The sequence below is a fragment of the Manis pentadactyla genome, chromosome X, assembly GCF_030020395.1.
Source record: "Manis pentadactyla isolate mManPen7 chromosome X, mManPen7.hap1, whole genome shotgun sequence".
In the NCBI taxonomy this organism is placed as follows: Eukaryota; Metazoa; Chordata; class Mammalia; order Pholidota; family Manidae; genus Manis; species Manis pentadactyla.
The window spans coordinates 31,367,390-31,511,568 of NC_080038.1; the positions used below are offsets into that span (position 1 = coordinate 31,367,390).

Sequence of the window (144,179 nt, forward strand, 5' to 3'; positions counted from 1 at the left end):
ATTGTAAGATTTACTCTAACCTGCTAAAAGGCCCACCTATAAACAGCATAATAAAGACAGGGAGATCCCCACCTTAAAGCCAAAATTGCATTTTGAAAAAACCCAGGAAGTTTAAGAAGAAACATTCTTAACATAGTCTTTAGCAAACAACAAATAACTCTGTCCACCTTGGAGGAAGGGCAGACAGTCCTGACTTATACGCTCCAAAACCAAGAAGCTGCTATCCCGGGAAAGGACCAAAGCAGCAAATTTCTTGTGTTAAGCTACTTTTGCATAATTACCTAGAGGACTGATAAGAAACTTCATGTCTCATCAAAGATACTTGAGACCATTTAACAAGCCCACACCCTAGCCCTTGTCACATTCCTGAAAAATCCTTAGAAGGGGGAACCTCCAACCTTTCAGTGCGCTCCTTTCTCTGGGGTCGCCCACACTTTCTGAGTACGAAACTAACTTTTTCCAACCTTTCGGGGAGCTCCTCTCTCTCTGAGGCAGCCTGCACTAAGTAACTTCAAATAAAACTTTTACTCTGCTTCACTACTTGTGTCTCAGCCCTTCAATTCTTTGTGTGGTAGGGACAAGAAGTGAGGAAAATACACAACATCTCTCCCTCAACATTCCTGTGGGACCCCCTACCTCCCTACCTGTGCAGAGTTTGGGCAGTTTTTTTCCTTGAACCTTATCTTCCCCTTCCCCAGCTGTTCATGTCTATCTTTCTACCTAACAAATCAGCTTGGCCCAAGATTAATTTCCTTTTCTTTCCTCTGGCTTCTGCTGGCTTGAAGGGAAACATTTCTGCCCAGAGATTCAGCCTAGAGAAGACCTACCCGTGGGCTTCCAAGGGGAAAACTGAAGACGAGGAACAGTGTTTGCGGGCAGCCCCTACTGAGCCAGGGACCACGGGCTTAGGCAGAATAGGGTGAGGGCCTCCAGAAAAAGCAAGGCAGGGTATTTACAGTCAGAGCAATGTAACTACATGCAAGGAAACCCCCTACCAAAACTCTGTGTTAAACATTAAGCTCTAGAGTCATTCTTCAGTGAAATCAGTTGATACTCCCCAGATAAGGAAAGTAGCCCATGTTTTTATTATGCTAATCATTTGTAATCATATGTAAGATTCACTTTAGCATGCTAAAAGGGACTTAATGTCTCATCAAGGACAAACATCCTAAGACCACTGTTAACAAGTCCACACCCAAAGCCCTTTATCAGTTCCCCCAAATCCTCAACTGCCTATGAATCCCCTAGACAACACACCATGCTGGGCTCTCTTCTCCCCTCCTGGTGTGAGCCAGGAGCTCTGTCCTCTCACTTTATTTCTAAATAAAAGCCTCTACCCTGGTTTTCCTACCTTGGGTGTTTGCTAAGTTCATTCTTTGACCCCGCAAACAAGAACCCCGGCATCACTACCTCCAGAAGTGAGATTGCCCCCATAGTCACAGATCTGAGCACAGACCCAATTTGGGACTAATGGATCCAGAACCTGCTTTTACCTCACAGCCTTCTGGGAGCACCTTCCTTCGACTCTGCTCCCACCCCACCTCTCATTTCTATAAAGGGGTGATTGTCAGTGAATACTAACATCCAAAACCCACAAATTTCCTTCATTGCTCTGTCTTCCATTAATTTACCAACCACTCCCTACCTACTCTTCATGCCTAGCTCCCTGTCCAAAAAGCAAACTAATAAACAGTCAACTAAAAACAACAACAACAAAAACAAAATCCAGACTAAAGTAAGTTCTTTGATCCAGAATAAAGCTGAAGAAAGAGACTTATTCAAAAGGGATAGTGCAAGAGGGAATACAAGGACTGTTGCATTCAGGAGATTGCTTTCATTATGAGCTCTGTAAGCGTCCCAAGAGTAAGGCAAAAAGGTTTTTGTATTTTATGAGGAGGAACAAACAAGGCTAGAAAGAATCAGGGGCAGGGGAAGTGGAATGAAAGGGGAGATGGGATACTAGATCAGAAAAATGTCACCCTGAGGCTGCTCTCTTCACAGGAGAGGTTATCCGTTGGCTCAGGGTGAGGTGGGTCAAAGTTCAGGGACCAGGGGCAAGTTGAGAAGCTTAACTAAAGTCTGGTTAAAGCATTTGGTTCCATTTGATCAATAGGAACAAGCCGTTCAGCTGATCTCTTATGAGACAAGGGGAATTTCATGGTTCCCTGTCGGCCTTGTCTTAGGCAAATAACAGGAGCACTGAAGTCTTCTCTAAGTTGTACGGAGAAGGGGGTTCCTTTGCAACAAGGCATTTTCTTAAATACTTATCAACTGGAGAGATTTCTTTAATTATCACTGTTTTCCAGAAGCACAGGGCACAGTTAAAATTCGACATTGTTAAAAACAAAAACAGAGTGCTGGGATGGGAGTTCTTTATCTTCTTCTGCCCTGCTGAGTGCGACTTCCCCAGCCTCCATTTCCGTAGACTGGGGAACATCGCCCGGGAATTGCGCTCAGATAAACTGCCTGGCCCTTTGTTGCCTCTCGTCGCCTGCTTATTTTGGCTAGAATTTATCTTACGGCCAGGCTAGCATCACGTCCAACTTGCCCAGACTGTTGCTTCCCTGGGCCCAGAGAGAAGACCCCTGGGTGCAAATTTAGCCTCATTGAGAAAACTCCCAGTAAAAACCAAGGAACACATTGGTGAAGAGATCTGGGACAGCCAACAGTGAGACAGGAACTGTGGGTGTAGTCAGTAGGGTGAGGACCTCCAGAAAAAGCAAAGCAGGATATTTACTGTCAGAGCAATGTAACTACATGCAAGGAAACCCCCTACCAAAACTGTGTTAAACATTAAGCTCTAGAGTCATTCTTCAGTGAAATCAGTTAATGTTCCCCAGATAAAGAAGAGTAGCGCATGTTCCTATTATGCTAATCATTTGTAATCCTGTGTAAGATTCACTTTAGCATGCTAAAAGGCAAAGGCCTAGGTGCTGTCTCTCCTCCTTCAGACCTGATGAGGTGATTTGCAAAGTGGGCAACTAATTTAACATGGAGGCCCAGCCATAAACAACATAGCAAAAGGCAGGAAGGATTACATCTTCAAGATAAGATTGCATTGGAACACCCAGAAGTTAAGAAGATTCTTAACTTACTCTTTAGCAAACAGACAATAACTCAGCCCACCTTGGGGACTAGGCAGGTAGCCTTGTTTGATATGCTCCCAGACTAAGATGCAGGTTTCCCAGGGAGAAATCAGCAGTAAATTTCTTGTGTTGAGTTAATTTTAAATATTCAGGGACCACTTAACAAGTCCACACCCCTAAGCCCTTTATCTGGTTCCCAAAAATCCTCAACTGCCTATAAAACCCCTAGGCAACACACAACTACGGGCTCCCTTGTCCCCTCCTGATGTGACCCAGTAATTCTGTCCTCTTGCTGTATCTCTAAGCAAAAGCCTCTCCCTGACACTCCTACTCATTGTTGTTGCTCATTCTGCGACTCTGCAAACAAGAGCCCCAGCATCAACAGTACGGGATGGAAGAGAGCACATGGGTGTGACACCCGGAGCCCAGGCAGCTCTGTGAGAAGCAAGGACTTCACGCCAAGTGTTTGCTGCATGCCTGGTGCCTGCAGGGCACTTCACACGTTTCTGCCTTTAGTCCCTCAGGAATCCTGTTTTAAACGTCCAAGTTTACAGACAGGTTGACTGGGGGCCAAAGAGGTTATGTAACCTGTGGAAACTCAGGTGGTTAGTGATACAGGTTCCTTTGACATTTCATATTTGTATGTGGTGCCCTCTAGTGCCCAGAAGCTCTACTCTCTGGAGCTGCTCAGCCCCTGGAGCAATGTCAGGGGTTGCAGGGGAGTGGTGCAGGTGCCTGGGGAAAGGAAAGAGCTGTTTCCTGCTTCCTGGCTGCTATGCCTGTCTCCACTGTCAGAACCAGTGGGCCAAACACACAGGTGTAAGCCTCTATGCTTTGTGTTTGTAGCTGCCGTAGGCGGGGCTTCCCTCCGGCTGACCTGACACCAGGGCAGGGTTTGCCAGTTTGCAAGCCAGGTGCGGGCTGGCCGGGAGGAAGGTGCAGCAGCCCGCGTATCACGGTGGGGGCCCTTGGAGCTGCGTAGCCAGCCAGGGGTATGGAGCGCCTGAAGATCGTGGAAGTTCCCAACCTGCTGGGCAGAGTGCATCCAGACAATTTCGTCTACCTGTCCTTTCTCCTGAACAGTAAGCTCTGTGCAAGCCTTGCCCCTTTAGCAGCCCCCTCGCTTTTAGGAAGTCTCTCAGACTGCCTGCCCAGATCAGCCAGATATGAATCCCTGTTTTCCACAAGCAGCTGGAATCTCAGTCTCTCCAGGTATTCTGCCTGTCTTAGCTTTTCAACTCCACTAATCACCAGAGCACCATGCAACGTAGGTTCGTGCTCCCAGAGCAGATCTCCAGGGCTAGGTGTTCAGCAGTCCAGGCCTGCACTCCCACCCTGCTCTGTTTCTCTTCCTCCCACCGGTGACCTGGGGTGGGGAAAGGGCTTGGGTCCCGCGGGGTCACGGCTTTGGTACGGTTACCCTGTTCCGCGAGGTCTGTTGTTTCCTCCAGGTTTATGTAGTCTGGCGCAGCGTTCTTTCCTGTTGTTCTTTCAGGATTACTTGTATTAATTATATTTTCATGTTATATGTGGTTTTAGGAGGAGGTCTCTGTCTCACCTCTCATACCACCATCTTTTCCAGGTTTTTTAATAAAACAATATTTAGGGAAAAATGAAAAAGAAATGTGCCTCTAGCACTAGTGGGCAAAACTCAATCTTTTCAGTAATTTAGTCTTCATTTGCCAAAGTATGACACTGAAGTCATGGTCTCCCTGTTATACTTGTTAGGCTGTGTTTGTTCTTTAATTATAGTTTATTTGTGCCACAGTTAAACCCTGGCTGTTTTCAATAGTGAAGATAAAAGGAAACCCAGGTTTACCGAGTTTCTCTCTTCCATCCTGTTCCCAAAGCTAACCAGTTACTGAACACACTTCTCTGGATGCCATTAGGTAGAATGATCTTTGAGCTCAGAGGGAAAAGCAACACCAGGTCCATGATTCAACCTGCATTATTATTCAAAGTCAATTTACTTTTATTCACTGTGTGATGTAATGAAGACACTGTATAACAACAGCCAGTGTGTGGTTGGCATTTCACTGACAGGCAAGTGCTGGGAGAATCTTGGGGAAGGCCTTGTTCAGAGATGCAGACACTCCAGTGGGCACTGGGACTAGGGCAGAACTCAGCGGGTGCCGTGCACCAGCCATAAACTTGGGTTTCTGGGCAGGGTGCCAGTATTTAGTAAAGGAAAGAACAAGAGTAGTCATGGCCCCAAATTCCAAGAGGGGCCTCAGTACTTTGTAGGCAATTATTACAGGAAGGGACAGATAAGGATTAAGGCAAAAGCCAGGTGCCAGCAGGACAGTTAGCTCGAATCTGAGCTGGTGTGTTAAACTTTTCTCCGAAAAGAAAGCAAATGACTCTACTTCCATTATTTTGTCAGACTTAGAGCAATTGTCAAACAGTGGAAGAGAGAATAAGTATGGAAGTATTAATCTTATCTGTCAGAATCAACACGGGTTTTATCCTTACCAATCACTGTAGAAGAAAGAATCTCTGTATTTTGTTCAGAGATGAATGCGTTAAGAGTCACAAATTTATTTTGTGAAGAGCTCCAAAAGGGAACATTTTAAATTAAAAAGCTTTCTGAAGGACACGTAAATCAATTTCACACCACATAGATGCACTGCAACATTTAGAAAGGCTGAGGATCAATATTGACTTAAACGTCAGAGAGCTAGTGTGTGCTTTACAATTTTGGTAAGTGAATGCAATTTCCTGTTATAAATACTCTAACAGATAACACTTTCTATACAAAACAAGTAAAACAAGCCCCTTGTTGTTCTTACAGCCTTGAGGTTAAGGATTATATTGCACTAGAGGTAAAAGTAAAAACCCTGCAAATGTAAACAGAATGTTACAAGAGAGTTTCTTCCGTTTGCAACACCTGCCTGAAATCAATTTTACAATGACAGGGTAAAGAATATGTATAGATTAAGTTAAAGCAGTACATATTTAATGATCTTTATAACTTGTGACTTTATGGTAATTGATTTGTAAATATTTCCCAACCTCCTCTATTGCTTATAACCCCCTAGATAACGCACCACCCTGGGCTCTCTTGTCCCTTTCTGGTGTGATCCAGGAGCTCTGTCCTCTCACTTTATTTCTCAATAAAAGCCTCTCCCTGGCTCTCCTACCTTGAGTGTTTAGTAAGTTCATTCTTCAACTCCGCAAACAAGAACCGTGGCATCGTCTTTGGGGGCTCATCTGGGATAACTTCGGAGGTGAGTATCAGCATCTGAGCCTGCTTTTTCTTTCACTGTCCTTATAGAAGGAAGCCGTCTATGGAACACAGCATCGGGCGCTCGTCAGCCACTTAAACGGGACTAGCCCGGCTGCCGATCTCAAAGTCTCAAGCGACAGGTTCCCCTGCATCTCCCTCAGTGGATCCCCCATCTCCCTTGGGAGCTGGAAAAGTCAACTGAGAGGAGGCCAGGATTCCCTTTCAGAGGCTCTCCTTGGATGCGAGGGACTGAGGAAAGCCACGGGCAAACTGTGAGAGTCTAGGCTGAGGCTACACTTCAGGAGCTTCTCAAAGGTCCACATGGCTGGAAACAGACCCCGACAGCCCGACTGGGCATCCATGAGGAGTGTCTCTCTGTGTGTGTGTCTCTCTGACTTCCAACCTGCTTTTTCAAGCCACCCTGGGCTCTGAGTGAGGCAGAGGTGCTCTTTACAAATTCTTTACATTCTCTATGTGTGCCGCTAACGTCATCAATTTCATGGAACCCGACGCTCAGCACCACACGGTAGGAGATCCTACACTTCGCTCTTATTCCTGAAAATACTGTACTTTTTTTTTTTTTTATCTCATAAAGATGTGTCTGGGCACCTGTTAGCCACTTAAAAGCCAATTAGTGTCGGCTACCAGTCTTAAGTCTCTGGTGAAAGGTTTCCCGGTGTTTGCCGCTCCTTGATCCCCCACCTCCGGATGGGAACGTCAGGTTGTGGCTGAGCCGATTTCCTACTTTCCTATCCTAATCTGCGGACTCCGAGGGCAGATCGCACTAGCAGACGGCAGTCCTGGATCTCGGCTCTGGCCGATTGATCCAATAGCTCTAAGTGAACCTCCAGCTAGGCTGCTGTCTGTTTAAGAGTTGCAGATGACCCCTGACCTCTTGTCTCACAAATCAGATTTCTCACAGTGGTTAACTAGCAGGCTGATTCCCAGGCAATGGCAGAAACTGGTGTTTAAGAATATAGACACTCCCTGCCCCCCATAACTATCCATGGCAGCCTGTCTGAATTCTATCTCTAGGCTTGGAAAAACTTCCCCTGCTCCTCATTCAAAGCAGTCCTCTTAGGCCTGCTCCGCTTCATCCTGTGTAATGTAAATGAAGTCTGTAAAGTAGCCAAACTCAAACCTCGAACCCAACCTGTAAATGGCTCTATTCCGTTGACCTGTCTTCCTTAGAGGCAGTCATCCTGGGGCTAGGCATTTCCTTTTGTGTAACCCCCAGGGAAGCAAAACAGGCTTGTGACACTGACCGAGGCTCTGGCAGTGAGAGGTCACACAGTCCCTGCACTTGTTGGACAGGCAGGGGCCTCAAGGAATGGTCCTCAGTGGACTATGCTAATGCCCATGCAGAGAAAACTGGGATCTAAATAAAACTCCCCAAAGGCATAAAGTAAGAGCACACTGGTAAGGTCCCACTAAATCCAGAGCTCCGAGGCAACTTTTGTTGAGTGGAAAGGCAGGAGGGGAATCAAGGCAAGGTGCAGGCCACCCTGGTAAGGAGTGGTTAAGTCCAGTAGGCCTGGCAGAGGAGGTGACTGAGCACTGTCACCCAGGCTCCAAGGCGAGGGGACGCCCTCACAGAGAAAAGGCTGACCAGGTGTCACACACCTGTCTTTCTCTCATCCAGATGGGAGCTTCCTCTTCAAGTTTAAAGCCAGACACGCCTCTGGCATGCATTCTAAAGAACTGGGAGCAATTTGAACCCCAGACCCTGAAAAAGAAGTGCCTTATCTTCTGCACACAATCCTGGCCGCAATACAAACTCTCTGATTGAGAGGCTTGGCCCCTGAGAGGAGTATACAATGTAACAATGTTGTGCAGCTAAAGTTATTTTAATGCAAGGAAAGAAAATAGTCAAAAGTCCCATGGACTACTACAATATGGGGCCAGTTTAAAAAATTTTTTTGTGTGTGAAAATCTATTCTACTTACCGGGTTCACCATTACCTTCAAACATTGGGAGGTTTTTAAACTAAACTCCCTGAGACAGAAAAAATTTATCTTCTGCAATACAGCCTGGCTTTAAATGACTGGTGCTAGAATTGTACTTGCATTTCATTTCCAGCCCCCTGGACACACACAGTCCCTATCAGTTCAGAGCTTTCCTTGGCCCTGCTACTCTGGGGCCATCTAGACCTTAACACAGTTATGTAAACTGCTCGCCCTTAGACTGTATTCTTGAAAACTGAGATACTTTTAATCAAATAAGCTAACAAGAAAGAAGGCAATTGGACATTAGTAACTCAAATCTTTTTATCAGTTTATCTGTCTGTGTATATGTTCTTTTATGAAAAGTATTGCTAACTGTATGTTTTTGTGTCCAAGTGTGTAAATGAAAGGTTTGTCTACCTCCAGATGGTATTAAAGACAAGCACTTGTAAAAATTTGGCATTTCAAAACTTCCAAAATTCTGATAGAAGGTATTAAGCATTAATGCTTATTTAAGTTGAACTAAAACGGACATGTCCTTATGGTTATCAGCTGCCTAAGTTTACCTAAAGTCATTTAAGTTGGTGTTATCTGTTAAATCTTTCAAAAAAATGCTTAAAGAGAGGCTTGACTTTGTCTAATGTTGTGAGTAATCTAGCATGGTTGTTAGGAATGAGTAAACTAAATAGGTATAGCAAGTAAATATCTTAATAATAATAGTGTATTAGTGTGTTACAGTGTGTATTCCTACAAACAGCCTGAGAATCTTTGTGGTAACCTAAAACCTTAAAGTTTTGCTAATTTACATAGACGTGTTTTGTGTTTAGTGCCAGATTGTGCTGTAAAGCACATGGTTCCAGAAATTATAAAATGTGTTCATAAATTTGTCAATCTAAAAAATGCTAGTGTAACAGCTTACAATAGCCTACTTCTCAGTGTTCACTGAAAATTAAGTTTCCTAATGGTTTTAAGTTCCAATTAAAACCACTTAAAATAATAAGGAAAAATTTCTGTATGCTAAAGAATGTGTCTTTTGATAAAAGAACATAACTTTGTTCTAAAGTACAGCTGTTTATTTAAAGAGGGAGAACTCTGAATGTAAAAACAAAGTTGTTGCAGAAAGTTCATGGAAGAATTATTGATATGGTCATGTATGTGAAATTAAAGCAAATGAGTCTTGATATCAAGTACACGGCAAAACTAGAATTATTTTTCTGTTAAAAGGACAAAGGTTTATTAGTCTACCGTTAATGCTAAAACATTGCAAAGGGTTTTCTAATTGTTTTATCAAAGCAGTGTCTCATGCTTAAAGTCTCAATGAGTTGTCTGAGTACTTCAGAAAATAAGATCTTAATATTAAAAGGACTAAAAGCTAAGTTTTGCTAACAACTGTGTAACCTTCTGTATTTGCCTTTAAACTTTTTACTGTCATTCTGATTAAATAGATAATTATTTTTTCATATTGACCTATGATTCTATTTAGGCAAATGCCTTAAAAACTGTCTTCTGATGGCTTCCTAAAGTCAAACTCAAAATGAACGTGCTTTTACCTCTAGTTAACTCAGGTATTTTCCAGAGGGCCCCTGGAACATGTCAGAGTAATTTTTTCTCCTCATCGGGGAACATATTTGGCTAATTTGGCTTATTTATCTGATATATAATTACCTGCTTAATTATCTGGAAAGCGTTGTCAAAGGGAATGATGCTAAACTTTGTTACTGAATGCTTTATGTGACAGAAATATCCAGATTTCCTTCTGTTAACTGTCTTACAGTAAGCTCTCAAGAGATCTTTAACCATTGTCATTTGTAAGTCTTTTGTCATTTATAGTCTGTTTTATAATACTGTTTTATTACTCCTAAACTAGTAAAGAACTAATTTCCAGCAGAGCAAGTATCCTAAACTAGTAAAGAACTAGATTCAAGTAGAGCAAAACGTAGTTACATAAAATTAAGTAAACTGAGAAAGATGATTTTAATTTTTAGGCAAATATCGCTAATCTCTTAAACAGAAAAAGAAGTGTGTTTCAACCCTTTTCTCTTAAGCTAGCTTACAGCAGTTTAGTAAATTATACCTTTATAAGCAGAATTGAAACATTTATCTTTCTCTACCTGATCCCTCCGGAATTTAAAAACACTCAGTGACTGACTATTTTTCTATCTCATGGCAGTATGTTTATTTGCATAAGTTCAATAAGAACCTGCTTTCCTTGTAAGAGGACCCATTAAAAACACTGGTTTTGTTACCAAGGCTTTGACTGGAATGTTATACCTGAGAGACACGTGCATAAACTCAGATATGAACAGACAGCTTTAAGGAACTAAGGTTGACATTATAAAGCCAACAAAGCCCCTTGGAAGAACAGGCCTGGTACCTTGCTTACAGGGTTTCCAGCAGTCTTACCAGGTGAGTAAGGAAGGTCACTTCCTGGCAGGGGCTGGAACCTCAGAATGTCTTAGGGACCTCAAGAAGAGAGGAATTCACCCAAATCTACAGGTACTGCAGCAAAAACCTGATGGCTGACTTGGCTTTCTGGCCTTGAGAGGCCTTTAAAAGTCCAATCTGAAATTCCTTACAAAAAGCTCCAGCAAAGCACATTTAAAAGAGCCTATGTAATCAATGGCTCTTCTTGCTCCACTTATGCAAATAATAAAGCCAAGTGTTAATTATTTTCTTCATCTGGTTACTTCTAATAAAAGAGAGGGTGACTTTTCTCTAAAGTTGTTTCAGTAATACAGCCTTATCTATATTAAATCCTAATACCAGTCATTGGGACATAAACTGGATCCAGAATTCTAGTTTCCCCAAAATATCTGGCTATAATTCTCCAGATGTTTGTTTTCTCCCATCATGTCAATTAGAATCTTATTTTTCTTCATTCTTATATTTAGCCATGCACTCTTTAATCTCCGTGTCAAGTTTGTTCTTCCAGAATGGAAAATCCAGCTCCAGATACTGCTACTTGACCTAGTACCACGATTTGTTCTATCTTGCCTAGAAGCCATAAAACTGCAAATAGTATTGGAACCCAGAATAAAAGTGCCCACCTTCCGGGGCCCTCTCGACTGCCCAGTGGTGGAGACCTAGCTGCACCCTTTACTGCATGAAGCAGCCAGAGCAGCAGTCGTCCCCTTTCCCTAGCAGGAGCTAGGGTCGCTATCTGTAGATGGGGGAATGAGACAGACACCATGGGTGTAGTCAGAGTAGGGCGAGGGCCTCCAGAAAAAGCAAGGCAGGATATTTAGTCAGAGCAGTGTAACAACATGCAAGGAAACCCCCTACCAAAACTCTTAAACATTAAGCTCTAGAGTCATTCTTCAGTGAGATCAGTTGATATTCCCCAGATAAAGGAAAGCAGCCCATGTTTCTATCATGCTAATGGTTTGTAATCATGTGTAAGATCCACTTTAGCATGCTAAAAGGGACTTAATGTCTCATCAAGAACAAACACCCTAAGACCACTTTTAACAAGTCCACACGCCTAAGCCCTTTATCAGTTCCCCCAAATCCTCAGCTGCCTATAAACCCCCTAGACAACGCACCAACCTGGGCTCTCTTGTCCCCTCCTGGTGCAAGCCGGGAGCTCTGTCCTCTCATTGTATCTCTCAATAAAAGCCTCTCCCTGGCTCTCCTTCCTTGAGTGTTTGCTAAGTTCATTCTTCGACTCTGCAAACAAGATCCCCAGCATCACTGTGAATGGAGTAATTATGCAAACACACTTTAGGAGCACTAAAATGTTATAAAAATGCAGTCTCCTATTACCCATTCACATGCTCAGTATTTCTTGAGCTTCCACTCTGTGCCTCTGGACAGTCCCTTTTGTGTCCCAGGTCACTGACAATTCCTCCTCTCTCTCTTACTCCACCCACACCCATCAGCCCCACCCATGTCCTGATTATCTCTGACTCATCCTTTAAGTCTAAATTGTACATATGCTTTTCCTGTCCACTCATGTGCCCCTCCCTCCAGACAGTTGATTATTCCCTCTTCAATGCTAATGCTCTTTCAGATGTATACCGAGGATTTGGTTTTATTACAACTGGTTTTGGTCTTCTCTTACATTTGTAATGTCTTTGCTCTCAAAGACTACAACGTATTCATTTTGTATTCTCAATGCTGAGCAGAGCGTGCTGGGAGATTAGGGATGTTTGATGGAGGAATAGTGGGAGAAGAGGTCTATAGGTATGGTCTAGATTATTTCATTATTTCAGGATCAATGCATGGATTGCAGGAGTGTCATGAGAGTCTTAAGCCTGTGCTTTGTGCATTACAAGATTCATACCTGTCCGGGAAGCCTAATGAGCTAGACACATGGGTCATGATGCATTTTCAAGATTGAATGTTACTACCCACCACATTTGCTTCAGCTTTTTTCGGAGGAGGGAGGAAGAAAATGTTTGAATAGACTTGAGGTTATCCTAAGTACATGGAGGTACTCATGAACAAGGTTCATTGCACATCCATAAATATCTTTAGAATATCTAGCATGTTCCAGGTGCTTTCACACTGATGGTCTCTATTTTTAAATAATACACGAACATGATTATGAAATGTGACTCAAAAGAATATACAGGGAAAAATAAATCTCCTTCCTACTCCTGACCCCAAGTTCCTTGGCTTTTATCCCGAGATAAATGCAATTGTCAGTTTATAGGTGTAATCTTTCAACTCTGTAGGTAGGCAGGCAGAGAAATACAAACGTAGGTATATGTAGACACAGATTTAAAAAAGGATATGGGTGTATGTATAGGATACATATATAGATAAGAATTATAGACATTAACAGCTTTTTGAGTTGATACAACTTGGTTTTGTGAATAGAATGGATGTGAATGATGACAGCTATGAATGCTTGAAGATTTTATCCTTTATGACTGCAACGAGGTTCTATAATTGAAGGCAAGCGTAAGATACGCATTTTTAATGGCTAAAGCTTATTAATATCCAAACTTTAATGAAGTCCTTGGTGGTCTCAAAACAGGAAACACATCCTGGAGGATATTTGATCAGTCTGGTACCTCTGGTTCACGTGGAGAGGAAATACACATTTCCTTTATGTTGGTCTTTCTTTACATGAAAACCTTTTAAGTTTGGACGAGGATATCTTTTATAGGTACTATGGAGGAACGCAGCTCAAATAGTTGAAGAGCCGCTCACTTATGGAGAAGGAAAAATAATGTGACTTTTATCTGGTGTTTATGGATAATGTGCACATTTCTGTCTTTCGGTTCTGCCACCTGTATATGTTATAAGTACCATGAGAAATCCTATAAAACTGCTGGCAAAGTTATAAATAAATTTTGGTGGGGACTTGTATTTTGCTGGTCAGAATGAATTTAGGAAACCAATTTGTGGGTTGCTCAGTTAATTGGATCAGCATTTATAAGCTGATTTTGTTGTAAGCTTTCTTATAACAGAATTGCCTCTTTGTGAAAGTGTGAAAAATACCAATTAAAAACATTTTCATACCACTTCTAACATTGAGTTAATATATAGCTACCAGAAGCTCCTTGGAATTAAACTTGGCTTAAAACTGTTGCATTAATAAGGCTGGAGGGTCTTATATATTTGTTTAAGCATTTAAAATTTTCCTTTGATAGTATGATGTGATTTGTTGCATTGCAAGAAACAGCAGAATGAGCTTATACATATTCAGTTATTTTGTAAAGAAAATTTGAGATTTTTACTAATTTATATATTTTCTGTTTTGTAAGGATACACATTACTTATAACTTAAAGAAACAGGTTTATAGTCAAACTTTTTCTTCTTTCTTGTTCCAGCCACACTGCCCACACCTTACCCTCAGCCGCCCAAAGCAGCAAATGTCAGTTTCTTCCAGAGTCAGATTAAGGGAAAAATAAACATGTACCTTTACACACCCATATACAACATACCCATACAGTACCTATTTTTTTCTGCATCTTTCCCTTTTCACCTAAAACAAGTTGGGGATTGCTTCATATAAGCACATAATGACTTTATTCATTCTTTTCGGTAATGTTTTCTTCTATGAATGCACAGTAATTTAGAGCTAGCCCTCTATTTCTGAACATTTGTTTCCAGATTGCCTTTACAAACTATGCCAGAAGAATAATCTTGTACATGTATCATTTCCCATGAATGCATGTGAATATGTCTTCAGAATAAATTCCTAAATGAGGAATCGCTGATTCCAGGGCTATGTACATTTGCAATTTTGATAGTTTTTGTCAAATTTATATTCCTTCCAGTAATTTTGAAAGCACAACATACTCGCAAAAACCATTCACTCATTTATTCTTCACCAGTATATCACGTTACTTCCATTTCGAAAGCACACATAATTGACATTGATGTAAAACTTTCATATTTAACATATAAACTTAAATAACATATGTATTACAAGTACTTTACTTATATATGGTTTATTTGTAATGCCAACACAATGAAAAGGTGAAATCAAAATTCAACAAAACAATCTTTAAGAAATACAGGAAGACATCTGAGAAGCTGTTCTGGTAGATACTGTTCCTCACCCAATCAACTGGCAAAAGCAAAGATCACTTCAGTTTTCTTATTAAAGTAGCTCAAATGATTTTTGTGGAATCCAAAGTATTTCCTTGATGATATTACTATTTCTTACTTTTATTAAACTAATCCTTTATTTCCTGATTGCTTTTATTCCTACCAATATATGAAACAAATACTTTACTATGCAGTAAATACATATAAAAATATTTGCCTAAGCAATCTGAGTTTGAATACCGTGTATTGGCAAAATTTGAAAATTAACTGAATCACTAATTAAATGGTTACTTAAAGTTTTTTGTTTTCATTCAGTATCTAAACACCTTTCTTATGGGGGAGGTGTCTTAAAAGAAAACCTGACAAAGTGGTTGGAAAATGCATTGTGGCATATTTTTACCAGCTAACCTATCAGGAGGTAGCCTGTTCAATAGGATGTCTTCCGGGAATGCTGGCTCCTTCCATCTTCCCACCCCTACCAGCTCAGATTTCAGGCATGAAGCAAGAACGGGGGTGAAAGCTTTCTCCTCTCAGTTTTCTCTTTTCTCCCCTTTTTAAAAAAAAATCTTGACATACATTTCACTCATCACCAGAGTCACGTCTCATCTGGCCACCCTGGCTGAGAGGCTGAACCAGTGTCAACCAATTTGGCTTCCGTCACTCAAGTTCTTCTACAGTGCTCTGGCACATTATGACTGTTAACTACTTTTTATTTACATCTTTTTCTTTACTGGCTAACCTGGCACAATTTGGTGGGAGGAGAAACCCTGATAACCCCAATGTAGTACTCACCCTTCACCTCCTCCCATCCCATTGCACCGCATCCTGCCAGTTAGAAGCAGAAGACTTTTAAAGAGGTTTTCAGGAAGACATTCTGGACTGGTTTATTCTGTTCCAGTGGGTTAGCGGAACACACCCTCGACTTGGGACACACAGGCAAATTTCAAACCAAGTCTATGCTCTCAGGCCACTTGTCTCTCTTTTCTGGAAGACTCCTGACTGTGCAGTCTCTGATTAAACATTGTAGATGCGGTAAGTGTTCCAACGCAAGGTGGCCAAAGTGTGGGAGAGTGACTGACCTTTGACTCTGGCAATCTCCTGAACTGTATACAGGGCCAGGCCTGGGTGGGAATGTTGGATAAGGCTTTTGGGAACCCTGTGAGGGAGGAAGAAGGGAGCACCAGATTCCACAAGCATTCTCTCCAACGGGATCTCTTTCAGAGCTTCTCGGAGCTCCCCAGCAGTAATGTAAGTCAGGATTCCTGTAAAGCCCAGAAACAAGTTGGGAAAGTACTTCAGAAAGGGCTCGATGGTTGCATAACTGCCAATGAAACAAATCCAATGGATCTTGTAGTCAGAGGGCACGTACTTTTTCAGGAGGAACAGCATATCTTTTTCAGCTTCTCGGCAGTAAATCAATAAGGGCTTCTTTAGACCTACAGCCAGCTGCAGCTGTCTTGCAAATACCATGTGCTGCTGTGGGGCAGGTGTGGTGCACTTGCAAGAATAATCCAAGCCCATTTTTCCAAACCCTACAGCCTTGGGGTGACGTAAGCATTCCAAAATATGGCGTTCTAGGAAGTTGTTGTAGTGACGTGCAAAATTGGGGCAGCAGCCAAAGGTCCCCCAAACCATGTCTTCTTTCAAGAACTCTTCCCATAGGCCACCGCTTAGCAAGCGAGGATCACAGAAATTAGAGATGCAGCCCTGAAATTCTTTAGGGAAGGAGCTGCTATAAATTTCTCTGAAGTGGCTAAAGGACCCTTTGAAAGACAGCTTGGAATAGAGCACGTCCAAGTGACAGTGGCTGTCAATGAAACCCTCCTGTGAGCTTTGTGCCAAGGGAACCTGTGGCAGGGAAAGGGATGCATGTTGTCTCCAAGGATATGATGGTATCTCTTGGAACGGCATTCTCGTCTCCTCCATCTCTGGTCCGAAACTTCTGAGGTTACCTGAATGAGAACTGTTGGATTGACCTTCCTGTGGTGTCTCCAGAGGTCTGGGCCAGCTGTGGGAGTACAGGGTAGAATCCGAGCTATGATAACTTAGGCAGCTCTGGTCACTATTCCTAGCCAGGAATGCGCTTCTGCCCATGGAGGGATAGAGAGATCGCAGGGGATTGCTGGTCCAAGAGCAGGCATAGCCATGCCAAAGACCACTGAAAAACTGAGACTGGGAGGGGACCTGGTTCGTGGTGAAGGATGGAGGCTTTGAAACTGACAAGAGACCCTGTGAGACTGGCTCTGCCTGAGAGAATCTGACTCTGTCACTCTCATCCACACCAGACCAGCCCCTTCCTGAATAGGGGTACTCAGTCAACAGGTTCCTTTCTTTACACTTTTGAATTTCTGCAGGAGAGTCATGTTCCTCTAAAAATGTTAGGTCTAGAGAGGGTTCAAAAAAGACATCTCTTTGATCACTTTGTGGCTGTTCATGATGATGTCCCATCACTTCCTGGTGACCAAGCTTCCTGAGCTCTATCACTAGGTTTTCCGTCTCTGCTCCGACCTCTGTGGCAGGCACTTTACTTTTCTGAGAAGCAGGGAAGATGCTAGGCCTGGCTGGCCTTTCTCCAGGGTTGGGAAGCTCTCCGGTGCTCGGTTTTGCACTAGCGGCAGCCTCTCCCTTTTCTTTTGGCATCGGTTTTTCTATGATGCCCTGGACAGCTGTCACACAGATTGATGAAAAGTCTTGGTCTTGCTGTCTATACCACCCTCTCTGGGCCTTTTCTGGGTTTAGTTCCTCACTATTGCCATTTTGACCCTCAGCATTGGCTGCAAATTCCCAGTTCATGGAGTTATGGAAACCACTAGAATTAGTCTCAAAGTTGCGGGTATCCTGTGGAGAAGCCATTTTTTTCTAGAAAGGGGTGGGTGGAGGGCAGAGGGGATGGCACGGAAAAGATTCCGGTCAAAGGGAACACCAGGTGCTCTGAATCAGGCAGTCTTTGGAGGCTGTCCCACCCACACCTGGGCCTGAAGAAAGTGAGGGTCAGGAGGAAAATTTCCCTGGCAGTATGAGCCCCAGAAGAACTTTGGCTTAAAGTCCACAAGGTTCGCCGCAGTTGCAGCTATAAGTTGGCCAGCTGGAAAGGCCGTATCACTGGGCGCCCAAAGGCATCCGCGTTTACGGGGGACCCTACCTCTGTACCGCTCCTGTGGCCGCTCCGATGACTTACGGACCTTTTGCCTTTCTTTCACACGCCCACCAGAGTTCTCAATGTCCCAGAGACGTCAAAGTCCTTCCACCGTGGCTGTAATTCTAAAGCACTTTGGAAAAATACCTAGAGCCAAGTTTTACCAACCGCTCCTTACACCGTCCGACCGAAAATGTGCACGAGTTCTACTACGCACTTTCGTTTTTAGGGAGAAGTGCTTCCGGCACGTAAGGTCAAGGAGCACTTCCGGTAGGTACGTCAAAGCGTTTCGGGTACAATAAAGCTCTTACATTTGGTTTGGAACACAAGGTCCTTCGGAAATGAAAGTCGTTGAAAAGACTGCACAGTGCCTTAGAGGATGCACACAAGGCACCCTGGAGCTGGGCTTCCGGCCCAGAGGTCCAGCCTGTGAAGGGTGCGCAGGAAAGTAGAACGGAACCCAACACGGGAGCAGAGCGGGGACGGCACTGCTCGTCCTGCCCACCGGATGCACTCCCCGCCCAAAAGCCCGCCCACCCCCGCTGCTTCCACCTCAGGATAGTCCTCCCTCCTCTCCCCTCCCCCTTCCCTCTTTCTCCCTTCACCAACTTCCCAGAGGCCCGCCAAAACCCTGCGGTCCTGCCATGTGTTCCCCCTCCCTGCACAGCTGCCACCATTGCATGCTTTTTCCTTTTTTCTCCCAATTCTTTCCCAAAAACATAGTTATGGCTTTCAAAGCAGAATTTAAGTATACATGCTCTTAAAAAACGTAGTTAAAATTGTAGTACTTTAACCATTTTCAGTCCTGTGTTTTTTTGCTCAACATTTCTGCATATCCTAAGTATTTTTCTTAGACCGTTGCATAGTTTTTGAAAACATACTAGTGCCTTCATTATATTCCAGAGTGTATAGATGTGCCGTAATTCACCAAACCCTCTCCTTTTGCTAACTTTCGATTCCTTTGCTCTAGTTTTTTCTGTTATAAGGAAAATGCTGCAAAGAACATCTTTGCACATATGTTTCTCCATGTTTACCTTTGTTTCTTTGGGCTACCTGCCTGGAAATGGGGTGCCTCAGAAGTATAGCAAGTTTAAAATGGCTCCTGATAGAACTGTGTTGCCACAGAGTTGTATTGGAGTAATTTAAACACCCATCCATGATGAATAATCCTACCACTCCCACCCCCCACCCCTTTCCTCACTTTTATTTTAACTTGCCCTTGTCTTAATTTCTTTAGCAAAACTTTTTTTATTTATTATCCCTCTTATGAATTTTAGGTTATTTTTTTTTGTTTTTTTAGTCTTTTAAAAGTTAATTTAAAAATATTATAAAATAAACCTGTCATATTTCTTACAAAAATTTTATTAGTATGTTGTTTCTTATTTATGTTTTAGTCTATTGAATGTGTAACTTATTTTTATAGTCAAATTTTAATTTTTTTTTATTTATAATTTTCTCTTTTTCTCCTAAGCCCAGAATGGTCAACCTCCCCTTCAAAGCTTTGACATAGATATAGTATACATACAGTCTTTTGGAGGGTAAAAGGGATTGATTTGTTATATGTAAGTTGATACTCCATCTGCTATATATTTTGGGCTATAATTTATTTTGGGTGGAGATATACTCTGATGCTTTTCTAAGTTAGTACTTTTTTTTACTTACTGGTACATGACTCTTCTCTCATCATGCATTCAATTCCTATATGTAATAAAGAGTCTATTTCCAGACCGTCTATTTTTTCCACGTACTCATTTGTCTCTTGGTACAGTGGTGTTGCACCATTTTGATAACTGAAACATTAAAGTGAGGTGTAAAATCTGGGAGATTGAAGTCTCCTGTAGAAAACTCAACTTTCCTAATTATCTTTAGTAGGCTGACCTATTTATTTTCTCAGGTGGACTTAGACTTACTTTTTTCAACTCCCTCCAAGCATCAATGAAATGTACACTTTGGAAATATGTTATTTTAGTTTGCTTATCCAGAATATACATTATCTATCCTATTTAGTCAAGTTTGTCTCTATCTTCTAGTAAATAATTTTAGAGTTTTATCTCTGTCACAGTTTTCATTAAAACTATTTTTAAGTGTTTTGTAATTTTTTATTCTATTGTGAAGACACTTTTTCTCCTATTGTATTTTCAGCTAGTTATTGTTAGTACATAAGAATATTTTTGATTCAGTTGTGCTGAAATCTTTTATTTATTCTGTTTCTCAGCCTTTGTGTATGCCATAATTTTGTCTACCTATAACCATACTTCCGCCTCTTTCTTGCTCATATATTTACTTCATACCTTCTTACCTTGTCCAGAACTAAAAACAATATTAAATAATGATGTTGGAGGGCACTTTTGTTGTGTTTCTGACTGTAGTGCATGTAGTTTCATTAAGTATAATGCCAGATATTTAGGCTGTTGTTTTAAAGCAGATGCTTTTTTCGAATCTTGGTAAGGAATTACTCTTGTATTTTAAAAAGCATGTGGTAGGAAACCATAAGAGATCATTGTGTATTTGCTCTTATTTTCTAATTTGGAAACATCTTTGCATCCATGAGGAAAATGCTGCTTTATGTTTAGGTGGCTTAAAACTGTTACGGACTATTGAATTCTGTTTCCTTGTATTGTAGTTAGGATCTTTGCTCCATAAATCATAAGAAGTGAAATTGCTCTGGAGCAGTAGTTCTCAACCTTGGCTTGCACATTGTAATCACTTGGGGAGCTTTAAAAAATCACTGATGGCTGGGCCCATTGTGAGAGATTCTGATTTCATTTTGTATGTATGTGTATGGGGTGGCTATGAGTATGTTTGGGTGTGGAGATGGCCCAAGCATTACGAGTTTAAAAAGCTTTATAGGTGATTCTAATGTGCAGCCAGGGTGAGAACAAGTGCTCCATAGTTTACTGTTTTAATGGTATGTTTATCAGGTACTGAAATTCACCTTTGTGGCTTTCCATCTTTTTTTGGTATCCCAGGGGAGTTATATAATGTGGTAAATTTTTTTCCTTGAAAGTTTGAAAGAATACATTAGTGAATCATCCTGATAGGAGCTCTTGTTGAGGCAATTCTTTGGTAATTTTTTAACTTTTTGCTTGGTTATTAATTTATTCATTCTGTTTTGGTAATTTACAGTTCTTACAGAAAATCACTTATTTAATTGTGGTTTCAAAATTTATTTTCACGGAAGTTTACTAATTTATTAGAATAAGATCATTTGTATTTTATACTTTATTATGTCATGCACCATCTCATTTCTGATTTAATTTTATTGATTATCTTTGGTAAAATCTTATTTTATTTTTAAAAACTCTTGGATTTATTTATTGTATTTGTATTTCCCCTTTCAAATTCACCTTATGTGCTTTTCATCCTTTTTGCTTTTTAGTTGTTTTCCTTATGACACATTTTTGCACTTCCAATAATTTTTATTCCAGCTGTTGCTCACTGATTCTGTTGGGGGGGAGGGTGTTGTCTATTTTCCTCCATCCTTGCCCCACGGCAACAAAGAATTGAAGGGCAGAGACACAGTAGTGAAGCAGAGTAAAGGTTTTATTTAAACTTACTCAGAGAAAAAGTGCAGGTGACCTCAGAGAGAGAGAAGTGCCTTGAAAGGTTGGGAAAAATTAAAGTTGTGCACTCAGAAAGGTGGGCAACCTCAGAGAGAGGAGTGCGCTGAAAGGTTGGGGGTTCCCCCTTATAAGGATTCTTCAGGAAATGTGCCTAAGGGCTGGGGGTTCAGACTTGTTAAGTGGTCTTTGAATACTTAGAATTAACTTAACACAAGGAACTTCCTGCTCTGATTTCTTCCTGGGATACAGGCCTCTTGCTCTGGGAGTATACCAAACAAGACTGCCTGGCCAGCCCCCAGTGTGGGCTGAGTTATTGTCCGTTTGTTAAAGAGTAAGTTAAGAATCCTACTTCTTTTTTTTTGTTTGTTATCATTAATCTACAATTACATGAAGACCATTATGTTTACTAGGGTTCCCCCATCACCAAGTCCCCCCCAAAAAACCCATCAGCCACTGTCCATCAGCATAGTAAGATGTTGTAGAATCACTACTTGTCTTCTTTGTGTTGCACAGCCCTCCCCATGCCCCCCCCACATTATAAATGCTAATCGTAATACCCCCTTACTTTTTCCCCTCCCTTATCCTTCCCTTCCCTCCCATTCTCCCCAGTCCCTTTCCCTTTGGTAACTGTTAGTCCATTCTTGGGTTCTGTGATTCTGCTGCTATTTTGTTCCTTCAGGTTTTTTTGTTCTTATACTCCACATATGAGTGAAATCATTTGGTATTTGTCTTTCTCCGCCTGGCTTATTTCACTTATTTCACCTATTTCAATTATTTCACTAAGTACAGTACCCTCCAGCTCCATCCATGTTGCAAATGGTAGGATTTTTTTTCTTCTCATGGCTGAATAATATTCCATTGTGTATACATACCACCTCTTCTTTATCCACTCATCTACTGATGGACACTTAGGTTGCTTCCATTTCTTGGCTATTGTAAATAGTGCTGCAATAAACATAGGGGTGCATCTGTCTTTTTCAAACTGGGCTGCTGCATTCCTTGGGTAAATTCCTAAAAGTGGAATTCCTGGGTCAAATGGTATTTCTATTTTAAGCTTTTTGAGGAAACTCCATACTGCTTTCCATAGTGGTTGAAATAATTTACATTCCCACCAGCAGTGTAGGAGGCATCCCCTTTCTCCGCAACCTTGACAACATTTGTTTTTGTTTGTCTTTTGGATGGTGGCGATCCTTACTGGTGTGAGGTGATATCTCACTGTGGTTTTAATTTGCATTTCTCTGATAACTAGCTATGTGGAGCATCTTTTCATGTCTCTGTTGGCCATCTGAATTTCTTCTTTGGAGAACTGTCTGTTCAGCTCCTCTGCCATTTTTTAATTGGATTATTTGCTTTTTGTTTGTTGAGGTGATGAGCTCTTTATATATTTTGGATGTCAACCCTTTATCAGATATGTCATTTATGAATATATTCTCCCATACTGTAGGGTACCTTTGTGTTCTATTGATGGTGTCCTTTGCTGTACAGAAGCTTTCCAGCTTGATATAGTCCCGCTTGTTCATTTTTGCTTTTGTGTCCCTTGCCCAGGGAGATATGTTCATGAAGATGTCGCTGATGTTTATGTCCAAGAGATTTTTGCCTTTGTTTTTTCTAAGAGTTTTAGGGTTTCATGACTTACATTCAGGTCTTTGATCCATTTCGAATTTCCTTTTGAGTATGGGGTTAGACAGTGATCCAGTTTAATTCTCTTACATGTAGCTATCCAGTTTTGCCAGCAACATCTGTTGAAGAGACTGTCATTTCCCCATTGTATGTCCATGGCTCCTTTATCGTATATTAATTGACCATATATGTTTGGGTTAAAGTCTGGAGTCTCTATTCTGTTCCACTGGTCTGTGGCTCAGTTCTTGTGCCAGTACCAAATTGTCTTGATTACTGTGGCTTTGTAGTAGAGCTTGAAGTTGGGGAGTGAGATCCCCCCCACTTTTTTCTTCCTTCTCAGGATTGCTTTGGCTATTTGGGGTCTTTGGTGTTTTCATACGAATTTTTGAACTATTTGTTCCAGGCCGTTGAACAGTGCTGTTGGTAATTTGATAGAGATTGCAGCAAATCTGTATATGGCTTTGGGCAGGATAGCCATTTTAACGATATTAATTCTTCCTAGCCAAGAGCATGGGATGAGTTTCCATTTGCTAGTGTCCTCTTTAAATTCTCTTAAGAGTATCTTATAGTTTTCAGGGTACAGGTCTTTCACTTCTTTTGTTAGGTTTATTCCTAGGCATTTTATTCTTTTTGATGCAATTGTGAATGGAGTTGTTTTCTGGATTCCTCTTTCTATTGGTTCATTGTTAGTGTATAGGAAAGCCACAGATTTCTGTGTGTTAATTTTGTATCCTACAACTTTGCTGCATTCCAGTATTAGTTCTAGTAGTTTTGGAATGGCGTCTTTAGGGTTTTTTATGTACAATATCATGTCATCTGCAAATAGCAACAGTTTAACTTCTTCTTTACCAATCCGGATTCCTTGTATTTCTTTGTTTTGTCTGATTGCCGTGGCTAGGACCTCCAGTACTATGTTAAATAACAGTGGGGAGAGTGGGCATCCCTGTCTTGTTCCCGATCTCAGAGGAAAAGCTTTCAGCCTCTCGCTGTTCAGTATGATGTTAGCTGTGGTTTTATCATGTATGGCCTTTTTTATGTTGAGGTACTTGCCCTCTATACCCATTTTGTTGAGAGTTTTTGTCATGAATGGATTTTTAATTTTGTCAAATGCTTTTTCAGCATCTATGGGGATGATCTTGTGGTTTTTGTCTTTCTTTTTGTTTCTGTGTGGATGATGTTGATGGATTTTTGAATGTTGTACCATCCTTGCATCCCTGAGATGAATCCCACTTGGTCATGGTGTATGATCCTTTTAATATATTTTTGAATCCAGTTTGCGGACATTTTTTGAGTATTTTTGCATCTAAATTCATCAGGGATATTGGTCTGTAATTTTCTGTCTTGGTGGGGTCTTTGCCAGGTTTTGGTATTAGGGTGATGTTGGCTTCATAGAATGAGTTTGGGAGTATTGCCTCCTCTTCTATTTTTTTGGAAAAGTTTAAGGAGAATGGGTGTTATGTCTTCTCTGTATGTCTGATAAAAATCCGAGGTAAATCCATCTGGCCCGGGGGTTTTGTTCCTGGGTAGTTTTTTGATTACTGCTTCAATTTCTTTGCTTGTAATTGGTTTGTTTAATTTTTGTGTTTCTTCCTTGGCCAGTCTTGGAAGGTTGTATTGTTCTAGGAAGTTGCCCATTTCTTCTAGGTTTTCCAGCTTGTTGGCATATAGGTTTTCATAGTAGTCTCTAATAATTCCTTGTATTTCTGTGGGGTCCATCGTGATGTTTCCTTTCTCATTTCTGATTCTGTTGATGTGTGTGGATTCTCTTTTTCTTTTTAAAAGTCTGGCTAGGGACTTATCTATTTTGTTTATTTTCTCATAGAACCAGCTCTTGGTTTCATTGATGTTTTCTATTGTTTTATTCTTCTCAATTTCATTTATTTCTTCTCTGATCTTTATTATGTCCCTCCTTCTGCTGATTTTAGGCCTCATGTGTTCTTTTTCCAATTTCGATAATTGCAACGTTAGACTATTCATTTCGGATTGTTCTTCCTTCTTTAAATATGCCTGCATTGCTATATACTTTCCTGTTAAGTCTGCTTTCGCTTCGTCCCACAGAAGTTGGGGCTTTCTGTTGTTGTTTTCATTTGTTTCCATATATTGCTTGGTCTCTACTTTATATTGGTCATTGATCCATTCATTATTTAGGAGCATGTTGTTAAGCCTCCATGTGTTTGTGAGCCTTTTTGTTTTCTTTGTACAATTTATTTCTAGTTTCATACCTTTGTGGTCTGAAAAGTTGGTTGGTAGGATTTCAATCTTTTTGAATGTACTGAGGCACTTTTTGTGGCCTAGTTTGTGGTCTATTCTGGAGAATGTTCCATGTGGACTTCAGAAGAATGTGTATCCTGTTGCTTTTGAATGTAGAGCTCTATAGATATCTATTAGTTCCATCTGTTCTAGTGTGTTGTTCAGTGCCTCTGTGTCCTTACTTATTTTCTGTCCAGCGAATCTATCGTTTGGAGTGAGTGGTGTGTTGAAGTCTCGTAAAATGAATGCATTGCATTCTATTTCTTCCTTTAGTTCTGTTAGTATTTGTTTCACATATGCTGGTGCTCCTGTGTTGGGTGCATATACATTTATAATGTTTTATTCTCTTGTTGGACTGAGCCCTTTATCATTATGTAATGTCCTTCTTTATCTCTTGTTGCTTTCTTTGTTTTGAAGTCTATTTTGTCTGATACGAGTACTGCAACACCTGCTTTTTTCTCCCACTTATTCGCATGAAATATCTTTTTTCATCCCTTGACTTTTAGTCTGTGCATGTCTTTGTGTTTGAGGTGCATCTTTTGTACACAGCATATAGATGGGTCTTGCTTTTTTATCCATTCTATTACTCTGTGTCTTTTGATTGGTGCATTCAGTCCATTTCCGTTTAGGGTGATTATTGAAAGATATGTACTTATTACCATTGCAGGCTTTAGATTCGTGGTTACCAAAGGTTCAAATTACGCTTCTTTAGCATCTTACTGTCTAACTTAACTCGCTTATTCAGCTATTATGAACGCTGTCTGGTGATTCTTTATTTCTCTCCCTTCTTACTCCTCCTCCTACATTCTTTCTATGTTGGTTGTTTTATTCTGTGCTCTTTTGAGTTTCCTTGAACTGCTTTTGTGGGTCGTTGATTTTACTTTCTGCCTTTAGTTAGTATTTGGTTGGTCTGCTTTCCTTGCTGTGATTTTATTTTCTCTGGTGACATCTATTTAGTCTTAGGAGTCCTCCCAACTGGAGCAGTCCCTCTAAAATACCCTGCAGAGGTGGTTTGTGGGAGGCAAATTCCCTCAAGTTTTGCCTGTCTTGGGATTGTTTAAAACCTCCTTCATATTTAAATGATAATCGTGCTGGATACAGTATTCTTGGTTCAAGGCCCTTCTGTTTCATTGCATTAAATATATCATGCCAATCTCTTCTGGCCTGTAAGGTTTCTGTTGAGAAGTCTGATGATAGCCTGATGGGTTTTCCTTTGTAGGTGACCTTTTTCCTCTCTCTAGCTGCCTTTAAAAGTCTGTCCTTGTCCTTGATCTTTGCCATTTTAATTATTATGTGTCTTGGTGTTGTCCTCCTTGGGTCCCTTCTGTTGGGAATTCTGTGTACTTCTGTGGTCTGAGCGATCATTTCCTCCCCCAGCTTGGGGAAATTCTCAGCAATTATTTCTTCAAATACACTTTCTATCCCTTTTTCTCTCTTCTTCTTCTTCTGGTACCCTAGAATGCAGATATTGTTCCTTTTGGGTTGGTCACACAGTTCTCTTAATATTGTTTCATTCCTGGAGATCCTTTTATCTCTCTCCGCGTCATCTTCTCTGGGTTCCTGTTCTCTCATTTCTATCCCAATAATGGCCTCTTACACCTCATCAAGTCTGCTCTTAAATCCTTCCAGAGATTGTTTCATTTCTGTAATCTCCTTCCAGACTTCATCCCTTAGCTCTTGCATATTTCTCTGAAGATCCATCAGCATGGTTATGATCTTTATTTTGTATTCTTTTTCAGGGAGATTGGTTACATCTATCTCCTTCTCAGGGGTTGTCTCTGTCAGTCTGGTCTGGATCAAATTCTTCTGCCTTTTCATGGCGACAGTGGCTTTCCTGGCCTTATTCTCCTTCTACTCCACTCATATCTATTTTCCTGCCTAACATGCCCACCTCAAGGAGTCGGGACCCAAATCATTGGGGTGGGAGATGATGGCCACTCTGGCTGCTTCCTGCTTGTGAGGGTCGGTGTGGTTATTTGGGTCCCCTCTGCTTGCTGACTGTCGGGATAGTGGAGATTAGGACAGGAAGGGTGCCCAGTTAGGGATTTTAGTTGCTTGATGACTATTGAGGCAAGGGCTCAGACTGGCTATTGGGGAGTCCATCAAGTGGTCCCGTGAACACGGAGGTGTGGTCATTGGAGGAGTCACTGTGGGCCTGAGGAATCTGGCAGCGAAGGCTTCTGAAAATAAGTTGAATGAGGCTAAGGCTGGGGGTGTCTGGTGACATTGGAGATATTAAGGACTGTTTCTGTCCCAATTACAATGTCAAGAGTTTCTTGTCCCATTGAATTGTTGATTATGGCCCAGGACTCACCTGCTTAAGGCTTGGTGGCACTGTACTTATCGTTGCCCCACTATAACCAGAGGCCAGAGTGTTGCCTTGGAAGTATGGCTCTCTGGTGACTGTGTGGTTAAGGCTATAGATACTGAATTTTTTCCATTATTAGGGGAATCCTTTTGGAATCGTGGTTCCCATTTGTGAAAAGTGCGATTATATATAAAAGTTGCATTACAGTAGAAATAGCTGAGCATTCCCAAGAGGGGACCAGTGCCCCAGGAATTGGAAAAGCATAGACTGGCTTTTGCAGCTAGTTGATGGACTTTACCTACTTGTTCAGCTGGTGTTGGAGTGACCCACTTTGGATTGAAAGGTTGGGGGCCTCCACCAACTCCATCACTTTTCATGGTGGTATAAGTTGTATAAGAAAAACTTCAATATAGTGCTGTGGTATTGGCAATAGTTTCTAGTGACATTGGGATGCCAAGAAGATTTATATCATCTTCAAGATGATCTCGGCAGAGGCAGATCCAGTAACTGGTTTGTCTAGTTACTTCAGCAATTTGCTAATCACTGGCGTTAGAGAGTGTATGGCTGCCAGGAGAGGAACTAGTCAGATGAGGGTTAATAATAGTAATGATGGCATGTTTAAGGCCATTTTCCTTTTAAGGGTTAAGCCCAGTAGGGGCAGAAATACTGCTGGCTAAAGGAAAGGGGTTTCACAATAGCACAGGAAAGGAATAATAAGTTCCACTCTCACAAGGATGCCTAGAAAGAGTTAGGGAACTGGAGTTACGAAGCACTTATCTTAGGTGGCTGTTGCTTGAAGAGATATTTTAGATATTCTGCAGGCTCACAGATGTAGCTGGGTTCTTGGGTCTCGAGACTCTGCACCGCTGGATCTTTCCACCACTTTACATGAGAATAATGGAACCAGCTGGTGACTCCGGGGACCCTGACGGCTGAAGGGGTAGACATAAGGAAAGGGTAGGATCTTTTCCAAACAGGTTGCAATTGAGATTGGGGCAACCTGTCTTTCCAGACCTTGATGAGGACTCGGGTCCCTGGGCTATAGAGAGGCCTGTTCTCCGATGGGTCAGAGACTGTGACCTGGGTGAGCCCAAATTCTCTTAAAGCCTGTTGGAACTGATGTATAGATGTGGCATATTCCGATAAGGCACTGGCCCCAGGAAGTTGGCCAACTTTTCACTTGGTAAGGGGTTGAATTTTCAGGACAGCAGGACTTTAATCTCTAGGGGCTATCGTCTGGAAGAAATAAATTTGATTAAGAGGTTTCATAAGCATGGTTCACACCGTGGGGCTAGTAAAAGCATTAGTAGGAGTTTAGCAAAGAAGAGTAGTCAGGATGCCCAGTTCTAAAAGTGGAACTGTACTCCTTATGATTCTGAGAGCTTCTGATAAATCTGAGAGACTTGATCAGCTAGTTTCTTCACTGCTTGTTAGAGACAGAGGATGAAATCTTTGAGCAACATCTGGAGTTGGATATTACGCTTCGGAAGAACAAACTTGACAAGGAGATTAAGAATGCATGGCTAAATATGAGGATTAAGAATAGTAAGATTTTAATTGAGATGGGAGAACATTGGAAACATGTGGAGAGTCAGATATTTGAGGAAACTAGAATTTAGGAAGCTGATTTTACAATGACTAGTATTAGAATCTATTACAGATAAGGCTGTATTACTGAAACAATACTTTTCTCTCTAAAGTCACCCTCATTTAGAGGTAACTTTAAGAAAATAAGCTTAGCCTTGGAACACTTGTCTTGATTATTTGCATAAGAGCAGCAAGAAGAGAAATTGATCACATAGGATCTTTTAAATGTGCTCTGCTGGAACTTTTTATAAGGAATTTCAGATTGAGCTTTTAAAGGCCTCTTGAGGCCACAAAGCCAAGCCAGACTGGCCATCAGGTTTTGCCTGCAGTACCTGTAGATTTGGGCAAATTCCTTTTCTCGAGGTCCCCAGTATATATTCTGAGGTTCCTGCACCTGCCAGGAAGTGACCTTCCTTACTCACCTGGTGAGGCTGCTGGGAACCCTGCCAGCCAAGGCACAAGGCCAGTTCTTCCAAGGCGTTTTGTTGGCTCCATAAAGTCCAATCTTAGTTCCTTAGAGCTGTCTGGTCATATCTGAGTCTACACATATGTACATATGTCTCAAATATGACCTTCCAGTCAAAGCCTTGGTAATAACCAGCGTGTTCAATTGTGCCCTGTTATAAGGAGAGCAGATTCTTCTTGAACTTATGCAAATAAAAATACTGCCATAAAACATGAAAAAAGTCACTGAGAGTTTTAAGTTCTGGAGGGATCAAGTGGAGAGAGAAAGATACATGTTTCAATTCTTCTTATAAAGGTATAATTTACTAAACTGTTGTAAACTAGCTTAAGAGGAAAGGTTAAAACAGACACTTCTTCTGTTTAAGAGATTAGCAACATTTGAAACCAAATATCATAAGAATTAAAATTATCCTCTTTAGTTTACTTAGGTAGCTATTCTTTGCTTGAATCTAGGTTTTCACTAGTTCTGGAATAAAACAATTATAAATGATAAAAGACTTAGAAATGGCTATGGTTAACACAACTGACAAGAAAATGTGGTTATTTCTATAACGTATAACAGTTTAATAATCTGAAGTTTAGCATCATTCAGCAGTCATTCCCAAGTAATTATATATTAAATAAATAAGCCGAATAAGCCACATATTTTTCCCCGATGAGGAGAAAAAATTCCTCTGACATGTTCCAGGGGCCCTCTGGGAAATATCAGAGTTCACTAGCGGTAAAAGCACCTTTTCGAATTTGGTTTGGGGAAGTTGTCAAAAGAAAGTTTAAGGTACTTGCTTAAATAAGATTGTAAGTTGTTAAGAAACAATATTTAGTTTTCATTTAACTAAAGTGACAATAAAATATTTAAAGGCATATATAGAAGGTCACATAGTTGTTAGCAAAACAGGTCTTTTAATATTAATATTTTTGTCTTTTCGAGTATGTAAACATACTACTGAGACATTAAGTATAAGAATAAACTGTTGTAAACTGTTATACTAGCATGTCTTTATGCACAGGAGTTAGAGGGTTCTTTTCCAGAGCATCTTTGTTATTATAATTTCTATTTGGGCCTACTGATCGAACAGCAGTTCAGTGGGATACTGTATTAGACAAGTGAAGGCTGCTAGTAAACTTACAAGCCTTTTTAATAACTCTTTTGCTTGTCTAAGGTCAGTTTTAAGCTGACACTGGAGCAGAAGTAAAGTAGGGAGAGGAGCAAGGAGAGGACTGTATCAAGTTTGCAAGCTTGACAGAGTTCTTTTTGACTTCTGAGATAGAAGTAAGCCCGAACCTAAGGGACCTCTGTTCAATTGCCCACCCGCTTACAGTTTGAGAGTCTCAGGGTCGAATTATGATTAGAGGGAGAGAATGCAGCCCAACAGTGTGGCTCATCTAGGAGAAAGGAACATCTTGGAGAGCAGGACAGAAGACTGTAGTCCTGAAGAATGAGTTAGAGAGCCCAGCGTCCCAGGGTCTATCCCAGAGGTCTTGGCACAGCCGGCTGCCCAGGACCTAACGCATCCCACCTCAGACGTCTCTGAGCGGAATATGGACATGGAGGACTAGAGTCTCGTGGCTTTCTAGCAAAGGGTTAAAGGGGGCTTACCACAGGTGGTCCCATGAGACGTGGCAGGTGTTGACAAAGGCTGGCAGTGAGGTCTTATGGGAGCCTTAAGGAGGCTCAACCAAGTCAGGCAAATAGCTAGAAAGCTGACGGTGTGGTGAAAGGCACAATAAGCTTAAGAATCCCAGGACGCTTGCTTTTATTACGAGCATCTCAGAAGTTTAGAAACCTCTCTTCCAGTCTGACGCTGGCCAGAAGTGAGTGTGCCATGGAGAGACAGCAAAGGGGAAAAGGGGGAATCACAGGTGACAGAGCGCTGGTCTGGGACAAAAAGGGAGATAAGGGAGAAAGGGAGTTGAAGGATGAAAAGATCTTGAGTGGACCTGTAATAAGCAGGCAAGGGAGAAAGGCTTATGAGAGGGGGACAGTGGAGGAGGTGCAAGTGCAGAGGAAATGGGAGAATAGGAGTCTAAGGTAGAGAGCTTTAAGGAAACTTTGGTCTTTATACTTGCTGAGTCTTAATTGGTCAAGTTTAGTAGTAATTACAGGTTCCAGGGTAAGAGTGGAAGAAGGGAAGAGCAGCAGCTCTTCACAGAGCTTCAGAGTCAGAAAAGGCATGAAGAAGTGTTCTGGCCTGGCAAGCCTCCCGGAAATTTGGGAGCCTCATCAGGGGACAATAGGAAGTCAAGGTCCCTGGAGAGACTACCACACTAGTTAGAAAAGATCATCTCCCATTTGCCTGGGCTGAGGCACAGGCAGCTGTGAGGAAAAAAAAAAACCTGCTGTGCTAAGAGGTTTTGGCCCTAGGCTATGTGCTCCTGCAGGCTGCAGGCTAGGCCTGAGAGGTGGGTTCCAAATGGGAAGTCAGAGTTAAGTCAGACCTGCAGATCCTGTCAGAGTGAAAGTTTCTGTTTCCCTCTAAATGGAAAATAGAGCAAATAAAGCAGGCATGACAGTAGAAATAACTTAGTGTAAAAGGGGCAAAGGGTCGTAGAATAAAGGCACATGAGAAGGCTCTTAGCACCTGCAGGGAGCTGTAGGGGAAGACAGTAAAGGGAGAAATCTCCTGGTTGCTCTGGGTGACATTCCCTAGGACCCAATCATGACCTGCCTCCTAGGGAGGGGTTCCCTGCAATGCGAGCACAAGTGGGTGCTACCTCCAGCTGGGTCTGGTGGACATCTCATGGTCAAGGGATCATGAGGTGGGGGTCCTTGGGGTTTGCCCCAATTAGCTGACCAGCAGATAACAAAGAAATCTTGGAGGAGGGAAGAAAAGAAATGCAGTGAGTAGGAGAAATCTGCGAACACAGAAAAGGAAATCTCTGCGTGGACATATTAAACTCTGCTTGGGGATTTGCCGTAGGGTTGGAAGTGGGTGCTTCTTTTTTGTTTTATTTATTTATTTTTTATTTTGGTATCATTAATATACAATTCCATGAGCAACATTGTGGTTACTAGATTCTCCCCATTATCAGCTCCCACTACATTCACTATCAGTGTAGTAAGATGCTATAGAATCACTACATGTCTTCTCTGTGCTATACTACCTTCCCCGTGTACCCCCGCTACATTATGTGGAATAATCGTAATGCCCCTTATTCCCCTTCTCCCTCCCTTCCCCCCCAGTCCCTTTCCCTTTGGCAACTGTTAGTCCATTCTTGGGTTCTGCGAGTCTGCTGCTGTTTTGTTCCTTCAGGTTTTGCTTTGTTCTTATGCTCCACAGATGAGTGAAATCACTTGGTACTGGTCTTTCTCCGCCTGGCTTATTTCACTGAGCATAATACACTCTAGCTCCATCCATGTCGTTGCAAATGGTAGGATTTGTTTTCTTCTTATGGTTGAATAATACTCAGGAAGTGGGTGCTTTTACAGTGTGCCTTTGTTGCGTGTACATTGTCTTACAGTCAGCAGGGTGCCTAATGCGATCTTCCCCGGTCCACGATCCACGACCCACTTATCCTGTCATGGGAGTCTTCCAGCGAGTGCCCTGTGGCCTTTACTGCTCAACCCATGCCCCAAGGTGCAATTGTTTTAGGTTCGCGAAAGACAGCGAAGGAAGGGAAGGATTCCCAAAGAAGAGGAAGATAGTGAGTGAGTGCCTCCAGCCAGGGGGCACTGCCCTTCAATTCTTTGTTGTGGTGGGGACAAGAACCAAAGAAAATACACAACCCCTGCACCTAACATATTTGGTGCCATGACTTGGATGGATTTCCATCCCTGTTAAGATGAACCAACCTCTCCCACCAACCTGTTTGCTGCTGCATGACTTGGATGGATTTCCACCCCCGGTAAGCCGCATGTGCCTCGCCCCTTGTACATACAAACATGTTAATGTTCAGACCTGCTATGGGTTGTGCTTAACATATGATAATTAAGTTTATTTTTTATACCAAACCCTCAGAGTTGAAGCTAACCTGTTTAAATTATGATTTAAAATGAGACTTTGTATTACAGTTGCTCTTTATTTAAAGACATTTTCAAAATAGTGACATCAAGATTGAAAGGATAACTGACATATTGAGATTAGAGAATGGTAAACATAGAATATTTTATTACCTTCTAAATAACATGCTGATATCAAACAATTTACCTTGAAGCTACAACTTAACAAGATTCATATCTTATAAAAGTGTATTTGGCCCATTCAAAAGTATAGAAAACAAGGTGCAAATAATTACTGCAAATTAATGGATGCAAATTACTGAGGCATAACACCTTAACTAGTGTTATAAAATATGTCCATATATTTAAAATTGATATGTTCATTTGTTATAAAATTATTATGGTTCTGTATTTACTAACAGAATGGCCTATGCAAGTTAATCTCATAGTTTGCTGCATCATTCAGAATAATACATTATAGGCACTGGCCCTTTCGTTGTATTTTAAAATGCTGAGTCCCATGCCTTTGCAAAGCCTGTGCACTTCCTATTGCTTCTGCTTTGAGCATTACTTCCTGGATATCTTCATTCTCTTTCCCACTTCACACAAGTCCCTGCTCAACTAAGCACTTTATCTGAGATTTCCCAGTGTTTTTTCTAAAATAGCATATGCTTCAGTCATTCTTTTTCTTGCTCTATTTTTTTCTCAGTAGCATTTTTCCAAAATAATATATGTAGTTTCTCAGAATGTGGGCTTCTTAAATGTTCACTGCCATGTTCTCAGAGCCTAGAACAGTGGCTGGAAAACAACAGATGTCAAATATTATTTGAGTAAATAAACGAATGAATCAATGAGTAAGTAAAGAGACAGTTTCAGGTTTTACACATTTTTCTACCCTATTCCAGATATTGAACATATATTAGCTTACCAGTTCATGCCTTCTGGCACAAATACAGGGGTTGGTTGATTGGTTGAGATGGAAGGAGACACTTTACATGTTCAATGTATACCTGAGTACAGGTTTCCATGGTTAGTAACTGCAGACGTCCTTGAGAAACTGAAAGATTTCACTTAGGTTAACTTGGACTGAGAAAGTTGTATTTTACCTGTCAACAGTGAGACTTTACTTACACCGGCTCCATTGGTAAAGCCTGACCATGCTTGCAGCTCAGTGCAGGGGTGTTGTGGGGGATAGGGCTGCACCCCAAACCTTTTGATTGAGAAACTGAGGGTGAGGCCTAGCAATCTGTTTTAATAAGCCCTCCGTGTGATTCTGATGCATACTAAAGGATGAACCAGTTAGGCTATAGTATCACAGTGGTTTCATTAGTGCTTCTAGATTGCTTACAGAATGGTAGTTGTTCATCAGCAATATTTCCAAAAAATCCCTCCTCTAAGCAATTCCTTTGAACTAATAATGGCTGAGAATTTCTCCAAACTGAATATGAAGGAGGATAAATGCCAAAAACCTTTATAACTAGGCACATTCTATTCAAAATGCAGAAAAACAAAGAAAAAATCTTGAAAGAAGCCAAAGGGAAAAAATACCTATAGAGGAGCCATTGTGAGAATTACAGCCAATTTCTCAGGAATCGTGCAATCAGGAAGAGAATGGAGTAAAGCATTTAAAATGTTGAAAAGAAGAAAAAAACCAATGCACCCTAACTAGAATTCTGTATGCTGTGAAATTCTCCTTCAATAGTGAAGGAGAAAACACGGCAGACAATAGGCAGTAGGCCTCACTGAACACATCTTTTGGGTAAACTTGCCAGGTGGCAACTTTCAATCATCCTTATTTTGGAAAGTTTGTCCTTGATCAAGCCGATGGAGCAACAAATACTTTTTTAGTTGTGCGTGGATTTCCCAGCAACTCTTGAGAATTTAGCAGTAAAGCCAGCATGACAAGTTGATTCCTGATCCACTGTGGTTTTTTATCAGCGCCTCCATTTTCGTTACAACAGGTCTGATACATCTCTCTCATTAGAATGACTTTGCAATGATGGAGATCTGACTGGTGTGACAAGCAAGGGAACCTTCCCCTAAACAGAGGCAGGTATTTCTGGGAGTTTAGAGTGGTAAAGTTGGCAGCAGTGGGCTCCAAGGCCTGGCCAACAAGGGCTTTGAGTATCAGGACCATATTTTAGGACTTCATTCTCTTGGCCTTAGAGAGTCATGGGAAATGGCTGAGCTGGTGACTGCTGTGGTCAAACGGGTGTTTGGTCTGACATCAGAAAGTGCCCGAATTGACGTATTCAGGGTCACACACTTTTGATCAGCACACCCCAGTTTAGCACTGAGAGCAGACTGACATGTCTTCACCCTGGACTTTTTATGAATTTGCCAACAAGTAAGTACATGATGCCACGCAGTCAGTCAAGGTTTGGGAAAGTTTCATTTCCTATCTACAGGTAGTTGCTGGGAGCCGCTATTAAAAAATAGTAATAATAATAAGAAATTTTTAAAGATACCCATCGTGTGTTTGAAAAATCCACAATATGTGGTGATTTGTTGTAAGTGTTGTGAAAGTCAGAAAGCGTTGTCCATGTGATGAGTGGACACCGGTCCCAGGTAAATAGGGAACCTGTTTAGTGCATGCCGGGAGGTATGCTTGCTCTTACACACTCATCCTTTTGTTTCCAGCAGCTCTTTGTATGGTGTGTGCTTATTAAGCCCTTTTATCAGTAGCGGTAAATAATGTTTGTCGCCAAGGAACCATTTTTTTCATGCCTTAGTGACAGCCTCTTCTTCAGTGGACCATGCCTCTGATGAAGTATCCTCTCTGTCATTCTTTCGGTCCCTTTGCTTCAATTTCTACATATGATTGCTAATAGAAATTTTATCATCGTGTAATCACGTGGTGACTTCAAGAGCAGCCACAGAACACTTTGTAGTGGAAAGTTTAATTTCTGACAGGACTAGGTACTTTCATTTGACTGCACTTTGAACAAAATCCTGACATTGGAGCATTTTGAACTGTCTCTTCAAAGGAGCTCTGTTCTACAAAATAATGTCTTATTATTTAACTCATGTTTATTTCAGCATTTGTTCATGAAGCAACCATTGTAATTCTTATGAATGAAAAATACTGTTTAATTCTATTTTCTTCAGTGGAGCAGAGTTATAAGTATTTGGCAACATTTACCTTTGACTTAACGTGCTGTCTAAAGGTGCCCCAATTTCATTTACTATATTATAGTTGGTTAAAGTAAACAATATTCAGTACACATTTGTGAGATTGTATTGGCCTTTTAATAATGCTGTATATTCTTAAAACTAATATTGTATTGCAGTCTTAAATTTGTATGCATTGGTTGTTTCAAATGTGTCTAATTTTCATTTATTAAACCAAAAAAATAGTCATTATTTACAAAGAACTTTATATTTTTTCCAGAAAATCCAAATTAGCCTTTTAATATTTGGCATTAAATATTTTCATCAGTGTTGCAAGATTGAAATGCACACGGACAATAGACATGGTATAATCTGACATTTTCATGGTATATCTAGACTTTTTATTTTGGAAATGTGACTGCCAGTCGATATGTAAAGGTCATGATTAGTGTGAAGCTCAGCATTAAATTCAGAGAAGTGCCAAGCAGTCAAACACATGTGAAAACAGAAAGTTAAACCATTTCCATCGCATTAGCCGTGTGGTTCAATAAATCAGGGTGAACCAAGGCAATAATCATGTGTATTGGAAAACGGAGGCCATAAAAATTCACCAACAGCCAGACCACATTCTTTTCTCTCCGTCATATACATACCTATCTATGTCAATGCTTTACAGCCATTGACCACTGGGTGTGTATCTATAGTTGAATAAATTCCTTTTAGTGCTCATTGCAGTGAGGGAGACCACACACTCAGGGACAGTGGTAATTGTGTGATTGAGTAACTTAATAAATTTTATCTAGAGGGAAGAAGGCTACAGTGAAGCTAATTCTTGAATTGGTAAAGAAGCTAGTCATTCTTATTAGCCGGGAGAGGGGGATGTTTGGTATTGTGTGGTTTACACAAGGAGCTTGTTTTTCTGTGTGCTTAGACAGTACTATGAAGTGCTCTTGTTCTGTCTCACTTCATCGCAGTGGCAGAGTGACCTTGTGTGATATTGGTATTCTGTGAGACAGTTTATGTCCAGGAAGAGCGTAACATGACCTAGCTATTAGTGCCAGCTCAGCGCCTACCAACTAAGGCCCAGCTGATGATACCAGGCAAGCTTTCAGATGTCAGGGACTGTTTTTCTCTTTTTCATCAAAATCACCAGATAGACTGACTTTATTAAGAAGCTTGAAGCACGAAGCATGACTTCATCTGAAACAAACCATTAGGGCCTATAAGAAATTATAAATTATTGCATTAATTACTACTAATATTTTGTGATATTGTGAATTGTAATAAGAAATATATATTTGGTTTTCCTCCCACTTTCCAGTACAGTTTCTGAAACCCTTGGAACTTCCTAAGTGATGAGAGAGATTAAGTGTCTTTTGTCAGGTTAATGAGGTGACTTTTAGAATGCCTGCTTGGTCACCAAAGAATGGGGGTGGTTGCCAGGGAACTTTCAGTCCCACCCAGAATGCCAGACCTCCAAGAGGGAGAGGAGCTGTTGGTTGACTTCATCACCAATGGCCGATGATTTAATCAATCGTGACTATATAGTGATGCCTCCATAAAAATCCAAAAAGGACAGGCTTCAGAGAGCTTCCAGGTGAACACGAGACTTGGGGAGAGCGGTATATTTGGAAGAGCATGGAAGCTTTGCACCCTTCCCACATACCTTGCTCTATGCATCACTTCCATCTGGTTGTTCTTCTGTAACCTTTATCATACCCTTTTATAATAAACTAGTAAGCTTAAGTAAATGTTTCCCCGAGTTCTGCGAGACACTCTAGCTAATTCACAGAATCTGAAGGGGGAGGAGGTCACAGGAACCTCTGATTTATAGCCAGTCGGTCAGAATTAGAGGTAACATCCTAGACTTGGGTCTGTCATCTGAAGTGCAGGGAGGGGATCCTTGGAACCTGCGATCTATAGCCTGTTGGTCAGAAGAACAGATGTTAACCTGGGCTTGTGGCTTCTGAAGTAGAGAGCGGTCTTATGGGACAGAGCCTTTCACTGGCAGAATCTGATGGTGTCTTCAGGTATCTCAGTCAGGACTGAGTTTAACTGCAGGACACCCAGTTGGAGTCCTGAGCATTGTGTGGTGGTGTGGGGGGAAACCCATCCCCCAAACACTTCAGAATTGGTCTCAGAACCATTTTACGTTTGTAAATAGATGAGAGCATATGTTTCTAATAGCGACAGTTAACATCCCTGACATTTACTAAGTTTAAATAATCAATACTAAAATCTGTCTGCTAATAGTTTACAGCTTAATACTTTCTCCACTATGGCTAGATAGTGTAATAATGTAATCAGGTATTAGTTTGAGTCAGTATAGACTGAGGTCTTAAAGGTCAAGGACCAGAAAATCACTGTCAAGTTCCTTAAAAATATGAAAGGATAGATAAATTAAGGCATAAAGAGAAAACTTTTTTTTTTTAATTTTTGGGAGAGGAAGGTTGTTCTTGAATTGGTGACTTGGTTGAATGTTCTTGAATTTATTATGTATATTCTGTAATTTCTTTATCCCTGAACTGATAGACATTTGTGTTGTTTGCATTTTATGGCTGTTATGCATAATGCCTCTACAAACATAATAAACAAGTCATTTCTAGACATATGTTTTCATTTCTCTGAGGTTAAATACCTCAGAATAGAATAGCTGACTCATATAGTAGGTGTATTTTTAATAGTTTATTGAGATATTCCAATACCATAAAATTCACCCATTAATTTAATGGTTTTCAGTGTGTTGATAGAATTGTGCAACTATCATCACAAACTAATTTTAGACCATTTTCAATACCCTCCAATGGCTACAGCAGTCACTTCCCACTCCCCCAGCTCTAGGAGAACACTCATTTGCATTGTATCTCTATGGATTTGTCTATTCTGGACGCTTCATATAAATGGCATCATATGGTATCTTTCAGACTGTTTTTTTTCAACTAGTATAATGTTTTTAAGGGTCATACATTGACAAATAGTATTTCATTGTGTGTTTGTGCCACATTTTGTTTATCTAGTTATCATTTGATGGACAACTGGGTTGTTGCTACTTTTGGCTATTATAAATAGTGATGGTATGAACATTTGTGTAAAAATTTTTGTAGACACATGTTTTCATTTTACTTGAGTATTACAAAGAGGTGGAATCTCTGGATCACACGATAACTGAACGTTTAACATTCTGAGACACTTCCAAATAGTTTTCTAAAGTGGTTTTATTTTCCCACTAAAAATGCATGAAGGTTCCAATTTCTGCACATCCTCATCAACACTTGAAACTGTCTTTTTGACTAGTGGCCATTAGGTGTGTTACCTAAGCAAGTTTGCATCCATTTGCCCATACGCATTGTAAAGCCAAACACTGAAGCATGGTCTTTTGCAGAGAGAAAGTTGTATTGTAAAGCATCTGAGCAAGGAGACAGGAGGCTAGCTCAAATCCGTCTCCCTGCCCCAACCTCAAAGTTAGGTTGGGAGGAAGGGTTTGGGCTTGGTAAAGGATTTGCAGGTGGGGAGGGGAATTTTGTAATGTCCCTTGGGCATGCACCCCATGCTTCTACATGGAACATATGTGCAGTTCAGAGGGAACTGCTATGAAACATCCAGTGGAATTTCAGGCTGTGACATCAAAAGGTGATTGACTGGGCAGGCAGGACCCTTCTGCAGTGTATCAGGGCATCCGTGTTGATTTTTATTGGTTTGGACAAGTCTCTTCAAGTGCAGTTGCCTTCTATCTGCAAGACAAACTCAAGGACTTTTGTTAGCAACCCTGCAGTGTCTGGTTTTAGTTCAAATAAATGCTGTAGTGTACAGTTTCAGGGTGTGTGAAGTGGTATTTTATTTGGGCATGAATTTCATTTCCTTAGCGACTAACGATATTGCATATTCAGTATTTTCAGCTTGTAATACTTGTTCTTCAGCTTCTTCTTTTTCTTATACTTTAATATGTGATAATATAAGGTACTTTTCCTCCTACCCACCACATTATTCTAAGATTAGATGCTTTATTCATTTGCTAGGTTTCCAGTTTTGGCATTGTAATAATCAAACTTGGAAAAAATAATAGAGGAAAAGAAAGTATATTATATTAAAAATATTCAATATTCAATCATTAATACTATTTAATATCAAAATATTTAAAAGAATCATAGGAATATTCACAATTGCATTGAACTCAGAATAATGCAAGTATAGATTTTAGTATGATTGTGACATTTCAAGATCCATACTAAATATTAGTTCATTCAGTAAATAGTGCTAGGTGATTGGCTGACACTTTGTAATTAAGGTAAAGTTAACTGTGTACTATATATACCGCATACCGCAAATTAATTCTAAGTGTATGAGAAAGTATGTGTAGAAGAAAAGAGTATAAAATAACTTGAAGAAACAGTTAATCTTGTTGTGATTTGGTATTGATGCCGGGGTTCTTGTTTGCGGAGCCGAAGAATGAGCTTCACAAACAGTCACGGCAGGAGAGCAAGGTACAGGCTTTTATTTGGAGATAAAGTGAAAGGACAGAGCTCCCGGCTCACGCCAGGAGGGGACGAGAGAGTCCGTAGTGGTGAGTTGTCTAGGGGGTTTTATAGGCAGCTGAGGATTTTTCGAGAACGTGAAAAAGAGTGTAGGGGTGTGGACTTGTGAAGTGGTCCCTGAATATTAAAAATTAACATAAGGAATTTCCTGCCTTGACTTCTCTCCGGGACACCAGCACCTGAGTCCGGGAGCATATCAAAAGGCTCCTGCTCAGCTCCCAAGGTGGGGAGAGGTATTGTCTACTTGCTAAAGAGTCTTGCCTCTTGAACTTCCTGGGTGTTAAAATGCAATCTTATCTTCAAGATGGAATTCTTCCTGCCCTTTACTATGCCGTCTACAGCTGGGTCTGCATGCTAAGTTAGTTGCTCAGTTTGCAGATCACCTCTGTCAGATCCGACGGAGGAAAGACAGCACATAGGCCTGGGCCTTTTAGCATGCTAAAGTGAATCTTACACATGGTTACAAATGATTAGCATAATAAAACATGTGCTACTCTTCTTTATCTGGGGAACATTAACTGATTTCGCTGAAGAATGATTCTAGAGCTCAATGTTTAACATAGAGTTTTAGTAGTTACATTGCTCTGACTGCAAATATCCCACCCTGCCCCCTCCGGAGGCCCTCACCCTACTCTGACTACATCCATGGTCCCTGTCTCAGTATGATAATTGATTTTTTAGAATTCTAACAAGAACAAATGCCACTAAAATTATTTGTTTAGCAAATATTTATTAAGCACCTATTTATATGCCCAGTGTTATTCCAGGGATTAGAGATGAAGCAGAGAACAAAAGAGCACAAACCCCTTCCATCATGTCAGCTGTATTTTAATAGAAAAAAGTCAGCTGCATGGGCCTTGGAAATGAGTCTAGTCTCTTGAGTGGCCAGTAAGGATGTATTTTATCAGTCACATCTTCACAGGTTGATTATATAAAACCCCATTGTCTTTGTGGTTGGAACCCCTAGCTCCTCACTGAACTTGAAAAACAGTTAAAGAAATTAAATCATGAATATTACATATGTATATATAAACACTTATACATATACACACATAATTTAGCATTTTAAAATATAGAACAAGGGCGTAAGTGAATATACATCAATTCCCAACAGTTTTATCAGTCTCTGTGCCTGACTCCCATGATTTCCCATTCAGTGCTATTCTGTTCCTCAGCCCCTTCATCAGGACAGACCATCACCATCTCTACTGGTCCAAGAAGTATCAGCCCTTATAATAGCACTGTGAACAGGAAGTTAAGGAATGAGGCAGGCAGCTAGCTCAGTTATTGTGTAGATAATTCCTTTTTGGAAAATTCTTATCTTTTTCATATATTGTCTAAAATTTCATGATTAGGGCTGTAACATTATAGTGACCTCCATCAGTCCCAATTACTAGGCATCCCAGATGAATTCTTCTAATATTTAGCTTTCAAAATGCTCAAAAAAGATTAGCAAATATTATTCCTTTCTGTGAAGGGACCCAAGACTTTTTATAAAATAACTAGTAAAGGATTTTCAGCCTTGTGGAAGGAAAGCATATCTAGAATAGGACAGAACAAGAAATAGACTTAGATATCATCACTACTTCAGTATAGTAGACCACAGTTCTGATCGGGCATTTGCTAGAACCATGCTTGATAACAATAATAGCCAACATTTGTGGTATGCCAATTAAGGGACTAAGAATTGTACATATATTTGTTTATTTAATCATCAAAATAAGCAACATGATCAGGTAACGGTTATTACTGTTATTTAACAGAAAAGGTAAAGCATAGAGGTTAACTTGCTTTTCTAGGGAAGAGTGTTGTTTGGGTTTTGAATCAAAGTAGATTGACTTTCAAGACTCATGTTAAGTACCATTGTATATACAGCAGCATTTCATTTTAAGCTAAAACTGTAAATGCATGTGTGTTCATTTGCCAGCCTTTTGCTGTATGGTGAAGGATTTTTCTTTGAATGTGGTCGCATCTACTCAATATTGCTTTTGTTTAGTGGTAAGATGATAAATGTTTAACAACCAACTTTGTGGAAAAAAATAGCCCCGATTATGGCATTTGATGATTTCCGTGGCGTAAACACTCCCACTGTGGCCACTTTTAAGTTATGACTTGACACTGAATGGTGGAATTGGGAAGACATGGAACAGCACCATTACACTGTATTTCCACTAGCGAGAGAATGAATATATATAACCTTAAGAGTATCGATCATTGTACAATGTAAAATATTTACAAACTGATGAGTCTTCAGGATTTAATAAGTTTGTTTTAAAATACAATTTAATTCTAAGTTTGTATCATTTAATTATTAACCCGGCAGTTGTTGAACAGCTCAACAAATTCAGAAAAACTTGATAATTGGCTCTCCTGGGCTACTTCAACCTGGCTCCAGCACACTGCTCCTTTTGTCTTTTCTGAAACCACAGCATAATGCATCCTCTTTGAGTTCCAGTTTGGGTGTCTTTGAAGTAGAAGGCCGATTTAAAAACACTTGCTATGAAAGTTGAGTATAGAGTCCTTCTCTCCAGCTCCTGTTCCCGACCAATACTTTATAGTTGTTTCATCCACAACTAGTTTGACTTATTTTTTTTGGAATTGTCTTTACTGAGTTACAATTTCATTTTCATGGTAGTGGATCTTTTTTTTTTCTCTTTGTGCTTATACTTCGCCATCAGCATTTTAAGTAATATATAAAGGAAAGCTGTCATCAGCAAGCTTATGAATAATCACAGCTGGTTCTTAGTAAACCTCTAACTCAATCGGTGGGAGCAGCACTGCCGTGGCATCCACGACCATGAAAGTCTCTTGGCTCTGCGCATTCACATGCCACGGACATGGGGATAAGGTGGGCAAGTACTGTATTTTGTATTCTGTTGCTTTCATGTTCAGTGTTTCTTTAATTTTTATTCCCACAAGCTGGCTATTAGTTTGGACTGGTAAATTATCACCATTTTTACATTTTGGATAAAGAAGCTCAGGTGCAAAATTTTAAGTGATGTACCCCAAGGTAGCTGAGCAATCAAGTGGCAGAGCCAGAGCTTCCTCAGATCTTGTACAGAGGGGTCTAGAACGTAGAGTTTATGTCAAGAAATGCTTTATTATAATAACATATTACCTTCTTTAAAGAACTGGCAATTCATCTTTTCCCTGGCACAGTAGAGCATGCAATTCTTCTATCTTATTCAATTTGCTAAAAATATTCCATAAGTGATAACTAGCATTTTATACAGAGTCAAACTGTTCTATTCCACTTATGCCTGAAAGTATGAACAGCTGTTTGAATGTACATATGAAAAATTTCAGTATGTGTATAAGGGAGAATTCTGGGGATTCTAAGGATAAGGGAATTAAGTCAATTTACCTTTGCAAAGGGAAACTGCTCTGGGAATTATTTAAGGTGGTTAAATTACATAGCTTCCCCCCAGAAGCTGTCAACAAAAGAGAGATTAAGACTTCATTTGCAAGCTTTATTTTTAATGTAGAATGACAGTAATTGACATTTTAAAACTGAAAGGTACAATACTCTACATAACACAGGCAGAAACTCCTACAAGCTTTGGAGCCTAGCTCCTGCACGTATTTGGTTTGCTTGTCGATCACAAGATGTGGAGCGTTTTTAGTAGTTGAAACTTTTAAATGTTATCTATGAGAACCCAGAAACAGTGCTTGAGGTAATACTGTAGAAAATCAAATTAAAGACGCAGAGTACATAATACTCCCAAAGTGTAACATTATGTGAATCAGTTATCCTATTTGCATAATTTTCTTTTCAGTGAGAAGTAACAGGCCGTGACCCAGATTATCTTCAAGTGACTTGTCATCAGGCTAATAAAAAATTTAGATGGATGTCATTTTTAAAAATTAGGCTTTCTTTGATAATAACTTCTTGATGCTCTAAGATAATAAGAATCAGTAGGAAGAATTTATTAGGCATCTTCTTACATAAGTATGTTTACAGTTTACAAAGAAGCAGAGGGATGATTCACAAAAAGGAAGAAAATCCTTGCTAATTTCATGAAAGGAGTTTAAGCATAAACATGCAGTGATGCCCGGGTTCTTGTTCACGAAGCCAAAGAATGAGCTTCACCAGCACTCAAGGTAGGAGAGCAAGGCGCAGGCTTTTATTTAGAGATAAAGTGAAAGGACAGAGCTCCAGGCTTAGGCCGGGAGGGGACAAGAGAGTCCGTGGTGGTGTGTTGTCTAGGGGTTTTATAGGCAGTTGAGGATATTTGGGAACGTGAAAAAAAGCTTAGGGGTGTGGACTTGTGAAGTGGTCCCTGAATATTAAAAATTAACTTTACATAAGGAATTTCCTGCCTTGATTTCTCTGTGGGGTACCGGCATCTTGGTCTGGGAGCATATCAAAAGGCTGCTTGCCCAGCCCCCAAGGTGGGCTGAGTTATTGTCTATTTGCTAAAGAATCTTGCCTCTTAAACTTCCTGGGTATTAAAATGCAATCTTTTAAGATGGAATTCTTCCTGCCTTTTACCATGTTGTCTACAGCTGGGTCTGCATGCTAAGTTGGTTGCTCAGTTTGCAAAATCACCTCGTCAGATCTGAAGGAGAAAAGACAGCACATAGGCCTGGGCCTTTTAGTATCCTAAAGTGAATCTAACACATGTTTACAAATGATTAGCATAATAAAACATGTGCTACTCTTCTTTATCTGGGGAACATTAACTGATCTCACTGAAGAATGATTTTAGAGCTTAATGTTTAACATAGAGTTTTAGTAGGGGGGTTTCCTTGCATGTAGTTACATTGCTCTGACTGCAAATATCCCGGCCTGTCCCCTCTGGAGGCCCTCACCCTACTCTGACTACATCCACGGTCCCTGTCTCAACAGCATGCACACATGTATCAGTCGCTTGAAGTCTAAGAGCATAGTATATTCCCCTTTGCTAAGTATGTTAGGATATCTTCATTTTTATCTGTACATAAACCTGGACCATATTCATGTCCATTCCTCATTTTCATATATTGTACTTTTGAAGGCATAAAAAAGATAATCATGTTTTATAAAGAACAATCTGTCTCTTCATTTAATGTCCCATGCTAAATTTAAAATTTACATCCTACACACCAGTCTGGTTACAAAATAATTAATTTGATTCAGATGTTTAATTAAGCATGACAAGGAGGCTTTTGTTTTAAGAGGGAAAAAAATGGTAGAGTTGCCTTGGAAAAGCCTGCAGCATATTTTGCAGAGCACCTTGGAACAAGCAGTTTTAAATTAATTAAAGACTTAGCTTATTCCTTTGATGAGTTCAGTAACAAGGCAAAGTCGTCAAACTTATGAGGCCTAATGAGACAGAGACCGTAGATGTAGTCAGAGTAGGGTGAGGGCCTCCGGAGGGGGCAGGGTGGGATATTTGCAGTCAGAGCAATGTAACTACATGCAAGGAAACCCCCCTACTAAAACTCTATGCTAAACACTGAGCTCTAGAATCATTCAGTGAGATCAGTTAATGTTCCCCAGATAAAGAAGAGTAGCACATGTTTTATTATGCTAATCATTTGTAACCATGTGTAAGATTCACTTTAGCATACTAAAAGGCCCAGGCCTCTGTGCTGTCTTTCCTCCGTTGCATCTGACAGAGGTGATCTGCAAACTGAGCAACTAACTTAGCATGCAGACCCAGCTGTAGACGGCACGGTAAAAGGCAGGAAGAATTCCATCTTAAAGATAAGATTGCATTTTAACACCCAGGAAGTTCCAGAGGCAGGATTCTTTAGCAAATAGACAATACCTCAGCCCACCTTGGGGGCTGGGCAGGCAGCCTTTTGATGTGCTCCCGGACCAAGGCGCCAGGGTCCCAGAGAGAAATCAAGGCAGGAAATTCCTTACAGTTAGGTTAATTTTTAATGTTCAGGGACCACTTCACAAGTCCACACCCCTAAGCTTTTTTTCACGTTCCCAAATATCCTCAACTGCCTATAAAACCCCCTAGACAACGCACCACTACGGGCTCTCTTGTCCCCTCCTGGCGTGAGCCAGGTGCTGTTTTCCCTCACTTTATTTCTAACTAAAAGCCTGTACCTTGCTCTCCTACCTGGACAATTTGTGAAGCTCATTCTTCGACTCCGTAAACAAGAACCCCGACATCACTATGACAGAGAATACTCCAGTAGCTAGATGTAGGACACATAGAATTTGGATTTTTTGATCAAGTTGTACTAAATACCTTTCATTAAGCAGGCTTTTCCTGGGGCATTAAGGGAAAGAAAAAAGAAGTGCCTCATTATTTAGTTTTTGAGCCCTGTTTCCTCATTCTGTTAACTGATAAGATCTTTTATTTATAGATATTATTATGACTTCCAGAATAGTCAATACATACATTCTGCACATATTCACTTTCTTCATGCTCTATTATGTTGCACAAACCAACTTCGCTGATGTTCAAAACTGCAGCATAATTAAAGCCAAGTTTTAATGTTTTCCCCTTCAGTAACACATTTTGTTGTAAGCAAAAGAACAAAAGAGTTGAGATTAATCATGGTGATTTATTGGATTTTTATTTCAGGGATAGGTTACTTCTGTCCTCCCACAGAATGGAGAGCAATCAGTGAACATTCATAGAAATGGCATTACAAGCAAACTTGAATTTTCTAAAATTCAATAATCATTAGACAACCTGCAGATGCTTTTCTTTTTTTAAGTTTTCATTTGCAAGAATATTTTTGTACAATTACGTTCTCCGTTAAGAAGTCAGGAAATGTGAAATTGACTGACGAATGTTCTCATATCCCAGACTTACAGCAGTATCTGCTCAGAGCCTGAAAAAGGTTTCTTAAGAGACCGCAGCTTTGTCCAAATCCTCACAAATTAATCAGGGATACCAAGTCAAGAGCTGAATCTCATTCAATGCTCTCCAAGTAAGGGAAAGGAGGCAAATACCCTGGGGGAGGTGGAGGTGAGACAGGGACCGTGGGTGTAGCCAGAGTAGGGTGAGGGCCTCTGGAAAAAGACCCCTACCAAAACTCCACATTAAACAATTAAGCAGAGTCAGAGTCACATTAATTCTCTAAAGTAAAATATCAAACTAAGAATATAAGCATTCTTCAACAAAGATTAGTTGCCGGAGTCCAGCTCCAGCGGGGGTGGGGTGTGTGTGTGTGTGTGAAGCCCGAAAGGATGAGACGGAGTTGGTGCGTGGAGAGACAGGACACGGAGTCAGATGGAGGTGGTCTCTCGACAAAGTGCCGATGACAGCTTTATTTATACCATTTTGCACAAGGATATGATTATTTTTTATTGTTCTGATGATTCATTAGTATAGGCAGTTGGTTAATAAGTATAGGCAAGCTTTTTTCTTTCTTTTCCTTTCTAATCTATTCATGGTTGGTCAAGCGTTAGACAGGTGATTGTTTTTCTGTTCTTTGACTGAAACTTTTCTTATTAACATGCGTTCTATTGTGTTTTACATTTCTATGCAACGCAGTTTCTAAGTAGTGCATGTGACCGTAGGAGCGTGCAGTATGTAGCAGCGACTATGGAGTCTATCAGCTCAGGGTGAAATACAGGTCACCTAGTGCCACAGTCAGCTAGGATTCTTTCCCACAAAAATATTCTTAGAGGCTTTAATAAATTTATAATCACTCTAAAATCATAAACTCATATCTTCACCTTATACCCCTTTATAGGGCACAGTAGGCAGCAAACTAAATTTCTCCTTCTTATCTACATTTCTCTTTCTTCTGTGTAGATACCAAAATCTCCTTTACATATGCTACACAGGTCTCTCATGACTCCACTACTGCAGGGACTGAACAAGTTCTTACATGGTGAACAATGCAAGGGCATTCATATCATAGAAACTGTTTCTGTTTTAACTACAAACCTTAAACTATAAACAATCACGTCAAATATAATGTATGATTATTCATTTGATTTTTATAATTTATATGTGAATCTAATAAAATGTTAATGTAGTAGGTAAATGCAAGATATAGATAGAAAGCATGATTTAGAACTGTAAGAAGGCAGGTGTAGATGGTCAAGTTTGTGCCTACAGACCAGGTCTTAATCCAGGCTGAACAAGGGCAACAAAACATCCACAGGTGTAGAAGATTTCTCTCAAAACTGGAGGGGGTGAGGTTCTAAGCCTCACCTCTGTTGGCCGCCTTTTTCTCACCTGATGGCCCCCCTGCGACTGTGCCTGTCTTAGGTTGTTCCTCCCTTGAGGAATCTTACCCCGTCTCTGGCTAACCAGCCATCTTATGGGGCCATCCAGGAAGATGTAAAGCTGGTAAGTGAGAGAGAAGTAATATTCTTTGAAAAGGTTAGTTTTTCACTTCTTTGCAGATTTATGCTCCCTGGCTTCTATGCCCAGCACTTGTTTTGAGGTATCTTTACTTCCTGGAAAATTATGGTACTTGGTAATTTCACGTATGAGGCACAAATTCTAGTAAAGGGCCGTAATTAGGAAAGAAGAAAAACAAACTATAGAAGTAGTAGAGGGAAGAAAACATGAGATGATTAATTGTCAACAGGGTTTTATTCTATTCAATATTTTCTCATGACTCTATTTCTATAAAACTTTCCATCACTAGTTTCACTAGCATTGTAAACAAGGGGGGCGTTCTCAGTGGAAATGGGGTGGTCAATGTTTGACTAACAGCAGGTTTCAGTACTTTATGCCAAGATTGCCATTTGGCCCCTGCGTGTTCTATTCTTCAGGAGCACCGTCCTGAAAAGCTTTTGGGAAGTTTATGTTCTCATCTTTTCCGTGCTGCTTAGCAAAGGTTAGCTTAGTCTTTGGCAACAATGCAAGTAAAAACAAAGCCAATAGTATAATAGAAAATAACAAAATCAAGGTGGGTAATAGAGGGAGCCAGCTGCAAAGGCCCCTGCCTTATGGGGGTCTTCTTCCAGCCTGAGCGTCGCTGCACAGCTTGAGTAGCATGGCTCCCGGCAATTAGTTAAAACTAAAAAGCCAAGAATAACCTAGCCTGGAACGTTTGAACATCCCCCAGATAAGAAAATACCTCAGCATAGCCCATGTCTTGTTTGTGTCAATTAAATGAGGCTATTGTAAAATTAACTTAAACTGCTAAAAAGCCCAGTTTATCTTTAACTTTATCCGGATGCTGCTTTTCCTCCTACAGCCCCTAATCAAGTAATATATAACCTGGGCAATTAATATCACAGGCAGACCCAGCCATAAACAACATAGTGAAGGGCAGGAAAGACTCCATCTTAAAGATAAGAAATTAAGAAGTAAAATTCTTAATTTACTATTTAACAAACAGACAATAACTCAGCTCACCCTGAAAGCAAGACAAGCAGCCTTGATTGATACGCTCCCAAACCAAGAAACTGCTATTCTAAGAAAGAATCAAAGCAGTAAATTTCTTATGCTGACTCTGCAAAATAGTCCGAAAACCTGATAAGAAACTTAGTGTCTCCTTAAAAATAAACATTTAGAGACCATTTGGTGGGTCTGCATCCCTAGTTCTTTGTCTCTCAAATGCCTATAAATCCCCTAGACAGCGCACCACCCCGGGCTCTCATGTCCCCTCCTGGCTCACGCCAAGAGCTCTGTCTGTCCTCTCACTGTATCTCTAAATAAAAGCCTGTACCTTGCTCTCCTACCTTGAGTGTTTGTGAAGCTCATTCTTCGGCTTCGTGAACAAGAACCCCGGCATCAGAGGGACATGACATGGTGTCAAAATCTCAGGGCTAGGGGAGCAGTTTAAAATCTTAGAGTTTCTGAGTTTCTTATATTCTCTGTCTCTACCCTGGCTCTCTAAAGACCAAGTGAAAAGCCACTGTAGCTAATGGCAGAATGTTATATCCACCATCTGATACCTAACTGGAAAATAAACTTATAAACGGTTGTTCTATTAGAGCAGTTTTTCCTGGTATAACAGTGGGTTGTGTGGCCATCCTCTTATCTTCAAAGATATCTGGGGCTTTGCCCTTAGTCCATCTAGTCTTCCTTGCAACACTAACTCAAGTAATTTATGGGTGCGCGTTAGGTCCAAGAAAGCCCTCCTAAGCACTATATGTGAGACCAAGCACCTACACTTCATTGTCAAGGTGGTACATCAAGTGATGTGTAACTAGTATTGATGATATGCAATTGTACCAGAGCATAGAAGCTGCTTTTTTTGCCCTGAAAGAGCTACATGGCTTGCAAGGGACAAAAATTGAAGGATGCTCAGGGCCACTGGTTTCCTGAACTGAAGTAGTGTATGCCAATCCAATCTCATTTAGTGTGATCACACATGTTCTAAGACTGGGATGACTAGAGCACTGAAGTTGTGTTTATGAATCACAAGATCACCACAGTGTTGCTGTGAATGCTCTGTTTGGCCTGTCTGGGTATGCCTGCTTGGAAATGAACTAAACTGGATATTGGGTACAGGGTACTATGTCTTCTAAGTCTGATGGTCAGTCCAAACTCAGAGCACTCCCTCTGGTTGGTCAGACTGTAGTCTGTATACATCTATTTCATTGAGCTCCCACTTCAAGTTCAAAGTGTACCTTTGGCTTTCATATTAGGGTATAATTCTAGTTTGCTCTGGCTCTCCTTAATGTACTTTTGGCTCTACTTCAAAAGCCCCTGCCCTTTCTTCCATCCCCTAAGTGTGTAAATTTGGCACTGAGGTGAATGGATCAGAGTGGTTGGACTAAACACATCTGTATTTGCATCCTAGCTCTGAAACTCAAGGGCTGCTTTATCCTGAGAAATCAATTTATTTTATATGTTTATTTAATACTCACTTCCTTGAGCTTTAATTTCATTCTGTACTCCAGGTTTTCTCTGTCTTCTAATGTTATTTAAATTACATAAAATGTGTGATGTTATTTCAAATGTATAAATGGATTAATGAATGAGAACAAACTCAGTAAATATATGAACTTATATGTTGCAAAAATTAGGAATAACTATCCTCAATCTTTGTATCTTATAATACCTGTGGTAGGGACAGCAGTATGTATGAAGGGCATATACCATGCCATATACTCACATAGATTACATCACATAAATCATCAGTGTTGATGCTATATTCATTTTACATAGGAAAATCAGAAACTCTTGTGTGTTGGTTTTTGAACGTCTGAGTTTTATTAAATTTTATTTGCTGAGAATCAGGAACATTTTATCAATAGTGTTGTATTAATACCATCATATTTAACCTTCAAAGTATGTCTGTAAGATATATACTATTATCATTGCATTTCATAGATGGAAAGAATGGAGATTTAGAAAAACTATTAGCATGTGGTGAAGCAAGTATTGAAATCTAGGTTTGTCTGACTCTAAAGTCTATAATCTTTCTATTAATAATGCTACCTCTAATTAATTCAGTAACTAGAGCACAACATGTAAGTAATGTATACCTGACAAATGCATACAATTATTTTTGTAGTTTGTTCCTTTGGGGAAGTATCATTTTATTTTATCACCCACCAGGGGGATGCAATATCAATTAACCTGTGGATGACAGGAACATATCTGGCTGATATTCTAACCACCTTATATTAACATAACCTATGATTGAGAATTGCACAACACTTGGAACCTCTAAAATTAGGGTAAATTTCAGAATGGTAAGACCAGTTGTAACAAAGGAAAAAAGTATCCTGATTTAACAGATAAGATTTTTTAAATCCTTCTTTTAGATAAAACGTTTATTTTACTGAATTATATAAAGAAGACTCTGCTAACAGCATGGACCATAATCTCTTGAAGGCTACAACAACTTAGAATCTTCCAGGGAAAATAGGACAGTATACAGTTACATCTCTGAAAGGTGTGGGATAGAAAGTACAATTTGATTGACATAGAAAAAGTTTAACGATGTATCAAAGTCAAGGATAGATGTTTAAAAAAAGAACTTATAAGAGAAAGGAAAAAAAATACTATATGTTATCGGTTGAATTGTGTCCCCTCAAGAGATATATTGAAGTCCTAACCCCAGGACCCTTTGAATTTGATGTTGTTTGGAAATAGGGTCCTTGTAGATGTAATTAAGTTAAGATGAGGTCATTAGGGTGAGTCATAATCCAATATGACTAGTGTACTTATAAGAAGAGGGAAATTTCAGATATGCACAGAAAGGAAGAATGCCATCTCACAACACAAATGCACAAGAGAAGACACCTATGGGAAGGTGGGGGCAGAGATGGGAGTGTTGCTGCCACAAGCCAAGGAACATCTGGGACTACGAGAAGTGGGAAGAGGAAAGGAAGGATCCTTCCCCAGGGGCTTCATAGGGAGGAAGGTCCTTGCCAGGAACTTGCTTTCAAACTTCTAGTCTTCAGAACTTAGTATCAATTTCTGTTGCTTTAAGTTGCCAAGATTATGGTGCTTCCTTACAGCAGTCCTGGGAAACTAGTACACTATTTTTTTCAACTTTCATTACAAAAGAAAAACCCAAAAAGAAAAAAAAAAAACCCTCCACACTTATCTTTTCATAGACCATAGAGTATACAAAGTTGTTTTGGAGTGGAGAGTTGTGTGAAACTCTCAACTTTCACTCTATAAATATCTTAACATAGGTATGTTCTCATTCCTGACAAAGGCTTGAAGTGAGAATGAAAGCTTTTTCACTGTTTTATAAATCTGTGATAACATGATTTTTCTTTGTCTTCAATGAGAAACATTGCTTTGTTTGCTCCAATCTTGCCAAAGTATGAGCAAAGAAAGGGGGAGCCAACCTACATTTTCTTCTGAATTACCAAGTTTTTTTAAAGTTTTAGCCTCAGTTATTTCATAATTGCTTCAAGGTCACATTTCACTTTAATGTAGGATCATGGTCAGAGCATACCACCAGAATATAGCGTTTAAAAAAGCATAAATAACATATCTGTACGAATTATTTATTGCTGTGTAACAAGTTACCCCAAACCTAATGGCTCAAACCAAGAACATCTATTATCTCACAGTAACTGTGAGTCAGGAATCCAAACACAATGTAACTGCATCCTCTGGCGTTAGGTTTCTCCTAAGAATGCATTCATCTACAGGCTCAAGTGGGAAGAATCTGCTTCCTACTTGATTCACATGGTTGTTGGCAGGATTCAGTTCCTCATGGGCTGCTGGACTGATGCCTTAGGTCCTCGTGAGCTTTGAGGCTGGAGGCCCTCCTTGGCTCCTTGTCATGCAGGTCCCTCTTTAAAGCATCTCACAACTTGGCAGCTTACATTATCATTAAGTGAGAGGGCAAGAGAGAGTACCAGCAGAAAAGAGAATTCCAGCATGATATGGAAGACACACATTATTATAACCTAATCACACAAGTGACATTCCATCGCTTTTGCCATATTTTATTAATTAGAAAAATATATTCTAATCATTCTAATTCTATTCATTAAAAGCAAGCCAGTAGGTCCAGTCTATACCCAAGGAAAGGTACACACAGGGCACAAATATCAGGAAGCTAGGATTCTTGGGAGTCATAGTAGCAGCTGCCTACTATATTATTGTGGGATCAAGTGATAAACATGTCCACTACCATGAAATGATGATCTGTGTATTACAATAACAAATTAATAATACATAGCTTCTCATAAGCTGAAATCAGTTAAGTAGGTATAACGATCTTGTAAAAAAGACTTTGCAATTTATAATAACGAAATTAAATAAATAATAATGAAAACGTAAAAAAGTGAATGGGAATTGCAAGTTAGTATTTTGGCAAATTCATTTATGCCAAATATTTAGTGAACAGTTTTACATATTCTGTACTGAATAAATGCAAATGCTTTGAAGTCACACATACATGGGTTCAAATCGAGGGTCCACTACTTACTTGTTAGGTGATTTAAGCAAGTTATTTAAAACTTCCAAGTTTCTATTCATCTGTACAGTGAAGGTACTAATGTCTGAATATCATATATTTATATTTATTCAGGTTAAATACCTTATGTATAAAATCAGATGAGTAAATCATAACATTTGTTATTTTGTGAATTTTACTACTTTAGGATGATCATTTGCTTTGCAGTGAAAGAATTATAATTAGAACAGAAAGAGGAGTGTTTCAGTATCAGTGAGAATATAATTATTGATGCCAGGAGTAATATTGAGCAGAGGCAGAAGCTTCATTTGTGGCAAGCAAAGATACAAAAAAATCAATGATCTGGTGAGAAATTCTGCCCCTAAACTGAAACCAAATGGAGCTCAAAGTAAGTACAGGGAGAATGTTGGGAAACAGACAGTGTGTTCTGATATAAAGAAATAGGATCATGAAATTTGGCAGTGATTCCTGACAAAGATATCCTTACAACCCAGGCACTGGTTTTATTGATATTTACATGAATATGACAGTTTTTGACTTTTTTTTTCCTAATGATTCAGCTTGAAAGCAGTGGCAGATTGGTTGCCTCCACGAATCAGTCCAATTCTTCATTCTTCCCTGTGTCCACTCCATTGGTAGTTTCTTTCACTAATAAGCAGTGAGACATAGAGGATGCTGTAAACACCCTCGCTGATGAAACAGTGCCAGAGAAGAATGTCTACCCTCTTTCCCCTCATTCGGTTTCCCACAGTAATCACTGGTCCATGAACCCCTCACATATTATTTCTGACTTTAGGAGTTAGTGATCACATCATCTGATCTATCTAAACTTGATTCGAGTTAAGAAATATGCCTAAAATCACAGAGCTAGTAAATGGAAGATACTGGATTTAAACATAAATTTTCTGACTCTTATGTGAGTGAGTTTCGACTAAAATCCTTGTGCTAATAAAATGCTAGAATTAGGGCTAGATTAGATTGATCTAAAAGATATTAAAATAATTTAGGTCAATAAACCTTTTAAATAGCTGTTCATTTAAATTTGGTTTATATATGTTTCCCTGTTGCAAAAAAAAATTTTTTCACACAATACAATATGATGGATATTACGCACTAATTATTGCAGCTCACATGGTGAACCCAGAAAATCTAGGTTCATAAGCATAATCACTAGGTCTGTGTTTCCTCAATGGACTTTAGTTAACAATAATTTTTAAGTATTAGGTTATCAGTTGCAGCAAATGGATCACACCAGTGCAAGATGTTGGTAATAGGAGAAACTGTGGGTGTGGGAAAAGGGGACAGGGGATATATGAGAACTGTTTGTACTTTCCGCTCAATTTTTGTATAAACCTAAAAATGTTCTAAAAAAAATTCTATTTTTTAAAAATTCAATGAGGAATCTGGTAGTCTTTTCTGCAAAAGATGCTCCATTTGAGTATCCACATTCAGAAAAACAAATATAGGCAGCTCATATTGACAAAAAACAAAACAAAACTGAAAGCAGTATATAATGAGTAGAAGGAAAACAATCTCTAAAATCTTAAATCATTAAGTAAACACCTGTGATTCTGGGATATGGAAAGGAACAAATGTCACTCAACTAGAAATTATATACAAAAAAGTGACATCTATACATTAGAATATGATTCAGTGGAATACAAATCTATGTTCATGGTTTAGAAGATTCAATATTGTTAAAATGCCAATAGAATCAGGTAGATCTACAGCTTCAAAACCATCACTGTTAAAATCTCATTTGAATTTTTGCATAAATTGACAAGTTGATGCTAAAATTAATATGGCAATGCAAAGGTCCAAGAAGAGTCTAAACAAGCTTGAGGAAGAACAAAAAAGTGGGAGGGCAAACACCTTCCAATTTTGAAATGTACTATAAGCCTGTAGTAATCTAGAGAATGTGATCTTGGCATTAGGATAGAAATATAGGCCAATAGAATAGAATTCAGATCTATAAATAAACCTGTACATGTTGGTTCAATTGAATTTCTACAACACTGTTGAATTATTTTATTGCTGAATGGTAGTCTTTTTCAAATGTGATGTGAAATTGGATGTCCACATGCAAAATATGAGTGCAGACCCTAAATTCCAGCAAACAAAACACTGAAGTCAAAATGGTGCAGATGTAAATGTAAATGTCAAAATTTTTAGAAGAAATTATACATGCATATCTTAGTTCCTCTGACATTTGCAATGATTGTTTGAATACAATAACAAAGGGGAGAGAATTTTAACTTCACCAAAATTTAAAAATCTTGGAGCTTCAAACATGAATATCAAGAACATACTCAGGAAAAGCACAAATAACTCAAATATGGAAATTAATAGAAATTTCACTCAATAAGATATACAAATGGGAAAGAAGAACATGGGAAGATGGTTGGCATCGTTAGTTTTTTGGAAAATGCAAATTGAAGTGCCATGGAGATACCAATTCATACCCACTAGAATGGTAATAATGAAACACTCAGAAAATAACAAGCATTTAGGATGTAGAAAAACTGGAAGCCCTGTACTAGTGGAAATGTAAGATGTTACAACCACTTTGAAAAAGTTTTCCTAATTAATAAAACATTAAACAAATATTCAGTACAGGATTCTGTACTTGAAAAATTAACTTAACAAATTAAAGACTTTCACCTGAAGTTTTATAGCATCTTTAGTCATAATAGCCTATTAACCTTAAAAACAAAAGTCAGTTATTTTACCAGGAAGAAGAAAAAAAACAAAAAACAGACCTATTTTGGAACAGCAGAGAACTACAGTCCCAAACAGAAGCCACAGTAAAGCCACACAGGCAAGTTTGGGGGACAAAGAGAGCCGCTTTTTCATAGACGAAGCGGCCAAATTGAGGTCTGTTCCAAGCAGAAGGTCCATTGGAGGAAACTGGGAGTCCCATGTCTCGTGGCTTCTCATTGGCTGAGTTGTGACAGTCTCTCATTGGCTGTGCTGTAGCAGGACGGCCGGCGGAAGCCATCTTTCTACTACTGGGGAGTGAAGTAGCTGCTGCAATGTGTAGCGTCTCCCTCTTTAATGAGGTCTGAGATTTATGAGGTCGTGAGAGGTTCTGTAGTGCTCCTGAGGCCGTGCCAGTGAGGTTTCCCTTTATTTATTTTCACAAGCCAAATATGCAGAAGAGGGAAATCAATGGAGACAGAAAACGGCACGAAGGAACCTGAAAAACATTTAAGGTAAGCGAAAGAAGCCACACAAAAATAACAAGTATGTGAAATGTCTAGAACAAGAAAATATATAGTAGATTAGTGGTTGTCTGAGGCTGTCAGTGAGAATGAGGAGTAACTGGAAAACAGGTCCCAGGTTTCTCTTTGCTATAGCAGTATCATTAAAAATTAGAGTTCTGCAATGGCATACAACTTGTATGTATTTTAAAATTAATTGAATTTATATTTAACAGTTTAATCTTTTGCTATGTAAATTATACATAAAAAATTGCTAAATAATCGGTTGATATACCATCAATGCAGAAATAAAAATTAAGATGATATTGTTGATAACATGTATCAGAAGAGAGTAACTGATAAAAATAAATATAAATATAGCAAAACTATAAAACGTTACCAGAGGAAACTGATCTGAATAATCAGAGAGGTATTCCATATTATTAGATTCAAAGAGTCACTATTGTTTAGATGTGGATATGCCTAATAGATCTAAAGATTCATCCATATTGTTACTAAAATACCACTTTGCATTTTTGCAGGAATTGACAAGCCGAGGGTAAGGTTCATATAGTCATCTAAAGGACGCGGCATAGCCAAAATAATCTTGAAAATTAGAAGGAATTTAGAGAACTTTATCTGATTACAAAACTATGCATCTACAGTTATCTAGATAGTGTAGTACTGATCTTAGGATAGACATATAGATTAATGGAACAGAATGGAGAGTCACAGATAAGTCACAGTCTGTGGAAAACATTTGCTAATCTTACATCAGGTAAGGGAATTGTACCCAGAATACATAAAATGCTCTTTCAACTCCAGAAAAACATAAATATCCCAGTTAAATGTGGGCAAAAGATCTGAATAGAAATTTCATCCAAGAAGATAAGCAAATGAACCAAAAGTACATGAAAATAATGGGATGATGGATATATATTAAAAATTAGATTTCAGTGAACTTCACAGCTCAGTATATTTATGAAAAGTCTTTGAACTGTCACTTAAAATAGAATTTATGGTAAATTGTACCTCAATAAAGTGTGTAATTTCTATACAGTAGCAATGAAGAATAGTAAAATTTAGAGTTAAAATTTCTGGTATGAAATTCATTCATATCTGCTACTTTTATTTCCAATATTAGAATATTTTTTACTGTCTCCATTCATTCATTGCTTAAAAATAAAGTGTAACACTACAATATTATTATAATAACCTAGATTTTTATTAAGGCAGAATTTCTGCTACATTGAATGATGATAATGAAGGTTTTATATCAGTGAGCACACATGCATTTTAATAGAATATATTATTTTGTTAAAACTTGTACAGGTTTCATCATTTGGCACATATCCTATAGTGACTTCAAATACTAGGATGCTAGATAATGCTTAATACATATATTCCTGATTAGCAGTTAACATTTGATTCAGGATTTTTTGGTGTCACATAATTATCATTTAAACATTGCCCAGCATTATACACGTTGGAGAAATTAAGCTAAATTCAGGATAACTCAAAATTACGCTGTGAAATGCTTTATTGATTCAGACTTCTTCATCCACCTGTTCCTTAGTATTCTTAACCATACTATAGAATAATGAGTATTTGGGGTTATTTTTACTTTATTCTTTGGATCCCAGATGATGATAAAACCATTACAGGTGGCCCTAATACCAAAGGACACTGAACTTCGAACCTAATCAACTTATATCAACCACCTAAGAATGAAAGAACTTAGCTAAAGAAATCTGGCCCATAGCATGCTCTTTCTGTGGTTGTATTTTCTTCACCATCTTTCCTTCACTGACTTCACTGATACCCAAGAGCTGTAAAATCAATTGTATTAGAATATGTGGAGCTTTTGATTACCACAGCATGCATGCAAATGATTTAATACATTCACACATTAGCTCAAGAGGTTTCTTCAGTAAAGCTCTTCACACAACTTTACCTTTCCAGTTCAAACACCAAGATTGAAATTAGCTATGTCAGTGTAATCTCATGAACACACACACACACACACACACACACAATATACTGTATCACCAACAAACCTGGTTCTTAAGGAAATTATGTACTGTCTGACCATTTTCACTGCAGGTTCTGCATAATCGTGTTAATTCTCTTCTCAAATCATGAAAAAATCTTAGTGTTCATGACTTAAAACCCTTTAAGTAAACCCATTCACCCAGAATTAGATTATATCTGCCTTTCAGTTCTTTTTATAAAGAGATGACTCCAACTCCTTCTGATTTCCTTTTTACAGTAGATTATTTTTTTTATTGCTTTTGTGTTCATACATTTCTGATCATTTTATCTTTGTTCATACTTTCTGCGTTGGTCTTGAGTCTCTGCTGTTCTTTCTCTCCTTTCAATACATAGTTCACAACAACTTGAGAGTTTTTAGAACTGCTCTTATATATAATGCACTCAGTAGCCTGTGTGTCTAATATAATAATCTTTTTTGCACAAAAGGGATGTCAAAAACATACAAATAATTGGAAATGTTTTATGCAAATAAAGTATAACTTATTTACACAGTATTCTCAGTTAGGTACTCATTATTTCCAACTAATACTGATCTGATTCTAACTCACTTTCAGTATCTATACAGGCATACAGAGGATATTTTATTTAGCTTAAGCATAAAATCACAAGTTGTTTTGCTTTTGTTTTTATAGTTATTGTTACTGTGATTTGAATATATTACCCATTTACCATCACTGTGGGTATGGGAAGTTCCTACACTTCAGGGGTCACGTTTTCTGGTCTTTACAAGTTAGTGCAATAAAGATTTACAGGTTTTAAATAGAGGAGGATTTGTGAAGCTCTAGAGGATTTTAATTTAATCTGAAAATCACTGTAAGAACAAAAATAATTTTGAAAGGCTTGAATTTTCACTGATAACTAGTCAAGACATTATCAAGAGATGTGTAAACACTATACAAATACTTTCCTATTATCTATCAGCATTTTTTGTTTGTTTTGCTGTCCCTGCACAGACGAATAATGTTTAATAATCCTCCAAATCTATTTAAAATTGTTAATACTTGCTATTTGCTAATCATCAATGCTAAGATACTCAGATCCTTTGATACTGTTATCAATAAATAATACTTAAAACTATTTACCTAGATGCCAACAATATGTCTTTATTCTTGAAATGACATTGATTACAAATGCCAAGCACCAGAAATACCTCCTTCCTTGGGTTTCTTATGTGTTAATTTAAATTCTAACACATTCACACTAATTTTCATTTTAGAGTATTTGACAACAGAGCATCTAAATCTGTGAAGGCCACAGATTCTTTCCTCCACAGTTCCTAGTCATTTTCCTGCTTGACTTAGGTCAGTTCATTTGAAGCAGAGGTCACTTTTTGTTGGAGGTTGGCTGAATAGATGACACTTCAAAACTTTAAAAAAAAATGGTATACAAATGGGGGTGAAAAACCAAGACAGAAAGAAGGAGACTGGCACTGCTTGCAGCTTGCCACCCCTTCCACTTCAACACTCAAACCGTGACTGTGCACATTCTCCATCATGCCTTAAACCTAAGTAAGAAAAGCCCAAGTAGACAAGAGTGGAAATCTATTCAAAGCTAGATGAAGTGCTTGATTTTTATATTAAATGACATAATTTGATGTATTGTAATTTAATACCAAAGTATTTCTTAAATGGTTTTACTATAATCATATATATTAAGCAATTCAATTAGTCTGATTTTCTTTCCCTTCACCAATTATATAGTATTTTACAAAAAGTTCGGTAGCCTTTATGCATTTACTACTTGAAAAATAACCTTTCATTGTGTCTTATATTAATAAATCGTGAACGTTCCAACTCCATCTTGCATGTCTTTGTGAAAAAGAGTGCATATTGTCTTGTCCTAGGCATACAGATGATTGAACAGTTTATTCTCCTCTCTTTGAGGTAGCACACTATTTCTTACTGATAAGATTTTGTATTACACAAATAAACTGGTATGTTAAACTGATATAAAATGTTTAAAGAAAACATTTAAGTAAAAATGTTTAGGTCAATGCAATGTTGTTTTAAATGCTCTCTGAAAAAGCAGCTACCAGATTCCAGATGATAGGTACTTGGGGTTTTATGTTATCACTGAATTAATAAAACCACATATAGAATGGAGACACAAAAACACACCACACCACACACACACACACACACACACACACACACACACACACACACACACACACACATTAAAAACAAGACAATTTGGAATTAGTCTTTCAGGTACAAGGAGCTTGCTTGAAACATAAATAAGACACTATTATAAATGCAGAGTGGTAATCTCAAAATAATAGATTATGTAATCTTGACATGCCTTTCTTGACATAGTTTAGAATATTAGTGAGGTGAAACTGACATGTGAATTAATCTAATATCTTGCAGTAAAGGGAAGTTGTCCTCCACATTTTCTCACAAGTTCTTTCTACTAACATTATAAAACCCTAAAATAAGATAGTTCACTGAAAATACTTTCAGATTTTTATAAAGGAGCATTCTCAAAGTACCAAGTATAACCATATTCAAAAATCAGATTTTTACTCTTGTTATTGTTGAAGTTGTTGAATGTCTCTTGTGATTTGACTCATATAGATGTCCACATTTTCATTCTATATACTTTGAAAATATTATAATATCATATCTAAAGGCGAGTTGTATAAAAAGAATAAAAATAAGCAAAATGAAAAAAATGTCAAGAAATTTAAATGAATAAAATTAGCTCTTTTTCATGGAACCTAAAGGAATTAATATTTTCTGAGCACTAAAGTTTGGAATTAGCATTTGATCCATTGATGTATCACTGAAATGTAGAAAATATTTGGCATTCTGTTTTCCCCTTGTACCCAAATTTTCAGATAAGACCATGTGAAACACCACGAACTAAAGAGTTGTTGTATTTCTAAAATTTATTCAATTTGTTGTATAATTAGCAACTTTAATCTGGGATGGGAAAAAAGTAGGTTTCATTTAGAAAGCATAATTCAATTGAAATTTCCAAAACTTCATTAAACATCTAGTATATGTTAAGGGATGTGGGAAATAGAAACAATAAAATGAATAGCATATGCTCATGGAAATCTAAGCTTACCAAACTAAGTTATTTAAAATATTTTAGAATGGAAATGCTTATCTTACCAACGTCACAATTGACAAATTCATCTAATCAAGATTACAGATGACACATCTAGAATATGTCCAGACCAACTGTTTGCTAGTTGACTACCCAAAAAAGCAAAAGTAAATAAATCCAGTTACGGAGATTATTAATGGTAAAACCAACATGACTGTCCTAGCAAATAGACTTCTCTATTATTTTACCAAAGACATTGAAATTCAACACATCCAAAATGAACTATCTTCCCTTTGAAATCCATTCTTTCACTAGTTTTTCTAACCCAGTAAGTAGCATCATCATTCACATTTTTGCCAAGAAAAATCAATTATGCCATCTCCCTTACTCCATCTGATTGACCGACCCCCTTATCCAAAGTATCACTAAGCACTTCAAATAGTTTTAGGATTTTATCCAACATTGCCCAAAGTAGCATCACTTTTTTACTACAATAACATTTTGTCTCTTGTATAAGCATTTACTTATACTTCTTCCTAATTTATTCTCCACATTTTAAAACTTTAATATATATCTAAAAACTCACATATTTAAAGATACACACATTTGAATATGTCACCCTGTTGCTCAAAACCACTTGCTCAAAAACCCATGAAAGGCTTCCCATTGTTCTTATGATAAAAACAAAAATTGTTAATCCTGTAAAATTCAATATCCTATCTACTTCATCTCCCCATAGTTTTCCAAACTTCAATAACACTGACCTTCTAGTTTTGGAAAATTATCAGCACACATTCTTCCTGGAATGTTCTCCTGTCTTACCCTATTTTGATTTAGTTCATACACATTAATATTTCAGACTTCAGCCCAAATCTAACATCTTCAAAGAAGGCCTCTGAGACTCAACCTGCCAGGTTGAGTGTCCTAGTGTAGCAATCAGGCACCAGTTAGGAAACAGAACTCACGCTGTGTAGGTCAATAGACTGGAACTGGAGTAAAGCCTAGGGAAGAAGTAGTGTCACCATATGTCAGGAATTGGAGTCACCAAATGGATACTTGAACCACAGGGGTAGAAGCTGCCCGGTTGGAACTACAGCCAAGGAGGAAACAGAGCCACCACCAAGAGACCCTCCTAAAGCAAAGAGAGAGAGGAGGGTTAGCTTGGGCTCTCTCTGCTTTAGACCCTCCAACCTTCTGCCCCTGCCTACCACTAATGAAACCCATAAAGAAGCCAGATGTCAGAAAAGCCTGCACAGTGTTGTTTGCAGGATTAGTCCTATAATATAAAACAGAGCAAGGAAGGGAAGAAAATGGATATAAGAGCAAACAGGCAACTTACTGGCACATTCGGTTATATGCTTGCAAACATTTTCTAATTTGTCTTCCCAGAACTCTTCATGAATGATATCTGGTTTCCCGAATAAAGTGTTAGCTCCATAGGAGAACAATCACCAATGTCTTTTTAGTATTGTAACTCTAATGCTCAGCGTGGTCCTCAAGGAATACATTGAATAAGTATAAAAAATCATTGAATCAATTAACTAACTTGGGATATTTAAAACAATGTTTTAACCACTGTAACAAAATTAATCTGGCAGTGGATTTCAAGTATTCTAAACATATTTGGGGCCAAAAATACTTTTTTAATGTCTTAGGAAAGCCATGAACTCTTCCACCAGAAATATGCACAAAGGCACACATCTTCCACCGATTTTTTTGAATAGGGGGCCCATAGACAGGCTGAAACCCACCCAGGAATTTCTTGTACTTCTAATCTAGAATCAATATGACCCTCTCCAGGCGATGTAGAATTGTGTGGTGTATTTTTGTTTTCCCTGTATCTGGGACCCACTACTGTCATTTTGTGGGAGGGGACCAGGTAATATCAACTTTTGCAGAGAAAAATTTTCCCACTCAAAATGTCTATAATGACCCATCATGAATCTCAGGACCTCAGATTAAAATTACACTGGAGAGGAAAATTACTTGTCCATGAAATTTAAAATGTTCCCACTTTCTTTGGTGACAAAGAAATTCACCATGAGAACAGCCTGATTTTTTTTTTGCAATCTTTTTTTTTATTTTGCTATCATTAATGTACAATTACATAAACAATATTATAGTTACTAGACTCCCCCTATTATCAAGTCCCCACCACATGCCCCATTACAGTCACTGTCCGTCAGCATAGTAAGATGCTATAGAATCACTACTTGTCTTCTCTGTGTTATACTGCCTTCCCTGTGTCCCCCCAGCCCCAACATCATACGTGCTAATTGTGATGCCCCTTTTTTCCCCTTATCCCTCCCTTCTCACCCATCCTCCCCAGTCCCTTTCCCTTTGGTAGCTGTTAGTCCATTCTTGGGTTCTGTGAGTCTGCTGCTGTTTTGTTCCTTCAGTTTTTGCTTTGCTCTTGTACTCCACAGATGAGTGAAATCATTTCGTACTTGTCTTTCTCCGCCTGGCTTACTTCACTGAGCATAATTCACTCTAGCTCCATCCATGTTGTTGCAAATGGTAGGATTTGTTTTCTTCTTATGGCTGAATAATATTCCATTGTGTATATGTACCACCTCTTCTTTATCCATTCATCTACTGATGGACACTTAGGTTGCTTCCATTCCTTGGCTCTTGTAAATAGTGCTGTGATAAACATAGGGGTGCATATGTCTTTTTCAAACTGGGCTGCTGCATTCTTAGGGTAAATTCCTAGGAGTGGAATTCCTGGGTCAAATGCTATTTCTATTTTGAGTTTTTTGAGGAACCTCCATACTGCTTTCCACAGTGGTTGAACTATTTTACATTCCCACCAGCGGTGTAGGAGGGTTCCCCTTTCTCCAGATCCTCTCCAACATTTGTTGTTGTTTGCCTTTTGGATGTTGGCCATCCTAACTGGTGTGCAGTGATAATCTCATTGTGGTTTTAATTTGCATTTTTCTGATAAATAGGGATGTGGAAGATCTTTTCATGTGCCTGTTGGCCATCTGAATTTCTTCTTGGAGAAGTGTCTATTCAGCTCCTCTGCCCATTTTTTAATTGGATTATTTGCTTTTTGTTTGTTGAGGTGCATGAACCCTTTATATAGTTTGGATGTCAACCCCTTTTCGGATCTGTCATTTATGAATATATTCTCCCATACTGTAGGATGTCTTTTTGTTCTACTGATGGTGTCCTTTGCTGTACAGAAGCTTTTTAGTTGATATAGTTCCACTTGTTCATTTTTGCTTTTGTTTCCCTTGCCCAGGGAGATATGTTCATGAAGAAGTTGCTCATATTTATGTCCAAGAGATTTTTGCCTGTGTTTTTTTCTAAGAATGTTATGGTTTCATGACTTACATTCAGGTATTTGATCCATTTGGAGTTTACTTTTGTGTATGGGGTTAGACAGTAATCCAGTTTCATTCTCTTACATGTAACTGTCCAGTTTTGCCAATACCAGAGAGAACAGCCTGATTTTAAAATGGCTTCTGGGACTATGTACATGTTTCCAAGTTTATAAATGTTTAATTTACATAAGTGCTTTCACTGAGCTTTGATAAATTTACAGAGAATAGAAATGTAAGAACATAAATGCAATATAGTACTGAATATTTATTTGTGATTTCATTAGTTACTTGCTCCTCCATGGTAAATTATTCCAAAACTTAGTGCCTTAAAATACATGTATTAGCTCATAGAACCTGGGTCAGGAATCCAGGTGCAATTTCCATGTTTTCTCTGGCTCATTGACCACCAGGCTATAATCAAGGTGTTGAATCTGCTGTGAAAGCTCTACTGGAGAAGGATCTGCTTTCAAACTTGCATGGTTGTAATCAGAATGCAGTTCCTTAAAGGTTGTTGGCCACAGGGCTTCAGTTTCTTGCTGGCTGTTGATCAGAGGCTACCCTCAGTTCCTTGCCTCATAGGCCTCTCCATATGGCATCTTGTTTCATCAGATCAAGTACGTGGGGAAAAAGCCAGAGAGTACCAGAATGAGAGAGTAAGCAAGACAAAAATAGTCTTTTATAGAAGTGATGTCACCTCACTTTTCCCATATTCTGTTCTTTAGTGGCAAGTTATTAGATTGAGCCTGTACACAAATGAAGAGGTGACGCAAAGACATAAATACCAAGAGGCAGGACCATTGAGAGTCATTATAGAAAGCTCTGTACCACAGAGATGAAGCTATAAAGGCAAAAAGAAATGCGTTTCTTGAAAAAGTTTATTTAACGGTAGTTATATTTTGGCTGTTGAACGGTCAAACTTTTATTCCTATTTTTTAACAATTAACTCTTCTTCAAAAGACAACTATATAAATACTATCTAAGGTTTCTCTCCATTTTCACTGTAGAAACTCCCATCCTCTCTGTCTCTGGGCATTCTTGTAATGGCACATTTAAAAAGAAGGGATTATGTTTTAAAAGGGAAGATGTAATAAACTTGAATGAATTATTACAGAACAGTTTGACTATCTTAACTCCTGGTAGTGATAATATAATTTTTCCTGTGAGAAGACCTTTACAACACATTAGCTTATGAATTATGTATCTTTCACACAAAGAAAGCAAATGTAATTCTAACTCTTTATGGGTGAGACACCCTATATTTGTTTCTCTTAAAACCAGGTAGAGATGTCTTCAGATACTTCATTACTCTTAAAGAATTAAATGGCTCTAGCAAAAGTCAACTTTCTCTTCTCAGCCAGCAAGTAAAAAAAAGCACTTTCTAATTCATGAATCTACTCTCCAGTATGTATATACTTTAAGAACAAGAAGAAATTCTCATTGTCAAAATGTTCTTTAATTTTGTACCTCCCACATAATTATAAATGCTACTGTTCAAAGAAGGGGTGGGTGCTAATACTATATTTTAGTTCAAATTTCTGTCTTACTTGGAGGTATAGGGTTAACAATATTTAAAGCTCTGTATGCAACTGAGAAAGAAACTGCCTTCCTGGATATCGGGTCTAAAAATATCCATCCCCAAAATAAGAGAATGGCAAAGCAGAATTGGACACATGAGACCAAAGATTCATTGAAAATCATAGTTAGAAAGTGACCTCAATTAAATCAATGGGGTCACTGCAACCAGGCCACGTGACCCTATTTGGCAAGCTAACAATCTGTATCCTAGGTATTTTCGTTTTGAAAGTAACTGGGAAGATTTACTGTGGAAGGATTACTTGAAGTTTAAAATGTTAGTTGTCTTTGAATGACTGAACATAGGGTCATTAACATTGCTTTATTACTACAACTTATTGACACCTCCCCTCCATATACTGTGTGCCCTAAAATATAGTGTCTGAAGATTGTGATGGCTGATGGAAAAATGGGTTTGGGATCTTCTAGAAAAAGGGTTTAAAGAGGAGCATTGAGTCAGCAATAGAATACTGGTCAAAGGCCTACACAGACAGAGGTCTAAACAAAGTCCAAGGGGAGCAGCAAAACACACACACACACACACACACACACAGCAACTATGATAATTTTTTTACCATTTTGCCTGGAATCATTTCTGTTCATTCCTTCTCAGAACATGGAAGTCCAAATTCCAGAGCTCTCCAAACCCATCACCATGCTATCTTAAATCTACTCCAGGAAAGCAGGATGTTATGTCCTACATACTGCTCTTACAACTCTTCAGGAAAGGAAAGGTAGAAGAGCTGGGAAAACAATTCCAGCTATTCACCATTGTTCCCAGGAATTTAAGGGTGAGGAAAGAACACAGAATGTATCATTCTTCTTTCAATGAGTTGCCTACCTTCAACCTGTCCTAGGGAGTAACTACAGGTAGCGGGAGGAAGAGGTGGGCAGCAATTCTCAACTTTGCCGTTCACAACTTCTGAAACAGTTTTATCTGTTTATATATTGGTAGAGAGTTTGGCCGGAATCCGACAGAGGCAAACATACAAAAGAAAGAAAAGCAATACTGCCAGAAGATGAAAGGCACAGGAGGTAAAATTAATCTCACTTGCTAGTCTTGCAGTGGTTCTTTATTACTATGCATTGACACCTCTCTCTTTAGCCTTGAGAGCTACCTTGAGGTTTTCTGATGAAACAGCTCTAGGGCATGAAAATATTCAGTTCATTGTTTCTAAAATCCTTCCAAACACTGTAGAACATCACTGTGTTACATCCACATAAATAGAATGAAAAGATTAAATAATCATTGTATCACACCACAGCCCTAACATTGTGATATTCATTCTTAGAGGTACCTCAACCTCAATTCGTCCAAACTAACCTTTCCCCTAAATTTGCCCTTCTTTCTAATTGAAAGACATCGCCATCTATCAAGTTGGTAATTATTTTTTATTGTCTCCACCTGCCCTGATCACCCTCATTCTAATCCTTCAGGAAGTTCTGTTAATTAAAATCTTTAAACGTCTCTTCAAGTTATCAACTTCTTAACACTCACTGCTAAAATTGTAGTTCAGATCACAGCCGTCTCTAAGATTTATGCAACATTCTTTATTAAGACCCCTGGTTTACACTCCCTCTCCATTCTTCACACAATTGTAATACAGAAAGGATGCTTCCCAGGCTCATCCTTTCAAGTTTACTTAGTTTAATAATCTTCATGACCTGGGACCTACTTTTCTTCCTAGCTGTGGTCCCTTCTCTTGCCCCTTTGCTACCCTCCCACACACTTATTTGTAATCCTGATTATACTTTAAGATACAACTTAATCATTATTTCCTTTGGGAAGACCTCCCTAATATGTCTAGGTTGTCTTGTGTGCCCTTATCAGATGCTTACATTACAGGTGTTTAATTGTTTCCCTCCAAGGCCAAGGATTCAAGAGGGACTAAGGGTGAGCATTCACCTTTGCATTTCTAGCAAATTTCCTGGCGCACAGGAGGCACTCAGTAAATACTCACTGGATACTTAAAATAACTTCATTTAACTTGCATAAATATCAATTAACAATTTTAAATATCTAATCATTGACAGTGTGTTAGTTTGCATTTAAACTATTGCAATTACTTTTGTTAGTTGAGCATGAAATTCATTCTCTGATATTTTCAGCACTTGTATGGCAAAATTTAGGTGGAAAGATATTTTAAACTTTATCTCCCAGGTCCAGTCTCAAAGAGAGATCTTACTATTTTTCCAATCCCATCAAAGGAAACTGAAGCAAAAAAAGGAGTGGGTGACTTACCCAGAAGACACACTGACAATTCAAAATAAATCCAGGATTAATCCTCTGAATATTCTGTGTCCAGTACAGTTGCTTAGCTCCTAAGCTGTGCTCTTTAACATTCATGAGGGAAATGTATTTTGCAAAACTGTAGACCCTTGAAGATGAATGTTATTTTTGCTTATAAAAGGTCTGTAAATATCTTCAAATATAAATTGGTTCTGGACTGGAAAAATATAGGAAAATTTAGAAACTTTGGAAAGTGAATTGACAACTAAAGAAACTGTACATGATTTGGGAAACATGACTGTGGTGATCAAAATGTCATTGTAGGAAATTTCACAACTATGGGTTAAAGTACTTACCTCTAAGGGAAGTGGGTGTCGTGATCCTGGTGTTCTCAGCAATTTAGAGTCCTTTTGTGTAAGTAGTACCCAAGAAAATGTTGAGACTGCACAGATGAACTCCGCTCTGGACTCAGGCTGTAAAGTGAAACTGTGCCACTTGACCTCTTTTCACAAGAAAACCAATTAGCTGCAAGGGTATTGAGAAAGGGCAAGATGAGCTGGAGCACCCAGGGAGGCTCCTGGGGAGTACTCCTACTTCATAGCACTCCCACTATTGTACTCCAAACAGCCCTTAGACCAGCCCCTCCTGTGAAGCCGCCCAGTCAGAGAGCCAATCCTGGGATCCCTTTCTTTGAGGCTCTCCTTTGCTTCCCTCACCTCAGATAGTGCCAGGCCAGGGAAGTAGAGAGAGAAATTTCATGCCTCTTCTGTGCCTCTCTCAGGTCTGTAAACAGCTCACTGTGCTCATGGCCCACACATCCAAGCCTTGGTAAATCTGCATTTAACACCTCAGCTCTCATCTAACAGCACCAAAAAGCCTTCTGTTTCTTGGACCCATTCCCCTTACAATAGAGTGAAGTGTACTAAAGAACACTTCTGTTGTTGTTCAGCTATAAGATTTTTAAATGAAGCAACGTGTTTAAAGAATAACTTCACCAGGCACCAGTCTAAGGGTTCTATACCTGTTACCTCTTTTAATCCCACAACAACCAAATGATGTAGGTAATGGCTCCACGTTAGAGATGCATAACTCGAGGCCCAGACATAGTAGGTATCCTGTCCATGTCACATGACTAGTGTCTGGCAGAGCCTTGGTTTCAGCTTACAGTATCTATTTTTGTGTTTGAGCTTAACCACCAGGTCCTCTCACATACTTCCTCTCACATACAGACTAGATATGTGTGCCTGTGTGGGTGAGATATAGATGCAAATGTAAACATATCTGCTACTATGTATTTACTTTTAAATATAAAATAAATAGTAAACACATATCATTGCACTTTTTTAAATGTGCTCTTTTATTATCCTTGTAAGTTTTCTTCTTTTAGTACCCTCTTTCACTAACTAGGTTTCTTCCTTTGTTTCCTTGAACTATTTTCTGTGTGCAGATAATTGCTTCTTGTACCGTGAGCCACTGACACTTCCCCGAAATAACTGAAAAGACCTGAGGGACAGATGTATAGTCAGAGGCCTTAGGTGTTAAAATACCCTCAGGACTCCAATTGAGCCTGAACATTAGAGCACAAGGGAATGGATATGCATTATCATTTTTCTTTGCTTTCCTTTGCTGATTATTCTTAATAAATGGCAAACACTCCTGTAAGTGTGTGCCCAGAGCAACCTCAAGAATATTGCAAAAAAAGCATATTCTTCCTATCGTTTTTCCATTGTTAAATGAAAGAGAAACACAGGCTTATACTGCTGAGGGCAACATAAGTACACATGACACGGAGACTGGATAATTAAATAGGTATAATTTAGACTAATGGAGGACTTTTGTAAATTTATTTAGAATTGCTACATATTAAAATAGTATTTCTCTTTGAGATATGCAACTGGAGTTAGTTGTTGTGAAGAAAGCACATGCAACAGAAAAAGCTACATTAACAGTTGGTTACAAAAGAGATCCTAAGTGCAACGAATGGTCAGGTCAGTTATGTTTGGCCTGAGGAAGGCTAGCGCTTACCTTCAGATGAAAGAAAGCAATTCAGCATTTGTGAGTCCTCATCTCAGCCTCTGTCAGTGAACAGAGAATAAGAGGAAATTAAAACAGGAAGGTTTATTTGAGAGAAAAGGCAAAAATGTGTCCCACTGGTGCAAGCTGAATGATAGTAGAAAATATTATCTGTGAAAATTATCTTCTTACCTGGAGGCCTTTAAAGTTAGAGCAAAGAAGAACTGCTCAGGATAATAAAGCCAGGTTAAGTAATCCAGTTCTAGCTGTAGATGGCATGTGCTTATGTGTATGTGAGAGAGGAGCTAGGTATCCATTAGATATTCTTAAATGGGAAATTCTAAAAGGGGTCCTCCAACTGCATTAAAAGCGATACTGCTTGAGAATTAATGGCAACCTCCATATACAATTATTACGAGAATGATCCTAGTGAATAACATAAGAGACAAATGACTATCAAACCTGTGTTTACAAACATATTTTAAGTATCCAGAGTGGCAAGAAATACAGAAAGAAAAAAGAACAGACATTTGGAAGGACAAAAAAGTCTGAAAACTGAAAGGGGCAAGATATTGCTGAAGGCAAGTTCAAGTAACACATCAGAGGCTTGAGAAAAAAAGAATTAAACTCAAGGTTAGTTTATCTCTTTTTAGTGCAAAACTAGTAAGTAGGATAGGGATGCTGCTCTTTAGGGGGGCAAATACTCTAAGGAAGAGAGCTGACCAAGTAGGAACACTTGATGTCTATTTGTTCTCCATGATTTCAAATAAGAAGAAAAAGGGACAGGAAAGGGGGATATAGAGACATACTTGCTTGTCCCAAAGTGCTTATGATTCTAAACTTGATGATTTTATAACATAGGTATATAACAGAGCTTAATATCTATTTAAAGAAAAGGAAAAGAGAATGGTGACATGCTGTGTAGCAAAGAGCTTAAGTGCACATATTCTTGGTAGTGTAACTATTAGGGTTCAAACTTAAATTCTGAATGTTTACATACTTACTGTGGAAACTTAGGCAACTCTGCTAACCTCATTATCCCCATGCAGAAAGCAGTTTAGGAAAGAACTGAAAAAGTCTGGTTCATGAAACCAGACTGAAGTAGCAGATTTTAATATAATGAAGAAGGATTTAATTATTTTTATAATGCAGTATTTCCACTCTGGAATTGAACATCATTCACTAGAGATAGAGACAGATAATAGTGATATATGTGTATGTTTATATGTTTATATTAAATATATGTGTTTCTGTATATATAAATTTCTATCCACTTATCTATCTATCTTTTGCTACAGGTATAACTATTTATAATTGGGAGATAGCATGTCTAGAGATTAAGAGAGCAAGGTATCCATGACCTTGATGTTCCTTATTTTTGGTGTAACCTAGTTTCTGTATCAGTAAAGTGACACTAATAATAATATCTGCCTTCTGAGAATTAAGTGAGAGCATCTATGGAGTACTCAGAATGGTGCCGGCCACACAGTAAACACTGTCAATTGTTAAGAGCTGGTCAATGAATGAGTCTTCATATTGTATCTCTACCATGTACCAGGTTCTTTTCTAGTGCCTGGAAATATAACAGTGAACATAAACATTTTCACTCTCATTTTAGAGTCATATCAGTGTTATTGTTAAAGTTATAAATTTGATTCTTGTTTTGAGAGTCTGCTTGATTATTTTGAGATGGGGTAAATTTGAGTACATTTAATTGAAGGGGGAAAAGAAATTGATCCTAGGCAGAGATTAAAGATTGAAGCCACGGAAGGGACAATTTAAGGCATAAGAGGTTCTAGGAGGCCAGAAACGGCATGATACACAGAGTACAAGTTAAGAGGTTATTCTTGAAGAAGAGAAGGCTCACTCCTTTTTCTAAGATGGAAGGGAGAAAGGTAGTAATTGCTAAATGTATTGATAAGGTTGTTTGAAAATAGAAGGTGATACTTGAATTGTCTATTGGTGAAATATTAGATGAAATCTTTTGCTGAAGGATAAGTGGTGTGGAATGGAAGAGCTGAGAAAGTGTTGACAGTTAGACTATCAAATTTAGATAAGAGGGAGACTTTACTGTGAGTTTCACTAGTGGGCTAAAACACAAACCTGTTGATAGGTGATGACAGTTCAGTGAAATCCATTTAGTGAAATGTTTCCTTATAAATGTTATCCTTGTCTCTGTGGCACATAGAAAGAGTGATCTTTACACATTCTCTCGTGAGTGCATTCATCAAGTATTCACTAAATGCCTCCTGTCTTCTAGGTAATGTGGTGCAGGGGAAAATAAGACTGGCCAGGACCCATCTTTGCCTTTGGTGGGGTGAGGGAGTAGAGTGGGAGTAGAATAAAATAATAAAATTAAAGAAATAATGTGGTAATTCTAGATTGTGAAAGTTCTATTGAGAAGCTAAAACAGAGTGATGGTTGAGAGCATGAAAGAAAGGGGAGCTGTCTTAGATGGGCAGATACTTTTTGAGGGACTGATTTTTGAGACTTGATGTGAGTGTTGATGAGGGGGATGTGAAAATGTAGTGGCATGGAGCTTTAGTCAGTGGATAGAGCAGAGACAGAGGTCTTAGATGGCAAAAAACATATTCAAGAAGACCAGCGAGCTGGTACAAGGTGAGGGGGAAGGTCCTGGAGATGAGCATGGGGAGGTGAGGCCTTACAGGATGATGTTAGCAGACCTGGACGAGTAGAGGGGAGCATGCAAATACTGCGTGCTACAGGGAAGGACCTCTGAGAGAAAAAAAAGGGGTTGCTGAAACAACCGATTCACTTTCTAACTATTTTCCTGGAGAAAGTTCTAATAACAAGTGTCACTTAGTGTTTTACCATAAATGAATGTGCAGAAACCCTGGTTAATAGAAACCTTGGACGATACAAGTTCAAATAAGTTGGTTTTACTATATCAGACATGAAAAGAGGACTGTAAAATCTGTCTTTTTTGAACTACTTTGTGCATTTTTAAGCAGTAGGTGATGAGAACTGAAAATAATTACTGGTAGTCATTCTCAACTGGGTATGATTTTTGCCCCCCGAGGGGGCATTTTGTACTGTCTGGAAACATTTTTGGTTGTCACAACTGGGAAAGGAGGTGCTAATGGCATCTACTTGGTAGACAACAACTCATTTACTCTCAGTAACCAACCAGCCAATCAACCGAAACAACAAACACATACACAAATGTAGGAGATCTTAAGGTATGGGGTCCTTACCAAATTCTCTTTATAGGGTTACAAGGTTATGCAATACAAATTGATTACAAAGACCCTTTATCTGTTTTACATGATATTGTATATGCCACCTATATGTCTGATAAAGAAATTTGCTAATTTAAGGTTTTAAAAATTATTCTTTTACATAACTATAAACAAAAGCTTGGTACTTTTCTGGATGATGTTAGCATGCAATTCAAACATACATTTCTACACCACCATGCCAAATCTCTTGCCTAAGACAGTGACAGCCAGTCAGTAACAAAACACAAAAGGTTATTTTTCAGAAGGAATGAACCAGATCTTCACACTTCAAGCAGTAATATATCTAAAACCAATGCTAGCCAAGGTGTTTGAGCTCTTCCCCTATTTGTCATGAAAACACTTGTTTTTTTTTCTGTTTCTGACTCAATCCAATTATCCCAACAAAAAACAAATATATTTGATACTCCTTAAAATGCCAGTCGAATTAAGGCAAAAATGTTAAGTTGAAATCAGTCGCCACCTAAAAAAATGAAAATTTGTATTTCAGATATAAATATATCCAGTACTGTACTGAAGATACAAAGATGATTACTATCTGTAAGCAAAAATTGAGCAGTTTTTAACTCCAGATTATGCTCATTGTTTTTAAATAATACGTTTGTAGGATAATTAGTAAGTAGTCAGCTAATGTTATTGCTGGAGATCTACATAGGAACAGGAAATAATATGGTCTATCAGGATAGAAAAGAAGAAGAGATCTGTGATTTATGGAATTAAAAACAAAACTCAAAAAGCGTCTAGAAGTAACTATTGGAACAGAAGAAGAAGAGAGAGCCAAAGTCAGAAATTTGTGTGTGGTCAAGAGAACATTCCTTCCCCACTTTTTCTCCTTTAAATCCCTGTGGTGTGAGCAAAAGATTTTGGAGCTTCCAAGAAAGCCAGGCACACAATGGAGAATGTGGTGGTGCCAACAGAAACTGCCCGTGGATCCAAGAAAATATTTAAAAGTGGTTCTTACCTCTGAGAATTGGGCAGTTAGTAGCCAGTACTGCTATGATGCACACATAACAGGGTCACATTTTCAGCTGAGAACAAAAGGTTGTACATATCCACACATTCTAATCTCCTGTATATAGGGTGCATATATCTCTCTTTGTCCATTAAAGTTCTGGGTTATACCTGTTTAATCCAGGCTATGGAAGATTGCATTATGTCCCCAGTGCTTCATCCTTCCCTCAAACCACACCCCCTGCTATGTAATTCTGCTATGATCCCCTACTCGAGGTGGGGCATACTTACCCATCCCTTAACTCTAGGCTTGGCCGTGACCTTGCTTTAGACAGATGTGACTCAAATAGAAGCTTGAAATGGACTGGAAATATTCATAGTAGGGCATTAGGGTTCTTTCATACCTGAGAGTTGACGGAAAAGCTGTAGTTTCTGCCTGAGGTTTACCTCAAGGTTGGGGAAGAAATGTTTGACAGAAATGAAGGAAAGCATCCAGCTTACTCAATAAAATAGTTTTTCATGCAATTAAAAGCCTAAAACAGGAGAATATTGCTTCCTTGTTCACATCAATAAGAAGAAAACTATCCAAAAGAGGATTGGAACAGCAGGGGTAATGCCAGATGTATCTTGTAAATTAGAAGTATCTCCTGTTTTATTAGCAGTGCTTAGTATAGTGCCTGTACATATTGGTTGCTCAAAAACTGCATGAGGAGTACATGGATTATTGAAAAAATCATCCTAGAAAAGAATGTCTTTACTTATGTAATTATTCAATAAATAATTGTTGAGAAATTACTATGTATCATGCCTTATAGAAGGTACCAGGCACACAGCAGTGAGAAAAATGAACAGATAAATCATAGTCCTCATACTGCTGATAGTCTGGTTGCAGAAAAGAGAATAAATGAAGTACAGAAGAGTCAGATGATGCCAAGTGCTATGGAGAAAAGATACATCAAAAACAGATAGATGAGGGGGTGGATGGAAGGTCTCACTGGAAAAAAAAATGGCACTTAAATAATTTAATGAAGTGAGGGTGTGAGCCATGCAGATATTGAGAAACAGTGTTCCAGGTAGAAGAAAGGGCAGGTGCAAAGGACCTGAGGCAGAAGTGTTCTTGATGTGCTTCAAACAAAGCAAGGTGGCTTACTATGGCTGGAACAGAATAAGGGAGAGAGAGACTACTAAGTGAAGAGTTCAGGTAGGTCAAGGGGGCCAGGTTTTAAAAACTTAGGATTTATAAGCCATGGTTAGGACTTTGGATTTTATTGTAAGTAAGGCAGAAACACATTGATTTTAAGCAGAGGAGTGGGAGAATATGACATGCTGTAAGTGAATCCTTTCTGGCTATTGTGTTGAGAACACACTAGTAGGGGGAAAAGGTAGAAGCCAGAGGAAGTGACTTACAGACTTCCAAATCAGAGATGGTGGTGGCCAAAGAAGGCAACAATCTACAAAATAAGTTACCTGGAGAACTTGCAGAGCATATATACGTGTTTTTCATGAATGATTTTAAAGTTGAAAATTTTAGAGCAGATATATTTGAATAGTTCAGTTTTAAAAACTATTTTGTAATCTTAAAAATTACCTTGCTCTTCCTACTGTGAAGTGTTTTCTCCTTTTTTATATAGAATATTTAGATATCTAAATGTTCTGTATGTATTCATGCAGTTTGAGTTACCTGTACCTAAAATTCAGAAATATATGACTCATTCCTTTATTGCCTTCTAAAATAACTCTGAGAAACATCAAAGTTAAGCCCTTTGTAGTCATAAAATGTGGATGAATTATAAGGTCCTGATCTAAAACTGTCTTTTTTTGCAGCAGAGTCATCAGAACTACTTCTTACCACCCTAAGGTCATGAGGAGGAAGCATGAGATAGACAGTCATCCAAAACAGAAAAGGCATCCTGAGTCCTAAGATGAAATCTACCCATTTTGATTTTGCACTGGCCTCAGTGATTTTCCTTCACAAAATAAAATGAAGAAACATCAAGTAGCAGTGATAGTTGGGATAGAAATCACATTGCTATAAACATTTGCTATCACAACACATGCATAGCCTAAGAGAAAACACTGCATATTGGGAACAGCAGAGTGGAGAGTTGGAACTACACAGGCCAACTTTTCAAATCAAGCAGAGGTTTGAATCCAATGCTTGATTCAGTTTTGGAGTTTCAAGTTTTTTCTTCTCTAATATGGTAGTAACAATATCTTCTTCAGGCCATTCTTGTGTGAGGATTAAATAATAAATAAATAATGCCTATAAAAGGGACTTACACAGCTCCTAGAATATGGCATTTGTTTATTTGTATTATCTTGTTCTCTGTAAAAGAACAACAAAATAATGACTTTAGGTAGGTAAAGCTACTGAAACAAAAAAGGGTATTTTTCTATTTTCCAAACCAAATAAGACAGGAACTGGAAGAAACTACTGCAGAAATGGCAATAGGAAATGTGGATTTAAGGCTCTTTTAGACTGTGAAGAGATTCTTAACCTAATTAAGATAAAGGAACCTTAATTGGCCTAAGGGAAACTCCCTGTGATAAAATTGGGAGAACACACAGATTCTCCCTGAATGCTCCTCAGAATGGAACCTGAGTTCATATTCAGACAATTGACAGAATTATAATTGATTCTGATAGAAACTTTAATATAACCACAGCAGAGAAAATAGTTGGACCATTTACATGCATGTTATTATTATTACATATTTGCATATTCTCTCATTGAAATAAGACAGGAGTTTAAAACTAGTACATATATCAATTTTTATATTAATCACTTATTAATTTTTATGTTCAAGTTCTTTAATTTAAATATTTCTAAACCAGCAGTATCCTGGCACTGATGTGAATTTTCTCATGACATGAGTGTCATTTGTATACAACTTCCCAAGTGCCCCAGCTGTACTGTGCCAAGGAATATTCCTGTATTATAACCTCCTGGATTGACATTGCAAAGAGGTGTGTGGAAGAGTTTTTTTGTACTCTACTTGAGAATCGTCACACGTATCCAATGTTGTGTAAGATAAGGTGACTGTTACAAATAGGGTTTTTCAAGTCCAAATGTGTTTGATGTGGCCCCATTCTGTTTTTTCCTTGCAATAACAGGGTTAATTTTTTGCGGGGGATGGGGACTTTTTTTTTTTTTAACTGCAGAAGATGCTGCTACATCAAAAATCAAGTTGGTTACTATAAAAATTATATTTAATAGAGTTGTCATATACAAGCTTCTATTTTTCGGTTGGCTATACACAGATGTGTATCTAAAGGAGGAAGTGCATGACTTTCATCTTGATAATTTTATGTTGATTGCAAGTTATAAGTATGGAAGGAATGTGAAATAAAGTTTAATGAAGGCCAAGAAAAGAAGGGGATAACAATTCAGTGGCTGAGAAAACCAGTTTTGGAATCAGAAAGACAAATGTTCAAATCAGACTTCCTCAACTTATTAGCAGTGTGACCTCTGGCAATTTATTTAACTTCTCTAAGTTCCTTTCTTGATCTTAAATGGATGCTTAATACTTCTGTATCACTAGGTTATGAAACTTAAGAAAATATGTAAAAGTTCTTGTCACAGTGTCTTGAGCATAAAAAGCACTCAAGTATTATATGTGATCAATTATGTTATTCCCTTTCTTTATAATAGTAAGAAGTAGTCAAGTACTGTTACTGAGTTGTTGTGGTTGTTATTATTACCCTAATTGTTAAGAAAAGAAATAAAATAATTGATCTGTGATGTTCTATACTCTTGGCTAATTACAATTTAGCTTCCCTCTGGCCTACTGCTTCCCTAAGAATGAGGGTTGTGGGTATAGATTTGATAGGGAAAATTTACAAGGACAGCAACCTAGCGGGTGGCTCCACTCTGTCTCCCACCCCTCCCTCCTCAACATAAACAACACTACAAGGACAGTAATTTAGGAGGTGGCTCCCCTCTGCCTCAGCCCCCTCCTCAACCCAAACAAAAAAGGGAACACTCCCTTGGTTTCCCGTGCTGCCGAGCACAAGTCCCAAGGTTTGCTCCCTAAACTCCCTCCCCCTTGCCTGCTCGCTTGCTAGGAATGTTACAGATAAGGAAGCAGAAAGGTATAAATTGCTCCCTTTTCCTTTGTTCGGGGCTCAGACTTTTTGGGAGATTACTCCCCTCTGAGCCCGCCGGTGTGAAATAAAGCCTCAACACTCCAAGACCTCCGAGTGCCGCTTGGTTTTTTCCGTCGGTGATCCAGTCCAGGTTTTTTTTTCAGTATTTTCCGTAACAGATTGAAAAAAGTTTTCCCCATTCTGCTGCAATATGTAGAGCTTTAGGCTGAGGTGAACAGAGTAACAAAGTAAAGGAGTGGCCAACTCCCTCATAGAACAATATCCTGTGCCAAGGACATGTGAGTGAGTGATATAGACTTAAGCTAAACCTAATGGAGAAAACCCACCTACAGATCTGTGGTTATTGCTAATAGTCTGCAGTACAATGGTTCCTACTGCTTTTTGGAAAAAAACAAAAGACCTTTTCTTAGCCCATTAGACCTTCTTAGACCATTTCATAAAATGTTAGGTGTATACTTGTTCAGGGCAGAAGTGATTAAACTCTCTTTTGTTTAAGGTCCTAAGCCTCCACCCCCTCACACTCTTGAATAAAAATGTTTCTGGGGGACAAAAGATTTCATGGAAAGAACAGAGAGCTCTTTGATCTAATCTCCAAGTCTCCGTTTGTTAGCTTGGCAATGACTCGCCTCAACATGTACACAACCTTCCTTTTTGGGTAGAATCCTGGCGGAGTCATAAGAATCTTGTCATAATCGAGGCTCTCCTAGACAACCCTGAGCAGGCTGAAGGAATTGCGTCAGAGACCCACATGAAGAGTTTGAGGTGTCAGAATGTAGGGAGGGGAGCTTGAAGTGGAAGCGAGAAGTAGTGGGACTCCAGGCGAACCCTGCTGACCTCGGGAACCTCCGGTGTCCTCATGACCACTACTTTGCTTCCACTTTCGTTCGATTTTTCTCAAACCGCCCCCTCAGCCACGTCACTGTTGCCGTAACAGTAGCCTCAACTGTTCACCTGCCCTGCCCGTGCAAAGCGCACAGTGACCAGCGCTGGAGAGAAGCAGCCAGAGGGGGTGCGATGGAGGACAAGTGTCACCATGTAACAGTTACACAATCAATGAGGACCAAGAATGGAACGAACTAGGCACTGGAAACATCTCAGCCACATTCATGGACAGGTCCCAGGCCATGACTCTGCTAGTCCGATCAGAGTCTAGCAGCTCAGTGGTCTTGTTGTCAAGGATAAATCCAAACACTCTTTATCAGAAAAAACGGGGGAGGTTAATTGTTTGGTCTGAAGTTGAGAACCATACAATTTCGTTAAGTTTCCAAGACCCAGAAGTTTGTGACAAGATCTGGGAAGACATTTGCTGGGTTCAAGGTAGAGATCCATCTGTGGACATTATACACTGCGCCTATGAATCTGAGAAAAAACAGTCTCATGAAGTGACAGAAGCTGGTAATTTCGTTCCACTGCATACCTGTGAACTCGAGCAACTGAACTGTTTGCTGACTTACAGCTCTCTCTTTACCTGCCTGTATAGAAAGGCTGGTTCTGGTCTTGGAAAATGCGAGCTGTATTAGAAGATTACTACAAATGTTCCATACTTGTGAGAACCTACAGGATATTGAGGGCTTGCACCATTTGTATGACATTTTTAAAGGAATCTTACTCTTTAACAAGACATCTCTGTTTGAGATCATGTTTTCTGATGAGTGTATCATGGATGTGGTGGGATGCCTTGAATATGACCCTGCTTTGGCTCAGCCAAACAGGCACAGGGAATTTTTGACCCAAAATGCAAAGTTCAAGGAAGTTGTGCCTGTAAGAGACTCTGAACTTAGACAAAGAATACATCAGACATACAGGGTACAGTACATCTATGACATTCTTTCGCCTGTACCATCAGTGTTTGGCAGGAAGTTATTTTCCAATCTTAGAAAGTTTATTTTCTTCAACCAATTTGAGATTGTTAGCATGCTACAGGAAGATGGCAGCCTTTTGTCTGAAGTCTTCACACAGTTAAAGGATGAAACTACAGATGATGGTAAACGGCGTGAACTGCTGTTTTTTTTTCAAGGAATTCTGTGCATTTACTCGTACATTACATCGTCAAAGGAAGGAAGCACTATTTGAAACATTGACACAATTGGGACTTCTTCCTGCTCTTAAAGTTGTAATGAACGTGGATGATCTGCAAATAAGGTCAGCTGCTACTGAGATATTTTCTTATCTGGTGGAGAATTTTCCATCCTTGATCCAAGAATTTATAATGGAGGAAGCCCGGCAGAGTAAAGATTGTAATCATTTCATTAATGTAGTAATCAAACAAATGATCTGCAATACTGATCCTGAGCTAGAAGGTGCTATTCATATAATGGGACTTCGTGCTCTTCTTGATCCTGACAACATGCTGACAACACCTGATACATGCGAAACATGTGAATTTCTAAGTTTCTTTTATGAACATTGCATGCATAACTTAACAGCAACTTTTTTTGCTATCACCTCAAAAGATAAAAGTGAAGAGAATGGTGTAGTTGGAGCTGACGAAAACAAAAATTGCCTTAATAATTATCAAACAGCACAGGTGCTTTCTATAATTTTAGAACTCCTCATATTTTGTGTGCAACATCACACATATTACATAAAATATTATATTTTGGGCAAAGACTTGCTAAGAAGAATAATGATTGTGATGAATTCAAAGCACACTTTCCTTATTTTGGGTGCTGTTCGCTTTATGAGAAGGATAATTGGCCTTAATGATGAACTTTACAATTATTACATCATCAAGGGAAATCTTTTTGAGCCTGTTGTAAATGCCTTTCTGCGTAATGGAACTCGGTACAGTATGTTGAATTCAGCTATTATTGAGCTGTTTGAATACATAAGAGTGAAGAATATCAAGTCTCTGGTTACATACATAGTAAAAAAATATTATAGTGCACTTGGCTCAATTGAATATGTTCAAACATTGAAAAGATTAAAGAGTATATATGATCAAGCAGAAGGCCAGAAGAATCAAACATGGAAGAACTCACATCCTACACTGCACAGTGAAATGTTTCACACAGGTGCTAGAGTTTTGAGTAAGAAGGAAGAAATGCATTTTAAAGAAAATACAGAGGAAGAAGCAGCAGTTACACCAGCCTTGGAAAGTGATTTCCAAGGTTGTTACGATAAATTGATGGAGACTGAAAAAACAAAAGGAAATGAAGACAAGGTACATCATCGTAAAAGAACATCTTACGGTAGCTTCAAAGTTTCTTCACCCCATTCAGCCAGTGCTGCTAGTAGAACAAGTAGCCCAAACAGTAGTAGCTCAGTTGGTGTTGTGGATTACTCTGATGAAGAAGATGACACATCTTCCAGGAAAAGACCACATCTTGCTTAGCTCATAAAATCTTTATGGAAGGCCCTCCACATTACTAAACTATGAAAATTCTGCAAACATCAATTAGCTGAAAAATCTGAATCCAAAACCTTTCTCATGTGACTTACAAGTATGCAATAAATAGCAAAGATGGTGAGTGTTATAATCTAGGAGGGTTTAGTTCTATAGAAACCAAACTTCCCATAATCTTTAAAAAAAAAAAAGGGCAGGCAAGAACTTGAGTGGTAACTTCTCAGCAAGAAAAGTCTTAGGGAGGAAACAGGGTGATAATATAATATTAATGTAGTTTTGTTCCAGGGGGGTGTTTCAGAAACAAGATAGCATCTCTCAAGCCATGCTAGCTAAATTAAATGTCGTACTGGAATTATTCATGTTGTGAGTGTATGCTAACAGTGCAGTTGCAAAGCCTAGAACATTACTTGCTTAGTGGTTCTGGCTGTGATTTTCTTTCTTTCAGTTGCCTTCTTTGAGATAAAAATTTATGTTCATATGGAAAACAAAGTCTGCTATAATAAAAAAGTGAAGTTAAGCTATTCAGATTTCTGTGAAGACTTAACACAAATTTAGCCTTATGGGTAATTGAAGTCAAATAACTTTCAGTGTATATGTCCATAAATAAAAAAGGAAACTGGATTCAGAATGTGCTGTTGCTCATAGAACTTTTTTTTAGATAAGAGATGTCCTGAATCAGTCCAGTAGTATTATAAAAAGGTATTCTCTGGGACCGTAGGAGTGGGGAGAAGAGAACACTTTGAATTTCCAAGATTGTGAAAAATGCTTAGAAGCCATTTCCTGATTCATTGATAAAGTTTTGTCTGTCTCCAAAGTAGCAGGTTAATTTCAAAGTGTAACTTACAAAAGCTAGCATATAAAAATAGTGCTTAATGAAGTGACATTTAGTATCTAGAAGCCATTTTGGATCAAGAAAAGTTACTTAAATGTCAAATTTCATACAGTACACAAAGGTTTTTTTTCCATAAATGAAGAACAGTGTAATATGAAAGGTGCCTCATTAAAGAGTGAGTGCAAATGAATTCCTAAAAATAAGTTGTAATAAAGAGTTAAGAGATTTTATTTTTAGAGGAGCAAATTAATTGGGTCCATTTTTCCTGGACTACTTTAAATTAAAGCATTTTTCCTGTTCTGAAGATTTTAGAGTTAATTTTAATTTGGGCTATCGCTTGAACAAGATGGGCTGTCTGTGTAAGTATGAAGTACAGTTTTCCACAGACAGATATTTATTTTGTATTCAAAATACCACTGCACTTGTTTTGGACCATTTGATGATATTCATGCTGAACTATAAAATTCAGGAATTAAAAGTAACCTTGTAATTACAAAAATAGAAGAGATCATTTTAAAGGTACTACTGAGCCAATAGGAGATACATCTTATATAAAGCTAAGCATTGTATAAGAGTTACAAAGAAAGTGTATTCCTAAAACAGGAAATAGTCATTTCATCAGATAGAAAGTCTGCTAAAATGTAGACATGACCTCCAGAGATATAATCATACATTACTGAGGGCATGACACAGTAGGGAAACCACGTTTTCACATCTCTCAGGCCATGCTAGCTAAATTAATGTTGTACTGGGATTATTCAGGTTGTGAGTGTATGTTAAAAAAGAGTTTGTTCAAAAGCATTTCAGGTTTTCCTTCTGGCTAGACTGTCATGTGGAATGTTAGCCATAGTATACACATTTACATGCATACACAATTTGTTTTGAAAAAATATATTTAACTCTTTGTTTTGGTGGGAGTGGCCCCAGTTCCTTAAAAGAGCAGCTTTTCAAAATTAGACAGAGAAGAAACAATTTTTTGATGTCTTTTCTGCTTATTCTATTCTCTTTGACCAGTTCTAACTAGCCATAAGAAAAATGGGCACGGTAGGAAAAAAAAAAGAATATTTGCACTGTATTGTGCCCAGTGAGTTTGTAAGGAAAGATGAAGGAGGGCGTAAGTGTAGTGGGAAGTTTTTTTAAAAAAGGAGAAAAGCAAAACAAAACAGGAAAAAAAGACAGGCACTCTATTAAGCAGTGTAATATCTCTGAGCCTTTTTATTTGTTTTTATTTTTTATTTTTTATTTTTTTACTTTTTAAAAATTTTGTTATCATTAATCTACAATTACATGAAGAACATTATGTTTACTAGGCTCTCCCCTACCCCAAGTCCCCCCTACAAACCCCCTTACAGTCACTGTCCATCAGCATAGCAAAATGTTGTAGAATCACTCACTACTTGTCTTCTCTGTGTTGCACAGCCCTCCCCTTTCCCCCAGCCCCCACATTATACATGCTAATCATAATACCCCCTTTCTTATTCCCCACCCTTATCCCTCCCTACCCTCCCAATCTCCCCAGTCTTTTTCACATTGGTAACTGTTAGTCCATTCTTGGGTTCTGTGATTCTGCTCCTGTTTTGTTCCTTCAGTTTTTCCTTTGTTCTTATACTCCACAGATGAGTGAAATCATTTGGTATTTGTCTTTCTCCTCTTGGCTTATTTCAGTGAGCATAATACCCTCTAGCTCCATCCATGTTGTTGCAAATTGTACGATTTGTTTTCTTCTTATGGCTGAATAATATTCCATTGTGTCTATGTACCACCTCTTCTTTATCCAATCATCTACTGAAGGACACTTAGGTTGCTTCCATTTCTTGGCTATTGTAAATAGTGCTGCAATAAACATAGGGGTGCATCTGCCTTTTTCAAACTGGAGTGCTGCATTCTTAGGGTAAATTCCTAGAAGTGGAATTCCTGGGTCAAATGGTATGTCTATTTTGAGCATTTTGAGGAACCTCCATACTGCTTTCCACAATGGTTGAACTAATTTGCATTCCCACCAGCAGTGTAGGAGGGTTCCCCTTTCTCCACAACCTCACCAACATTTGTTGTTTGTCTTTTGGATTGCAGCCATCCTTACTGGTGTGAGGTGATATCTCATTGTGGTTTTAATTTGCATTTCTCTGATAACTAGTGATGTGGAGCATCTTTTCATGTGTCTGTTGGCCATCTGACTTTCTACTTTGGAGAACTGTCTGTTCAGCTCCTCTTCCCATTTTGAAATTGGATTATTTGCTTTTTGTTTGTTAAGGTGCATGAGCTCTATATATTTTGGATGTCAAGCCTTTATCGGATCTGTCATTTATGAATATATTCTCCCATACTGTAGGGTACCTTTTTATTCTATTGATGGTGTCCTTTGCCGTACAGAAGCTTTTCAGCTTGATATAGTCCCACTTGTTCATTTTTGCTTTTGTTTTCCTTGCCCAGGGAGATATGTTCATGAAGAAGTCGTTAATGTTTATGTCCAAGAGATTTTTGCCTATGTTTTTTTCTAAGAGTTTTATGGTTTCATGACTTACATTCAGGTATTTGATCCATTTTGAATTTACTTTTGTGTATGGGGTTAGACAGTGATCCAGTTTCATTCTCTTACATGTAGCTGTCCAGTTTTGCCAGCACCATCTGTTGAAGAGACTGTCATTTCCCCATTGTATGTCCATGGCTCCTTTATCGAATATTAATTGACCGTATATGTTTGGGTTAATGTCTGGAGTCTGTAATCTGTTCGACTGGTCTGTGGCTCTGTTCTTGTGCCAGTACCAAATTGTCTTGATTACTATGGCTTTGTAGTAGAGCTTGAAGTTGGGGAGTGAGATCCCCCCAACTTTATTCTTCTTTCTCAGGATTGCTTTGGCTACTAGGGGTCTCTGGTGTTTCCATATCAATTTTTGAACTATTTGTTCCAGTTCGTTGAACAATGTTGTTGGCAGTTTGATAGGGATTGCATCAAATATGCATATTGCTTTGGGCAGGATGGCCAATTTGACGATATTAATTCTTCCTAGCCAGGAGCATGGGATGAGTTTCCATTTGTTAGTGTCCTCTTTAATTTCTCTTAAGAGTGTCTTATAGTTTTCAGGGTATAGGTCTTTCACTTCTTTGGTTAGGTTTATTCCTAGGTTTTTTATTCTTTTTGATGCTACTGTGAATGGAATTGTCTTCCTGATTTCTCTTTCTATTAGTTCATTGTTAGTGTATAGGAAAGCCACAGATTTCTGTGTATTAATTTTGTATCCTGCAACTTTGCTGTATTCTGATATCAGTTCTAGCAGTTTTGGAGTGGAGTCTTTAGGGTTTTTTATATACAATATCATGTCATTTGCAAATAGTGACAGTTTAACTTCTTCTTCACCAATCCGGATTCCTTGTATTTCTTTGTTTTGTCTGATTGCCGTGGCTAGGACCTCCATTACTATGTTAAATAATAGTGGGGAGAGTGGGCATCCCTGTCTTGTTCCCGATCTCAGAGGAAAAGCTTTCAGCTTCTTGCTGTTCAGTATGATGTTGGCTGTGGGTTTATCATATATGGTCTTTATTATGTTGAGGTACTTGCCTTCTATACCCATTTTGTTGAGAGTTTTTATCATGAATCGATGTTGGATTTTGTCGAATGCTTTTTCAGCATCTATGGAAATGATCATGTGATTTTTGTCCTTTTTGTTGATGTGGATGATGTTGATGGATTTTCGCATGTTGTACCATCCTTGCATCCCTGGGATGAATCCCATTTGGTCATGGTGTATGATCCCCTTGATGGATTTTTGAATTTGGTTTGCTAATATTTTGTTGAGTATTTTTGCATCTACATTCATCAGGGATATTGGTCTGTAATTTTTTTTTTGGTGGGGTGTTTGCCTGGTTTTGGTATTAGGGTGATGTTGGCTTCATAGAATGAGTTTGGGAGTATTCCCTCCTCTTCTATTCTTTGGAAAACTTTAAGGAGAATGGGAATTATATCTTCTCTATATGTGTGATAAAATTCCGAGGTGAATCCATCTGGCCCGGGGGTTTTGTTCTTGGGTAGTTCTTTGATTACCGCTTCAATTTCTTTGCTAGTAATTGGTTTGTTTAGATTTTGTGTTTCTTCCTTGGTCAGTCTTGGAAGGTTGTATTTTTCTAGGAAGTTGTCCATTTCTTCTAGGTTTTCCAGCTTCTTAGCATATAGGTTTTCATAGTGGTCTCTAGTAATTCTTTGTATTTCTGTTGGGTCTGTCGTGATGTTTCCTTTCTCGTTTCTGATTCTGTTGATGTGTGTTGACTCTCTTTTTCTCTTAATCAGTCTGGCTAGAGGCTTATCTATTTTGTTTATTTTCTCAAAGAACCAGCTCTTGGTTTCATTGATTTTTTTCAATTGTTTTATTCTTCTCAATTTTATTTATTTCTTCTCTGATCTTTATTATTTCCCTCCTTCTGCTGATGTTAGGCCTCATTTGTTCTTCTTTTTCCAGTTTTGATAATTGTGACTTTAGACTATTCATTTGGGATTGTTCTTCCTTCTTTAAATATGCCTGGATTGCTATATACTTTCCTCTTAAGACTGCTTTTGCTGCAACCCACAGAAGATGGGGCTTTGTGTTGTTGTTGTCATTTATTTTCATATATTGCTGGATCTCCATTTGAATTTGGTTGTTGATCCTTTGACTATTTAGGAGCGTGTTGGTAAGCCTCCATGTGTTTGTGAGCCTTCTTGCTTTCGTTGTACAATTTATTTCTAGTTTTATACCTTTGCGGTCTGAAAAGTTGCTTGGTAGAATTTCAATGTTTTTGAATATACTGAGGCTCTTTTTGTGGCCTAGTATGTGGTCTATTCTGGAGAATGTTCCATGTGCACTTCAGAAGAATGTGTATCCTGTTGCTTTTGGGTGTAGAGTTCTATACATGTCTATTAGGTCCATTTGTTCTATTGTGTTGTTCAGTGCCTCTGTGTCCTTACTTATTTTCTGTCTGGTGGATCTGTCATTTGAAGTGAATGGTGTGTTGAAGTCTCCTAAAATGAATGCATTGCATTCTATTAACTCCTTTAGATCTGTTAGCATTTGTTTCACATATGCTGGTCCTCCTGTGTTGGGTGCATATATATTTATAATGTTCATATCCTCTTGTTGGACTGAGCCCTTTATCGTTATGTAATGTCCTTCTTTATCTCTTGTTACTTTCTTTGTTTTGAAGTCTATTTTGTCTGATACTCGTACTGCAACACCTGCTTTTTTCTCCCTATTGTTTGCATGAAATATCTTTTTCCATCCCTTGACTTTTAGTCTGTGCATGTCTTTGGGTTTAAGGTGAGTCTCTTGTAAGCAGCATATAGATTCGTCTTGTTTTTTTATCCTTTCAGTGACTCTATGTCTTTTGATTGGCGCATTCAGTCCATTTACATTTAGGGTGATTATCGATAGGTATGTACTTATTGCCATTGCAGGCTTTAGATTTGTGGTTACCAAAGGTTCCAGGTTTCTTTCCTTACTATCTAAGAGTCTAACTTAACTCTCTTAGTATGCTGTTGCAAACACAATCTAAAGGTTCTTTTCTATTTCTCCTCCTTTTTCTTCCTTCTTCATTCTTTATGTATTAGGTATCAAATTCTGTACTTTTTGTCTACCCTTTGATTGACTTTGAAGATAGTTAATTTAATTTTGCATTTGCTTCATAATTAGCTGTTCTACTTTCTTCACTGTTTTTTTATTACCTCTGCTGACAGCTATTGAACGTTAGGAACACTTCCCTCTATAGCAGTCCCTCAAAAATAGACTGTAGAGATGGTTTGTGGGAGGTAAATTCTCTCAGCTTTTGCTTATCTGGAAATTTTTAATCCCTCCTTCAAATTTAAATGATATTCTTGCTGGATAAAGCAATCTTGGTTGAAGGCCCTTCTGCTTCATGGCATTAAATACATCATGTCACTCCCTTCTGGCCTGTAATGTTTCTGCTGAAAAGTCTGATGTTAGCCTGATGGGCTTTCCTTTGTATGTGATCTTATTTCTCTCTCTGGCTGCATTTAGAAGTCTGTCCTTATCACTGATCTTTTCCATTTTAATTACTATGTGTCTTGGTGTTGTCTTCCTTGGTTCCCTTGTGTTGGGAGATCTGTGGATCTCCATGGCCTGAGAGACTATGTCCTTCCTCAGATTGGGGAAGTTTTCAGCAACTACCTCCTCAAAGACACTTTCTATCTCTTTCTCTCTCTCTTCTTCTTCTGGTATCCCTATGATGCGAATATTGTTCCGCTTGGATTGGTCACACAGTTCTCTCAATATTCTTTCATTCTTAAAGATCCTTTTTTCTCTCTGTGCCTCAGCTTCTTTGTATTCCTCTTCTCTAGTTTGTATTTCATTTATTGTCTCCTCCACCATATCCAACCTGCTTTTAATATCCTCCATTGTGCTCTTCAATGATTGGAACTCCGACCTGAATTCATTCCTGAGTTCTTGGATGTGTTTCCGTACCTCCATTAGAATATTGATGATTTTTATTTTGAACTCCCTTTCAGGAAGAGTCACGAGGTCCATGTCATGTAAATCTTTCTCCAGAGTTTTATTAATAATTTTACTCTGGACAAGGTTCCTTTGGCATTTCATGTTTGTATATGGCGCCCTCTAGTGTCCAGAAGCTGTAGTTTCTGGAGCCGCTCAGCTCCTGAAGCAATGTCAGGGGTCGCAGGGGAGCGGTACTGGTGCCTGGGGGGAGGAAAGAGCTGTTCCCCGCTTCCCGGCTCCTGTGCCCATCTCCACTGCCTGAGCCAATGGGCCGATCACACAGGTATAAGTTTTTGTCCCAAAGCAGCTGGATATGGATCCCTGCTTTCCACAAGCGGCCGGAATCCCAGTCTCCCCTGGAACTCTGCCTATATTAACTTTCCAACCTGGTAGTCATGCGAGTCTCATGAAAGCACCATGAACTGTAGGTTTGTGCTCCCAGAACAGATCTCCAGAGCTAGGTATTCAGCAGTCCCAGGCCTTCCACTCCCTCCCTGCTCCATTTCTCTTCCTCCTGCCAGTGATCTGGGGTGGGGGAAGGGCTCGGGTCCCACGGAGTCACAGCTCTGGTACGTTACCCCGTTTGGTGAGGTCTGCTCTTTTCTCCAGGTGTGTGCAGTCTGACGCTGTCCTCTTTCCTGTTGCTCTCAGGATTAATTTCCCCAACTATATTTTCTAATTGTATCCAGTTTTAGGAGGAAGCCTCTGTCTCTCCTCTCATGCCGCCATCTTTAATCCAATGAACAGCCTCCTATGTTTTTTTCTAAGGGTTTTATCGTTTCATGACTTACATTCAGGTCTTTGATCCATTTTGAATTTACTTTTGTGTATGGGGTTAGACAATGATCCAGTTTCATTCTCTTCCATGTAGCTGTCCAGTTTTGCCAACACCAACTGTTGAAGAGGCTGTCATTTCCTCATTGTACGTCCATGGCTCTTTTATCGTATATTAATTGATGATACATATTTGGGTTAATATCTGAAGTCTCTATTCTGTTCCACTGATCTGTGGGTCTGTTCTTGTCCCAGTTCCAAATTGTCTTGATTACTGTGGCTTTGTAGGAGAGCTTGAAGTTGGGGAGTGAGATCCCCCCACTTTATTCTTCCTTCTCAGGATTGCTTTGTCTATTTGGGGTCTTAGGTGGTTCCATATGAATTTTTGAACTATTTGTTCCAGTTTGTTGAAGAATGCTATTGGTAATTTGATAGGGATCACATTGAATCTGTAGATTGCTTTGGGCAGGCTGGCCTTTTTGACAATATTAATTCTTCCTAGCCAAGTGCATGGGATTAGTTTCCAATTGTTAGTGTCCTCTTTAATTTCTCTTAAGAGTGTCTTGTAGTTTTCAGGGTACAGGTCTTTCACTTCCTTGGTTAGGTTTATTCCTAGGTATTTTATTCTTTTTGATGCTTTTGTGAATGGAGTTGTTTTCCTGATTTCCCTTTCTATTAGTTCATTTTTTGTGTATAGGAAAGACACAGATTTCTGTGTATTCATTTGGTATCCTGCAACTATGCTGATTTCTGATATTAGTTCTAGTAGTTTTGGAGGGGACTCTAGGGTTTTTTATGTACAGTATCATGTCATCTGCAAATAGTGACAGTTTGACTTCATCTTTACCAATCTGGATTCCTTTTATTTCTTTGCTTTGTCTAATTGCTGTGGCTAGGACCTCCAGTACTATGTTGAATAACAATGGGGAGAGTGGGCATCCCTTTCTTGTTTCCGATCTTAGAGGAAGACCTTGCAGTTTCTCTGTGTTCAGAATGATGTTGGTGTGCTTTTATCATATATGGCCTTTATCATGTTGAGGTACTTGCCCTCTATACCCATTTTATTGAGAGTTTTTATCATGAATGGATGTTGAATTTTGTTGAATGCTTTTTCAGCATCTATGGAAATGATCATGGGATTTTTGTCCTTCTTTTTGTTTATGTGGTGTCTGATGTTGATGGATTTTTTAATGTTGTACCATCCTTGCATCCCTGAGATGAATCCCACTTGGTCATGGTGTATGATCCTCTTCATGTGTTTTTGAATTCGGTTTGCTAATATTTTGTTGAGTATTTTTGCATCTACGTTCATCAGGGATATTGGTCTGTAATTTTCTTTTTTGGTGGGGTCTTTGCCTGGTTTTGGTATTAGGGTGATGCTGACTTCATAGAATGAGTTTGGAAGTATTCCCTCCTTTTCTATTTTTTGGAAAACTTTAAGGAGAATGGTATTATGTCTTCTCTGTATGTCTGATCAAATTCTGAGGTAAACCCATCTGGTCAGGGGGTATTGCTCTTGGATAGTTTTTTAATTACTGCTTCAATTTCATTGCTGGTAATTGGTCTGTTTAGATTTTCTGTTTCTTCCTTGGTCATTTTCGGAAGGTTGTATTTTTCTGGGAAGTCGTCCATTTCCTCTAGGTTTTCCAGCTTGTTAGCGTATAGGTTTTCATAGTGTTCTCTAATAATTCTTTGTATTTCTGTGGGTTCCGTCGTGATTTTTCCTTTCTCGTTTCTGATTCTTTTGATGTGTGTTGATTCTCTTTTTCTCTTAATCATTCTGGCTAGAGGCGTATCTATTTTATTTATTTTGTCAAAGAACCAGGTCTTGGTTTCATTGATTTTTTCTATTGTTTTATTCTTCTCAATTTTATTTATTTCTTCTCTGAACTTTATTATGTCCCTCCTTCTGCTGTCCTTAGGCCTCATTGTTCTTCTTTTTCCAATTTTGATAATTGTGATGTTAGACTATTCATATGGGTTTGTTCTTCCTTCTTTAAATATGCCTGGATTGCTATATACTTTCCTCTTAAGACTCCTTTTGCTGCCTCCCAGAGAAGTTGGGGCTTTGTGTTGTTGCTGTCATTTGTTTCCATATATTGTTTGATCTCTATTTTAATTTGGTCATTGATCCATTAATTATTTAGGAGCATGTTATTCACCCTCCATGTGTTTGAGCCTTTTTGCTTTCTTTGTTCAATTTATTTCTAGTTTTATACCTTTGTGGTCTGAGAAGTTGGTTGGTAGAATTTCAGTCTTTTTGAATTTACTGAGACTCTTTTTGTGGCCTAGTGTGTGGTCTATTCTGGAGAATATTCCATGTGCACTTGAGAAGAATGTGAATCCTGTTGCTTTTGTGTGTAGAGTTCTATAGATGTCTATTAGGTCCATCTGTTCAAGTGTGTTGTTCAGTGCCTCTGTGTCCTTACTTATTTTCTGTCCGGTGGAACTGTCCTTTTGAGTGAGTGGTGTGTTAAAGTCTCCTAAAATGAATGCATTTTCATCTATTTCCTCCCTTAATTCTATTTGTATTTGTTTCACATATGTTGGTGCTCCTGTATTGGTTTCATATATATTTATAATAGTTATATCCTCTTGTTGGACTGGCCCCTTTATCATTATGTAATGTCCTTCTTTATCTCTTGTTACTTTCTTTGTTTTGAAGTCTATTTTGTCTGATACTAGTACTGTAACACCTGCTTTTTTTCCCTGTTGTTTGCATGAAATATCTTTTTCCGTCCCTTGATGTTCAGTCTGTGCATGTCTTTTGTGTTTGAGGTGAGTCTCTTGTAAGCAGCATATAGATGGGTCTTGCTTTTTTATCCATTCTATTACTCTGTGTCTTTTGATTGGTGCATTCAGTCCATTTACATTTAGGGTAATTATTAAAAGATATGTACTTATTGCCATTGCAGGCTTTAGATTCGTGGTTACCAAAGGTTCAAGGTTTGCTTCTTTACTATCTTACTGCCTCACTTAAGTTGCTTATTGAGCTATTATAAACACAGTCTGATGATTCTTTATTTCTCTCCCTTCTTATTACTCCTCCATTCTTTATATGTTAGGTGTTTTATTTTGTGTTCTTTTGTGTTTCCTTTGAGTGCTTTTGTGGGTAGTTGGTTTTAGTTTTTGCCTTTAGTTAGTTTTGGTTGGTCTGCTTTCTTTGCTGTGATTTTATTTTCTCTGGTGACATCTATTTAACTTTAGGAGTGCTTACATCTAGAGCAGCCCATCTAAAGTACCCCATAGAGGTAGTTTGTGGGAGGCAAATCCCCTCAACTTTTGCTTCTCTGGGAATTGTTTAATCCCTCCTTCATACTTAAAAGATAATCATGCTGGATATAGTATTCTTGGTTCAAGGCCCTTCTGTTTCATTGCATTAAATATATCATGCCATTCTCTTCTGGTCTGTAAAGTTTCTGTTGAGAAGTCTGATGATAGCCTGATGGATTTTCATTTGTAGGTGACCTTTTTTCTCTCTCTGGCTTCCTTTCATACTCTGTCCCTGTCCTTGATCTTTGCTATTTTAATTACTGTGTGTCTTTGTGTTGTCCTCCTTGGGTCCCTTCTATTGGGAGTTCTGTGTGCTTCTGTAGTCTGAGTGACTATTTCCTCCCCCAGTTTGGGGAAGTTTTCAGCAATTATTTCTTCAAATCCAGTTTCTGTCCGTTTTTCTCTCTCTTCTTCTTCTGGCACCCCTATAATGTGGATATTGTTCCTTTTGGATTGGTCACACAGTTCTCTTAATATTCTTTCATTCCTGAACATCCTTTTATCTCTCTCTATTTCAGCTTCTCTGTGTTCCTGTTCTCTGATTTCTATTCCATTAGCAACCTCTTGCAGCTCGTCCATTCTGCTTTTAAGTCCTTCCAGAGATTGTTTTATTTATGTATTCTTCCTCCCAACTTTTCCATTAGCCCTTGCATTTTTCTCTGCAGCTCCATTAGCATGATTATGAGCTTTATTTTGAATACTTTTTCAGGAAGATTGGTTAAGTCTATCTCCCCAGGTTTCCTCTCAGGGGATGTCTGGGTTATTCTTGTCTGTATTAAATTCTTCTGCCTTTTCATGGCAATAGAGGTAGTCGTAGGCAGTTGGCATCTGTGTCAGCTGGGAGAACAAAGTCTCTTTCTGCTTGCTTGTTGCCTTCCTCTCCTGTGAGTACGGTGACCCCTAATGGCTTGTGCTGGGGAGCTGCATGCCAACAGGGTCTCTGAGTCTGGCCCAGGTGGCTGCGGGGGAGGCTCTGCATGACTGCTGTGGGCATGGCTGGTCTTAGGCTGCTGCTCTCCTATGGCAGGGCTCCGCCAGAGGGGGAATGGCGGGAGGCTTTTTATCACCATGAGGGGCCTCAGAGTTGCACTGCCGCCCAGGGGTTTAGGGTGCCTGCAGTTCCCCCAGATTCCCAGCTGTTGGGGTGAGTGTGCCAGGATGCTTCCATCCAACTGTGAGTCTCCTGTCCCTTTAAGACTTTCAAAAAGCACTCACTTTTCTTTTTTCCCATGGGCGCCGGCTGCAGGGACCTTCTCGCAGGTTCTACTGTTCCGTTTCCCTAGTATCCAGCACACCATGCACTGTGTGTCTGCACTCCCGGTGCGGATGTCTGGGACTGGGTATTTAGCATTCCTGGGCTCCACTCCCTCCCTGCTCCGACTCATCTCCTCCCACCAAGGAGCTGGGGTCGTGGGCACCCTCTGGTCCTGCCAGGCCACGGCTTGTATCTTACCCCCTTTGTGAGGTGCTGAGTTCTCTCAGATGTAGATGTAGCCTGACTGTTGTCCTGTGTCTTCTGGTCTATCTTTTAGGAATAGTTGTTGTATTTGTTGTATTTTCAGAAATATATATGGTTTTTGGAGGAGGTTTCCACTGCCCTACTCACACCGCCATCTTGGCTCCTCCTCAGACAAGCACATTTTTGTAAAGCCAGTGTAAGTTTGAATCATGTAGCTCTTGTTTTTGCCAGGCTGCCACCCAGAGACTACACCAACCAGTCTTACCTGGGAAAAGAAATATATATCATAACCTGGAATGGTCAGGACAGAATCCTAACCTTTCAAAATAGGTCTTTATAATTTCCTATCCCTTTAGTCCTGACTCAGTGACCATAACTATTTTGCTCTGATACAGGGCTTTTCAACATCAGCGCTGGTAACATTTTGAACCAGGTAATTCCTTGTCCTGGGAGGCTTTCCTGTGTGCTGTAGGATACTGGGCAGCATCCCTGACTTCTCCCCACTCGATGCCACCAGCACACCCCCAGCTGTGATAACCCAAAATGTATCCAGAAGATGCTACATATCCCTCAAGGGGGCAACATCACCCTCAGCTTAAGGCAGTAGTCTAAAGATGTGTGCAGTTTGATTAAAGAGCTTTTTTTAACTTTGTGGATAATGGGTCCACATCCACCAAGCTGAGTGCCATTCTGCTTTCATCCTCTACCTGAAAGGGCCAAGTACATATAAGGGGATGGTGTGTAATTCACTTTTATGAAAAGAGAATGGGCTTTGCATATAATTCCAGAGATCCTGATTCTGATTTTCATTAGAAGTGTCACCATGGCATCTTATTTGACATTCTAATTCTCAGTTCTCTTACCTGTGACGTATGGCTAACAACGCTGTTGTGGCTGAATTGTGTCCCCCCAAATCCATATGTTGAAATTCTAACTTCTAGTACCTCAGAATGGGACTGTATTTGGACATAGAGTCTTAAGAGTGGTAATTAATTTAAAATGAGGTCATCAAGATGGACCTGACTCCATTATGACTGGTGTCTTTAGAAGAAGAAAATTAGACACACATTCTTCAGACTTCTTGGTGGTCTAGGATGCTTCCATCAGTCCTCCTTTTATCACTTGGAGCCAGAGTATGTCATAATCTGATGGCTCTTCCAGCACTCTCCAGCTAGTTCTCAATTGCCTCTCATTAACATTTTTCCTAATAAAAATCCATGCATGCTAGATTGCCTCATTATGGCTGCTGCTTCGTGAGCCTGGACCAAGAGAACATGTATTTTCTGTTTGTTTACAGAAGAAACAGAGGCACAAAGAAGTGTGTGCCCAGAATTACATGACTAGTACTAGTGAGACTGTATTCAGATATGTTTGTCTGATCATTAGACTGAGTTCTTTTTTCCTACATAGAATGTGTCTTGAAATGTATGGTGAAAGTACTTTAAACATTAAAACCATTTTATGCACCTACCATATATATTTATTAATAATAAAACAGAAACCTGAAATCAATATATCAGCTCTATGAACAATCTATGCACATAAACAGTAACAATGTCCATCTTTCTGCTTGAGCCATGCTTCAAAATGTCATGTTAAGCTAACGCTGCTTCAATTCTCCATCAAAAACACAGTACTCTGAAAACCACTGTCATCACACTCCCACAGGAGTTGCTAAAGAGGGAGCTACCTAGTGAAATTTTCACTCTTGCTTCAAAACTCAAGTGAGATAAAATAGCTTTCACTGAGTGCCAAGCACCATGCTAAGTAAGTACCTTATATGTGGGGTGAGTACTTTGGCCTTAACAGTGGAGTCTCTATCACCACTTCTCATGCATTCCCTCATGCTAGAATTTAGTGGCTAACATGAGAAAAATATTGGGAATAGAGGCCTATTTACTTTACTGAGATAAGTTTTAGCCCCAGAAGAGTGGGGGGCTTGAAATAGAAATTATGTGTAATTATATACAACATGAAATTAAGTATATCTTGTGTGTCTGAGTGTGTGTGTAGACTGTTTCCTAGCCACTAGGCTTGCATCAGCTCATGTTCCTTTCTATCTTTCTGTTGGGTGGTTTGATTTTGTTTCCCTTTTCCCCTTTATTGCTTTGTAAGGTATTCTTTTGATTCTAATCTGGTGGTTAGTTACCTTTGAACTGTAACATGCACACTTTATTTTATAAGAACTAAATTTAATCATTCTATCCTTCACTAGAATAATAAAGGAAATTGTTTTATATGTACCATGCCTCTATAGTATTATGTGATTGCTGTTTTGATATAGCTGACATTTTTAGCTGTTTTTACTAGGTTCTTATTATCTAAACTGTTGGAATCAGAAGCAAAGCAAATTTGAGAGACATTATTTCCTGCCCCCACTGCAATGACTAAATCGAGCAATTATGTGGGTAGTATTTGGAAAAAACTGCAGAAAACTACTTTTGTTCAAGAGTCACTAAGGCAACTCTTTAGAAAAGGACATATGAATGGGCTGAGCACCCTGATAAGCCATCCAATAATATTGGGATGTTCTTGCTCTACAAATTTTCAGATATCCTACAAAGTCTGAAGAGTCAATTGTATTTAGCAGTGGAAAACATACAGTATTTTTGCTGTATTTCCAAAGCTTGTGAGATATCAAGGAATGGTAGATTTACTTCATGCCGAAAATAAGATATTATGTGGAAAGCTAGTCATATTTTTCTCAGATTTCAGTATTATTCTTTAAATATAATTAAATTTTTTATGATTTCTCTTGATCCTGTATATATGAAGAATCATTTTCAAAGTATAATAGATTACATATTATGGAGGAAATCACATTATTTTAGAAAACATCAATTTCCTTTAGAAAAATACATTTTTAATAATACTATGCATGATGGCTTTATCTTTGCTAATATTTCAGACAGGTAAAAAGTGTATTGCATGGGATTTGGGTTTAGAATGCCTGAGTTTGTGCAATTATTGAAGCACTTTCCATCTATCAGCCTTCAGATCATTCATATAACCTTTCTCAGTCTCAGGGTACCTATCTACAATATGATGCTTGTGCTATAAATAACAATGTATGTAAAATTATAAAATTTTAAAATACCACAGGGATGTTGACAAATATTTTCTACTTAGTTAATCTGACATTGTAACAATTTTCTTTTATACCTAACAACTAGTGTGGTTTCATTATTATTTCTCACATAAAGTATTATTACCAGAGTATACCAATGTATAACTCCATATTGATACCTTGAAATTGGAGTATAAGCAATGATTTACAGTAACTTTCTTAAGTTTTTCTTTTTAAGGTATTCAATTTAGATGTAAGAAAATTGGTATATTTTTCTTTTCTTTTTTCTTTACATCTATCTTTGAAATTTAGAAAATGGTACTTAATACATAAATGTAGTATTCCTATAAACATACCAACTAATGAGATAAAACTCTCCTTGTACCATTACCTGGAATCTAACATCTGTCATTCCCACACTTTGCTCAGGATCTCATTTCTATCAGTTTGATGTAATTAAATTTGGTGTTCCATGGATAAATATATTTATAACAAATTCATATTATAGCTATGTGTGTATGTACATAAAATACATACTTTACTCTGGAATAATAATAGATATTTACTCTGTATTTTCCATTCTCTCTCCCTTTTCTTGAGAAGTATCCTTAATTTCCAGTAGAAGATTCAACTCTCAATTCTTAGCTAAGCAGTAAGTGTTAGACTGACCCTACTCCATCACCAACCCCAGGGATATATTAGTGTATTCCTTGACATTTGTCACTTACACATGAATAGATATACAAAAAATGGCAAAACAAATTAAATGCATAAGTTTCTAGGAATTATTTGCTTTTCTTCCATGAGAACTGCTTGAAAAAATTCTCTTTGCTGCTGGATGCAAATGAGAAATATATTACTTTTAGAGTTGATGGCAGCCGTGCTTTGAGAACAAGGGAAGAAACTTCCTATAGAAACCAGTATCAGAGAAGCAAGGCAAATCATTGCAGAGAGAAATCCATCTCTAATATTTAATTCCTGGAGCAAGCTGCACCTGAAGCTTTACTTTATTCTGAGAATATTACAGGCAAGTTCTGTTTAATCTTCAAAGAAAAAAAATCAACTACAATGATATTTTTAACTGTTCCAGGGCACAAACTAAAAAAGCTTCCAAACACTTCAGAAATTTGATTGGAATTTTACAAAAAACAATAAAAAAACAGACAAGAAGATCCCCCAAAGAAAAATTTAATTTATATTGAAGCAAATTCCTAAGTAGAATATCACCAATTGTAGCTTATCAGTGTATTTTCATATTAATATTATTAATAAGGAAAAACTATTCATTTCACAGAGGGCTAACAAAATTATCAAATTTTACACCCACATCTGGTAAAAAGTTAGCATTTTCTTAAATGGGTTTAGTGTGTATCCATACAGCCAATACATAGCTAGTACACACTAATATAGCATCCAAGGTGATACACAATTTGGCTTGTTGCTCAGTGCTCATTAATAGAGGTCAGATTCTGCTGGGTAGATGCTGCAGTATATTTTGGATATCATCCCATTGTATGTACTCATGTGTATATGTGTGTGTGTTTTAATGTAAAATATGTTCTATATGTTTATATGAAAATCAGCATTTTAATAGTGACTCTCTAGAGGAATATCTATTACATCTATATTATAGTCAGTAATAAGATAAAGTTACCAATTATTGACTGTTACTTTACATAGAACTGTTGTCTCCTAGTCTATGCAATTAGATAAGAAAGAGTAAGAAATGAGAACTATAAATATTAGAGAAAAGAAGGACATATATCTTTTTTCATATTTTATTACTGTATACTATAAAGATGCAAAAGAATCTGTAAAACAAAAAGAGAATTTAGTAAAGGTGTTGAGTATACAATTAGTAAGTGACAACCCATAAATCTCCTTTATCCAATAATAAGCACAGTACTTTCTGTGTTTAGTAATAAATTAAATGCCTAGGAATAAATACAAGTAATATGTAAAACCTATATGAAGAAAGCATTAAATTTTCTTAAGACATATAAAATCCTTTAGTAAGATTTTTAGTAACAATCCTTTAATAATAACATGCCTTGATTTTGGACAGGAAAACAGCATTGTGAGGAATTCCATTTTCCAAACATAAATTCATTAATAGTAATGCAGTCCAAGGAAAAGTACTATTAGGACTTTCTTTTTTTCTGAAAATACAAAATGATTCTGAAATTCATCTGGAAGTATTATGAGTCAAGACTAACATGGACATTTATGAAAAAGAATAATTTTAGCATATGAGTTCTACCAAATATCAAAATATGTAAGTTCAGAAACATAGAAACATCACTATATGGGTGCAGTAGGAAACAAACATTTCAATAGAAAGAATACAATTTAGAGATCCATAGATGGGGTCTCATATGCTAAATACAGATAAGCTATGTTAAGCAAAACTGGTGTTGGTAAAGCAGTCTAGAAACTAGGAGGAAAATGTAGCTTCATCTCACATTACTTTGCTTATTGAAATCAATTTTACAGAAATCAAATATTTCAAGAAAATAAATCATAGACCTATTTGCTTATTTATTGAAGATTTTACTAATCGTGGATGGTACAGGCCTCTTCATCATCATTTTTTTTGTCTCAGTAATGACAGGAAATCTGAGTGGTGACAAAGGGAAAGACTGATAAAACATTCTGTATTGGTGGGAGAAAATCTAATATGTATTCCTTTTTCTATGGGTAGTATTTTCTTTTCTACCATGAAATTAGAGAAACACAGATGATTAAATTTAATCGTGGAAAAAACATAAGTTAGTAGTTCACAGAAATGAAATACCCAAAATCAGCAAACATGTAATCATGTACTCTATAGCAAGCTGAGTCAGATATCCCCCTAAAACATATCTATATCATAACCCGTGGAACCTATGAATGTTGCTTCATATAGCAAAGTCTTTGCAGATGTGGTTACATTGAGGATCTTGGAATGGGAAGATTATCCTGGATTCTGCAGATTGGCCCTAAATGCAATCACATGTATCCTTAAAAGAGGAAGGCAGAGAGAGATCTGACACACACATACAGAGGAAAAGACAATGCGGAGACTGAGCAGAAAGAGATTTGAAATCTTAGCCTGGAAGATTGGAAAGTTTTGGCCACAAACCAAGGAATGCCAGCTGTCACATGCCAGAAGCTGGAAGTGGCCAGATATAGCTCCTTAGGGTCTCTGGAGAGAATGCAGCCCTGCTGACACATTCATTTCCACCCAGTGACCCTATGTTTTGAACTTTCGGCCTCTAGAACTCTGGGAGTAAATTTTTTTGTTTTAAGCTATCCAGTTTGTGGTAATTTGTTAAGTGCCAAACCTAGATATTGCTAGATGAATATGTCTATGCTTTAAATTCACCTCCCCCAACACCTCCTGGAATGGTGGGAAACTATATAGTTAGTTAGGAAAAGAAGAGGTGGGGGAGACATAGAGAAAGAGAGAGAGAGATGGGAGAGAGAGAATGCAAGACAGCAAGCTGATTCTCTTTGTAGATTTCCCACCTGAAACTGAATCCCATCAAGTTGAATCAAGATGAAGCCTTTGGAAGCTCACCTAGGAAGGTTCATCACACTGAACAATTTACTTTCAAATGAGATGGGTATAGTGTCTAAAAGGTACTAGGGGGTTGTTGCTATCGCTATCTGAAAGTAACTGGAGAAAGTTTCCTGGTATGGCCCCGGAGGATAAATATTATACAAGAGACAGGGGAGAGAGACCACAAAGCAAGAAAGATGTGCAATGGTAATGCTCGCGTCCTATCAATGTGAACCTGTTCAATAAGACCATTAAAAATAATTACAGAGTAAAGTTAATCTAAATGTGTAGACCCAGGAGAATATCTCAAAGATACATTTCTAAGAAACAGAATATAAAGTGGATATAGGAGAATATGAATAGTAATATCCCATATATGTATTTTTATTTTTAAAAAATCACTTCTCTAATTGAGGATATCAATAAGGAAGACAACAATGATGAAGAAGGCTGCACTGAGGATATGACAAAGAAGGTGAAATAGAGTCAACATGTTCTACCCTTAGCTCCTACAAGATTGTCCCTTGCACTCTGTTTTCACAGCACCAGCTTTACTGCTCCTGCTTTAAGAGCCTAGCCAATAAAAATGAACAATTTGTTCAAGCCCTCCATGGATTGAATACTAGGCACTGTTTCCCTCTAATCCTTATCAGTGGTTCTTTCCCCAGCCTTGCATAATGTGTTCTCATGAAAATCTGCTGATTATTAATCAGCTGAAAACTTGAGGAGCACTCTCTGCAGATTGCCAGAGTTCTCTGTGTGTGCAGCTCTCTCCAGTACTCTGTTCTAAGAATACTAGTCACTGTGGTCTCCCTGGACTAGCAACTCCCTCCCAGGGATCCTCCAGGGCCATACCAGGAAACTTTTCTTAGTGAGTAAGCTTGGGCAATTCTACTCCTCCCCTTGTTCATTTCCCATCTCTCAAGAATCACTGTCTTTTATTGCCTGATATTCAGTGTCTTGGAACTGTTGTCTGTTTTTGGTTGTTCCAAGTGAGAGGATGAATCCAGTCCCTGTTATCCCACCTTGGTAAGAAGTGTGGCTCTGAAGTTTCTAAAGTAAAATTGTCAAGAAAAAAAACAGACAATAAATTTCTAAACAAAATTTAAGAGGGAGTCAAATCAAACACATGTATCTGCCCTCTCATCCAGAGGCTTGTGAGATGACAGAAAAAAATACAGATGACTTAATCCCTTCTCTTCACTAAGTTATCTCTTTCTGCAGATCCCCTTACTCTTTCAAGATTAATTTTCTATCATCTCACTTTCAAGGTTCTGTATACCCACAATTCATAGCACATGCCTCAGTTACAATTTTATTTTTCTGTAAGCAGTCATTTGCTTAATCTCAATTTCCGTTCCTAGACTGTGAGGACTATGACGATCGGTGCCTAGGTTTTTTTGCTCACTGTTCTCTTCCCACTGGCTATTGGTTATAGTGCTAAAGAACAAGCAACCATGTCTCTTAGATAATTTGAAATATTGCAGGAAGATCAAGTGTAATAGAGTCACACTGATGGAGAAATTTGAACAGAGGAAATATTTCTTAAAGACAGGCCATCAGACATGTTTGCTAACATCTTCCCCATAAGAATTTTGAGAAACTATGTACCCACCGCATATTTTAAGTGGCACCTGAATTTTTCAGCATAATGAAATCATCTGGAAGGACGTAATTTTTTATATAATTTTTATATATAAGGATGTACAAATTATAATTTAAGGTAAAACCATGACATCATTTTTTAAATTGTCAGTAATGGAACTTAAATATCATAAGAGTTTTTATTTGACATCATCCATTAAAAAACACATGGACAAGATCTTTATATTTAGAGGGTTCTGTATTTTCCTTTTTTCTTCTTGAAAATTGCCCTCACCTCTTTTATGTTTAAGCATGTTTTGTTGATTGCTGTTAATACAAAATTAACAGAAATTTAGAGGTAAGACACTTGAGACTACAAAGGAGTTCAATTTGAAGTTAAGTAAAGAGAGCGTGTTTTCCTTTTTCTTACCGGAGCATTTTCTCAAAGGTTGACTTCAGATTATTTGTTTTTCCAGGGAACTGTCATTTTGTTTGGTTTACAGTTTTACTATTTATTAAGGTCTAGACTTTGTGAAGTTACCTGTTAACTTATACAGATGGCATTCAGTAGAGATGCATTATTTCTCTCAGAGAGAGAAAATAATCCTTATAATTGATGTTTCCAGTGAGATATCGAACAGCTTTGTCAAACACTTAGCAACTGTATTTCAGTGTGCCTTTCTCTTTTTTTTTAATACAATCACATGAGCAACATTGTGGTTACTAGATTCCCCCCATTATCACGTCCCCACCACATACCCCATTACAGTCACTGTCCATCAGCATAGTAAGATGCTATAGAGTCACTACTTGTCTTCTCTGTGCTATACTGCATTCTCCATGCCCACCCTGCTACGTTATGTGTGCTAATCGTAATGCCCCTTATTCCCTTTCTCCCTCCCTTCCCACCCCTTACCCCCAGTCCCTTTCCCTTTGGCAACTGTTAGTCAATTCTTGGGTTCTGTGAGTCTGCTGCTGTTTTGTTCCTTCAGTTTTTGCTTTGTTGTATTACTCCACAGATGAGTGAAATCATTTCATACTTGTTTTTCTCTGCTTGGCTTATCTCACTGAGCATAATACCCACTAGCTCCATCCATGTTGTTGCAAATGGTAGGATTAGTTTTCTTCTTATGGCTGAATGAGTATATTCCATTGTGTATATGTACCACTTCTTCTTTATCCTTTCATCTACTGATAGACACTTAGGTTGTTCCATTTCTTGGCTATTGTGAATAGTGCTGTGATAAACATAGGGGTGCATCTGTCATTTTCAAACTGGAGTGCTGCATTCTTGGGGTAAATTCCTAGAAGTGGAATTCCTGGGTCAAATGGTATTTCTATTTTGAGCATTCTGAGGAACCTCCATACTGCTTTCCACAATGGTTGAACTAGTTTACATTCCCACCAGCAGTGTAAGAAGATTCCCCTTTCTCGTCATCCTTGCCAGCATTTGTTGCTCCTAGTCTTTTCTATGTTGGCCATCTTAACTGGTGTGAGGTGATATCTCATTGTGGTTTTAATTTGCATTTCCCTGATAATCTGTGATGTGGAGCACCTTTTAATGTGCCTGTTTGCCATCCAAATTTCTTCTTTAGAGAAGTGTCTATTCATATCCTCCACCCATTTTTTAGTAGGGTTATTTGCTTTATGTATTTTGGATGTTAACCCCTTGTCAGATATGCCATTTACAAATATATTCTCCTATACTGTAGGATGCCTTTTTGTTCAGCTGATGATGTCCTTTGCTGTACAGAAGCTTTTTAACATGATGTAGTTCCATTTGTTCGTTTTTTATTTTGTTTCCCTCGCCCGAGGACATGTGTTCAGGAAAAAGTTGCTCATATTTATGTTCAAGATATTTTTGCCTATGTTTTCTTCTAAGAATTTTATGATTTCATGACTTACATTCAGGTCTTTGATCCACTCTGAGTTTACTTTTGTGTATGGGGTCAGACAATAATCTAGTTTCATTCTCTTGCATGTAGCTGTCCAGTTTTGCCAACACCAACTATTGAAGAGGCTGTCATTTCCCCATTGTATATCCATGGCTCCTTTACCGTATATTAATTGACCGTATATGCTTGGGTTTATATCTGGGCTCTCTAGTCTGTTCCATTGGTCTATGGGCCTGTTCCATTGGTCTATGGGCCTGTTCTTGTGCCAGTACCAAATTGTCTTGATTGCTGTGGCTTTCTTGTAGAGCTTGAAGTCATGGAGCATAATCGCCCCCAGGTTTATTCTTCATTCTCAGGATTGCTTTGGTTATTTGGGGTTTTTTGTCATTCCTATGAATTTTAGAACTATTTGTTCCAGTTCATTGAAGAATGCTGTTGGTATTTTGATAGGTATTGCATTGAATCTGTAGATTGCTTTAGGCAGGATGGCCATTTGGCAATATTAATTCTTCCTATCCATGAGCACGGGATGTGTTTCCATTTATTGGTGTGTTCTTTAATTTCTCTCATGAGTGTCTTGTAGTTCTCAGAGTATAGGTCTATCATTTCCTTGGTTAGGTTAATTCCTAGGTATTTTATTCTTTTTTATGCAATTGTGAATGGAATTGTTTTGCTGATTTCTCTTACTGCTAGTTCATTTTTAGTGTATAGGAATGCAACAGATTTCTGTGTATTAATTTTGTATCCTGCAACTTTGCTGAATTCAGATATTAGATCTAGTAGTTTTGGAGTGGATTCTTTAGGGTTTTTTATGTACAGTATCATGTCATCTGCAAACAGAGACAGTTTAACTTCTTGCTTGCCAATCTGGATGTCTTTTATTTCTTTGTGTTGTGTGATTGCCATGGCTAGGACCTCCAGAACTTTGTCGAATAAAAGTGGGGAGAGTTGGCGTCCTTGTCTTGTTCCTGATTTTAAAGGAAAAGTTTTCAGCTTCTCACTGTTAAGTATGGTGTTGGCTGTGGGTTTGTCATATACGGCCTTTATTATGTTGAGGTACTTGCCCTCTCTACCCATTTTGTTGAGAGTTTTTTTCATGAATAGATGTTGAATTTTTTCTAATGCTTTTTCAGCATCTATGGAGATGATTATGTTGTTTTTGTCATTCTTTTTGTTTATGTGGTGGATGATATTGATGGATTTTTGAATGTTTTACCGTCCTTGAATCCCTGGAATAAATCCTACTTGATCATGATGGATGATCTTTTTGATGTATTTTTTAATTCAGTTTGCTGATACGTTGTTGAGTATTTTTGCATCTATGTTCATCAGGGATATTGGTCTGTAATTTTCTTTTTCTGTGGTGTCTTTGTCTCCTTTTGGTATTAGAGTGATGCTGGCCTCACAGAAAGAGTTTGGAAGTACTCCCTCCTCTTCTACTTTTTGGATTACTTTAAGGAGGATCGATATTAGGTCTTCACTAAATGTTTGATACAATTCAGCGGTGAAGCCATGTGGTCCAGGGGTTTTGTTCTTATGTAGTTCTTTGATTACCATTTCAATTTCAGTTCTGATAATTGGTCTATTCAGATTTTCTGTTTCTTCTTGGGTCAGCCTTGGAAGGTTGTATTTTTCTAGAAAGTTGTCCATTTCTTACAGGTTATCCCATTTGTTAGCATATAATTTTTCATAGTATTCTCTAATAATTCTTTGTATTTTTGGGGTGGCTGTAGTGACTTTTCCTTCTCATTTCTGATTCTGTTTATGTGTGTAAACTCTCTTTTCTCTTGATAAGTCTGGCTACGGGTTTATCTATTTTGTTTATTTTCTCAAAGAACCAGCTCCTGCTTTTATTGATTCTTTCTATTGTTTTATTGTTCTCAGTTTTATTTATTTCTTCTCTGATCTTTATTATGTTCCTTCTTCTACTGACTTTAGGCAGTGTGCCTTTCTTAAACTGACAACAGAACCACTGTTTGAATTCTCCTCTGAACCAGCTTTCCCACATGCTGTTTCCCTCATTATTTCCCTCATTATTGAGTTAAATATATATTTAACATGTGTTCACTTTATTACTTTAACTTTTGGAATTATTCTTTCGTACTGTCCTGCCTTAATTAAGACAACAAGCCGAGGGGCGGAAGATGGCGGCGTGAGTAGAGCAGCGGAAATCTCCTCCCAAAACAACATATATCTATGAAAATATAACAAAGACAACCCTTCCTAGAATAAAGACCAGAGGACACAGGACAATATCCAGACCACATCCGCACCTGAGAGAACCCAGCGCCTCGCGAAAGGGGTAAGATACAAGCCCCGGCCCCGCGGGAGCCGAGCGCCCCTCCCCCCAGCTCCCGGCGGGAGAAGAGCAGGCAGAGCGGGAGGGAGACGGAGCCCAGGACTGCCGAGCACCCAGCCCCAGCCATCCGGGCCAGAGTGCAGGGCCCTCGATACTAGGAAAACAGGGCAGCAAGAACAGTGAGCGGGCACTGGAGGCCAGGTGCCGGAGGACATAAGAAAAGCGCAGGACCATTTTTTTTTTTTTTTGCTTTTTTGCTGTTTTGTTTTGGCGAGCGCTTTTTGGAAGTCTTAAAGGGATAGGGACCCCAATACCAGGGAAACAGGGCAGCAAGAACAGTGAGCGGGCACCGGTGGACTGGCGCAGGAGGACACCAGAAAAGCGAGTGCCCATTTTTTTAAATTTTTTTTTTTTTGCTGTTTTGTTTTGGCGAGCGCTTTTTGGTAGTCTTAAAGGGATAGAGACCCCAATACTAGGGAAACAGGGCAGCAAGACCAGTGAGCAGAGACCTGAGGCTGGCACCAGAGAATAAAGAAAAACGAGCTACCACCTTTTTTTTTTTTTAATTAAAAAAAATTTTTTTTTTTTTTTAATTTAAAAATTTTTTTCCTTTTTTTTCTTTTTTTTTTGGTGGTCGTTGTTTTGTTTTGGCAGGTGCTTTTTGGAAGTCTTAAAGGGGCAGGGCGGGACACTTGGCCCAGAGGTAGGGAATCTGGAGATCTCTGGGCTCCCTAACCCCTGGGCTGCAGGGAGCAGGGAGGCCTCTTACAGAGATAAATAGCCTCCCAGCAGCTCCTGCTCCAACGCGACTCCACCACTTTGGAGTAGCTGCCCGAGCCAGGCCACACCCACAGCAATAGCGGAGATTAACTCCATAGCAGCCGGGCAGGAAGCAGAAACCCTGTCTGCACGCAGCTGCGCAGCACAAGCCACTAGAGGTCGCTGTTCTCCCAGGAGAGGAGGGCCACAAACCAACAAGAAAGGAAGTCCTTCCAGCCGTCACTCGTCCCAGTTCTGCAGACTATTCCTATCACCATGAAAAGGCAAAGCTACAGGCAGACAAAGATCACAGAGACAACACCAGAGAAGGAGACAGACCTAACCAGTCTTCCTGAAAAAGAATTCAAAATAAGAATCATAAACATGCTGACAGAGATGCAGAGAAATACGCAAGATAAATGGGATGAAGACCGGAGGGAGATCACAGATGCCAGAAAGGAGATCACAGAAATGAAACAAACTCTGGAAGGGTTTATAAGAAGAATGGATAGAATTCAGTTGGCCATTGATGGAACTGAAATCAGAGAACAGGAACGCATAGAAGCTGACATAGAGAGAGACAAAAGGATCTCCAGGAATGAAACAATATTAAGAGAACTGTGTGACCAATCCAAAAGGAACAATATCCGTATTATAGGGGTCCCAGAAGAAGAAGAGAGAGGAAAAGAGATGGAAAGCATCTTAGAAGAAATAATTGCTGAAAACTTCCCCAAACTGGGGGAGGAAATAATCGAACAGACCACAGAAATACACAGAACCCCCAACAGAAAGGATCCAAGAAGGACAACACCAAGACACATAATAATTAAAATGGCAAAGATCAAGGACAAGGAAAGAGTTTTAAAAGCAGCTAGAGAGAAAAAGGTCACCTATAAAGGGAAACACATCAGGTTAACATCAGATTTCTCAACAGAAACCCTACAGGCCAGAAGAGAATGGCATGATATATTTAATACAATGAAACAGAAGGGCCTTGAACCAAGGATACCGTATCCAGCACGACTATCATTCAAATATAACGGTGGGATTAAACAATTCCCAGACAAACAAAAGCTGAGGGAATTTGCTTCCCACAAACCACCTCTATAGAACATCTTACAGGGACTGCTCTAGATGGGAGCACTCCTAGAAAGAGCACAGCACAAAACACCCAACATATGAAGAATCGAGGAGGAGGAACAAGAAGGGAGAGAAGAAAAGAATCTCCAGACAGTGTATATAACAGCTCAATAAGTGAGCTAAGTTAGGCAGTAAGATACTAAAGAGACTAACCTTGAACCTTTGGTAACCACGAATTTAAAGCCTGCAATGGCAATAAGTACATATCTTTCAATAGTCACCCTAAATGTTAATGGGCTGAATACACCAATCAAAAGACATAGAGTAATAGAATGGATAAAAAAGCAAGATCCATCTATATGCTGCTTACAAGAAACTCACCTCAAACCCAAAGACATGTACAGACTAAAAGTCAAGGGATGGAAAAACATATTTCAAGCAAACAACAGAAGAAAGCAGGGGTTGCAGTACTAATATCAGACAAAATAGACTTCAAAACAAAGAAAGTAATAAGAGATAAAGAAGGACACTACATAATGATAAAGGGCTCAGTCAAACAAGAGGATATAACAATTCTAAATATATATGCACCCAACACAGGAGCACCAGCATATGTGAAACAAATACTAACAGAACTAAAGGGGGATATAGACTGCAATGCATTCATTCTAGGAGACTTCAATACACCACTCACCCCAAAGGATAGATCCACCGGGCAGAAAATAAGTAAGGACACGGAAGCACTGAACAACACAGTAGAGCAGATGGACCTAATAGACATCTATAGAACTCTACATCCAAAAGCAACACGATATACATTCTTCTCAAGTGCACATGGAACATTCTCCAGAATAGACCACATACTAGGCCACAAAAAGAGCCTCAGAAAATTCCAAAAGATTGAAATCCTACCAACCAACTTTTCAGACCACAAAGGCTTAAAACTAGAAATAAACTGTTCAAATAAAGCAAAGAGGCTCACAAACACATGGAGGCCTAATAACACGCTCCTAAATAATCAATGGATCAATGACCAAATCAAAATGGAGATCCAGCAATATATGGAAACAAATGACAACAACAACACTAAGCCCCAACTTCTGTGGGACACAGCAAAAGCAGTCTTAAGAGGAAAGTATATAGCAATCCAAGCATATTTACGAAAGGAAGAGCAATCCCAAATGAATGGTCTAATGTCACAATTATCGAAATTGGAAAAAGAAGAACAGATGAGGCCTAAGGTCAGCAGAAGGAGGGACATAATAAAGATCAGAGAAGAAATAAATAAAATTGAGAAGAATAAAACAATAGCAAAAATCAATGAAACCAAGAGCTGGTTCTTCGAGAAAATAAACAAAATAGATAAGCCTCTAGCCAGACTTATTAAGAAGAAAAGAGAGTCAACACAAATCAACAGTATCAGAAACGAGAAAGGAAAAATCACGATGGACCCCACAGAAATACAAAGAATTATTAGAGAATACTATGAAAACCTATATGCTAACAAGCTGGGAAACCTAGGAGAAATGGACAACTTCCTAGAAAAATACAACCTTCCAAGATTGACCCAGAAAGAAACAGAAAATCTAAACAGACCAATTACCAGCAACGAAATTGAAGCGGTAATCAAAAACTACCAAAGAACAAAACCCCCGGGCCAGATGGATTTACCTCGGAATTTTATCAGACATACAGGGAAGACATAATACCCATTCTCCTTAAAGTTTTCCAAAAAATAGACGAGGAGGGGATACTCCCAAACTCATTCTATGAAGCTAACATCACCCTAATACCAAAACTAGGCAAAGATCCCACCAAAAAAGAAAACTACAGACCAATATCCCTGATGAACGTAGATGCAAAAATACTCAACAAAATATTAGCAAACTGAATTCAAAAATACATCAAAAGGATCATACACCATGACCAAGTGGGATTCATCCCAGGGATGCAAGGATGGTACAACATTCGAAAGTCCATCAACATCATCCACCACATCAACAAAAAGAAAGGCAAAAACCACATGATCATCTCCATAGATGCTGAAAAAGCATTTGACAAAGTTCAACATCCATTCATGATAAAAACTCTCAGCAAAATGGGAATAGAGGGCAAGTACCTCAACATAATAAAGGTCATCTATGATAAACCCACAGCCAACATTATATTGAACAGCGAGAAGCTGAAAGCATTTCCTCTGAGATCGGGAACTAGACAGGGATGCCCACTCTCTCCACTGTTATTTAACATATTACTGGAGGTCCTAGCCACAGCAATCAGACAAAACAAAGAAAGACAAGGAATCCAGATTGGTAAAGAAGAAGTTAAACTGTCACTATTTGCAGATGACATGATACTGTACATAAAAATCCCTAAAGACTCCACCCCAAAACTACTAGAACTGATATCGGAATACAGCAAAGTTGCATGATACAAAATCAACACACAGAAATCTGTGGCTTTCCTATACACTAACAATGAACCAACAGAAAGAGAAATCAGGAAAACAACTCCATTCACAATTGCAACAAAAAAAATAAAATACCTAGGAATAAACCTAACCAAGGAAGTGAAAGACTTATACTCTGAAAACTACAAGTCACTCTTAAGAGAAATTAAAGGGGACACTAACAAATGGAAACTCATCCCATGCTCGTGGCTAGGAAGAATTAATATCGTCAAAATGGCCATCCTGCCCAAAGCAATATACAGATTTGATGCAATCCCTATGAACCTACCAGCAACATTCTTCAATGAACTGGAACAAATAATTCAAAAATTCATATGGAAACACCAAAGACCCCGAATAGCCAAAGCAATCCTGAGAAAGAAGAATAAAGTAGGGGGGATCTCACTCCCCAACTTCAAGCTCTACTATAAAGCCGTAGTAATCAAGACAATTTGGTACTGGCACAAGAGCAGAGGCACAGACCAATGGAACATACTAGAGAATCCAGACATTAACCCAGACATATATGGTCAATTAATATTTGATAAAGGAGCCATGGACATACAATGGCGAAATGACAATCTCTTCAACAGATGGTGCTGGCAAAACTGGACAGCTACATGTAGGAGAATGAAACTGGACCATTGTCTAACCCCATAAACAAAAGTAAACTCAAAATGGATCAAAGACCTGAATGTAAGTCATGAAACCATTAAACTCTTGGAAGAAAACATAGGCAAAAACCTCTTAGACATAAACATGAGTGACCTCTTCTTGAACATATCTCCCCGGGCAAGGAAAACAACAGCAAAAATGAGTAAGTGGGACTATATTAAGCTGAAAAGCTTCTGTACAGCAAAAGACACCATCAATAGAACAGAAAGGATCCCTACAGTATGGGAGAATATCTTTGAAAATGACACATCCGATAAAGGCTTGACGTCCAGAATATATAAAGAGCTCACACGCCTCAACAAACAAAAAACAAATAACCCAATTAAAAAATGGGCAGAGGAACTGAACAGACAGTTCTCCAAAAAATAAATACAGATGGCCAACAGACACATGAAAAGACGCTCCACATCACTAATTATCAGAGAAATGCAAATTAAAACTACAATGAGGTATCACCTCACACCAGTAAGGATGGCTGCCATCCAAAAGACAAACAACAACAAATGTTGGCGAGGCTGTGGAGAAAGGGGAACCCTCCTACACTGCTGGTGGGAATGTAAGTTAGTTCAACCATTGTGGAAAGCAGTATGGAGGTACATCAAAATGCTCAAAACAGACTTTCCATTTGACCCAGCAATTCCACTCCTAGGAATTTACCCTAAGAATGCAGCAATCAAGTATGAGAGAGAGATCAGTGCACCCCTATGTTTATCGCAGCACTATTTACAATAGCCAAGAATTGGAAGCAACCTAAATGTCCATCGATAGATGAATGGATAAAGAAGATGTGGTACATATACACAATGGAATACTACTCAGCCATAAGAAAAGGGCAAATCCAATCATTTGCAGCAACATGGATGGAGCTGGAGGGTATTATGCTCAGCGAAACAAGCCAAGCGGAGAAAGAGAAATACCAAATAATTTCACTTATCTGTGGAATATAAGAACAAAGGAAAAACTGAAGGAACAAAACAGCAACAGAATCACAGAACTCAAGAATGGACTAACAGGTACCAAAGGGAAAGGGACTGGGGAGGATGGGTGGGTAGGGAGGGATAAGGGGGGGAGAAGTAGGGGGGTATTAAGATTAGCATGCATGGGGGGGTAGGAGAAAAGGGAGGGCTGTACAACACAGAGAAGGCAAGTAGGGATTCTACAACATTTTGCTCTGCTGATGGACAGTGACTGTAAAGGGGTTTATAGGGGAGACCTGGTATAGGGGAGAGCCTAGTAAACATAATATTCGTCATGTAAGTGTAGATTCGTGATACCAATAACAAAACAAAACAAAACAAAACAAAAAAGGGCAGTTCCTGTGTGGTAACCTCCAATGAGTTCTACACAAGGATATAAAGGGCATATCAAAGTGTAGGCAAAGGGTCTGTTTGCATTTATACAGAAGATCAAAGCCTAATTGGGCTACCCCGAACATGAACTAAGGTACGATATGAAAGAGAACTTCCAACATCAGCACTCTCTGGAAGACTCATGCCAGAAGATGATCATCAAAAAACCCCAACAAAGATCCACGCACTGCTACAGCTGTAGATGCACTCATCCCACCAGCTCCTGGACTTCCCATAGGAATGAAAGAGATATCTAAGCTGGCCTGTGCATACAGTAAAACAACAAATTTGACTGGATCTATACTGTTGGAACTCAACCAAGAATTAGGAGAAGTGCAAATTGTAGCTCTCCAAAATCTTACAACTACAGACTATTTACTGTTAAAAGAACATAAGGGATGTGAACATTCCCCAGGAATGGGTTGTTTTAATTTGTCTGATTTCTCTCAGACTGTTCAAGTTCAGTTGGACAATATCCACCATATCATAGATAAGTTTTCACAAATGCCTAAGGTGCCTAACTGGTTCTCTTGGTTTCACTGGAGATGGCTGGTAATTACAGATATGCTTTGGTTATGTAACTATACTCCTATTATGTTAATGTGTGTGCGCAATTTAAGTAGTAGCTTAAAACCTATACATGCTGAAGTTACTCTACAAGAAGATATGTCAAAGAAATAATCAATCTTCCCATGTTTTCTTCCGCCTGCTACTTCTATAGCTTTTCTTCTTCCTTCCTAATTACAACTCTTAAATAGAATTCGTGCCTCATATCAGATTTACTGAGTATCATAATTCTTCCAAGTGGTAAAGATACCTCAAGACAAATGCTGGGCATAGAAGCTACAGGGCATAAATATGCAAAGAAATAAAAAGCTAACCATTTCAAACAATAAGGCTTCTCTCTCACTTACCAACTTTACATTTCCCTGTATGGCCCCAGAAGATGACTGGTTAGCCAGAGACGGGTAAGATTCCTCAAGGGAGGAACAACCTAAGACAGGCACAGTCGCAGTGGGGTCATCAGGTGAGAAATTGGGGATCAACAGAGGTGAGGCTTAGAACCTCACCCCCCCGTTCTGAGTGAAATCTTCTGCATCCGTGGATGTTTCATTGCCCTTGTCTAGCTTGGATTAACACATAGTCTACAGGCACACACCTGATCATCTACATTTGCTCTCTTACAACACTAAACTATGTTTTCTACCTTTATCTTGTATCTACCTACCACTTCAGCATTTTATTAAAAATAATAATAATAAAGAGAGAAATGTGGTATCCACATATAAATCAAGTATAAAAACCAAATGAGTATTCATATTTGAACTGACTGTTTATAGTTCATAACGCAGGAGCAAAACCGAAAGTTTCTGTGATGACTGCCCTTGTATGGTTCACTATGTAACTTATTCATTATGTAAGAATTTGTTCTCCATGTAAGAACTTGTTTGTTATGCCTCAGAAGATTGGAGACTGACGAAAATTAGGCTTGGGGTGGATTAATGATTGTGCATTGAGCACTGACTCCCCTATACAGAATTTTATTGTTGTTAACAACCATTTGATCAATAAATATGAGAGATGCCCTCACAAAAAAAAAAAGGACAGGCTTCCAATGGTAAAATAAATAAGTAACTGGGATGTAATGTATAGCATAAGGAATATAGTCAAGATATTGTAACAACTTGGTAGGGTGACAGCTGGAACCTAGAATTATGTATATAAATGTTTTATCACTGTGTTGTACACTTGAAACTAATGTAATGTAATACTGTGCGTCAACTACCCTTCAATAAGAAAAAAAAAAAAGACAACAAAAATACTGTGTATATATGGATTGAAATTTTAGTGTGTTTTATGCCTATAGGCATAAATATTTAAGGGTTAAACTAATATCTTGTGGACTTATTTTTGTTACAATGATGGTTAGTATTTAATTGGTCAAAACAATATAAGTGCATTATACATTTTTATAATTATTACAAAGGAAGGTTTTTTGGAAAATACACTTCCTCATAAAATAAAATATGATGGAAATTAGCTTCATTACTTAGTATCTGATAACTTACATTTTATTTTTTGCTGATGGGTGATACAGGATATTAAACAGTTTGTAAGATAATATGAGAATTGAATGTAAAGGGAAGAAATATTTCATAGTATGATAAAATAAGTTTTAACTTCATTATCAAAAGCCTATGATACTACATCTGAAAGAAACCACATATGACTTTTATTCTTGAGTTTTATCCAGTGTGTCTTAAAAATGTTCCATATGAACCTTCCAGTTCCATATGGCACTATTAAGATCATTAACCAGTACTGCTTTGGCTATTGAAAGGAACTTTCTTTCTGGCTAATGACTTGCCTTTAGTACTGAGAAAAAGCTGAGAAGAGTTGTTTATATTTATATATGTGTGAAAATATCATTTTGAGCATTCAGTATGTCAAACTATATCTTTCTTTCCTTTTCTCTCATGAGACTCCTTCAAAGGAGATGTGTTCCTTAACTACAGCCTGATGAAGGGAAGTCATTAAATAAAGATCAACATTACTCTTACCATCACACTGAACTAGAATGACATCATCTGAATTCAGGATATCTCATCATGGGGCAAAATGCCAATTTCTAACAGATGGCTCATAACTGAAATATGTAGAAAACAGGAAACCACAAGAAACTTTACATGTTTATGCTTCCTTGACTCATGTTTAAAGCAGCATTTCCTTTGCTGGTTCCCTGGAGAGTCTCACATCCTGAGGGAATGTCCCATAGTAGGACTAGGGTTGGGTGAGAATTTCAAAGAAGGTTCAATATGAAACTTTTCTGTAAAGATTGAAGAATTCTACTGTAAACTCATAGCTTTCTCAGTCATATCAGCTTCAGAAATGTATGTCTGTGAAAGATGACTTTTGGCAATTTATGCCTTTAAAATCATGTATTCATAATTCCGTATATCCAGAAAAATTTGGCCAACATGTAAGGATGGATGATCTCTAGATAGAAGGCAGTTTGTTCAAGGCACTCTATGGTTCAAAGCAAAATAATGCAGACAGCATAAAGTTGCCACTGGGCAGTGTTTCCTAATTTTTTCTGATTGACCGCAATCTCTGAGGTTCCTGCTAGACTTTGCAGATCTGCTCTCCTTCCCTGGAGATCCTGATTCAATAGGTCCCTGGAATAGGACCCTGCAATCTAATTTTAATGAGTGCTCTGGTGATGTTTGGAACATCTAAAACTAGGTACACTTTGAGAAAATGCCTCAAGGATGTGGTTTTCGAATCTGGCTTCTCATTTGTTGATTGGGCGGTGCTTAAAAAAAACAAGCAAAAAACAAGTTTCCTGACTTACTTCAATTAAATCAGACTTTCTACATGGTATAGCATAGACATAACTTTTTATTCATTCTTTATTTTTTAGAACAATTTTAGGTTTACAATGAAATTAAGAGGAAGGTACAGAGATTTTCTATATATCCTCTGTCTTCACATGTGCATAGGCTCCTCTATTAGTCACATCACTGACCAGAGTTTTTTTTAACCAAAGATGAATATACATCAATGCCGGAGTCCAGCTCCAGCAGGGGGTGTGAAGCCCAAAAGGATGAGACGGAGTCGGCGCGTGGAGAGACAGGACACGGAGTCAGATGGAGGTGGTCTCTCGACAAAGTGCCGATGACAGCTTTATTTATACCATTTTGCACAAGGATATGATTATTTTTTATTGTTCTGATGATTCATTAGTATAGGCAGTTGGTTAATAAGTATAGGCAAGCTTTTTTCTTTCTTTTCCTTTCTAATCTATTCATGGTTGGTCAAGCGTTAGACAGGTGATTGTTTTTCTGTTCTTTGACTGAAACTTTTCTTATTAACATGCGTTCTATTGTGTTTTACATTTCTATGCAACGCAGTTTCTAAGTAGTGCATGTGACCGTAGGAGTGTGCAGTATGTAGCAGCGACTATGGAGTCTATCAGCTCAGGGTGAAATACAGGTCACCTAGTGCCACAGTCAGCTAGGATTCTCTCCCACAAAAATATTCTTAGAGGCTTTAATAAATTTATAATCACTCTAAAATCATAAACTCATATCTTCATCTTATACTCCTTTATAGGGCACAGTAGGCAGCAAACTATATTTCTTCTTCTTATCTACATTTTTCTTTCTTCTGTGTGGATACTAAAATCTCCCTAACATATGCTACACAGGTCTCCATGACTCCACTACTGCAGGGACTAAACAAGTTCTTACATGGTGAACAATACAAGGGCATTCATATCATAGAAACTGTTTCTGTTTTAACTACAAACCTTAAACTATAAACAATCACGTCAAATATAATGTATGATTATTCATTTGATTTTTATAATTTATATGTGAATCTAATAAAATGTTAATGTAGTAGGTAAATGCAAGATATAGATAGAAAGCATGATTTAGAACTGTAAGAAGGCAGGTGTAGATGGTCAAGTTTGTGCCTACAGACCAGGTCTTAATCCAGGCTGAACAAGGGCAACAAAACATCCACAGGTGTAGAAGATTTCTCTCAAAACTGGGGGGGTGAGGTTCTAAGCCTCACCTCTGTTGGCCCCCTTTTTCTCACCTGATGGCCCCCCTGCGACTGTGCCTGTCTTAGGTTGTTCCTCCCTTGAGGAATCTTACCCGTCTCTGGCTAACCAGCCATCTTACGGGGCCATACAGGGAGATGTAAAGCTGGTAAGTGAGAGAGAAGTAATATTCTTTGAAAAGGTTAGTTTTTCACTTCTTTGCACATTTATGCTCCGTGGCTTCTGTGCCCAGCACTTGTTTTGAGGTATCTTTACTTCCTGGAATATGGTACTTGGTAATTTCACGTATGAGGCACAAATTCTAGTAAAGGTGAGGCACAAATTCTAGTAAAGCGCTGTGATTAGGAAAGAAGAAAAACAAACTATAGAAGTAGTAGAGGGAAGAAAACATGAGATGATAAATTAAGTGTCAACAGGGTTATTCTATTCAATATTTTCTCATGACTCTATTTCTATAAAACTTTCCGTCACTAGTTTTACTGGCATTGTAAACAAGGGGGGCGTTCTCAGTGGAAATGGGGTTGTTAATGTTTGACTAACTAACAGCAGGTTTCTGTACTTTATGCTAAGATCGCTATTTGGCCCTGCGTATTCTATTCTTCAGGAGCACTGTCCTGAAAAGCTTTTGGGAAGTTTATGTTCTCATCATTTCTGTGCTGCTTAGCAAAGGTTAGCTTAGTCTTTGGCAGCAATGCAAGTAAAAACAAAGCCAATAGTATAATGGAAAATAACAAAATCAAAGTGGGTAATAGAGGGAGCCAGCTGCGAAGGCTCCTGATTTGTGGGGGGGTCTTCCTCCAGCCTGAGCTTTGCTACACAGCTTGAGTAGCATGGCTCCCGGCACATCAACACATCATAATCACTGACAGTACATAGTTTACTCTTAGTGTCGTACATTCTGTGGGTTTGGACAAAAGTATAATGATATATGTCCATCATTGTATATCATGCAGAGTATTTTCACTGCCCTAAATGTTCTCTGTGCTCCGCCTATTCATCCCTCCTTTCCACCTCTCCAGACCATGGAAACCACTGATCTTTTTACTGCCTTCACAGTTTTGCCTTTTCCAGAACATCATATAGTAGGAATCATATTGTATGTAGCCTTTACAGATTGATTTCTTTCACTTAGTAATATGCATTTTAGGTCCCTCCATGTCTTTTCATAACTTGATAGCTCATTTCTTTTTAGCACTGAATACTGTTTCAGTCTGGGTGTACCAAAGTTTTTTTATCCAGTCACCTACTGAAAAACATTTTGTTTGCTTCCAAGTTTTGGCAACTATGAATAAGGCTGCTATTACATCCATGTGCAGATTTTTGTGTGGATATAAGTTTTCAGCCCCTTTTGGGTAAATACCAGGGAGCATAATTGCTGGATCACATAGTAAGAGTATGTTTGGTTTTGTAAGAAATTTCCAAACTGTCTTCCAAAGAGGCTGTACCATTTTTGCATTCCTTCCAGCAATGAATGAGAGTTCCAGTTGCTCCACAGTTGATGTCAGTAGTTTGGATTTGGGCCATGGTAGTAGCTGTGTAGTGGTATCTCATTGTTTTAATTTTCATTTCCCTGATGACATATGATGTGAAGCATCTTTTCATATGCTTATTTGCCATCTGTAGAGACCTTTTTAAAGTTCCTTGGATGTTTTATTGCAAAGTCTGGAATGGGGAGGGTAGCAAACTACTTCATATGGGCCAAATCTGGCACACTGCCTGGTTTTGTAAATGTAGTTTTATTGGACCATAGCCATACCGATTTGTGTATGTATTGTCTATAGCTGTTTTCATGCTACAACAGCATGGTTGAGGAGTTGCAACAGAGACCATATGGCTTATAAAGCCGGAAATATTTCCTATCTGGCCCTTTATAGAAAATATTTACTTACCACTGCCTCAGACTTAGAGCAATCATCATGTTCTTTTAAGAATTATTTTAGAAAGAGCTGGGGTATTTGAGGACTTGCACTCCAACTCAGAGAAATGTGGCTGACAGTTTCAGGTTCTGTGTCACTGTTGTACATCTTTAAGAAGTGGATGCTTTTCCTGGAAAAGGCTCCTAAGGGTGACTAAGGAAAACAGAAGAAGGTTTGAGGTAACTCCAGACCTCTGAAACACAGATACTTGTTTATGTGATACAGTCATTCCCCTTACCTGTAGTTTGGCTTTTTGCAGTTTCAGTTCTCCTTGGCCAAGCTGCCCTCTGTTCTGACCAATCATTGGAAGGTCAATAGGAGCCTCATGCTACGTCAGGATGCCTGTGTCAGAATGCCTATGTCATTCACCTCACATTGTCATCTCATCACCTAGGCATTTTATCATTTCAGCATCACAGGGTGAAATAAGAAGGGTGAGTACAATGCAGTTAAGATACTTAAGAGAGAAAAAGGCAGAGGTCACGTTCACATAACTTTTATTACAGTGTCTTATCATTGTCCTATTTTACTATTAGTTAATGTTAATTTCTTAATGGGCCTAATTTATAAATTAGACTTTATCATTGGTATGTGTGTACAGGAAAAAAACATAATATATATAGGGTTCAGTAATTTGCACAGTTTCAGCTGGCTGCTGGGGGATGGGTCTTGGAACATATCCACATGGATTTGTACATGTTTGGGATTGCAATTTTACTTGTGACAAACTAGTATATGAACAGCATTCCATTGTCCAAAGAGAGGAAGTTGTTTAAATACTAATATTTGGAATTAATTCATAACCAAGTCCAAGCAGTAATGTAAATTTTACAGATAATATGCAGTCTATATGAATAAAGTGTAATCTGCTGAAGCACACAGTAAAGGTCTTGCATAAATGAAGCTATTTTCTTATATGGAAAGACTCCATATTGGTTATCACGTTCTTCTACATCAATTTATAACTTCAATACAATTCAAAATGTGTTTACTTTTACCAATTCAAATAACTGAAAAAGCCACTGAAAAATTAAGACAAAAATTTCTAGGAGAAAAATTACAAAAATAGAAATGGAAGGGAAATTTCTCTTCATGAAAGAAAAAAGAGGTGATAGATAAAAGAAAAAAGAGGGGATGCGAACTCAACAGTCCAAGCAGGTTTATTGCTAAACCTGAGAGGGCCCCCTCTGTCCTGGCCAGCAGAACAAAGGTAAGAGTGTCTCTAACAGGTCAACAGGCTTTTCATGGCCAGGGTTTTCGGTGGGCTTTTTGAGGGGAAGGGTCAGGGGAATGGTGGGCTTGTAGCTTCCTGACGTGTGTCCTCTGGACAATGCCTGTAGCCTAGGTAAGATGAAACCTAGGTCCCTCTGAGATGGTGGGTGGGCTTATTCGAAAGGCAGTACTCTGGTCTGGATTCTATCACTCCAGATATTCAATTATTTATAATGCCTGCAATGGAATGTGTGATTAATTCAGGAATAGACAAATCATTGGAATATATTACCATATGAAAAGGCAGCTTTGTATATCCGTTGGAGAAAACAGACTTCTTTCATTATCTCTCACATATGATGAAAAATGTTCATTAATCACAAGAGTTTGAAAAAACCCTATTAAAGCTAAATGCTATAACTTTCTTTAGGTTTCCTGGATGATGTGTGATCACACAGAAGATAAACGAGGGCCCATAAATAAATAAATAGCATTTGATTCTGACATGGTCAGTCTTAGACAGTCTAATAAATGATGTTAGGAAAATCTGTTTGGAATATATAGAAAAATGAAATCTGTTCCCTAGTTTATCAAATATAAAGAAGAATTTCAGATTGCTTAGAAAGCTACATATTATATGTAAACAGAAAATTATAAAGTTAGTATAGGGCAATTTAGAAGAATGTATTTGTCAACTAAGTTTGGGTGAGAACATCCTAAATCAGACTCAAAAAACATCAATCATGAGGCCCAGGAAAGGATTGATTTGATTACCTCAAAATAAAGATTTTTGGCTTTCTTTCCTAGTGAGGGACACCCAGATTAAATCTAACAGGCAGATAAAAGATGAGAAGGTCTTTGCAACATCAAAAAACAATAAAAGCATAAACAGTGGATATAAAAAGACAATTCAGCAAAGAGGATACCCAACAAGTAAATCATATGAAAAGATGATCGAACTCATTCATAACCAAACCTTTAAATTACAATAACAAGGAGATACCACTTTACATTAGCTTAAAAGAAAACGCTGCACATTGCAAGTATGGGTATATAGATGTGGCAAATAGGAACCCTCATGTCCTGACTGTTGCAAATCTGGATATCAATTTGGCAGTACTTAGGCAAATTGAAGTGGAATGTACTCTGTGATTTAGTGATACCACTTAGCTTATACTTGAAAACAATCCTAATGTCCTGAACAGGTGAATGGATAAACAAATTTGTGATATGTTCACAAAATGAAATGATATTGTGATACATGTTATATTAGTTTCCTAGGGTTACTGTAACATTAGACTACAAGTTGGGTGGCTTAAAAAATAGAACTGTATTGTCTCACAATTTTGGAAGCTAAAAGTCCCAAATCAAGGTTTTGGCAAAGCCATGCACCCTCTGAAGCGTACAGGGGGAAATCCTTCCTCATCTCTTCCTAGCTTCTGGTGGGTTCCAATCTTTGGTGTTCCTTGGCTTGTAGATGCATCACTCTAATCATCTGTCACATGTGGCATTCTTCCTGTGGGTATCTTCACATAGGCTTCTCTCTGTGAATGTCTTTGTCTGTGTCCAAATTATCCTTTTTTTATAAGCAAACCAGTCACACTGGATTATGTCCCACCTTGCAGCTGCAGCATTTCATTCTCTGCCTCTGTCATCACATGATATTGTCCTCTTGCATATCTACATCTCGTGTGTCTCTTACCCTCTTCTTACAAGGATACTAGTCAGAGTGGAATAAGAGTCCACCCTACTCTAGTACAACCTCATCTTAACTAATTACATCTGCAATGACCCTATTCCCAAATAAACTCACATTCTGAAGTACTGGGTGTTAAGACTTTAATATATCTGTTTAGAGGACAAAATTCAACCCATAATATGACCTATAACATGGATGAATCTCAAAAAAATTATTCTGCATTAAAGAAGCCTGACAAGAAAGATTATATACTGCATGATCCTATTTAAATAAAATTCCAGAAAATTCAAGTGAGTGTATAAGAGAGTAACAGGGCTGCCTACAGATGCAGTGGTCAGGGGCAGTGTTGAGGATTAAAGGGAGAAATTACAAAGAGCCAGGAGGAAACTTTGTGGGATGATGCATGTGTTTATTATCTTCATTGGCTTCGTGGGTGTGGTGTATACATAGGTAAAAATTAACAAATTTCACTAAATATGTGCAGTTTATTAAATGACACTTATACTTTAATATTTATGTTAAAATAGGTGTAAATTTTCATATTCCTTAGAAGTATGAAATATGCATTTCAGGATTCCAAATTTTATGTAGGCTTTGAAACTGTTATATAAAGGAAAAAGGCCTAAATGATGTTTTAGCTGACAATTTATCTTTATTTTTGTCCCATGGAGACACATTTGTTTTGAGCAGAAGTATGTATTATTTTGTCCGTAAGTCTAAGCAGTAAGTAATGCCTTTTTTTTGTCATACTGTAAAGTTCTAAATTTATATGCCTGGACTGAAGACCCCTAACATACTTCCCATGGAAAAGTTTAAACTAACTCTACTCTCATTTAATTCAAATGAATGCCAGACACTCTGATTGGTTTTGCAGATTTTATTGTGAGAATATTAATGGTGGTCCTGATCTAGAAATTCATTCTTGTTGCACTCTTCATTGCATACATGCATATTCTATCAAAGCACTAATGCAACAGTCAGGTAACAGACCATCTATTGTGCAAAGTGTTTAACCAGAGTGGCAGGAAAGGGTTCCATTTGTAACAGAAACCCAGGGAATATTCAATCCTGTTGTTTTAACAGAGGGTGCTATTTGGCAATGAGTTTGCTCTTTATACTTCCCTTTAACTACCCTTAAGGACTCAGGAGAAAAGGGGAAAAAGCAATTTCCCCAAATCTCTCCCCATGTTCTTGCCGTCCTTTCTCTTTGCCTCTTCTACCCTGGTTATTATCATCCCCTCCCCTCATTTTTTTTCTTTCCTATTCTATTGAAACCCCTTCCTCATTAACCCCCTGATCTGGTTAAATGACAAGAAAAATGAAGTATTAAGAAAACTTTGGGGTTTTGTTTTCTTTTAAAAAATTATATGACGAGGTGGTCTAAAATGGTTCAACTGACATCTTTTAAAAATGCTTGTCGGTGTTCCCACTTTCATGATCCAGATACAATTGTTTATTCTTATTTCAGCTTTGAGAGTTTATGGTCACACAAGGTATTTATTATAGATGAACTCTGTAAATTGTAAGTTTAAAGAAATGTATTGAGACTAAAACATTTACATCACATATAATGAATACTGTTTGTTTAGGAACATATTTTACAAATAAATAATACTTAATGATAGGTTACAGCATAATAATTTATGTGAAAAATTATCATTTTCTGATGTCTAAAATATCCAGCAATTTAGAAAATATTCTAGACATGCAGAAGAAGGGAAAAAGCTATTCATTCAGTCTTATGCTTTTCTTAACTCTTTATTTGGTAAGACAGTGTAATCTTTTATTTCTCATGAGCCAAACTAAAATAACTCAAAAATTCAAAATAACTCAAAAATTCAAAAATGTAATTTGTATTGGGTTTATCATTATCTTTGCCAAGTAAAGTATCTTATATCTCTAATATTTATTATATTTTATATAAATAATCTCATGTTCCCTCTTTAAGAATCCCTTGAATAGGTGTTAGAATTTTTTAAGAGTAATTGATTTTTTTTATTCACCCTTGGTTTGGCTGATGAAACATTATTCTATTTTATCTCAGAAGACTTCCAGTTTTCTTTTCTTGGTTCTTCAGGTAGCAAAGAACAGTTAGTGAGCTAATTATTTTTCCCATGTCTTCCTAGTTGTGTTTCAGCCCAACTTGCATGATGGGTCATTCTTTACTTATTTTTCCTCATTTCCCCATTGATATTCACTGCCAGTTTTTTTATAGGCATTCTATCTTCATGAAAACCTAGGTAGTATACATCTGCTGGAGACAGAGCTTGTGGATAAAGCAGTGAAAGAGCAATATATGAATGAATAAATGTCATTTTGTCTGAGAAGCCTTGTTCTAGCATCCTGTTTCATAGGCCAGGCAGATTTATTCACATCCTCCACTGAAATCAGTTTGTCCTTATTATGAGTATAATGTCTTTGACTTTCTAATTTAGTTTTATGTATGTATATCTCTCTTGTAGATAACAAGCTTCTTATGGACCAGGTCTGTGTTTTACCTGTATTTAAATGCCTGGCAATTGGACAGCCTTAATAAATGTGTAGTGAAGTAATGCAGAAATACCTCTACGGTCTCCCTTTATACATATTCATTAACGACACACTTTTATTTGGGATGAATATATTTTATTTTCACATTTTTATGAGATGTTATGAATTTATTGTTTTTAAATGTATTTATTCTCTCTCATTCCATGGAGTTTTGGTCAGGACCTGGGGAGATGCGTGTGTTTTAACAGCAGACATAGTTTTACAAAATATATTAATAAAATGAGAATCTTGAAGAAAATATTTTTTTCTTCTAGATTTTTATTTAAAATGTATGGTAAGAGGGAACAAATTTATAGAGAAAATAAGTAAATATGACGACTGGTTTCTTAGGTAGTCCACTTTTAATTATTGCTAATTTGGATATACCGTTTCAGAGAAGGGTGTATGTAGTGTATATGTTTGCAGATGCAGAATTCATTTATGATACACATAATATAATGAAAATAATGTATATTTGTGTATGAATGCTTGAATATAAATCATTTGATTTCTAATTTTCCTGTGACTCAGTGAATTACAGAAGTTAATCATACTGTGTTGTGGCAAGTCTAATGTAATTTTGAATTACACACGCCCTATTTCCTCACCATGTGCTTGAATACAGAATATGAATATAGCCATATAGACATAAAATATTTTTGTTATCCACCCAGAGAAGAGAAATACAATTAAGTGATCATTTTAAATATACATCCAACATGTCCTCACTCTCCACAATCTCTTTTTCCACACTTCCTTCCTTCTCGCTCCCTTTAGATAGTGGAAAGAGTCACTTTGGACCTTTGGATTTCTCAGAAAGTACAGTGGTCATTTGCATTCTCTTGTCCCAGTCCCCAGTTCAGGACCAAAGGAGTCAGTTGTTCTTACTCAACAGTCCCTTTCCCAGTCCCACTCCAACTTCCTCCTTATCCCAGATAGAAGACATTGTGATAAGTCCATGGAGATGAGAAGGTTTAGATTCCCCTTAAGACTGGTTGACTTATTTTCATTCTTTTATTTATTTCTAACTTTTTAGTACTTTTTATTTTTAAATCTTAGGAACCAGATCATACTTGAATATGGGGAAATTGATTTGAAATACCTGTAGAGGCTAGATCTAAAACACATCAGTTTTGTAGCAAATGGAGGGAAGAAACTGAATGATTTCAAAGCCAGCCTGGAGCACAGTGCCACCTAACAGCTGCACCAAAGGAATAATCAGTATCATAACCATTACTCTGTTGTTAAATAATGATTAAATTGTCATGTTGATTCAGGGCAACCTCTCATGTCACCTTTTGTTTGTTGTCTGTGTGATGAAAGGGAACTGACATTTAATGGTCATCTAATATGAAACATGACCTGTGCATTAGAAGTGTTGCTTGGGAAAAATCTGGAGACTAATTTATGAAACATTACCGTAGAAACAAATAGCTCTGGTACGTGGACAACTGCTTTCCCTCTGTGATGCTCCTGGCTTCGCTTTACCCCTGTCCCCAGTTGGTGTTTGGTCGCGACCCCCTGGTCTTGAATGGTGACCAGGTTCTCTCTTTGTCCTTTGCACAAACAATGAAAGGGAGAAAGAGAGGGCTTGTAATATCTGCCATTGAAAGTGCATTTTGGACTCAGGTGGCAACATATTGGCTCAGTGGTGTGCTTTTCCCTGAGCTATGCTCTGGGCAGCATCACTTCCATCTCTGGACAGGATGATTAGGCCACATTCATCAATGAGTAAACATATCCCTCAGAGCTCTCCAGTGTCCTTGGTCACACATTTATGGACTTTGTAAAGGGAGTTGGTATTACTTCCGGGCCCAGTCCAACCTCTTTGCAGACTAGTGAATCCTAGCAAATTGTTACTATCTGAGAAGTTGCCATAAAAATGAATAACCTGAAGGCTGAAGAACTGAACTGAACGGAAGAACATTTTACAAAAGTTCTGACACAAATGGGGTAAAGCTGGTTTTCTATTAACTCAGTCTTACTGTACTGAAATATTGATACTTTTTGTTTGAAAGTTGATTTCATTTCCTATTACTCCAACTTCATATTCAACTTACTGAAATTTGAACTGGAGTATTTTGAAGTAGACTTTATTTCCTTTATATTCTTTCTGTATTTTAAAAATTTAACTCAATATGAGGGATGAACCATCCTGCTCCTGTAGGGATTGCATACAGGAATATGAGATTTCTTATTGTCCACAGTCCAACCAATGCCTCCTTAAACAAATTTTTACAGGAACTTAAGAAGAATGGAATTGCCACCATAGTAACAATTTGTGAAGCAACTTACCACACTGATGTTTAGGAGAAAGAAGGCATCCAGTTTCTGGACCCTTTTGATGATGGTGAACCACTATCTAGCCAGACTATCGACAAGTGCTTAAAACTTATAAAAAAGAAATTTCATGAAGATCCTTGTTCTTGTATGTGGTTCACTATGCTGCTGGTCTTGGGAGTGCTCCAGTGCTAGTTGCCCTGGCATTAATTGAAGATGGTATGAAATATGAATGTGGAATACAATTCGTAAGACAAAAGCAACATGGAGCTTTTCACAGTGAGCAACCTTTGGATTTGGAGAGTTATCCTATCATGTACTTGTGGCCTCAAATGCCAGGTACAACTTTTATTAAGTAAAAAGGCACGCTGCCTGGTGCTATGGCATTGGAATTGAAACTTGAGACACAAATCTTGTTTATTTTTTTTATATTAGTCAATATGGAGGTTTGGTGAACACCAAGTCAAATGAAGCTTCCATAGGAACATTGAAAAACAGTTTAAGCAGGCCACAGCATGCCAGAGTTAGAGCCTCTCTCTGTTGTTATTTTGACACTTAGTAAGAGATTCTAGCTCTTCAGTATTTAAAATGTTTTTTTCATTTGTATCAATGGAATCTTATCAATGGATAAGGAACTTTGAGTAATGACTTGCCAATATACCTAGCACAATACTTGCATACTTTTGTCTCATAGGTTCCTCAGGTGGTCTATTCCTACAGTCATTTCAGACATTTAAGATAGGGCCTATATGGTTAACTGCTCACTTTGTATCACTCCCATTCAAACATATATATAGTAGGGTTTGTACAACCATTACTTTTCCTGGATTGTATGAAGTCTTATGTGATTTTAAATTTGTTTGCATAAATATAATTTTTCTTTTAGAACAAATGTACTCATTAATTATAGAAGTATATTGCACAAATATTATTAAAAATACATAAAGAAAGATGATGAACCTGGAGTTGTGTATTCTTTTTCTGATATGTTAGTATTTTAGAAAATAATTACATTGAATTAAAATGAAAATAAAATTTAGTCTCCAATTTTATTCTCAGGAATTTGTATACCTTTCTGATTGAGTCATTAGCCTATTGTTTTATCTTGATACAACCCTATTATAATAATTTATTTGCAAGTGTCAGCAAGTTTGGAGCAGATAATTCTGTTTCTCTCTCTGTCTCTCTTATACACACACACACACACACACACACACACACACACTACTCACTCTCTTTAAACATTTTGCCTGGTCATATCATCATAGTGGTTTATATTTAGACTGATGGACAGTTTTATTCTAGTGCTTTATGTTTATATAATGTGCTGTAACACAAAGACAAATTCAATGTTTTGTTTTGTTTTGTTTTTGAACTACAGAAGGATTATCTGTTTATAATACATGAGCTGTGCAGCTTGAAAATGCCTTACAGAAAACATCACCTTATGGAACATAAACTTTCCTAGTGCTTCTTTGCAAATTTAAATGCTGTGATCAAAGTCAGCAATTATCTTTCTTTATTAACTGCTATAAAGGGCCTATTTGTTTCCATGTTTGGTGCTTACTAAATTGATCTTGGTTTTATTGAGTGCCAAAATATGAATATGTTAGTGCCTCATCATTTTGGTGTGTTATACGATTGCAGGACCAGATATAGTTCTTTCTAAAAAAAAGTTAAATGAAATTTTTTGTAGAGCTATCTATTTATAGATATTAAGTCATATGTAATATTAACAAGCTTATTGATATTTTTACAGTTTGCTTTATTGAAAACATGGTCACAGTGATTACATGAAGACAGATAATTGTTATACCGTGCAATATCCATTGCCTATTTTTACAGCTAACAAATACTTAAACAGAAGGAGAACATGTTAGCACCATCGCTGTGAAAGCTACTTAATCCTTTATAGTCTGAGTTTTGCATGAATTGAAATGGGCCTGTCTATAAAGGACAAGTCAGTCTGCCTGTATCTATATCTGTAGTGTATGCTTTATTTGCCTTTTGGGTTAAATATCACAAAGCACTTACTAATCAAAGTCAAGTTAACATAAAGCCTTGAGAAGCTATAATATTGCATTCAAATTAATGAATTGATGCATACACCTTCTTTATGGCTCTCAGTTTTTTTAAGGACTGTTTTTCTAATAGCTTTATTAAAATATAATGCACACATCAAATAATTCACCCATTTAGTGTGTTTTTTTAGTGTATTCACAGTTTTTCAGTATAGTCACAGAGTTGTACAGCCACCACCACATTCAATTTTAGAACATTTTTATCACCTCCAAAAGAAGCCCTGTACTCTTCAGCTATCACTCCTTAGTCCCCCAGCCCTAAGCAACTACCCTTCTACTTCTGTCTATATATTTGCCTACTCTACATCTTTCACATAAAAGGAATCATACAGTATAGGCCTTTTGTGCCTTGCATTTTTCACATAGCCTAATGCATTCAAGGTGTTTCCATGTTGTGGCATATATCAGTACTTCATTCCTCTTATAGCCAAGTACTATTCCATTGTATGAATATACCACATTTTGTTTGCATGTTCATCAACTGACAAATAATTGGGTAGTTTTTAGCTTTTGGTGATTATGAATAATGATTTTATGAATAATCACGTGCAAGTTTTTGTGTGGACATGTATCTTCATTTCTCTTGAGTATAAACCTAGGAGTGAAATTTCAGCGTCAAGTGGTAAGTCTATGTCTAACTTTTTTATGTCTAACTGCCAGACTGTTTTCCAAAGGGACTGCACCATTTTACATTACCGCTAGCAGTGAATGTGGGTTTTAGTTTCTCTACATCTTCACCAATCCTTGCTATTATCTGATTTTTTTATTATAGTCATTTTACTGGGTGTGAAGTATTTCATTGATGTTTTGAATTTTCTGAGGACTCATGGTATTGAGCATCTTTCCATGGGTTTATTGGCCATTTGTTTATCTTCTTTGGATAAATGTCTATTCAGATTATTTGCCCAGTTTTGATTTGGGTTTTCTTTTTATTATTGAGTCTTAAGAATGATTATTTTTTTAAATTTACTTACACTTTATTCATGTATTGCCTGAGAAATCTTATTTTTATTTTTTCAGCTTTATTGAGGTATGATTGACAAATAAAAATTGTATATATTTAGATTGTACAGCATTATTTTTAAGGTGTACAATGTGATGATTTAATATAGCTACACGTAACACATGTACACCCATTAAATGAGTGAGTTGTTTAATATGTGCATTATATTTGAATAAAGCTATTAGGAAAAATAATCCTTTGAAAAATTGAGAGCCCAAAGGAGGAATATGCATCAACTTCATTAATTTGAATTTAACATGATGAGTTCTCAGGGCTTTATATACATGTATATTGTGAAATGATTACTGCAGTTTAGTTAATTAACACATCCATCACCAGACATAAGTATCTCTTTTTTGTTTTTGTGAGAACATTTAAGATTTCTTCTCTTAGCAAGTTTCAGGTATATAATACATTATTATTAACTATAGTCACCATGCTATACATTAGATCCCCAGAACATCTTATTAACTGAAAGTTTGCACCCTTTATCAACATCTCCTCATTTCCCCCACCCCTAGCCTTTGGCAACCACTGTTCTACTCTCTGCTTCTATTAGTTTGGGTATTTTAGATTCCACATATAAATGAAATCATACGCATTTGTCTTTCTATGTTTGGTTTATTTAACTTGGCAGTATATGGTGTAGTGTTGTATTGTGATTTATAATAAATATGTATTTGGTCTTCATCTCCAAACTCCTAAAACCCTTGAAATTTCCTGCTTTGAGAGGCATCAAGGTGTCTTTTGTTATGTTAATGAGGTGGCTTTTGTAAAGCCCCTGAGGATGAGGGCTGTTTTGCCAGGGAAGCCAGCTGTGTGTTTAGAGGTTTGGAACTTCCAGTTCCACTCCCACACCTCCCTGGAAGGGAGAGGGTCGGGAGATTGAGTTCAACTGTCAATGAACCAATGATTTAATCATGCTTATGTTGTAGAATCCATCATTAAGAATCAACCTTATCAAGGATAGAAAGTTAGCATAAGCGTAGCCATCTTAAAAAGCTTAGACACCATTCTCTAACCTAGAAGGAAGAAAATAGGAAAATATTAGAACCTTGAAAAACAAGTTAGTCAGCCAGTGTTGATTGCAGTGACCTTTAGTTAGCTAACCTCAATCAGTTAATCATACATACCAAGCTTATCTTACTAAGAACCACCCTAACATTCCAAGGGTGATCTTATCTCGCCCGACCCCCAGGATGTGGCGTCAGCCGAAATGTATGTGTTTTTGGAAAAACAATGTGATGTGCTTGTGGAAAAATACTGCCTTTTTTGAAAATGCTATAAAAACCTCTGACTTTAAGTGCTCGGGGTCCTTGTTGAAACCCGCTGTGTCGGGCAGACACTTGGACCCCAGCTAGCTGGAATAACAATAAACCTCTTGCTTGTTGCATCGATCTGCCGATCTGCCGTGGCCTTCGTTCGTCTCCTCACTGGGGGGGAAGCGCAGACCGGAATAAGGCCGTTGGGTTTTACAATGTAATGAAACCTCCATTAAACCCCAGAAAAGACAGGGTTCAAATAGCTTCTGGAATGGTGAACACATGGAGATGTTAGGGGGGTTGAGTTTATTTTCCTTCGCTCTTGTCCCCGCCTCAACAAAGAATTGAAAGGCAGAGACACAGTTGTGAAGCAGACTAAAAATTTTATTTGTATGCACTCCAAGAGAGGAGTGGGCTAGAGTCAAAGTAGATAAAGGCTGGTTTACTTGAATAAAGGTGAGGAAGAAGAAATAGATGGAGGAACGGGAAGCTCATTGATCTGCTGCTTGGCCCAAGGGCATACTACCTAGCCAACTCCTGAAGCCAGTGTCACCCGGCATCCAGTGTCCACTTGAATATGCACTGTGTGAGAATTAAGTCCCTACCACCCCAGGATTTGGGGGAGCTGCAAAGCACTGGATGGAGTGAGATTATATTCTGAGAACTTCCCAAAGACAAAGAAAAGAGATTTTCAGGCAGGCTGCTAAAAGAGCACGATCATACAGCTGCAGTCCTTTCCGGGTCACCCAGGCGACAGGAACTTACAAGCCCAAATCAGAGTTCTTCAGCAGCCTCTCCCTACTTATCTGAAGTAGGACAGAAGAGAGTGAGAGACTCGAAGAAAGGCGAGTGTGGGCAACCTCAGAGAGGAGGCGCGCTTAAGGGTTTGGGGTCTGTGATTTTATAGGGCTATTTTGGGTAAGGGTCAGCATAAGGCATGATGTATGCAGGTGATTTATAATCCCTCTGGAGTTTTGTCTTAAGAATAGGGTTATTTAGGCGACTGTGTTGGTTTGGGACTTCAGCATTCTTTGTTGACATAGGTTTATTTACACTTGAGGTCTGTCTCCTGCTCTGGTACAAAATTACTTGATTAGGGGCTGGAGGAAGAGAAAAAAACAGCATATAGGTTAAGTTAAAGAATAAGCTGGGCCTTTAAGCAGGCTAAACTAAATTTACAGTGGCATGATCTAATTGATACAATGAAGGCATGGGCTGTGCTCAAATACTTTTCTTTATCTGGGGAATATCTGGACAATCCAAGTTGCTCCTGGCCTTTGGAGCTTCAACTGATTAACTCATTAACTCTGTGAGTCTCTTCTGGCTCTCTAGGTTTATCTGGTTAACTATTTTGAGTCCCTTTTGGTGGGCTTTACTGGCCTCATTCTCTCTGCACCCCACTCATATCTATCTGCCTAACAGAGTGTGGGTAAAATTGCAGTATTTCCAGAATCTCTGACCTGGTCTTAGTTCATCTCCGTATCAGTAGTTGTTTCCAAGGGTTGGAGGGAAGTAGTCCATCTCCATATCAACAGGTGATTATGGGGAGTGAGGGCATATCTGGACTAGTGAGGCTGGGTGGAGCCCCTTTTTGTAGCTGGGTCGTGAGAGACACAGAGCAGAAGTGGATGACTGCTTGTTCACAATAAATGGGTTTCTCACACTTTATTTCTCCCTTTGACTGATTTTTGGCTTCAGAGGTAATTTTTCCTGGGTTGGGAACTTATCCCCCCTTGCCTCCCAGGAGTTACACAGAGGTATTGGGAGAGTGGCATGCTCTTTTAGGGCCTGGAAGCTCCCTGCCCTTTCCCCATACTTCACCCTATGCATCTCTTCCATCTTTCTGTCCCTGAGTTACATCCCTTTATAATACAATGGTAATCTAGCAAGTGAAATGTTTGCTGACTTCTGTGAGCCACTCTAGCAAATTAATTGAACCCAAGGAAAGAAGGCATCATATAAACCTCTGATTTTATAGCTAGTCAGCAGTACATGACCGACTTGCAACTGGCATCTGAAGTCAAAGTTGGGGGTTGTGGGAACCCCAAAATGTAGCTGGTCAGTTAGAAGCCCAGGTGAAAACAGCGTGGGCTTCTGACTGGCATCTGAAGTATGTGTGTGTGTGGAGAAGGGTCAGTCTTGTGGGACTGAAGCCTTTACCTGTGGAATCTGATGCTATCCATTTAAATAGGTTAGAATGACATTGAATTCTCCAATACCCTACTGGTTTATCCATGTTGTCACAAATGGCAGTTTATAGCCTCGGTGCAAGTCCCTTATCATACATGTGATATCCAAATGTTTTCTTGCATTGTGTAGGTTGTCTTTTCATGCTCTTTATAATGTCCTTCGACGTTTATAATTTTTATGAAGTTCAATTTATCTTTTTGTTGTTTTGTTTTGATGCTTTTGGTTTCATATCTAACAATCTATTGCCAAAACCAAGGTTATAAAGATTTATCCATGTTTTCTTCTGTGAGTTTTATAGTTTTGACTTTCGCATTTAGGTCATTGATTTATTTTGAATTAATTTTTTGTATATTATTTTAGGTAAGGGCATACTTCATTCTTTTGTGTGTTGCTATAAAGTTGTCCTAGCAACACATGTTAAAAAGTCTGTTATTTTCTCTGTTGAATGATCTTGGCATCTTTATTGGAAAATAGTTATTTTTAGTAAACATATTTTACTTATATTAATATGTAGTGCATTTATTTTTGCTATTTTTTATTCAATATTTACACAATTTCTCAATTTTTATTTTTATACCAATAAGAATAGATACAGCCCATACAAAAAAAATGCCTTGTAAATACCTTGTAACTTTTTTAATGTAAAGAGGTACTGAGAACAAAGTGGTTAAGAACTGCTGATTTGGATTATGGCAGAGACAGCAGAGTTCTGGAATCAGCAGCTGTAGCAATGGTTTTCAGATTATGGCCAAGGTAATGTGGTCTGAAAACTGACAGACATCAGGAGTTGTAGATTTGCTATCTGTTGAGCAGCTTCTTAATTATGGATATCTGATCTTAGCAAGTTCAGAAGCCTTTTTGGAGGTCCATATCTATTTGTGGGTTTGAGGTTCAGCCATTTTGTATTTTTTCAGCCTGGCCAATTTTTCAGTAATGCATTTAATACTGTATAATTAATCTGTTTCCTTTTAAAATAGAGTGGATTCTATTCTCTAGCAAAGAACTAGAAAACATATAAAAGTAATACAGCAGATTTTAACATGAATCAAGTAGAAATTCTAAAACCAAAGAAAACTGGAAGAATCTTGGAGAGACAGAAAAAAAACAACAACAGAAGAGAGTGTGAGGGTATGATAAATAGGATATAGTATGAACTTCCAACATTATTTTAACTGGAGTCCCAGAAGTAGAAAAATAAATATTAGACCAAAAGAAATATTTGAAGAGGCAATGGCAGACAATATTAAAAATTGATAAGAAATTCCCACAAAGTCCAAGTTAGATAGATAATAGGACCATTGATTAGACAGAAAATAGTTGTTTTAACAGAAACAATGGAAACTTAAATATAATGGAATGATATAGAGTTTCCCAGGTTCTTAACAGTATATGGATATGTGTGTGTGTGTATAAATAAATTTTAGCCATTCAAATAGGTATTTAGAAGTATTCCACTATAGTTTCAATTTGTATTTCTTCAAAGAATAATGATATTTAGAAACTTTATGCACTTATTGGCTTTTTGGGCCTCTGTTGTGAAGTGTCTTTTCAAGCCTTTTGTCCATTTTTAAAATTAGGTTTTCTTTTCATTTGCTTGCTTTAAAGGGGAATTGCAGAATACATAAACTTCTCAAGCATGCACTGAAAACTTATAAAAGTTGGCCGTATACTGGATCATGAAGCAAATCTCAAGCAAATGAAAACATACAGAGCTTCTTGTATCAGTATATGTATAGCTGTCTTAGAAATCAGTATACAAAGATAAGTAAGTCCTTCCATGTTTGAAATAAATTCAATTTAAAATTACCCATAGGTCAGAAGAAAAATTGCAATGGATAGTAGATAACATTTCAATGGTAATTAATTGTAATGATAGAACAGCCAAGAACACTAAATCCAAAAACTAAAGAAAGAAAAAAATATACAATGAGATAATCAGTTAAGACAAAATTGGTTGACTGTCTCAGAGAGCTAATCAGATAAATGAAGATATAAGACAGAATAACTCTAAGTTATAAAGATGGGAACATCTTTACAAATCTAGTAGGCATCACAAGAGATAATGAAATGATGCTATGAAGAATTATTAGCTTATTTGGGCCGCTGTAACAGAATATCATAGACTGGGTGACTTATAAAATGACTCTGGAGACTGGGAAGTCTAAGATCAAGGCTCTGGAAGATTTAATGTCTGGTGAGAACCTTCTTCCTGGTTCATAGATGCCTACCTTTCCTCTGTATCCTCACATGGCAGAAGGGGATGGGGGACCTCTCTGGCCTTTCCTTATAAGACACTAATCCTATTCATTAAGTGTTTCATCTGCATCACCCAATCACCTTCCAAGGGTCCCACTTCCTAATACCATCACACTGGAAGTAGGTTTCAACATGAATTTGGGGGAGACACAAACAGCTGTTAAATTGGGAAATTATAAAACAAACAAGCAAACAAGCCAAAACTGGCTGAATAGTTAAATGAATTGAATAAATTATTAGAAGTATTTTCCCAAGAAAGCTTCAATCCCAGTTTACTTCATTGGAGAACTATAACAAATATTTAAAGAAAAAAAGAAAACAAATTTACACAAACCCGCCCAGGAAACAAATAGATAGAACAATCTCCACTATTGTAAGAAATAATACTTTGCAGAGGGCATTGTCTCTTCTCATTCTCCTAGCTCATTTAAAGGGGCTGGGTTTAACTGCATTTTTCTTGAAGTGTTGCTTCTCTGTCAGTCTGTTCTATAGCACATGGCTTTGAAAATATTCTCCATTACCTTGTAGTAACCCATGGAGAGATAAATTTGGGGCACTTTACAGAAACAAAATGTTTATGCTTTTTCTTATCTCTTGTTCATTGCATTTTTTACCTTGATTTGCTATTGAGGACTTCTGTGCTACAGCCCTAAAGATTTACACCCATTCTGTAATGCCCTGGCAATACAAACTTCGATTAATTTTGAATTACTTTCCATTCCTAAGTCAAATTCAGCCAACAAAATATTGAGCCCACCAATAATTAGAACAATTTCCTAAGTCATTTTTGCTTTGGACATTGTTCTTACATAAGAGCTAGGAAAAAAATAAAATAATGTAATAATTAAGATATGTATCACCAGGATTCCCATTTTAAGATTGGGTGGAATTGTTTTGTCCTGCTTTTAAGCTTTGCAGTTTAAGGAGTAAAATTTAATAATCACCATAAAAAGGGTTTTCACAGTTATCTAAAGAAATAGTTTCTTCAGATACTATTTAGATACTAGAAGCTAATAAGGGACTGACATGAAAGGAATTGGTTGCTACCTGTCAGTATAACCAGTGATAAACACAGTGAGCCCTTCAAGTACCTGCTTTTATTAATCCTACGGGTTTGGCAATGAAATTCTTATAATGATGAGCAGTCATTGTTAATGAAAATGAAGATTATACAGTACCTTCAACCAAGGAACTACTTACATAGTAGAAAGATTGACTGTAATCCACTCAGTGAATACCTGGGGTGGGGGTGGGGTAAGTGGATAGATGCTGGTTTATAAAAGTATATTATTTGACTTCTCAGGTCCCAGACAGTGTTTTGGAGTTTTGGGTTGTGTAGCCCTCCATAGATGAAAACAAAAAATAAAAAAGAGTAGGAAACTCTATTTCTGTTAAAATTAGACCCTAAAAATAGTATACAAATATATACACTTAAAATTATACCTGATTAATTAGTTGGGGGAAATCATTTGATTTTGGCTTCATGTCATAATCAGAAGAGTAGAATCCTTTTCAGAAGTCTCCAAACAGTTTTTATAGTATGTGAAATATAAAATAAAGAAAACATGGTATTTCAGTGGATATCCACAATAGACTGTAAAGCAGTTCTCTTTCTAAGGACTTGGGTAAGTGATAATCAATCAGTTGCAAATTCAGATATTTGTGATTTAATTAACTAATGTTTATTTTTGTTGGTTATTAATATGGGCTCCTGTTCTTCAGCATTAAGTTTCAACTGTAACATTTCTAAATAATCATTTTGACTTACTTTGTATCAGGAGACCAAAGAATTCAACTTTATTCTTAGTTTAGAATCTGCCACAGATTATATAAGCAAATGTTATGGAGGAGGAAATCATATATAGAATCAAACTGTGCTTTACATTTATTAATTATGTGTATCTAATCACTCTGTTTTATTGTCTTTAACTGTGTCATTATATAGTTGATGACTTTACAAGTCTTTGAATTTTATTCTGAACTGTACTGAATATGCCCAGAGTGACAGACTCAATTTAACAATCATAGTATGCTTAATTTACAACTGAGAATTCATTTTATTGCTAGAGTTCTTGGTAAAATAGAATTATTGAAATTACAAAGTGAGGAAGTGAATTTAAGATTGGAATTCATAAATGCTCCTATTATGTTACTGTAACATAGTAGGTACTTAATAAATATCCATTGCATGAAGCAATCACACAAACTAAAACACTAATTCTATCTTCGATTATGCCATTGCAATTGATAAAAATCATTTGTCATGTGACAAAATAATTAAAATAATTTATAGCTACCAAATATATATCGATAAGTATGTATAACTTAATAATTAAAATTGAAATCTTATAAACACTTAAGAATCAGTGACCTATTTTCACATTAAAATATCCTCCTTTGAGAAATTACCACCTTTCTATACTTTCTCTAAGTAATTGGCTATAAAGGAGATTTAAAATGTAAATCTCAAAACTTGACTGTCAAGCCTATGTAAGAACACACACCATAACCTCAGACTGAAAGTTCATGAGAAGTTTGAAGACTGAAATATATCAGGTAAAGTAAAATTTGCAGAAGGTACAGTGTATTAAAACTGGAAGGTTGCTTGACTAAGCATTCATTCCAAGCTGAATAGTGGGTCGGCAGTGGGTCAGCTTCTGGCAATTCAAGTGAGACTTCAATCCTATTACAAGTTCTTATGGATCTTAGCTCTGGGATATATTCAAAAGTACAATTCTTAAACTAAAATAACTCCAGGTAAAAAGAACCTATCATGTCACTGAGCCTCATCCTGCAAACTGCTTAGGAAATGACCCCTAAAATCTTTGTATGAGCCCAAATAAATGTATTTTACACCATTCTGCCAAGTGAGAACTTCACTACTGTTTTTCCAAAATGCTTCTGTACATTTCCTATTGCAAGAAATGGGCCTTGGTTAGTATCATGCTTTAATCTATGATGATTCTTCCATTATAAAATTCAATTCCATATAGCTCCTTCCACTTTTGAGCCACATTGATGACTTATGAATGAAAATTTCTGGGAATTGCAGTAAAATAAAGCCTTTGTTTTACCACTTCATAAGTGAAATTATGGTTATGGCAGGAGGTGTTAGTTCTATTAAAGATAATATGTATTTAAACAAATATTTCTTAAGTAAATAATGATGTTCTAGATATTCTCCTAGATATGGATTTTAGTGCTCCCTCAGTCAAAAATATTTTATTTGAATTACTTTATGTGCCAGACATTCTTGTAGGGTCAGAGATTACAATGGTGAGTAAGAGAAGCCCACTGCTGCCCTAACAGAGAAAAGGTTTAGTGGCAGAAGAGAAAGAATTTAAAAAATCAACATTTGATAAATATATGGCAGAGAAGCATGGATGCTCCAGGAGTACTTAACAGGGATGCTCGACTTGAGCTGGAGGAAACAGGAGGGAAGTGTTTTCAGAGGAAAGTGACATAGATATTGAATCTGAGTAGGAGAGCATTCGAAGTACAGAAAAATCACATATTAGAAGAAGAAAAGAGAGAGCATGGTACATTCAAGTGTTTATAAAAATTTTACTTATAAATAAAAATTGAATTTATGAAAAGTACAGGAAAATTATATTCTATTTTTCATATTTATATACTGTATACATGATGTGTGAATATATATATATATACACACAAACTATTTATCTCCCAGTGGGGAATCGCCATAGCTTACTGTATGCTGTTTGCTAATACAACAGAAAATGTACTTTCACATTTGTGTTAATAGATAAAATAGTGGTCAATTCAAAGATGCAAAAGATATTTATAGACATACACATACACACATATATATATAGATATATTAATCAGGTTAATATCTCAAGATTAAACAAGTAGAATTTTTTGCGCCTTTGGCCATATTCTTTGATGAAATGCATGGTACTTCTTTTATGATCAGAATATATGGCTAAAGTCTTATAATAAAAGTTATAATTAATAACTGCAGATATTTTTGCCCTTTCTTGCTCCCAAGAGATTAAGAAAACTTGGGGAGACAGCTTAAAAGAAATCTTGTAGTACAGGTGCTCCAGAGGTTTATAAAATATGTATGCATCATTTCTTGTAATAAATATACTACCTAAATCTGAAGCAATATGCAGGCAAATGGCTTTAACTTCTCTCTTCCCCTCCTTTTTTCTCTTCAAGGGTATGCTCATCCCTTCATTATATATGGTAACATTAAATGAAAAATATTAAAATGTGGCAGTATTTTTCAGTTGATAAAAATTAGGTAGATGCATCAAGGCAATAGAGTATAAAACAGTATAGCCGAACAACATAGATAACATACTGCCTTTTATTAGTCAGTACATAATCAGGGTTTGCTGATTTCTTTCATACCAGAAGTTAAAAGCTTTTTCAAACAATTAATTTCTACTGAAATTGTGATTTGTATGTTGATAGTTTATGTCAGTACAAATTACTAATGCCTTTACCAAGTCAATAATATATGCAGTGTTTCTGTAGGCACTATTATATCACGTGATGTTAGCACCTCATATGATTTAAAATTATTTTTTAAAACAAAACAGTATATGCATCAATCAAAACTTCTTCAAAAGACTACAGTAATTTTAATAAAAGGATGTTTTTCCAGCCTTTGCTAACCTGCTTATTTGTTGTAACTACAGATCATTCTCCTGCCAAGCAGAGTTCTCACACCATCTTCTTTCAGCATGAAGCAATGATAATTTTTTCTTGGAAGGTAGAGCCAATTATGGCTCCATTGACTCAGCATGTGAAAATTGATGTGATGTGATTTGATTTTTTTTTTTTGGTTGTGTTTTTCATTTTACTATCTGGAATATTTTTCATTTTACTCTCTGACTTCAAGTTGTCATTCTTGTGACAAATAGGAATAAAAAATTAAGTTGTCTATTATTTGATGTGAGCATAGTGCATATTAATAATTATAGAAGTGACTTTAAAAAGCTATTATAATTTTCAAAATATTTGGGATTATTTTTGACTAATAATCAAGAATCATCTCTTTTTCCATACAGATTTCTAAAGTAATAAGTATGTACTATCTGTAAGTCAGTGAATGAAAAGTTCAGATTTCTAAGAGACAAGATCTCAGTCAAAAGCATTGTTTTATTTTCTAATGAAGTTAACTTTACATGAAAATCAGATATTGCCAGCTCTAGTTTCCAGCCCTTCTAAACTATTGAACTATTTCAGTGATAAAAGCAAAACTTAAAGACGTATCTCACCCTATGACTCCCTCTCCTACCTCTTAGGGCAGTTCTTAGAAGGAGATTTGTCCACAGCCAGGCACTGTGAAAAGGAACTAGTGACCTCCTCTCTCCCTTGAGGTGGCCTGTCTTCCTTTTACCCCAAACTGTTTGACAGTGATGACATCTAATTTTATCTTTTTTGGGGGGATACCAGTCAAGAAGTTTCCAGTCTTCACCAAAAAGATATTTCGAAGTAGCAAACTAGAATTGTTGCTGATGGCAAACCACTGAACACAAAGAAACATCACATGCTGCTTTGCATTT

At 38.1% G+C, this 144,179-nt stretch overlaps 2 protein-coding genes across 2 annotated transcripts; one reads left to right on the forward strand and one right to left on the reverse strand.

Annotated features, from left to right (window-relative positions):
- Nucleotides 1–15,774: 15,774 nt before the first annotated feature.
- On the reverse strand, nucleotides 15,775–17,613 carry LOC130681774 (putative deoxyribonuclease TATDN2). Its single transcript, XM_057495345.1, has one exon. The coding sequence runs from the start codon at nucleotides 17,611–17,613 to the stop codon at nucleotides 15,775–15,777; it is 1,839 nt and encodes a 612-aa protein (XP_057351328.1).
- A 366-nt stretch (nucleotides 17,614–17,979) lies between these two features.
- LOC118928575 (serine/threonine-protein phosphatase 4 regulatory subunit 3-B-like) lies at nucleotides 17,980–84,120 on the forward strand. The gene is given in 5 exon segments (XM_057495346.1): nucleotides 17,980–18,170; nucleotides 81,829–82,237; nucleotides 82,239–82,790; nucleotides 82,792–83,282; nucleotides 83,439–84,120. Coding segments are annotated over 5 exon segments (2,325 nt in total).
- Nucleotides 84,121–144,179: the final 60,059 nt, after the last annotated feature.

Coding starts and splice junctions, on each gene's coding strand:
- LOC130681774 (XM_057495345.1), bottom strand. CDS start 17,613: ATGGCTTCTCCACAGGATACCCGCAACTTTGAGACTAATTCTAGTGGT.